Source organism: Populus nigra, chromosome 6 (assembly GCF_951802175.1).
Source record: "Populus nigra chromosome 6, ddPopNigr1.1, whole genome shotgun sequence".
NCBI classification, from domain to species: domain Eukaryota; kingdom Viridiplantae; phylum Streptophyta; class Magnoliopsida; order Malpighiales; family Salicaceae; genus Populus; species Populus nigra.
In genome coordinates this window covers 8,990,819-9,113,567 of record NC_084857.1, presented here as the reverse complement: position 1 = coordinate 9,113,567, position 122,749 = coordinate 8,990,819, and the positions used below count along the sequence as shown (strand labels likewise).

Sequence of the window (122,749 nt, the reverse complement as noted above, 5' to 3'; positions counted from 1 at the left end):
TTAATTCTCTAGAAAAATTTATTTAATTGATGTATAGGGTATTTTTTTATTTTTTATTTTTAAAAGCATGAAATAACTAAATCACTTTTAAAAGCAAAAAAAAAAGTTTTTAACATATGTTTTGTGGACTTTTTTCTATTTTTATTATATTTTTTTTGTTATAATCAAGTTGATTGTGGGCAATTTGTTTTTTTCATAAATATAAATATTATTTTTAAAAATTTGAATGGCGCGTGTTGAATGTTTTCGTGCTATTCGAGCGGCACATAAGGAGGTGTTCGATGGCTAAACAGTAGCTTTCAGAGTAGTGTTTGAATTGTCTAGGTGACCCCTCCATCCTCGGGTGTTATGTGTAGCTTATTGACCCTGGTTTGACATTGATGATCTTTTTTCTTTTTATTTTCTCTTTCCTTCTTAATTTTCATGTATGACCCTTTAAATTTTCAAAGCAACCCTTCAATTTATTTTTTCCTTTAAATTTTGTCCCTACTCTTTGGATTACTATTTATTTTATTTGAAATAATTTATAAATTTGATTTTTTTAATTTTATCCTTTAATTTTTTCAAATGTTAAACTGGGTTTTTATTTTCTCGATTACTATTTGTTTTATTTGAGATAGTTTTTAAAATTGAAATTTTTTTTTACAATTTCATTATTCTTCAACTTTTGTTCCTGAGAAATTTAATCCTCATTTTTTTTTACTTTGAAAAATTTTTGAAATTGATTTTTTTTTTATTTTATTTTTTAAAATTAAATTGATTGAGAATTGAACTCCTTGATTAAACTTAAATGTAAAATTTAATGGGTTGCGAGTATAGAAAATGAACTCAGGTCTAGAAGATCTACCTAGGTTTGGTTTTCTTTTTTCTCTTCTCAAAGCAAATGTTTTTTTCGGTTTCATTCTTTATCATCTATTTATTTCTTAAATAATTTTTTTAAAACTCTTTAATTTAGTTTTAAATTTAACTGGATTGCTATTTGAATGAGGTAATTTAGTTCCCTCTTAACTTAACTCGTAAGGTTGAACAAGTCATATCAATTTTAAAAAAAAATTAATGTATATTATAATGGATTAATTTGATCTAATATATTGATCTAGTCTTATATTTTTATTTTAATTATTTTATCATACGAGGAAAAAATAACGACACCCACAATATTTTTTGCAATAATTGCTTATGATTTTACTTGCAGCGAAGCACAAACATCGAGCCTCGTATATACACATAGCTTACAGCTCGAACTTCATTGAGTCGCATGTCAAAAGCTCCAAGCTCTTTTATTGTCCCATGACTCCCATCTTTGTTCTCGTCTTACCAAGCTTACAAAGCCATACGATCAAAATTCCCATCGCGTTCTAGGAAAGGAAGGAAAGAAGAGTTAACTGGAGAAGCAGGTAATCTCAGATCAGGTTTACTCCAATTCATTCAATTTCCGCTTTGATTTATCTGACTTTTTTTTATTTTATTTCTTGTTTCGAGAAACTAATTCCTTTGATAGGATAAAAGAAAGTTGTTTGAAAATATTTGTTTTACAGCTTCTTCTTTTATTAAAATCTTTTTTTTTCGAAATCAACAGCTCGTATTCAAACACACAATAACTCTCCTTTCATTCCACACGTGTTGCAAAATCTTAAACACAGAGACTTTCCACTCATGAATGGAACCGAAACCTCTACTTTCTAAGACGACGTTTGCTCCAAGCTACCAGGAAGTTTTGTTAGTTTTACTCTGAAACTGAAAAAGTTTTTTAAATTTAACAAATAGCTTGATGACCATCAGACCAGCCGCAACCCAACCTGTGGCTGCGGTCAATATGGGCATATCTTTTGCAGACACTTCGCGGCTCCAGTCCACGAACCACGTTATGAACATCACGTGGCACACCATTACAGGAGCCTATGCCCTCATAGTCTTTCCCAATAAATAAGGCAAATTAAAATTCTGATTAAGACCAAAAACTGTTCCTTACAACCATATTTATATTTATGTTAAATAAAACACTTTCAAAATTTTTTATTTTTTTCACTTTAAATTAATTTTTTATATACAGTTTTTTATTGAAATAAATTTAAAATATATATATATTACTTTAATATATTTACCAACAAAAAAACATTTCTAAAAACAAAAGGACCACTACCACCGTAATACCTAAAACAAAACTCAGTCAGAAATATGTTTTTCAAGGGATAACTGATATTTGATGTCCTGAAGATAAAAGCGAAAAATATACAGGTTCACCCCCCTCTGTTTCCCCCTTATTTAAGCAACATGAAAAAAGGGGGTATGGCTGGACAGGTCTCAGTTCTATTCCTCTTCCACACTCTACAATAGCATTAAAACAGAAATTGCAAATCGTAACACATTTGATCTCAAAAAATGAACACCCTGCTGCTGGCATCACCAGCACCACCTTAATTATTGATTTTCGCAAAAATCAGTTTATGATAATAAAAGGAGAAAAAAGATGGGTCTGTTTAAGCAGCAGATTCCTTGGAAATCTTCTCAGCCTTGGCAATAACCTCCTCGATACCACCAACCATGTAAAATGACTGCTCTGGAAGGTCATCGTATTTCCCATCCAACACTCCCTGACAAAACAAACAAAAAAAACAGAATTGCCACCAAATTAAATTTATGATTATTAAAGTTGCATCATCCATCCAGACAGCGATTGTCAAACTAGATAGCAAATGCAATATAAATATCTAGCAGGCAGAGCCAAGTTGTGAGTTCATGTATCCACATGTCAAAGGATATAGTGAGGGAGAAAGGACCAACGAGAAGGAAAAGCACCTGGAAGCTTTGTACACCCTCCTTCAATTCGACATACTTTCCAGGAGCACCAGTGAAAACTTCTGCAACATGGAAGGGCTGGCTCAAGAACCTCTGAATTTTACGAGCACGGGCAACCGTCAGCTTGTCATCTTCACTGAGCTCATCCATTCCCAAAATGGCAATGATATCTTGCAAATTCTTATAGTTTTGAAGAACCTTCTGCACACCACGAGCAGTGTTGTAGTGTTCCTCACCCAAAATATGAGGGGAGAGCATACGAGATGTAGAATCAAGGGGATCCACCGCAGGATAGATACCAAGCTCAGAAATCTGTCCAGTAAGAGTGACAATATAACAATTATCATATCATATCAGTAACAAAATTGCTGTGATTACTAGCCCACTTCAAATAATTATAATCACCTGTCTTGACAGCACAGTTGTGGCATCCAAGTGAGCAAAAGTTGTGGCAGGAGCAGGATCCGTCAAATCATCAGCAGGCACATAAATAGCTTGAACAGAAGTAATGGAACCTTTCTTGGTTGTTGTAATTCGTTCTTGAAGACCTCCAAGATCTGTAGCCAAGGTTGGCTGATAACCAACAGCAGATGGGATACGTCCAAGCAAGGCAGACACCTCTGAGTTAGCCTGCAGAACAAAGAAGAGCAAAATAAAAGAGTTTGTAAATCGGTAACAGGGAGTGACAAGTTAAGGTGTTTTATCCAGAAATCAATTGGCATCCAATTTTACCTGGGTAAAGCGGAAAATGTTGTCAATGAATAGAAGCACATCTTGCCCTTCAGCATCACGGAAGTGCTCAGCCACAGTAAGTCCAGTGAGACCAACACGAGCACGAGCACCAGGAGGCTCATTCATTTGACCATACACAAGAGCACATTTGCTCTCAGCCTGGTATAACAGAAGACAAAGTAAAACAGTTTTAGTAAATATTAACTTAAAAAATAAAATGTCAAAACACATGAATGTTCAATAGCACTAACCTGCTGATCTCCTAGCTTAATGACGCCACTTTCAATCATTTCTCTGTACAAGTCATTTCCCTCACGGGTACGTTCACCAACACCAGCAAAGACAGAGAAACCACCTGATCCCAGAAAACAAGAAATATTCAGCAAAATGTGAAAAGAACAAATGCAAACACAAAACTTTGTATACTGTAGGAACTAAACAAACCATGAGCTTTTGCAACATTGTTGATAAGTTCCATAATAAGCACAGTTTTTCCCACGCCAGCACCGCCAAACAGTCCAATCTTCCCTCCTCTTTGGTATGGTGCAAGGAGATCAACAACCTATAATGAGGAATAAGAGAACATAAATTCCAAATGCTCGGATCAAGTTTTAACAGCATCAAAGTAAATGAAGCATGGTGACAAAATCCATCCTGTTTTTAACATGGACAAAAAAATTACAGCCTTGGCATCAACTACAATTCTATAGAAGACTATGCACGTGTCAGATACCTTGATACCAGTTACAAGGACCTGTTGCTCAGTTGCTTGCTCAACAAAAGATGGAGCCTCCCTATGAATAGGCAAGTAGTGCTCCGTCTCTGACAGGGATTAAAACATAGTTGTTAAAAAATCTCACATCATAATAGTATTCCATACTGGTCAAATGATTAGGGTTTGTTTCTCTTACTGAGGTCTCCCTTCTCATCAATGGCTTCTCCAATGACATTGATGATGCGACCAAGAGTGGCCCTGCCCACGGGCACCTATTGAGGATATGCCAAATGAAGAAATCAGCTTCAAAGATACCCAACTTTTGACAGAGACAAAGCACAAGGACGAGGATGAAAATCAGAAAAAGTCATATCAAAACCAAAAGGTATAGTACCAACAAAACCAGAGCAGTCAACGACAGAAAACAATTATCAAGGACACAAGAATGCATAAGGATAGATACATAAGATGCAATCCTTCCAATGTCAGCAATCACATCTCAAATAAAACCTTGATCCACACAACCCAAAAACAATTAAACAGTTACATATAATCCAGAAACATGCAAATCCACAGTTGATTCTACTAAAGTAAATCTCTCTGTTTTTTTTTTTTTTGGTTTCCAGTAAAAAAATCATAAAAAAATCCTTTCAGCTCTTCACATATTCCTGAGCTAAAAATTGAACCACATTAAACAAAAAAATATCACGGATCTCAATTGCCAGGGTTTTCTTCTTCCCCAGAGCCCGAACTTTCAATTGATTTGCTTCCGAAATTCTAGCAACCAGACACTAAGATATACTATCAAAACAAATACCTATCATCAAACAAATCATCAAATACTCCAAAAAGCAAATCAGAACAATAACAAAAAGTCCCAAAATTTCTCATCAGATACCATCAAATTTAAAATCAAACATAATATAAAAAAAAATTAAGAAATTTGCTTACAGTAATTGGAGATCCAGTGTTAAGAACAGGCTGGCCTCTAACCAAACCTTCAGTACCATCCATAGCAATAGTCCTAACAACACTCTCTCCCAAATGCTGGGCCACTTCAAGAACCAACCGGATTGAGTGGCCCTGAACCTCCAAAGCGGTCAAAATTGGAGGCAAACCCTCATCAAATTTCACATCCACGACGGCTCCAATAACCTGACACACATGCCCGATCGAACCCTTCCCGGTAAACTCGTCGATGACCTTCCCCTTCTTACCCTCCGATTGGACAGGAGGCGGTTGTGATGGAGGCGATGCGGCGGCTGCAGAGGTCGCGTACTCAGCCGCGCGGTTTAGGAGGTAACCGTAAGGGGACGCGCGACGCGTGGAAGATGCAGAGACCTTAGGATTGGCACTTGATAAAGTAGATTTGGAGATAGATCGGCGAGAAGACGATCGGAGAAGAGATGATAAAAGTCTGCGTGAAGCCATTTGGTTAGGGCTTCAGAGAAAGACAGATGAAATGTTAGGGTATGTGAGAGAGTGTGAGCTCATAAACTCTTCAGTCCCAGATAATAGTAGACGTGATTCACTGCTTTACTGCTACTTACTTACCCTGACTCATCCTTATATGGGAATATTCGATTTTGCTCCCTTTTTTTTGGGTGAAATTATGGGTGACATGTAGAATTATACGACAGTGTTTTCATTGTTAGTTGTTACGGGGTGAAACGATGGCGTATGGCACATAGACGTCATCCTTGGCCAAAGGAGTCGGTGATACGAATTTGTTGATAATTTCAAGGAATACACGGGGCGAGGAGAGGAGGTAAAGGAAATTCGATGAATGCTCCAGACGGCGTCGTGTTTGGCTACATAAAGTTTTTCATTTTCTGCTTCATTTTTGGTGTTTGTTAGGAATTGAGAAAATGTGCGGAGTTAATAATAATAATAATAATAATAATACGGTCTATTAAATTAAAAGGTTGCCTTTTTCCTTTTTCATCAGCCGACGGTCAGGTTTCGTTTTGATGGTGTATTGATGTGAGTGGAATTTTATGGATACAGGGAAAGACCATTGTAACCTTGATCGGTAATTACAATAAACAAGGAAACAACAAGTCAACATTGTTTAGACTAAATTGCCCTTATAATGAGAGAGAGGAGAAATGTTGTTTTTGATGATTCGTTTTTTATTTTTCTTTTTACCATGAGAAATTCTTTTTTGAAATGATCAGGCCGGAAAAATATATAAGAAAAAGTAGCTCGATAGATGTTTGGGATTGAGGTTGTAATTTGAATTATTTTTAATATTAATATTTTAAAATAATTAAAAAAATAAAAATAAAATTATTTTGATATTTTTTAAAATAAAAACATTTTAGAAATTAGCTTTTTATCACAATTTCAAACATACACATAATCATAATATATATAGATGTTTGGTTAATTAATATACATCATATTTTTGCATGTATTACATTAAAAAAATTCTTAGAAATCTTGATTATAAAAACAATTATAATTTATAATTTTTAAAAATTTACTTATTTAAATTATAACGGTAAAAAGTACCACTAGAGACACTTAGCCTTACACCAAATCCAAAAGCACAGGCCATAACTACGCATGTTATATAAAACGTGTCAATAATGACATTCACATTCTGACATTTAATACAAATGCAATTAAACTCGCCGAGGTTGATAAAAATAATAATTGAACAGTTCGATGTGTATGTTTCAGCCAGTCTAAGCACTCTTTGGTTTTTTTAATCATGCCTAAAGTATTTTTTGATTTCTTGATAATTATCTCTCTAATTTACCTGTATTAGTTAATTTTTGCTGTGCGAAATTACAAGATAAGGCCTTATTAATTTTTGTTTCATTGAAATTTTTTTAAAAAATAGTAGCTAAATCGTCAATGAATTAATTAATTAGTCCTGAGTTGCAACCAAAGTGCTACGTCGTTCTTTGTTGTAAATAATTCAGGGCGGTAAAGAATGCTCAAACAGCGTCGTTTGAAACTCAAAAAAACCAATGATGTATTCAAGTAAGCTTTCAAAAAATTACTCCTTTTTTTTTTTTAATCTTCTCTTAATTAATTTTAGATATTCAGCCACGAATCTATATTCTCTCCGGTTGTGTTTTTTTATAAGTATTGGTTGCATGTGTGCATGATATTCTACAACTCTATGTTTTAGAAGAAAAGTTATAACATGTTTAAGAATATGGTAATGATTATTTTTTTAAAATATTTTTTATTTAAAAATATATTAAAATAATATATTTTTTATTTTTTTAAAATTATTTTTAATTAAAGGATGAAAACATAAAAATAAAAAATTTAAGGAGATGGACTGTTATAATAAGCTAGGTACCTCCTTTTTCTGCTATGCAATGTTCACTAGTTTACTATGGGATTAATTGTCCTGAAAATAATCTACAGTCACTTGTGCTACAGAGAGACAAGCTCACCTGATGCTACAGTTTGTTTTGGATTACAAGGTCCTGTGTGATTGATTTGCTATTCTCTCTCGTCATTTCTTTTCTTACAAGGTCCAATATATATTGTCAAGGATCTCCACGGAAATAGCATCAAAATTCTTTTCTATTCTCTCTCGTCATTTCTGTTCTTATATCTCAATTCTTGAAAGACAAACTTCTCAGCAATATTTCACTTGAAGATTCGAAAATACGTGCATCGTTATGTCAACTATGATAATTCTAAGCAATTGATTAACAGATCAAGATAAAGAGAAAGACTTATCTGTTTTATTAATGAAGGCTGGTTTATATAATCAAACCATTACAACAGAAATCAGATAAATAAGCAACCCACGTTTGACTCTCCTATAAACGTGGTCAACAAACAAATAATAAATCAAATGTGATCCTTGATCCTATTAACCAGGATATTATTGACTGACTAATTGACTTAGTCCTAACAATCCCTCCCTTAAACTGCATAATTTTCAGTTAGTAGTTTATTTGGTTGGTACCTCACAAACACCCAGCAAACCTCTTAGTTTCTCAAATGTATCCATCTTCAAAGCCTTTGTCATGATATCAGCAATTTGATCTTGCGTGTTGCAGTGTTTCAGCTCAATTACTCCTTCCTTACACAACTCACGTAGAAAATGGAATCTAACATCTATATGCTTGCTCCTGCCATGCATAATTGGATTCTTTGCTAATTTGATTGACGACATATTATCACAGTGTATGATAGTATGTGTTCCTTGCTTGCAATCTATCCTTTCAAGTACTCTTCTCATCCATACTGCTTGGCACGCACAATGAGCTGCCGATATAAATTCTGCCTCAGTGGTTGATAAGGAGACTACCGGTTGTTTCTTGGAGCTCCAAGCTACTGCTCCCTCACTTAACATGAAAACATATCCCGAAGTACTTCTACGGTCATCTTGATCCCCAGCATAGTCACTGTCAGAGTAGGCCATTAATCTTTCATCACCTGCAGCTTTCCTTTTGTAATGAATGCCCAAGTTTACAGATCCCTTCACATATCTCAAAATTCTCTTAATAGCCTGCATATGTAGAGTTGTAGGTTTCTCCATGTATCTACTAATCAAACCAATCCCAAACATGAGATCTGGCCTGGTTACTGATAAATACATGAGACTTCCAACCATTTGTTTGTATTGAGTTACATCCACTTGCTCGCCATCTTCATTTCTCATCAGCTTCATACCTGGTATCATTGGATTGCGGACGGAATTTGCCTTTTCTAAGCCAAATCTCTCTAGTACTTCTAGTGCATATTTTCTTTGGCTTAAATAAATTCCTTCATCATTCTGCACAACTTCCACCCCAAGAAAAAACTTCATTTTGCCTAAATCCGTCATATCAAACTCTCGTTTCATTGAGGCTTTGAAATCAGCAAACATCTCCTCATCACTTCCAGTGAACACCAAATCATCTACGTATATGCATACTATCAGAATTTTCTTGTCTTCCCCAACTTTAACAAACAAAGTATGTTCGCTTGGACATCGAGCAAAACCTTCCTTTACAAAGTATGTTTCAATCCTGCTAAACCATGCCCTTGGTGCTTGTTTCAAACCATATAATGCTTTCTTCAATTTGAGGACTTTGTGTTCTTCTCCCTTTTTCTCATAGCCGAGAGGTTGCTCTACGTATACATCTTCGTCTAATTTTCCATGAAGGAAAGCGCTCTTTACATCCAGTTGGTATACCTTCCATTTTCTTTGTGCTGCTATTGCTAGAACCATCCGAATTGTGTCCCATCTTGCTACTGGTGCGAATACCTCGGTGTAGTCAATTCCATGTTGTTGTGCATATCCTTTTGCTACAAGTCTGGCCTTGTATTTATCAACTTCACCTTTTTCATTGAGCTTTGTCTTGTATATCCATTTTACCCCAATCTTCCTTGAATTATTCGGCATCACAGTTAATTCCCATGTGTCATTCCTTTCTATTGCAGCAATTTCATTGTCCATGGCTGCTCTCCATTGTTGATCTTTTTCAGCTTCTTCGTAGGTGTGTGGATCTCCTGCAGTAGTGTATAACACCATATTTTGTGTTTCTTCTTCTTCAGCTATGTTTGCTCCCATGACATAGTCCTCCATCCACTGTGGTGCTCTTCGATTTCTAACACCTGCAGATCGCAAATTTTCATTTTCTTCTTCTGCTTCAGGTTCTGCAACATCATCATCTCCAGCATCTCCAGTACCTGCTGCACTTGTATCTGCCGCAACATCATCTCCAATCTGCTCCTCATCTTCTTCTAGTTCTTCTTCATGTATGCTATCATTGTTATCTTCCCAGCTTAGTGTATTGCTTCGGTTGTCTGCTGCCCAATTCCAGGTTGCTTTCTCCTCAAATATGACATCTCGGCTGATTATCAATTTCTTTGTAAGAGGATTAAATATTCTGTAGCCCTTGGTTTCTTCACTGACTCCCAATAGTATGCATTTCGTGCTCCTTGAATCCAGCTTTGTTCTTTTCTTATTTGGCACATGTACGTGGCCAATGCAGCCAAATACTCGAAAATATCCTACGGAGGGCTTGATTCCACTCCATGCTTCTTCAGGAGTGACTTCCTTTATTGCTGCAGCAGGACTTCTATTTAGTGTATGTATACACCAATTTACGGCTTCTGGCCAAAATTCTCTAGGAATGTGTTTTTCGGACAATATGCTTCTAACTAGATTCATTATTGTCCGATTCTTCCTCTCAGCAACACCGTTTTGTTGAGGAGTATACGCAGCCGTTAATTGTCTCTTGATCCCATTCATACTACAGTACTCATTAAATTCTTTCGAAGTAAATTCACCACCTCTATCCGTGCGTAAACATTCCACCAAGGAACCAGATTCTTTTTCAACTAGATTCTTGAATTTTTTGAACATATTGAAAGCATCTGATTTTTCAGAAATGAAATAAACCCAACACTTTCTACTAAAGTCATCAATAAAAGTGATTAGGTACCTCTTGCCACTATTGGATTCTGGATTCACAGGTCCACAAATGTCAGAGTGGACGAGCTGTAATTTGTGTGTTGCTTTCCAGTGGCTTTTCTTTGAAATGTTGTCTCTGTGTTGCTTGCCACTTAAACAATCTGCACATACTTTGGTAGGAGTTTTAAGTAGTGGCAGCCCTTTAACCATCTTGTTAAAATACAGCATCCGTAATCCTTTGAAGCTGAGATGAGCAAACCTGTTATGCCATAGCTGTGCTTCACTTTCTTCACTGGTTTGAAAGAAAGCCACCGATTCTTTCGGAGGTATAGATGCAAGCATTATGAACATTCTGTTGACTTTCATAGCTATCTCCATGATGAGACCTTTAGTTGGATGAAATAGCTTGCATGTATTGCCTTTAATCAGTATTGCTAAACCTTTCTCCTGTATTTGCCCTATACTGAGTAAATTATTTCTCAGCTCCGGAATGTAATAAACCTCATCAATTCTTTGTATTGCACCAGCTACTTTCAATTTCACACACCCTTTGCCCATTACTGCCATTCTTGAATTATTGCCAAGCTTGACCGAATGTCTAAATTTCTCATCTAATTCTGTAAACCATAGTTTATTCCCACTCATATGATTGCTGCAACCTGAATCCAAAAACCATACCTCTTCCCTTGTTGAGTTATGAAGTTCCACATGTGACATCAGCATCATTTCTTCTTCTGTAGTCAATTCTGTCAGCACCATTTCGTCTTCTTCATGGCATTCTGTCACCACCAATTTTTCTTCATTCAATTCAGCCAGCACCATTTCGGCTTGAAGTTTTGCATCTGTCAGCACCTTTTCTACATTCAATTCAGTCAGCACCATTTCGGCTTCTTCATGGCATTCTGTCAACACCATTTTTCCAGAATTCAATTCTGTCATCACCAATTCTGTCAACACCATCTCCAATTTTGTCAACACCATATTTCTTTCATTCAATTTTGTCATCACCTTTTCTTCATGGAATTCGGAAAAATCATGAAGTTTTGCATCTGTCAGCACCTTTTCTTCATGAAATTCTGAAAAAACATGAAGTTTTGCATTCAAGTGCTCTGTCAGCACTATATTAACACCACCATCAGAATACATGTCAGCCATGTCAGCACCATCAGCTTCCATGTCAGCACCATCAGCTCCATCCATGTCAGCCATGTCAGCACCATCAGCTCTCATGTCATCACCATCAGCTCCATTTAATTCCTCTGTATGTACTACTGCTAACACGTTTTTTTCAGAATTCACTTCCTTTGTCATCACCATTTCTTCTCCTGCATTCACTTCTTGCATCACGATTTCTTCATGTAAATCTGTAACAGTATGAATGTCCACATGTGATAACAATAGCATTTCTTCTTCGCAATTCACTTCTGCATAATTAGCTGATTTTTCATAACCAGGACATTCATAAGAAAAATGTCCTAGTTTATGACATCTAAAACATTCAATAACAGCTTTATTGAAAGATTGTCTTCCCCAGCTCCTGCCTCTGCCTCTGAAATTGCCTCTGAATCCTCCACGGTTTCTGCCCCTTCCTCCAAATCGAGCATCTTCTCTTGCTTCAGACATGACCTTAAGAGCTTGCTCTTCCTCTTTGTGCCCCTTCATCCTTTGTTCATGTACAAGTAGACTACTTTGAAGTTCATCAATAGTCATTTCAGCAAGATTGTTTGATTCTTCAATGGAGCATACGACATAATCAAATTTTGTTGTCATGGACCTCAAAATTTTCTCAATGATAACAATCTGCTCCATTCTTTCACCGTGTGTTTTCATTTTGTTGGCAATTGTAAGAGTTCTTCCAAACTACTCATCAACACTCTGACCATCCTTCATTCCAAGTAGCTCAAATTCTCTCCGCAGTGCTTGTAGTTGAGCTCTCTTCACCTTAGTGGACCCTTGATATTTCTGGCGCATTGAATCCCATATTCCCTTTGCAGAATCTCTATTCAAGATTGTTTCCATGATAGTTCGATCAATTGATTGAAAAAGATAATTTTTTACCTTTAAATCTTTCAACCTCATCTCCTCCATGTGCTTCTGCTGGACCTCCGTGAGTTCTGCTCCAAGTGTGCTTGCCGGAATTCCACTCTCTATTAAGCTCCAGTAATCTTTGGATCGCAGCAGATTTTCCATTAACATAGCCCAGTGGTCATAGTGACCATCAAATCTGGGAATTGCGGGTTGAACAAAGTTTCCCTCTGCCATGAATTTTGTCTTTGATTTTGCTCTCACTGTGTTTCACTCCTTTCACTCTCCTTTGTTTTCAACACACTGTTTCTTACCACTCTTCTCACTGATTGTTCACTCCCTCTCGTGTTTCACTCTTCTTGTTGTTTTCAAAAACAAAATTCTTCTCACCACTCTACTGATTGCTCACACTCCTCTCGTGTTTCACTCTTTTCTTTCTCGGGTTCTTTTCACTCCTCTCTTGATGGAAGGCTCTGATACCAATTGATAATTCTAAGCAATTGATTAACAGATCAAGATAAAGAGAAAGACTTATCTGTTTTATTAATGAAGGCTGGTTTATATAATCAAACCATTACAACAGAAATCAGATAAATAAGCAACCCACGTTTGACTCTCCTATAAACGTGGTCAACAAACAAATAATAAATCAAATGTGATCCTTGATCCTATTAACCAGGATATTATTGACTGACTAATTGACTTAGTCCTAACAAACTATACTAGACAGCAGAGTTAGCTTGGAGAACAGGTAATGCTGCTCGTTCCAGGAAAGAACTTCGCATTGTAACAGAAAAGTACCTCCTTGACTGCGAGCAGGTAGAGCCTCAATTATGAAATCGTCACGCCCCGCAAAAAATTGTGAACAGGCATTCGACATCAGGCAACAGTTTGCTTTGAAATCTTAGTGATATTCAAATCCATGGACAACAACCTGTTTCATCGCTTGTTTCGGCACCCCATCTCTATGTTCCATGCGAGTCAATGCCAGTTTCTTCGACTCGACTGATGGCTTTAGCTGCCTGAAAAATTAAATTAAAAGCTTCATTTTGCAAATGGTCTTGTTGAAAAAATAGATACAGCCATATAAAATATGGGATCAAGGGCGCTCATCTAGCCTCATGGCCTAGCTCCAACTTCTAAAAACTGAAATTTTGAAGTGTCTGCCCATATGCAGCAACATCTCGAGAAAGCTAAGGATTTATAGTTCATATAAGCTGGAAATCAAGGAGCCCTAATCTAAGCTAGAAAAAAGAAACCAGGGCATAATACTCACCTTCATTTTCTATATACTACTAGTACGTTTACAGTCACTTCTATGTAGTCAAGGTAGGATAAAATAATTTACCTCTCGATCCCAATCTGTACATGCATTTACAGAAACAAGCGCCACAACTTGCACAACGAGGCCACATATGATCCCCATCCAAAGCCCCTGATAATATATAACAATAGAAAAGTACGAACAAAAAAGAAACTTGAGTAACAAAACATGCTTATTTCACTTTCCCAGAGGGAGAGAGAGCAAAAGATCTGAGATGGGGATCTACCATGCCTCCAATATGGAAGATGAAAGCAAGGAGAACAGCTGAAGGAATTGCCACAACATAGTAAGCTCCAAGGTTGATAAATGCACACAGATTTTGCCACCCACATCCTCTTGCGGCTCCTAAACAAATGAACTGACTAATAATGACCACAAATTCGAAAAAGTATACATACTTGACAATGAATTAGTCTTAAAGGTTGCATATAGATTGTGTGCTACTAAGAAAAAGAAAAATGAGTGATAAATTCATTTAAGGCGCTTGTCATAATTAAGAAATGCGGACCTGAAAGCACGCATTGGAATCCATCCAAGAAGTCAGATAGTGCTAGCAGTGGCATCATATTAGCAACATATGCTATCACTTCTTCTTCATTGCTGTAGAGATTTCCCCATACTTGGCGTACCAAAATTGTAGTAATTCCAACCGCTGCACCCTCTGACAGGGCGATGATGATCATAACACAGATAGCCAAACGTGCACCTTGTGGGCGCCCAGCCCCCAGTTCATTTGATACTCTTGTACTAGAATTGCGAGAGGTCAAGGACCATCAAAACAATATCGTCAAAATTCAAAACGGATTTTGATCTTTTTCAGAAGTGAGGAGGGCTTCAATCTCATTGATAGAAGGGAACTTGATAGAAAGCTATAACATTACAAAAATATAAGATGGAAACTGACCTTATGGTTCCACCAAGGCCAACAGAGATCATATAGACCATCCAACATGTGTTAAGGCTGTGGTAATTGAACAACAAAAAACAAAGACGTGATTATTAAATGTTTATGCAGCTGATTATAATATGAACTCGAGAATTTGACAAAAGAAGTACCTTATTGATAGCACAGATGCCTCTAGTTTGGGATTTGGGAGAAGACCGGATAGCAGAACCACCATCTCAAATGACCAATACTCCAAGCTATACAAAACATATATATAAGCAAGAAAATGAATAAAAATATCCATAGAGTTGACAAAACCTTTTAATTCAAGTACTCAAACGTGAACTTGCCATATCATGATTGCTGAAGGAACTGCAAGCTTTACAAAGCTGAAAATATCATGCAAAGCTTCTTTTGAAAAGCCGGTCCAAGTTTTCGCGCAAGTAGGCGAGTACTTTACATATATTGCTAGCAGAAATACATTAATCCAATTCGAAATAGTAATCGCCAAGGCAGCACCTTTACTTCCAAGTCCAGATTTAAAAACAAGACCCCAACACACAATAATGTGCAGCAAAGATGTGGCCCCGGAGCTTAGCATCATAGGGAAAACATTATTTTGGGTTTGTAACAATCTGTTAAGGCATTGAAGCAGGCCGTAAGCGAATAGGCTTGGAATCAACCAGCGGTTAAATGTCCCTGCTCCTGCTGAAATCTCAGCGTCTTGGCCTAAAGATAAGAGAAGGGTACCAGTGTAAAACCAAATGATTGCTAGAGGGATGCTTACTATTAGGAGTGTTAGCATTGCTCTCTGTGTGTGAATACCAAGCATGTGGTATTGTTTGGCACCATAGGCTTGCCCGCACAGCGTCTCCAATGCACTTCCCATTCCTAGCTACAAAAATTAAAAGGTTTCAGATAGAAATTCCATGAAATAAATGACTACCATAACCCGACCCATGGTGCCTTTCTACTAGTGGATTTGTGGGCATTAGCTTGACTTGCGAGCAAGCAGAACATCACAACGATCAGTTTTAAGGTCGGTTTTGAATAGACAAATCTTGTCATAACAGCGCGGAGTCCCTCTTTGGACTACTTTCTTACCTTGGAGCCAATGAGTATGTACTCTGTGGCTCAACTCGGACCCAAACTCAACCTCTCCTTAAAAAAAAAAAATTAAAAAAAAAACACCCTTCTGGGTAAAGTAGCCTCGTCAACACTCTTTGGGCTACTTTTCTTCTACTACTCTCTATACCAGCCTTCGAACTCATAACAGACAGCTTGTGCATTAGCACACAAGCCAGCGAGGCCCCAGGGAGACCGGGAAAAAGAAACTTACTTGAAAGCATGAGTTTCTTTCTTTCCCTAGAGGACTAAATATAATGGAATTAAGGCCCAGCAATTTCTAAGGTGGAATTCAGGACCTTTCTAAGAGCCCACAAAGTGGATCAGGCCCATTTCCTAGAGGAGCCTCATCATTATTATACAAGTGATAGGTGCAAACAGAACACTGTTCCAAGAACTCGATCTAGACGCCACTGAACCAGCACCACAGAATATAAATTAACTAGGAAAATTCACCTACCAATACACTGAAACCAGTAACTGAAGCGAAGGAACATGCCATGGAAGCACTAGAAAGAGCAAGCTCGCCAAGATGACCAACAAACATGATCGATATCACTTGTAAGCAATACTGCAGCAAACTCACTGCTATAAGAGGCCCTGCAAGCCATAGTTGCTTCTTTGCTTCGCCAATAAAATCCTCTCTGCAAAAACAACCTTGTTTAGATACCTCCCCATCAACTCCATGGCTTCTTTCTTGGTTCCGAATCAGAAGTGATTCAAGACTTGATTTTTCCGCTCCAGTTTCCATCTTCCTTGGCATTTGTTAGTCTACGGAGAGTGCAGGAGAAACACCTAACACATTGATTATTGAATATATAATATAATACAATAGCAAGGCAAATACATCAGCACCTGTGGCAAAAAATAATTAAAAAAGCTGTTAATTTAAGCCTTGCCTTGATAAGTGTCAAGAAGACAAAAAAACTGGCACGTATTGAAGGATATGATTTAGCATGAGTGGTACCCACCAATAAACTTATTTGGCACAACAAAATTATTAAACTTAGAAATGGCGAGTCTAAGAGAAATTTTAGAATAAATGAAGATCTTCAAAGGTAACAATTGAAATTTCTTGTTTAACAAGAGGTGTAGCTTAGCGCTTCTTGGGTTCAATTTATGTTACTTTTGATCCCAAAAAAAAAAAAGAGTTTGATTTTTCGTCAGAACCTGCTCTGTGGTTCGACTTGACACATTGAGGGGAAAAAAACTCCAAATAAAAAACAAGCACCGTCTGTTAATACTGGGAAGAAGCCGTTTTGTTGCATCTGTACTTCTGTGTGTCAATCTCTTACTTCCACCCAGGTTATGTTGTTGAGCTTTCTCTTGGCTCTAATGTTTCTCCAGCTGCTTGCTGCCACCTACCTCCACTGGTTTTTCGCTTTGTTCGAGACCCAAGTGGTTTGCTCGGTTAGATTTTTTTCATATATTCTGCTTTAATTCTTACAGCTTCTGCGACATCGAAAACTAAGAACCTTGCCTCAACTGTAAAATCCGGTTTGGTAAATTCATCTGAAAAATTCGAGATTTAAAGTTTGATTCATGTAGGTGGTTAGCTGAACCAATCAAAACTTTGATGTGACGGAACTTGTTTAACTCAACTGAGTTTCATTAATCCAGCTAGTGCCAGGTTAATTGAAGCAAAGCAAAAATAAAAAAATGCCATGAAGTTCTTCTGTGAGTAGTTATCAAAATTGCTTCCTTCTGTGAGTAGTATTTGGAACAAGATCCTTTTTTTTGCAATAGATTCTTCTACTGTCGAAGTCTCATTGGTTGGCTTGGTGTTTTTGACCCCACGGAGCATACTTGGAATGTTCTTGCTGTGCCTCCCCCTGAATGCCCAGATAACTTTTTTGCAAAAAATCAGTGGAAGGGAAAGTTTATGTCAGAGCATAACAGATACATTCAAGTTATTTATACATGTTGTAGTGAAAACCCCATCATATTTAAGCTAGATCAGCCAAAGATGGTCTGGCGAGAGATGAAAACCCCTCGATGGTATGACACTTTTTGCCAGTTTATTGTCATCTCATTCGAGAACTGACCTCCATGCAATGATGAGAAGCAACGTTTTTTCGTTATTGTTTTTTTTTTCAATTTATTTTTTATATAAATACATTAAAATTATTTAAAAACTAAAAAAATAATTAATTTAGAACTAGAAAAAACTAAAAATTTTAAAAATATAGATGAACAATAATACCAAACAAATTGAATACCCTCTTTTTCAATAATTAATTTAAAGTTAAAAAAAATCAAAATTTTTAAAAAATATACTTGAACAACAACACCCTCTTTTTCTTGTAGAAATCTTCCAGGACAAAATAAATTGAATCGGAAGCTAATACAATCTTTGATTTTTTAAATCTTTTTCTTGATGAGAAGTTGTTTTCTAGAGAGAGAAAGAAAACTAATTTGTGGATTTGAAAAAACCCTAATACAGTCAAAGATTTTGTTTAAATGATATTCCATGAGTGTTTGTCTAATATTATTATATATGGGGTAGTTTTATTTTTTGGTTTAGTTTAAAATTTTTTTGTTGACAACAGATAATCACAATTTAAACCAAAATACAATATATTAAATGTAATTATATATGGGGTAGTTTGATTTTTCGGTCGATGTTTAGCCGCTGAGAAACACCATGTACGCCACTCGAACACCGCAACAACAACCAAAGCGCCGACATGTGCATCACATACACATCAATCACTTTTTTCAATAATATTTATTACAAAGTAAATAATAATATGCCCCCGAGCCCACTTAATTGTGAAAAAAAAGGGTGAAACGTCTAAAATCACACTGTATGAAAGTTAACGTTTTTTTTTTTTTTAACTGCAAGGGAATCCCAATATTTTCAATATTTTTTATTCAGAAAAATTAAGTATTTTTACTGCACATAAAATAAAAAAATATCATCGCCCGAGCATCCAGGCCAACTTTTTGTGCCAGAGAGGCAAAGTCATTTTTTTTATAGTATTTGGCACTGTGTAACCCATCTGTTTTAGTTTATTTTGCTATGTTTTGTGTCCCATTAGTTTCAGTATAGTAAAAAATAAACAGAAAGAATCAAGGATGATTTTTCCCCATCATATTAAAAAGTGTCGAGTAGTTTAACACATCAGTTTAAAAAAAAAAAATTCGAGCTATTAAAAATTTATATAATTATTAATTTTAAAATTTATAAAATTAATTGAGATACACATAAATTAAATTAAATATTCATATTAATAATGCCGAGGACTGGGTTGCAGATTTCTGCAGCTTTGCGTTTGTCCAAACGGCAAAAACCTAGAGCTTGTTTGACAGTGTGGTTGCGAGTGTTTTTCAAATAAATTTTCGTGTCAAAATACATGCCAATGATTTTTTTTATTTTTTAACAATTATTTTTTACATCAACACATTAAAACGATCCAAAACATATAAATCATGTTAAATTCTAGCAAAAAAAAAATCAACTTTTTTAAGAACACGGGTTAAACCGCGTTCCCAAACATGCATTTAGCATAGAAACAATTTCCATTCTTGACATCCATACTCACTGTGAAAAAAAAAAAAACCATTTTCTTCCTGACAGAAAGAAATCCAACAACAAAATGTAAGTCACGTGTATTTAACCATCACAAGCCGAATCCAATGATGTTCCAACTAGAAAAATAACATCATAACCGGTGGTCGGTCGGCATGATTTTATAAGCAAAAGATACAGGAGCGATCAAGGTACATAACGTTCAATGTAATTTCCTATGTTTACTGTGCTCTTGTCTAATTAAGAACTCTAATAAAATCATAGCGGCCCGTGAGAAAAAAATTCACTCGAACAACAAAAAGGCCATCGCATGGCCGTTTGTTTATATTGTCCCATTAATCGCTCCGTTTAACGGGTTAAGGAGTCATTTTCTTATCATTTTTTTTTTGTTTGCTATTTCATTTATGACGTTGACTGGATTTAAACATCCTCGTCATCTACTAATCTTATTAAACTTCATTTACTTTATATTTACCATATATTTTAATAATAAATATTTTTCTTCTCAAGTGATCGTGAATATTTTCAAGAGAAATTATCAACAAATTTACACTGTAATTCACATGTTTTTCTTAACGACATGTATTAATTTGATAGACCCATTTGTTACATATGATCAGTCGAGTAAACGGATTTGACGATGCCCAGTCTTTAAATATATAAAAATCATGCTTCTATAATACCAAATATAGATAAAAACATTGAGATAGTTCAGTGTGTTTTATATATGTGATATGTTTGTTTTAAAAACTTATAATTAAAAAAGTATAAGATAATAACCCAATATATATAGGTTTGATAAAATATCAAACTAATATGACATGTGTTAGCTTGCTTCCAGGTCCAATGTCTTTGGATTTAGTTATTCGTTCAGTTCAATTGAATACAAACTTCACGAGATATCAAACTTAATACTTGTGGGTTTAAAATCATTTCAGGTTCAAATACATATGAATTTGATAATATTTTTAGGTTTTATATTGAGTTGTAAGGATTTATTTGTTTATTTTCATGTTTTTTAATATAAAATATTAAAAATAATTATCACTTCATCTCCTTAAATGTATAAAAATCTTCTAAATACCTACTATATTTTTATTAATATTAATATTATATAAGAAATGTATCTCTCTCACTAGCATTGTGCATAAAAAATATTTATTTTTTATTAATTTTATTAAAAAAAATAATTTTTTAATTTTTTATTTAAACAACATGAAAAAGGTGGGAGGATATATATTCTCTTAACCAATCAGCATGAATAGTTTGCATCGAAAAGGTGGAACAACTTCAAATTCAAGACGACAATTATTCTAGGCATTGTTTGAGAACGCGGTTGTGGTTGTGTTTCCATAAAATTTAATTTTTTTTTATTAAAATTTAATATGGTTTATACGTTTTGGATCGTTTTGATATGCTGATATTAAAAATGATTTTTAAAAAATGAAAAAATATCGTTGACATGCATTTTGACATGAAAAATTATTTGAAAAGCACTGACAACCACACTACCAAAGACGCTCTAATTGTCACGAAGACTTCAACTACACGGGCAAGCAGTAGGATGATCATTCATTGGCTGTACCGTTTATGATTTGGTGACGAAAAAGGGGAGCAGAAAATTAAATCGAACAAGAGTGAATACAACTGGGAAGAAGACGAGTTGTATCTTAAAAAGAGAGTTTTTAAACTCGAACCTTCGATTTCCTTCACTTGTTCATGATCGAGTTTATGAAGAGTTTTATGTATACATTACCTGTGCGCGTGGGAATTTTTGAGGGGAGACTGGGGAAAGGGGAGGAAATTGTGGAAAGGAAGGGGATGAGAAGAAAATACACTCTTCTTGTTTGGATCTACAATTCGTGAATGACAGTTCAATTTCTTCTTTATTTGGTAAGAGGATGAAAATGAAGAGTTTTCTCTTTAGAATAAGTTCACGTTCTTTAAATAAGGTTTTATAAATAACTAATAAAGGATACAATCACAAATTTAAATTTAAAGTTTTTTTTTAAGTATTTTCTATAAAACCCGATCGAGAATTTAAGTTTCATCCTAGACTTGTTCTTCTTCACTTGGGAAGACATTAGAGGAGATTTAAGTATTTTCTTGAAGGTTTTTTAAGTATTTTCTTTAAATAAGGTTTTATAAATAACATATTAGAAGGCTCCATACAAATTTTCAGAATTTTCTAATAACTCGATCGAGAATTACAAATTTATTTTTTATATAAAACTTGTTAATTTATGATTTTTCGTTCAGAGAATTTATAAATATCTTCAACAAACTATTGTTCAATATAAATCATGATAAAATATGCCAAGAGCCCCCCCTTTCATTTTAATCCATCGATATATGGCATGGTCATCTACTGCACATAAACCTTCAACAATAAATTTATTGCACCTAAACCTTCATTAATATTTTTAATATATTGATGGATTCAAATCTTGACCTGGTAAGAGCACACCTAGGCTTTTAACAGGGCTCCGCCCTTGACCATGATAGTGTTTATGGGCTCCATCTTTGTACGAGAAGGAGAATGCAATTTTTGATGCGCGGAAGAATTACTCAAAATTTCTCACCTGCATGAGTTTCACTTTGACGAGTTATGTTAGAGCTGGTGTATAAATTTAAGTAACTGTCGAGAAATCTTAGTACAGTTTTCAAAGCTTAAGAAATCTACCTTTCCTTAGTGTTGTGACATTGAAAAAAATATATATACGATCAATATCAACCAATCATTAAAATAAAAGGAATTTAAATATTGATGAAGCTTTGAGGTTTTTTATTCATGTTTTAAAGTTCGGGGAAAAATATATGAAGCTTTGAGAAAAGGAATTAAAAGTTAGAAAAAAATATTCATACAGAATTTGTGTCTTGATATAAAATTTGATAAAAAAAAATAAGAAGAAGAATACAATAAAGGAAAAAATAGGAAAAAAAATTAAGAGTCATAAACATAAAAAACATATATTTTATATATCATTAAATTTATAAATGAAATCGTTGGGAAACGCGGTGCAAACCGTGTTCCTAAAAATTTTAAATTTTTTATTAAAATTTAACATGATTTATATATTTTAAATCGTTTTGATGTTAAAAATATTTTTTTAAAAAAAAAATATTAGTTATATATATTTTAATATAAAAAATTATTTAAAAAACAAATGAAATATTAAATCAACAATGAAATTTAAAGAGGAGTGCGCACAATCTTTTTCCTCGAAAAAGGATCCAATTAGTTTCCTGACTCGCTTTTAAAAACTCTGAAATGAATTCCACGTGCTTCCACGTATCATATCTGCTCCTCATACCAAAGTCCCAGGACCCAGGGCCAGGCCTTAAATTTCCAAGTTGCCCCAGGGACCACGCTTCTTCCACAACGTGGGTCATGTGTTCCCGGGTTTGGTATTGATATTGAATTTGTTTTTCTTTTTTTCTTTAAAATATTTTTAAATTATTTTAATATATTTTTAAATAAAAAAACAATCACCGACATAGCATTCCTAGACACAATCATACAATCACAGGAAAAAAAAGTTTAGACAGGGACATATAACCTTCCCTTTTGGTCTCGTAAGCTTAGGACGGACGAGGCAATCAATTAAAGGAAATATTCGAACCACCGTATCTTGAATCTTTCTTGCGGCAAAATCTCAAGTCGACATCCCAGAACGAGGAGAGAAAATAATACAGCCATGCAGGCGAAGGAATACAAACAAATTTAGACTGTCACATTTATTCTTTTTTAATAACTGTAAACTCAAATTAAATGATGCATTTAGATGGAAATGCCATGTCAAGATAAAATAAAAAATATATATATTTTCATTCACGAGGCTGCATCTGATCTTAATCTGCTACGGCCACCATATTTCATTAGGAGGCATGGCTCATGGTTTTGTTTCCATCTTTCTTTGACCTCTTAATTATCAGTCCCAGTCCATACACTAATTTTAAATTGAATCCCCACTCTATTTTTTTCTATCAATTTGGCCTCCTGTGTTTCTTAAATCTTCAACTGGGTCCTCCGTCAAAATCCATTATATTATTCTTATTATTATTTTATTTCATAAAAACGGAGAGCAGAAAGCTCTAGAGAGAACACCGTGTTCTCCACCCAAAGGATGGGTTACCCACGTATGCCTTCAAGCATGATCTTAATGTTTTCCGTCTAAATTGAAAATGTCATTTTTTAAGGGGAAAAAAATAAATAAAAACGAATCCCTAAAACCCGAAAAAAACCCCCGAAGACAGCCCATTTGAATAACGAAGCCCGGTGGTGCCTAATAGCATGATAAAAATATCCTCTATGAGCTGCAAAACCTAGACGTCTCTCTCTTTCTCTCTCTATTCTCTCCAGCTCTTGCCCTTTTCATATTCCAACAATCCGATACTTGTGAACCAAGCAGAACTCGGTTCCGTTGTCAGACAAGCCATAGCGACAGAGAGAAGAACATGGAAGAGAGTTTGCTACCAAGAGAGGTTGACGAGAAAGGGCAGGGTATTAGTGGTCCAACTCCAACCCCAACATGGGGTGTATTCATTCAAGAAGTGAAAAGACTTGGTTACATAGCGGGTCCTATGGTGGCTGTGATTCTAACACAGTACTCCTTGCAAGTTATATCCATGATGATGGTTGGTCACCTTGGTGAGCTTGCCCTCTCTAGTGCCGCCATGGCTCTCTCTCTTTCCGGTGTCACCGGTTTCAGTCTCATGGTATTTAATCCTTTTCTTTTCTTTATTTATTATTAATGATATACGGTGCTTGTGCTTGAGTTTGATTGCTGCCAGTCTCTGTCTGTTTCTTGTCTAATCGTAGTAGTTTTATTTACAATACATGCCCATTTCACTAGTCTTAATTTTACAAACAGTACAGAAGAATCGAGGTGGTCAGTAAGTGCTTATGCTGCCTGCCTGCCTCCCTCTGTATTTTTGTAGTTTGTACACGTCCTCCTCTTTTCTTTGTTCATCGCACTAAAATTTGTCTCATCCAGTGACTTTTATCAGGTTAGCCAGGGACAATATTTTAGTTAAATGATTAGGCAATGGTCACACCTTATAATCAAGAACTAGGTACGAAATAGCTTGTGTGACGAAATGGTTATCACTAGCGAGTTAATTGGTTAGTCAGAATGTGTTATAACTAAGGAAATTGAGACAATGAGAGAAGCATGTTGTAGGAATTAATTTAGTTAGTCCCCATAACGTCAAAAAGAAAGAAAGAAAAAGATTAATTAGTTCTCCCATTTTTTTTTTCAAAAGAAGAGGAAAATCCAACCATGCTGACAAGTACGAACTTTCGCAATGGGGGTAATATATAGTTAACTGTAACAAATCACATCTCAGCTGACAATCTACATCTGACAAAATAGGAACTTATCACCCAAATGATCTTTGCAGTAGGGTTCTAAATTTTCTTTTGCTTATTGAATTGTTGCTGGTTTTCTTTTTAATTCATTGGCATGATCATGATTACAAACGGTTGCTTTCAATGGCTATGACAACACCCCCCCAAATCAAACTCATAACGGCGAATTTATGAAATAATGTAAGGAAGCAATTAGAAAAAGGTCGTACGTAGTCTACATCGTAAGTGATCAAGTCAGAATCAAGTTGCGGTTTTCTATTAGTTTCTATCTTATGAAGATAAAAGCAAGAGTTCTAGCACACCAACTTACTAGTCAAATGCCTTGATGAAGACATATATTTAATATAGCATTTGATTTCAATAAAAACAAAAAATAATTTGTCCTTTAGCTGGAAGTTTGTCTTTGCAACTTTACGATCATGATCAAGCAGGCCCCAGAATAAATAAAATTATAAGAGAGAGAATCAGAAAGAGAAGCAACCAAATTTGGTTTTGCCTTCATTAATTTCATCTAGAATGGGCCTATATATATGGTTTGCAAGGTAAAGAATTTTGTTGCATCAATTTAAGGTGGAACAACGACCCAGCAGCTTGGAATAGTGGTAGTGGCCTTTCCACCTTACCATTACCTAATTATTAATATTCCCGCAAATGTTCTAAATTATGGTGAACACTGTGTCATGCAGGAAGTATATATAAAAGTAAAGAGTGATGTTCACTAATTACTGTTAAGAATCAACAAGGTAGCTATCATTGTTTTAAATCCGTAGAAACATGCGTGGAAGATGAAAACAAAAGGGATGGATAATTTGCGGAAAAAAGAAAGAAGACATAACTAAAAGTCTTTGTTGTTTTTTAAAGCTGAATCGTGCTTCTAATTGACCATAACATGTAATTTGTACATGTTACTACACAGATGGGGATGGCAAGTGCATTGGAAACTCTATGCGGGCAGGCTTATGGAGCTAAGCAATATAAAAAACTTGGAACTCAAACTTATACTGCAATTTTCTGCCTAAACTTAGCCTGTATCCCTCTATCTGTCATATGGATCTACATGGGAAAGATACTCCATTTCACTGGTCAAGATCCAGCAATTTCGCATGAAGCCGGAAAATTTACAGTGTGGCTTGTTCCTGCACTCTTTGCTTATGCAACTCTTCAGCCACTTGTTAGATATTTTCAGACACAAAGTTTTATCATGCCCATGCTGATTAGCTCTTGTGCCACTCTTTGTTTCCATATACCTCTCTGCTGGGCCTTAGTATACAAGTCTGGGCTAAAAAATGTGGGATCTGCGGTAGCAATGGGTATTTCGTATTGGTTGAATGTAATCTTTCTTGGATTATACATAAAGTACTCTTCCGCCTGTGCAAAAACTCGTGTTCCAATTTATAAGGAGTTATTCTACGGGGTCGGAGAGTTTTTCCGCTTCGCCATCCCATCTGCAGTAATGATCTGGTAATTTAGTTGTAGACTAGGTTGTTTGTTGTTTTAATTTTAAGACATTACAGTCTTCGATGTATGAGATTATATTGATGCTTGCAGCCTTGAGTGGTGGTCATTTGAGCTGCTTATCTTGCTCTCAGGGTTCTTACCAAATCCACAGCTTGAAACTTCAGTCCTATCCGTGTGGTATGTTCTCCTTCTCTATAATCTTCTTGACCCCAATCTGGTTTGGATCACTTGCAGAAAATCTGAAACATAATTGGAAAATTTATTTCTCAAATGGACTGAATTTATGTTGATTTATTGTCTACTTTTCTGCAGTCTCATGACTATTTCAACACTTTATGGAATACCATTTGGACTTGGTGCCGCAGCAAGGTCTTGCTACTGAGAGCTTTATATGTACAAGATATATTATTTTTATAATACTGATGTATCATGCTGATATCTCCTATTTCTCTTTGTACAGCACTAGAGTCGCAAATGAACTAGGAGCTGGGAACCCACGAGCAGCGCGCTTAGCTGTCTATGCTGCGATGTTTCTTGCAGTTTCAGAGACAATTATAGTAACTTCAGCCCTTTTTGCCAGCAGGCGTGTTTTTGGCTATCTTTTCAGCAATGAAAAGGAAGTAATTGATTATGTCACAACGATGGCCCCTCTGGTTTGTCTGTCGGTTATAATGGACAGCTTACAAGGAGTACTTTCAGGTTAGACCTCTCTATCAACAAAGTATTTCTGTGCCATGGATAAATTTTTGCACTGTTTTATAGATTCGAATGTCCCTTACTTCAGGGGTTGCAAGAGGGTGTGGATGGCAGCATATAGGGGCTTATATAAATCTCGGAGCCTTCTATCTTTGTGGGATTCCAGCTGCTGCCTTGTTGGCTTTCTGGTTAAATTTAGGAGGCATGGGCCTCTGGATTGGAATTCAAACCGGTGCCTTCACTCAAACAATTTTACTCTCTATTGTCACGAGCTGCACAAATTGGGAAAAACAGGTGTGTTATTCAATCTTGTGCACTTGCATGGATTAATCTTGCTTTGAATCTCCCCACTGTTGTTGATTAATCACAGACAAAAAAATGCCAAGTGTGAAATGGCATTGTTTTTGACACGGTGCATAAATCTCTGTTCTTATTTATTTATATTCTTTCTTATGACGATTGCATGTACTCTGTCTTCTGCTTCTTTATATCATGCTCTGCTGGTAATACATTTGTTCTTGGTGATTTTGTATTGCAGGCAAGAATGGCAAGGGAGAGGATTTTTGAAGGTCATGACAATGGATTAATATGATTCGAGAGATATGACCAGTGATCTATTTTTGCTATGTATGAGAGATTGTAAAAGGGAAAGTCTGATTAAGCTGATAAGGTTAGCAGTCGTTTTTCCATGTTCTTCCGGTTCCTTTTCCTTACTACTTACCTAAAATGCAATGAATATTTCAGGCTTTTCCATGTATTTAATAACAGAAAGTTAACATGGAGAAATGGAGAGGATGTACCTTTTAACATTAAATCCCTTTCTCACTCCAAACTCTCCAATACGTATTGTGTTTGAATGTTTTTTTAATATTGTGGATTTCCCTGAGGAACAAAATAAGTAAAGATTTTTTAAAAAAAACAGGTGTAGCCATTATAGCTAGTTTAGTTGCTGAAGTCATTTATTTATTTATTTATTGTTATGAACTGAAATTAAATTTTCAGTTCACACATACAATGAAATAGAGAAGGAAAAAAAGAAAAAGAAAAAGGAAAGAGATCAGGATTGTTTTCCACTGTAACTAATGACTCAGTAAGCATCCTAATACAAATATATTTATTTATTTATTGTTTAATTAAGCCACCCGTAAAACATCTTATGGACATGTGCTTTGTTTACAGATCCCGTGTCAAAATCCTATCGGCGTTCCGAGGAGGAGAAACTCTGAGGTTACTCATTTGTTCTTTGGGTAGTGTGTGTGTACATCTACATATATCGTATTTTAATCCTCTACGTTTTCACCGTAGAATACTTTGTACATCGAGCAAATCAGCTTTAAGACTCGAGGCAAATCTTCAAGGTAGTATTTTGTGTAATTGCGTTGGACGAGATTGCTCTTAATCTTTGCCTAATTTCGTTTTTAAGTTTTGAGTTGGAAATGATTTGGTGCTAGCTTTGCATTTTAATAATGGTTATTAAACCGGTTTAAAAGTTAATTCAATCAAGAGATCGAATTTCAAATTATATAAATTGATTCGAGTCACCTTGAAAAATTAAAAAAATAAAATTTATTACAAACAATTCTAGTATCCCCTTCCTCATGTCTAGATATAAAAAGATAATAGTACAAATCCTTTCCACTAATTCATTTTACTTAAAAGCTTAATAAAAAAAAAAGATAGAAAAGGATGATTTATACAAATACATAGTAGTACAACATGATTTATACAAATACATATTACTACAACATGATGCATATAAATACATTTGTTTTTGAAGCAATCAAGCCTCTAAAACTAAAGTTAAAGTGATCAAGCCTCTAAAACTGAAGCTAAAAAAAATCAAATTATAAAAGTAACATAGTATTTTAACTGTTTTATAAAATATGAAAATATAAAAATATCATTGTACAAAAAATTATTAGATTATTTTATTCAAGGGTTGTGTTAGTAAATTTAATGTATATAACAAAACATAATTACCGAAAAAACCCTGTATAAATCTCAAAAAACATTTATATTATGCTAAAAATTTCATCTTACCCTCAAAGCAAAGACTAAAAATAAAATGATCAAGAAGCATTATTATAATGAATAATAATATGAGATTAGTTTTTTAAGATAATTAGTTCTTTCTCATGGGCAAAAGGGATAACATCCAATAACAAAGATAATGCCTTTAGTGTCAACAAACATTCAATAAGAAGATAGAATTTATATAAAAAAAAATAAAAAAACAAGAATGTAGCTTAAAACTTCAAGTTGAACGAATTTATTCTTGTTATAAAAATCAATCATTTTGATTTACTAGATAATTCTCCTCCAATCCTCAAGTTTTCACGCCACCTGCTTCAATTTCAAAATTTACTGTTAATTTAATTTTAGGTTATTTAATTTTTAAAGTTATTTTTATTTGAAAATATATTAAAATAATATATTTTTTTATTTTTTAAAATTTATTTTTAACATTAACCTATCAAAGCAATTTAAAAATAAAAAATATTAATTAAAAAAATATTAAATTTTAATAAAAAAAGGGTTAAAACTCAATAACTAATGTTAGCTTTCCCATTGACGTCTCTTCAACATCGCGTGACTGAGGTGAGTGAAGAATTCAATTCACCACTGGCGTGTTTTTTTTTTCTTGAAATAAATACGCCTGTTTACTCTTCTTTCTTTTAATTTCCTTTTCACGTCGGCAGCCTTGAACCCTTTTATCCGGTGACTTTTAACGTTCTTTATTCCATGCATGGTTGGTCTATTTATACAAAGTAAATTGAATATCTTGTAAGTGCTTATTCAACAAAATATTACTTTCCGCTTTAAATTGAAAATCTCAAATATTTAATTGAAAAAACCAACTCTGTTTTGGTGGAAAGAAAATAGATTTATAATATATTTTTTTCTACAATGCAACGATAATTGATTCATATCCTTCCTCAACCCCACCCTCACCTACCCCCAGCCCCTTTATGGTAACAATTTTATTTTATTTTCCGGATGCGAGTAGAGTTTAATGTTCTTCTTTTCAAAAGAAAAGCATACCCATTGGATAGACCTGTAAAAATAAAATACTCCCAGGATAAAAGAATCTTTAACACCCCACAGAGATTCTGCGGGCTGGGCAATAATCTATTGTGGGATTCTGTGATTTATTGGCATTTATTTAATTGCAGTGGTCATCCTCGTCGATAATGACAGACAATAAATTAAGATGCTGTCACAATAAAAGTTAATTTAAAAGTGTTGAGCTTCAGAGGCATGACTGTTGCTTGTCCCGGTTTTAACAATGACCCATGTCCAATTCAAATACTTACGAGGGCTGCAATTTGTCTATCATTTTAGAGTTAGTAGTGTTTTTTTAACTGTTTTTCGATTATTTAATGTTTTATAAATGTTATTCCATTTAAAAAAAATGTTCGACAGAAAAACTCTTTAGAAAGCATCTGCAATTGCATTACGAGTGTTAAACTACCAAAGATGGAGACGGGGAGGTGATACTTGCACCCCCAGCCTTATAATCACACGAACATCAAATAGACAAACAACGAATCATGTTTTGAAAAACAACAGCAAACTTTCAATTTCAACACGGCGGCTGCAACCTTGTTTTGGTGGGAATTAGTTAGAGATGGATGGGAGAGACAGGGGAGATCCAGGTAAGAAGTTAAAGATATACGTGGAATTTTTTACGTTTTTTCACTTGCTTCGAGAGTCAGTGAGGACTGAGAAGAGATTTTTCGTGGGTTACCAAGGTTAATGTGAGAAAAGTAAAGCAAAGAGGGAGAATTTTGTTAGAGAAAATGGGGTAGACGGATGCAGAGAGGAAGAAGATATGTTGCTGAGGTGAGGTTTTGATTAATTCCAGTGAAAGTCGTGGAATGTGGCTTGGGAAGTTGGGGCTTTGGTTCAGGAAGACGAGAAAAGCAGCCAGAGGATCTCGCATGGGGCATAGTTGTCGATTTATATAAAAAGATAAATCAGCGGGGGTGCGTGGTTATAATTTTGGGGAGTGCGAATATCATTATGCTTTCGGGATAGGGGTAAGGGGGTGCTAAAGAATATATATATTTTTAGTATTTTTTATTTAGAAATATAATAAAATAATATTTTTTAATTTATTTTTGATATCATTATATTAAAATAATTTAAGAATATAAAAAATAATTTAATTTAAAGCAAAAAATAAAAATAATAATAGTGGACGGTTCTCAATAAACATCATTTTAACTAAGATAATAATTTAATTGAACATGATAAATATTGATTTAACATTACCTAAATAAATAAGTATTTTTTAAATATTTATTTTAATTAATGGATAATAAATTCAATATAAATATTTTCAAGTTCAACTAATCTAACTCAAAATATATATTTATATTATATAGATATATTTATAAAATATTTAAATTTTTTAATGCAATACATTATATATATATTAACTATTCTTATTTTTTATTAAATAATAAATAATAATTATATAATAAATGCCTGAAATTTAATAAATAATTTTTAATTTTTTTACCCTTATATAATAAATAGAATATAAATATTATAAAATCCGACACTTGTCCCATTGACAACCGACACTTTGGTCAATATTCTCAATACCAGAGGGGATTTTTTTTTTTCACTGCATAGCCAATTACTTTGCATGACATTTTTTTTTTACTCCAAGCGTAATAAAATAAAATAAAAAACATGTGCTGATTTCAGATAAAAAAAGAACATGTGGGAAACTCCAAGAGATGCTCTGATAATTTGGCCAATTTGCGCATTAATTTCTTTGGCTTGCTATTCATATCTCTCAACATCTATACAGAAACAGGGGAGATCGAGGAGCCCACGAAAGACACAGCGATGAGCATGGAAGAGAGTTTACTGCTACCGAAAAAGAGATCAGAATTAGAAGGAAGGGAAAGATTAGTCCTAACACGGGATGTGTTCACTCAAGAAGCGAAAAAGCTTGCTTATATAGCAGGACCCATGGTGGTTACCATTACTTCCCTTTACTTGTTACTGGTTATATCAAATATGATGGTGGGTCATTTGGGAGAGCTAGCTCTTTCAAGCGCTGCAATATCCATCTCCTTCTGTAATGTAACCGGCATGAGTCTTCTTGTAAGTTGCTTTTGCTGTTTTTACCTTTTCTATACATCTTTTTTCTTTTCCTCTTTCTAAAACTGCCAGTAACATTACAGTGACCAGTTAGAACAGAAAAATCAGAGGATTGAAGAAAATTTTAAAATTTACAATACGCATAATTGGATAGAATTGGAGTAATTAGAATTTGACAGTGACCAATTATGCAATTTTTTAACAGAACGGATTGGCAAGTGCACTGGAAACTTTATGTGGGCAAGCTTATGGAGCTCAACAGTATCAAAAAGTGGGACATCAAACTTATGGTGCTATGTTCTCCCTAGTTTTAGTTGCTTCCCTTGTGTCTCTTGTTTGGATTAACGTGGAAAAGGTGCTCATATTAATTGGCCAAGATCCCATAATTGCACATGAAGCTGGAAGATTTACATTATGGACTGTTCCTACCCTTTTTGCTTATGCAATATTTCAGCCACTTTCTCGATACCTTCAAATTCAAAGTTTAACCATTCCAATGCTTGCGAGCTCTGTTGTCACTCTTCTTTTACATATACCCCTATGCTGGTTCTTAGTATTCAAGTCTGGACTAGAAAATGTTGGAGGAGCATTAGCTATCAGCATTTCAAATTGGTTAAATGTTATTTTTCTTTTATTGTACATGAAATATTCTTCTGCCTGTGCAAAAACCCGTGTCCCAGTTTCAATGGAGATGTTCCATGGAATTGGAGAATTCTTCCGTTTTGCTATCCCATCTGCCGTGATGATTTGGTAAATTATCCCTGTCCTTTCCTCTTTTCCTTTGATAGCATACAGAGTTTCATACATTCTATCAGAAGGCATGTAACCTTTTATGAGTTTTTACTTGTTGATAATTGTAGCCTGCAATGGTGGGCGTATGAGATTGTAGTCTTGCTATCAGGGCTCTTATCAAATCCACAACTCGAGACTTCAGTCCTATCTGTGTGGTATGCTCTCCGACTCTGCTTGTATTTTGGAGATTTCACTTTAATGTCTAAATGACAATATTACCTGATATAATTCACTGTCCAATGTTGTAAACAGTCTCACTACAACCTCAACACTCTACTCAATACCGTATGGAATAGGTGCTGCAGTAAGGTTTGCTCCAGTGTACATGCATAAATTCTATAAATGCAAATGCTTGCTTTTGTCTCTCTCTGCCTTTTTTGCTCTTTTTTGGCGGTTTCAATTGAACTGAACAGAGGGCTAACCCTCCCACCGCTTCAATTCCTTCCTTTCCACATATGGTGCGGGATTTGTTTCCTCTTTTCTTAACACGAAGGCAAAACTTTACCAGCCAAATTGGATGGAACCCATGTGCATACTTTATCTCTGCACAATCAATGATACGATCGATTTTTCTTAGATCTTTTTTTGGATATCTTTTGTAGCACTAGAGTCTCAAATGAATTAGGAGCTGGGCGCCCACAAGCTGCTCGCATAGCCGTCTACACTGTTATGATTCTAGCAATCATTGAAGTAATTATAGTAAGCGGAACCCTCTTTGGCACCCGAGACATTTTTGGTTACAGTTTTAGCAACGAGAAGGAAGTTGTGGACTATGTTTCCAACATGACCCCTCTGGTTTGTTTGTCTGTTATATTAGATGGCTTACAAGTGGTTCTTTCAGGTTAAACTTCATTTTTTTCAATCAACATGCAAATTTTCTCTGGAGATAAATCTTTGAACAATTAGACCTAGTCTTCTTTGTTATGTCATATCAGGTGTTGCAAGGGGATGTGGGTGGCAGCATATAGGGGCTTATGTCAATCTTGCTGCATTTTATCTTTGTGGGGTTCCAGTGGCTGCCATACTGGGCCTTTGGTTGCAGTTGAAAGCAAGGGGCCTTTGGATAGGCATACAAGTTGGTGCCATTTTGCAAACAGTTCTTCTCTCCCTCATAACAAGCTGTACGAATTGGGAAAAACAGGTTTGTTATCCAGACTTAATCCCTTGAAGCTTCATCGGTTAGTGTGTGTGTGTATTAAATCCTGTTAGCTTTCTAGTGATTTTGCAATAAGTTGATCTTATTGTGCCTTTTCTATGGAGATGTTTTAATCTGTGGGTTTTCATATTTTTGCAGGCAAGTGACGCAAGGGAAAGAATATTTGAGAAAAGATATTCAGTAGAAAGCGTATTAGAGCAATGAATCGACGGGGGCGACATACAAGTTAATATGGAAAGTTGCAGTCTTAAGAGGGACGATAATGAGCAATGTTTTGGTGTCATGGTGCTTGAGCTAATGAATCTTGGTGGCGGGAAACAGTTGCATGATCAAAATGTGGAAGACATGGCTAGCATCATGTAGTTAAGGAAGGATGGTGTTTTTATGAATATGTTTCCTTCTTCCCAGTATTCTTTAGAATTTTGTTGAGTTTGACAGTGCAAGAGATTATTATAGGCTTGACCTAACATTAGCATCGTCTTTAGTAGATTCCTAGGTTAGGAATTACTGCCGTGACTTGTACTGTTTTGAGAAGGAAACTTTATTTGCCTATTTTGTTTACATCCGACTCCATCCTTCCCCTTTATTGCCACAAGCCTATGAAAGTGTATACATGTATATCAAGGCAGTCTGTGCTTCTAGTCTAGTGGCATACTATCCTCTCTTTTAACTATGATGGAATTTTGACATGGTCTTCGCCTGTAAATAATTAGCTAAAGTTATTATTTCCCATGTTCTCTCGATCTCTAACATCACATTTTATATTTTATAAAAATTATATTTAAGATAAAAGGCAAATCCCTAACAAGTTTTGCATCCCTTGTACATGTGCAGCCATGCAATAGTATGGAAAGTGGTGCATCCGAAACTCTTCACAGGAAAAGAGTTCGTTTCTCCCAAACCAGAAATATAGTAGCACTCTCAATTGTTATGAATACTCCTTCTGCCATCAAAATCGCCTCTATCAAATCTCAAAATCATTAAAAAAATTGCAGCAGCACCTGCATGCCTGAATCAAACTGCAGAATAAGATATACTTGTCCACCTCTACGGTAGCAGCAATGTTAGCGGTCTGAACAACTCGTGTCCCAATACATCGATCCTATGAAATACATGAAACTATTTCATTTTTCATGGATCCAATGCAGAAGCTTTCCGAACAGCCTAATTTACTTGAATTTCGTTAAAAATAAGATTGTAGATGATATGTGGATTACTGTAACAAAATTCAACATGAGTCTGGTAAGCAATTACTCGCACTGTTCGATGTTTTCTTTCAAAGGGTTAAAAAACAAAACATGTGATGTATTGATGATTGCATGTGTGTGTCTATATATACACAAGCAACAAATATAGAAAATATTCAGAGGACTTGATATGCTGACTAACATGTGACATACTCTTAAAGCAATTGTTTACATGCTGATCTCTTCAGGATTTCTTTATTAAAAAAAAAATTGATGTGTAAATCAAAACTATTAATTGGTTTGGATTTTTTTTAATAGAAAAAATAATTGAAAAGGATTATAATCACTCACTATTTTAATATAATATTTCAAAATAAACTGTATGAATTTACCTAAAATGTTAGATCATGCTACCCCTAATTTGAGGAGAGCTCAATTGAGGTCTTTGTCAGGGTAAACCAAACGACACCGTTCGGCTAGACAAAAAAACTGGAGGTTAAACCCCAAAACCACTAGATTGATCAAGGGAGATGGGAAAAGCGGAGAGAGAGCGTCTGAATCAAAGTCTGAGTGGGCACCTCAACACCATCCATGAGACCCTCCAGGTTTTCTTCCTCTATTTTAAATGAATGCCTCTTCTAATAATTATACATAATAATTTTGATGCTTTTTTTTTGGGTTTCTGTATGAATAATAGCTGTGGATCAGACACCAGCTTCATCACTTGATAAACTGACCTGGGATGTTGTTGTTAAAATGGGCGATCAAGTCTCCAAGCAAGCTACTATTGGTGCCATTCTTTGCTTTTTCTCTGCTCCTTGTGATTTTTTTTCTTTAATCTCACATCTTCATTTCATAGTACTATCCTTCGTTTTCCCATTGAAAGTATTTCTCAGTCAATGTCTTGTCAGATTTTACTTGTGTTTCTTTGTTTGGTGCTTTTATATGTTCAGGGACATTATAAGGATTTCAATTTGGTTTGTTCTATTTCATCATAAAAGGACCAAGTGGAAATTAGAAATGGGTGATACGAGAAACTAGAGTAAATTTTCATTTTTTTTAATTGATTAATAATTCTTTTGCTCGAGGAGGTGAAAATTGGCTGTTTCGAGAGTATGCAGCTGCTAAGGTGTCTGGCTGTAAGCTTTTTTGAATTAATAATATTCATTTGACAAGTTGATTTTTGGTCTATATTTGGATGTTGTGGTTGGGTTCGAGTGCTTCTGCCATCTTATTGTTGTTCTGACAACATTATATAGTTTGGTTGTTATTCATATTTGTTCATTAAGGCTGTTTTCTTATTGATGTTTTAAACTCTAGATGAGAAAGATGGCTATGCAAAACTGTCCTCATAGTAAGCGGCGGAACTAGAATTTAAGAAAGATGAAAAGTATATATTTTTATGAGGGTGAAAAATATGTATTTTATACAAACTAAGTCTCAAATTAAAGGATACAATTAAAAAGTTTCAAAATACTAAGACTAAATTGTGAACTTCCTAAAAAACTGGGGGTGCCATGGAACCCTCATTGATACACGGAGTTCCGCCCCCTGCGCATATTTGTGATTTGTCACCCGTCCCGTGTCTCTTGAAAGGAAATTTTAGACCTGTTTCCCACTTCGGGAGAGCTAGCTGTGGCTCTCTTTTTCATATGTGGCATTGTGGGTCAGATTTGGGTATGCGATGGTGTTTCTATTATGTTGCGATGGTGTTTCTATTATGGTGCAGCTGGAATGCTCTGGACTGGGGAAACACCAGAAGCTAAAGCGGTTGAGGAAAACATGGCAACCTACTTCAATACGCTCCAGGGTTTGCTTCTGCTTTCTCATGGAAATATGGTAGGTGCAGGACCTACTCTTGCATCTGCTATCCATTCATCCATTAAGCAAGTTGTTGAATGCAGTTTTAAGTTGATGATGGAAACTGTCTCCTCATTTGGTAACACCTCTTTCTCTCTTTCACAAACAAATGCACACAAAAATGCATCCACTAAACAAACACATCATGCAAAGGAGTGCATGTGTAATCCAATTAGTGGTGTTCTTTTCTAGAGATGAGTGCATCTCTTTTATCTCATCATTATCCCTTGCAACATACAACTTGCTAAATTCATCGAGGCCCAAGGTTTCTAATGTAGTTTAAGTTGGGGAAACCACAGTGTTGATTGTACACTATTAAAACGAGTGTAGAGATATATTGTGATTAAGGAATAGCCAATTGTTTGAGAAAAAAATCCTCGTGGCCCAAATTTTCACTATGCAGCAGAACAACTATCTATGGCCATTTAGGACCCAAAATTTTTCTATAATACTGGAATTGAAGAAGCAAGTAAAACAGAAACAAAAACAGGATTTTGAGAGGGCAATTGCATAATTGTTCTAGAAGCATTTTTGAATCTAGAGTTAGCTTTTGATATGTTTAATCTTTTCTAGTGAGATAGTTGATTACTAGGTGTCCCATATGGTCTCAGGAAGTAAACTTGACAATGAAATATGCAAGTTCCCTCCATGAATGCTTGTTTCCAGGTGTAGACTAGTGTTACAAGGTTATTCAGGTCATCTTATGCATCGACATGATTGTGTGGCGATTCATCATGCCTTTTAAACAGATGGATTTTGATGCTCCTTATTTCTTCCTTCCCTAGAATATACTCACTAGCAGGATCTCGAAATAAAGACCTCAAACCTTTAGTCCCACAATTAGTTGGTGCAGTATGGGAAGCATGCACTGCTCTTAAGAAGACTCCTGCTTCAAATATCACAGCGATTGGGCGAGCAATGACACAGGTTGCAGTTTCAGTGAAGGATGTTCTTCGAGAGATGGAGGAGCTCAAGCCAGTATCCTCCAATCAGACAGAAGAAGCTTCCAATGATGATGCTTCTCATGCAGAAACTAGACTCGGTGACAATGATAGTCTGAGTGATGACCTAGGCAATGACCTGTCACCTGAAGAGATGGAAGTTGCTCAATCAGCAATTGGGGTTGTGTCTGAGACAGTTGTACTCATAAAAGAACTTATCCGCACCATCACTGGTTTGCTTAAGCAAGAAAAGCCTGAAGACATCGGCAATTTTGTGGACACTCTGGAGAAGTTATTGAAGCTGTGCCAAGAGATTGGAGTGCAGATTGATGAGCTTGGGGCCTGTCTTTATCCCCCGCAAGAATTTCCAGCTATGAAGGCAGCTTTGGAGAAATTTTCTAGTGCTATTGACAAAGTGTGGACAGAGATAGAAAGTTTGACAAGCTCTTCAGAAGCTGCTTTCCAGGCATGCAATGATTTGAAAAGGTCATTGAAACAAATGGAAGCTACACTGGTTGCTGTAGTTCTAGTGATATAGAATTCATGATGCAGAATGTCGCTCTAAGCTGTTAAGAGGGATGGGGGAACTCGCTCAGAGTTTGTTTCTGAACTAGACTTGTCCAACACGATGTTTGTAATATGCAAATCGAACATTATAAATATCTTAATGGACAACAAAGGCATTGAAAACCGCAGTTGTTACTAACTTTACTTTGTTGCTCAAGCAATCGTGTATATGCATCCCAAGATGATAAAACTTGATAATTTATATTTATTTTATCTTTTTATCTTAGACTATATAGGCAATTCGTTTCTTTATTATGTTGATATCGAATTGTTGTGTTGATGTGATTGCAAGAATCGTGATTTAAGTTGAAAACGGATATATATGTATATATATATAGCTTGGTTTATGGCTATCTGGCACTGGCAGCTGAAAATATAAGGTCTGTCAGATAGACAATGTTGTCATGGGTCCTGAAAACCACCTCAGGATCCTCTCTTCTCACATGCAATAACAGCGTGATTTCATGGTTCTGTTTTTGGTTACTGAAAATCCGTTCGGCGTTACCTTGCATTTTACCGTTCTTTATCATTGACGAAAACCCTCTAAACGTGGTTGATTGCTAATACCTATGATCAATCTAAAATCATATTTAATGAAATTCAGATAAATGAGGCTGATCAGAAAGTGTCTTGAATTGACTGCTGAATAAAGGTCTTTCCTCCTAGTTAATGCCAGAAAGTTGAAATATTTCCATGTATTTGAGAGGTCCAATCCAAGTAAATATAAGATAATAAAACTTCAAAGAGATGTAATATTTATGCACGTTTTCATAGATGCAGAAGCTTCTGCCAGGGAATGATCTCTGTTCATGGTATACCTAGGGGATGATCGGGTGAGCATTACTTGATCAACAAAAACCTTTTTCTTTATGTCATCGACAATTTGGTCATGATGCAGATTTAAGATAAAAGTGGCATATATTTGACAATTATCATTGGGCTACTCAATATAGCGTGTTTCATACAACATTACCATCAGTATATATCAGACAAAGCTCTTCTTCTTTGATAGTACAAGTCAAACCAGCGATGTCAAAGATGCTCACTCTCCTTCCCCATCCCTTTGACATTCATCATCCTTCGGTAATTAACAGAAACCTGTCATACTCCTGATGCACAGGCCACTAGCAACAAACCCCATATGCTGAATGGCGTGGACAATCAAACAAACAATCAATCATCGGCCTGTAAGCTTGACAACCCATGCACCACCCAAGTAAAGACCTAGAAGCGGTCCTGCTAGAAGCAACTGAGTAAGAGGATCTGTTGATGGTGTAAGTACAGCTGCTGCAACAACTGCACCAACTACAACATATCTCCAAATCGAAAGCATTTGGTCTCCTGAAACTAGGCCAACTTGTCCAAGAAGAATTTGTATCACAGGAACCTGTTGAATAAGAAGGTTAGCTTGATCTATCACACCCTGGGTTTCCTGTGATGTTTTGGCATTTCATCCCCAAATATATATATATATATATATATATTAAAAAAAAAATACCCACTGACACCCACACATACAAAACGAGAGAGTAAAGTGAAACAAATAAATTAAAACACAAAATTAAAATGGTAACAGAATCATCTTAGCCTGTTTTATAGAACAGGAGAATGACAAGAATGATATCTTTTGCACAGAAGAAAGACAATGAAGCAAGTTAAAAACTTTAAGGATACAATGGTTGCATATAGCACTCCCAATTAGTGGAAGCTAAAAACTATCCTTCGTGGCATGATAAATAAAAGCCATGCCACATCCAAACAGAAAATGGGGAGGCAAGGAGACAGCTATCAAAAATATTTACCTGGAATGACAAGCCTGTGCTGAACATAAGCACAAGCACAAACTCGAAGTATTGATCAATAGACCACAAAGATTCCACAGCCCCTTCAGCATAACTAACGAAGAAATTCAAAGCTGCTGGAGTTAAAATCAAATAGGAGAAAATAATTCCAGCATAGAAAAGTACCGAGGAACCTAAAACAATCGGTCCCAGGAACCTTCTCTCTGATTTTGTTAAACCTGGAAGAACAAAGGCTATGATCTCATAGAGAATAATCGGGCTTCCCAAAAGAAGGCCACAATATCCTGAAACCTGCAGCACAACAAACATTTAATGTTATCAAGGGAATGAGGATGCTGAGGTTGAATTTTAACAAGGTAAGATGACATTCAGAAAATCTACACGCATAAATATCTTATTCCCTAGGGATCCCATAATTGCTGCTATATATATGATAATGGGTCAGGAAAGAAGAAAGGCTTATGCTGGGGATTAGGCCAAATACAAGGTATAAAGTAGAAAGAAACAATGACAGTGAATGGTATTTGATTAAATGAGCATGATGCAACATTCAAGATAAAAATCCCCTTGAGCGTGGTCTTTAAATTGCCAACAGACCACATTAGACAGTGAGCCAAAGATTTACATTTGTGGCATGAGTCTTACAATCATCGAATCACCATTCAAAGTGAATAGGTGAGGCACATGCTCTCTCTGTGTTCTGTTTAAGCATTCTTCTGAGTTGCAGAGGTGCTACTAGTGGTTAGGGAAACGGAGCAAATGCACGTGGTACAAACTTCAAATGTATGTGTCATGGTAAAGACTTCAAATGTATGTGGTACAGACTTCAAGAGTATATCAAAGTGATCAGAGATGAGCAAGTTTCATCTTTTTAGCTTTCGAGCTATAAACATTTTCATCTCTCCAAAATAGGTGTCCATGCTTTCCCTTCATTCTTTTTCTCTACTCTTGCTATTCTTCTTCTTTTGTTCATTTCTTTATAAAATTAAATTAATGTTTATCACGTACACTTCATGTTCTCCCCCTATCACTATACAAATTTTATCATTTAAAGAGGGGGGGTTGAAAGCCTTGTCTGCCACTTGAAAAACATGAAACGTCATAAAATTAAATTGCTGTTGATGTAACTGTGTTTCCTCAAGCAAGTTCAGCTTTCTTGATCTGTTAATAAACAAAACTCACAGTGTAGCCACTTTTAAGGGTTTGGATTTGCACTAGGTTGAAGATGAACATAAAACTAGTTACATCTTATGGAAGAACACCATGAAGACCATCATTATTTAGTTTCAGGTTGAGGATTACCTGGGTAATACAGTTACTTTGTCAATGGGCCAGACCACTTGACAGTGATTTAGGACCCATCAAAAAACTTTAGCTGCTTTTGTTTTAGAAAGAAAATCTTGAAATAATTAATTATTTCCTTTTAGTTATTTGAGATTCCAGGGGTCTTTTGCTTCCCAATCTCTTCTACATCATAAAAAGACAACATACAAGTGTGACATAAAGCACGGTTTCAATTTCCATAGATTTAATGAGTCAGCACCGTGTGGAAATTAACAGGCAACTCAAAGTTTCAAGACTTTTATTTTATGCAAAAAGCTGGTGGGGCTATCATAAGATGTACAGATACTCTTTCAGTGAATTACTGATCCTGAAAATTGCAGAACAAGTTCAAAGGCAGAGCTAGAATATGGACAGTGAGAGATCATTATTATAGGGGGTTCATTAAGGTCATGATTCATCACATCAACTTCATAACTAAATAGCTAGAATAATATGCAATCAAAAAACACGTCTTTGGATGCAGGGTGAATACAACATGAGGAGCGAAATGAGAAGCATAAGTTCATTATGTGTATCTAATTCGACATAAAAAAGTTCTTATTTTTCCTTTCGTTTGGACTGGTAATATCATGTAACTGCAACTAACAAAGTGGCATGCATTAAGAAGGCAAAGGATATTCATTCGGTCTAACCTTTAAAGTTGTGAAGAAAAATTCACCAGGACCTAGTTGCAGAAATCGTACACCTTGCGATTTAACAGGAGCTTCAAGAACTATAACGAGTTCTTTTGAAAATGCAAAGCATCCCACGATAGCAGCTCCAACCGCAAAAACTGAAACAAATATTCTCTCTCGCAGCTCTTCAAGGTGATCAAATAAGCTCATTTCTTTATCATCGGGAAGTAGCTCTTTTTGGGGATAAAGAAAATTGTAAATTGGACTTCCTTCACTATCTTGCCCAAAGTTTTGTGGCAAACTATCGACCACATCTGTATCGGTATTGTTCAATACAAGATTGATATTAAACATCTTATATACAGTCAAGCAAGCATGATTACTACAAAGACCTGGATAAGATAAACTAACAAAGAATCATTAAGAACCCATGAATCCAGAAGAAGCTTCCATCAAAATATCCGGAATCTCGAAATTACAAACTAGTTTGCAAAACTACTATCAAAAATACACTTTCTACGCTATTATTATAAGCAAGTGACGGCGGAGAGTAAAACTACTTCGCAGAAAATAGCCTTCTTGCATAGCATAGGAGCATGAACATAAATAAACCACAAGAAAATCCGATTTTCCTCAATTCCGATAATTAAGGACAAGGTAATTCCGATAATTAAGAAAGAGAAAAAGGAAATTTGCGAAATTGGGTTATTATGAATGATCTTACCAGGCCTATCCTCGAGAAGTGAGCTAGTACTGGTTGAATCTTGCTGCTGCTGCTGCTGCTGCTCGGAGACGTCATCGTCAACAGCAGCGAAACAAACGACTCTTCTGAAACTTGTCGACCTGGTATGCGGAGCATCGAATCTCAATCTCCCTCTCCTCTTGGAATTAATGTTGAGCTGTAGTGAAGGGAATTGTTGGTGTTCGTTTCTGACGGAGTCCAAGCGTTTGTAGAAGCAACCGTGGAGTTGCAGATGGGGGATGAGACTCGCGCTCCCCATAATTTCTATGGAGTATTCCTTTTTTTTTCCCCTCACGGTGTTGCAATTAGCTCTACACACAAGGCAAATAAATCTGAAACGTTTAAAGATTGGTTGGCTCTCGTTGTCGTCCAAATTTCGGGCTGCCGCGGATATTTTTCTCATTCCATTCCTTCTTGCCAGATTTTGAAAGAAGCCTACTTTGTTGACTGGCCAAGCCCATTGGACTTACAATTGGAGCCCATGAAAATGGCTTAGTAATTCTCTCTCTTTCCCTTCTTCTTTTTTTTAGGGAAAAACATAATCGATTCTCATAAAATAACAGATTTTTTTATTATTATTTCTTTGTTCTTGTGTTAAAATAACTACAATTTTTTTTTTTGGATTTCATTGTGCATGTTTTGGATAAATTTAGGAAAATATATAGTACAAATAATTATGTTTAATTGTATGGTGGAACACACTTAAAATGACTTCAAAAACTTCACCATTTAACATACTTGAGTTGATATACTTATACTTACACAGGATAATAAATAGGTCAAAATTATTTTTTATTTAATAATTTTCAGTTCGTGTTATAATTATTTGATTGATAACAAGAAAAAATTGTAGTGCTGCTCATCACGCCGCGAATTATGTCAAGGAAAGATGATGAGATTGCTCTTTAAACAGCTTGTTCAACAAAGGTTATGTAGATTTGAACTGTGGTTCTTTTTTTTTTTTTTTTTTTTTTTTGCTCCCTCTTAGTTCTCAGGTTCAAATCCTATGGCTGCTCATATGATGGCCACTGGAGGCTTACATGGTCGTTAACTTCAGGGCCCGTGGGATTAGTCAAGGTGCGCGCAAGCTGGCCTGGACACCCACTATAATAAAAAAAAAAAAAACTGTGGTTCTTATCCTAATGGGTTGTTGATGTATAATACATTGATTGGGAATTGTTGTAATTTTGCAAGCAGATCAGTGAAAATATGTAAAATATAGTATTAAGATGTTTGTAATGGCTATTGATCATTCAGGAAACCGCCATGGAACACCATTTGTTATTCTAAAAATGGTAACATTTTTTTGTCGAGAATATTGACTTATGATGAAAGGATTCGGGTTCCTGATATCTTGAGATATTCTTGTAGGCATCGTATGATGATAAAAACCAGTTCATGATAGCCATGTTGCGGTGAGTTCTAATCTTCTGTTTTCACACAGGCCATATGTTGTCACTTGCTGTCAGGGAGTGTGGATTAGCACATAAAACAAATATTTTTGCACTTGGCGAGTTCGATTGTTCTTTTAAGGAAACTTTTACTAGAGATCGTACGTATACGGGAAGGATTTCCTTTTTATATAAAAGATAAGCAAGTTTTCTTCGGTTTGAAATCTCGGATTGATATATTTACAGTTCCCTTGTTTTTCTTTTTTTCGGTTTTCCACTTTTCAGGGAAAACAATGGTTACTTTATAGCTTGTTGGATGCAGTGCGACCAGTAACATCGATCACGTACAGGCTGTTCTTGTTGGTGTTAGTTGCCGATTGGTAAGTTCAAATGTTATTCCTTGCATTGTTTTCTTGCCTCCTTCTTCTTTGCCAGTATATATCATTTCCAGAGAGACGCTTATCATAATTTATTTCCGTATCTTGTACATGCGAAACAGTAAATCCGTAGGAAAAGTAGAAGCTCTTCTCCCCGTAGTTATCTTTAAACATGGCACTTAAACCAATTGGCAGTAAAATAAGCAGAAAAGCGTGTGGAAAGCTAGTGTACATTCCATTCGTAGTGCATCAACTACACATGATTATGGTAGTTTTTACTTGTTAAGATGACGTAAAAATCAAGACTTATCTACAGGATGCTGATCAGCTTCTGGAAAAAAGAGTAAGATCTCGAATTTCTCATAGAAAGGTAACTGTTTCTTCCTCCATCTAAGGAAGATGTACGGAGGTAATTTCCCATCGCCTGAATTAGAAGAGCCATGGTGAATTACCAGTTTTCTTACATTCTGGTTATGCAGATTGTTGGAGCACGTCCTATCTTTGCCAATGAACTCAAGTCTTGCCAGTGACTATGCTGCTGATATTCAATGAAAAGCTTCAAGTATACGTATCTAACCCATCCTTTTACTGGATAATAATATCATGGTCATCTCAAATATGCATATTCATATTCAATCATTTATCTTCTGGATAATTTAACAGAGTATTTTAGCAGACGAGAGATTCAAAGAAACCATAGGCGCTTATTTAAATTCCAATTCTACCATAAATCATTTATTGAGATTTCTGCAAGTCCAGTTTCTTGCATCTGTAAACATCAAATGTTGTGAATTAATAGTTATTTATGTTATAATACTTACCCTCTCCTAAAATTACCATTTGATGCTAGATTTGTTGCCATCTCGCATATAGAGTTGAAATCAGGGTTCTTGTCACTTGAGAATTTCAAACCTGCGCTTTCGAGAATCCAAAGGCAGCCAAAGCAGGAATGCATAAAAGGTCTGCCAATTTGTTCTTTGGCATTTATTTCCTGCTTGGATGTACCTTGTCAGCTGGATATTTGCATAAACACTAGATGTTCTTGTAACTCATCTGTTGTCTCCTATGTCGTCCCTCGGTTGCTAGATTTATTCCTGCATCTTAAGTGAAAGGCATCAATTCCTTCTACGAGCAACTGATCCATTCTTTGGAATTTATTCAGGTTTTCTTAGGTGTATTTGTTACACCATAAAAAAATTGAAGAGAACTATTAAAAAGAATAATACTGCCGAATGAGTTTTTGAAAATATATATTTCCTTGAAAGCATAGGAACTAACCATGTCTTGTTAATGCTAGCGCTTATACTATCTTCTTTTTTTCTTCGTATGGGGAGCTTTATACCGTTAAACTTTTTGGCAGATTGCTCCACTTTAGAACTCTCCATCCTTGAATGTATGAAGAGGTTGAAGTTAAAGAGCAAAATTCTTACAACTTTAGTTCAGTAATGAAAGGTCACCTTTCACATCTTGTACTTTTATTACACCTTATCATCATGTTTTTCATATTTGGCAGAGTACAAAAGCATGCATGAATCGTTCCCGACATCTGATTATTACGCACAAAATGTTTGCTTATGGGTCTGTATAAATATCGATGAAACCTCTGTTATGAGTGTTCAACCCAGTTCGCTTCCATCATATTTTGACTATATTTCACCCTAACTTTGTAGGCATTTCAACACCACCTTCAAAGTGAAATAATTTGTTCCACAAACAACAGAGGTCATAGTCAATCAATTGAGTTTCGTCAAGTAAGGCTTTTAATTTCATATGCTGAACTACAGCAGGGGCTGACATCATATCATTCCTGTCCTCTCAGTTACTTCCAGAGTAGTATCTGTTTCTGACAACTGCATTTGTTATATCGTAATTTTGCATGCGGTTTAGGTAAAGCAGGTTTTTTGTTTGTAAAAGAACCAGTCAACCATGTTATTGATTTTTGAAATCATTTCGAGCTTGCCGAGATGTCGTCGTATAAAATTTTATTCTTGCCGTTAAATCATTGATTTCTATCACTTCCCCCCCTCTTGCTATCTGTTGAAATCTGCAATAACTGAAGAGGTCATTATTTTGATTCTGCTGGCAGGACATTCTTCTAAAACTAATGGATCGCTGAAGTCAGAGCATCTGTACAGAAACAATGTTGATGGCTAGTTAGCTTCTTTATGTGTTTGACCAGAGAACTATGGAATTCACATCTGTTGAATTCTTTCAAGGCAATTGCACTAGCTTTGCCGGATGTAAGAGATTCATTGCTGGTTCTGTCGCTGATAATTTTAGCTTAGATATTTGTTATTTATCTCTGATACTTTGCTCATTGTATTTATTCCTAATTGCCACGCAGATTTCTCTTGAAGATCAAGTTTTTTTATTTATTTTTTGGGATTTGTAATTTATCAAGCTCCGAATTTCTTTCCCAAGCTGTATCTGTTTGATTACAAGATTCTCACTGCTGCTAGAAATCTGGGCGGAAAAGAATGAATGGTAAATTGTTAATCTAGCGCTACGTGACAGTACGACTATGATGCAAAGCTTAAATGGGAATGATATTGATGCTGGTACATAATGCTGCAAATATACATGCGTCCAGAGATCCAAGAGTGGTATGATCTTCTTGCTCAAGATTATTTTTTTTTCCTTTTTCATACCAAAATCAGGCATGTGATTTTGTTTTGTTTAACTATTCAATCCTTTTACCTCTTGATGTGATCATTCTAGGGTAAGATGTACTAGGAGAATTTGCATCTCTTTTTTTCCCTCCCTATTCTTATCCTTCTACTTTGATCTCGCAGCTGATGCAAACAAAGCAAGAAGAATCTGGAGAGAATTGGTAAATGAATTTTGCTATTGTTCTAATCCTTCTATTCGTCTCATATCTGATGGAAACGAAGAAAAAAACTCTCTCTGTCTCTCTCTCTCGCTCTCTCTCTGGGTGCGTGTAGGAAATGTTATCGCAGACCTATGCTGTTGCGGAACGATGCGTTTGCTTATTCTAGTATTTCATCTGTTCTCAAGCATTTTGAAAAGCAGGAAAGAGTACCATTGCAGGTAGCACCTTCCCTTGAGCATATCATCAAGAAAATTCAGGGACATTTTTTACCAAAATGAGATTATAGTATCCATGCTATACTATAGTGGAAAGCGAGAATGATAGACGAGTAGTGGAGAATGATTTGCTTGCCCAAGTATTCTTCTTCCCTCTTGCATCTGTTTTCTACCACAGCACGTTACTTTTTCCTACTTAATAATTTGATGTCTGAACAGTTCAGAAAACTCAAAACCACCTGAAATTTCCAAGCGATGCTAACGTTTTCTTCTGTGGTGTGAACCGTTGGACAAGGAAAGACATCCAGAATTTCCAAATAAATTGTGTAAACCAAGGAAACTGATCGTAATAGTGATAACAACGTATAGAGGTAGGTACAAGAATCCAATATCTCACCATCAAGCACAATGCCGTATTTTAGCTGCATCCACAAGGCTTATTAAACCTAATTAACTTCCAACTGTTAATAATTGAGTTGACAACGGTGTCTTTCTCTCACAAAAACCTAATACTCCAAAGCACAGTGTCTATCTTGCTATATATGCCTCCCGAATGAACCTTTCACGGACCCAGATTTTCATCTTGATTTTGCACGCACACAGACACATATATCCTCTTTGTCTGACACCGTATCCTTCTTGTTCAAGTTACTAAAAAAACTGTCAACTTCGAAAACCCATATTGATACAAAATATCCTTGTTCAGAAAATAAAAATCACCCGCACAGGCCACCGCTTTCGACTGACTGGTAGAGATTTACAGATTATGCTACTGAGGTTAAATAGAAAACCAACTTTAGTTTCCTTGGTTTGTCCACTTCCTGGAACTTTAAGAAAATGTAGACATTTCTGTGATGAGTTGCCTCTGTGCACAAATTTACAGGAAACCAATTCCAAAAATTTACTCCCCGGCCTCTGCAAGAAGATAAAGTTGTCTCTGCAACTGCTAAAAATTAAAGTAATATTTTGGCAACAAGCTTAATTTCTAGCTATCCAAGATGGAATAAAAATGACCTCCGTTGAGTTATCTGATTAGACGGTGAAAGAAGGGGTTCGGTTTTTTGTGTTTATTTATCGCCCAAGAAAACGATGTCGTTTGCTCCTCTCGGACAGTTCCTAGAGGTGTTGGAGAAACCTCAAATTTGCCCCAAACGAATGACTTCATTATTGATTTTAGTACCAAATCTTTTGATTGTATCAATTTTACCCCAAATTTATTCAATGCTAAACAAAATTACTCCAACAAAGATCATACAACATGTACAATATTGTTAATTAAACCAAGTTTTTGGTTCTAATTTCCTATATTACTCAGTATATTAAGCATACTTCCCATCACAACAAGACTTCTAATTTATAACGATTTTGTAGTGGACGAATAAATATTGCTCTATCCTTTTGTCTTTTATTAAAAAAAAAAAAACACAACTTCGAACATTATTTTATTTTTTCCATGTGAATGTTTTTCAGGGAAGAGAAAAATATAAAAAAATCAGAAATTCCCCCAACACTTCCTGCTGCTCAGCCAGTGTCCAATGATGCAGCTGAGGAGATTCATTATCATAGCCATAGAGGCACTGTTCAAGAAAATGCTGGAGCATGTAAACGGATCCATCGTGCTTTTAAAAATATGCGACAAAAGATCTGTTTAGAAAAGAGATAAAACCCTAGTTTTTTTATAAAAAAAATTTAGCTATGATTATAATTACTAATTTGCTCATGCAATTATGTATGTGAATCCAAGATAATTAAACCTGTTGTTACTTTTTTTTTTAATTTTAGAATATTAGGCCGTGGAAATCTCTTTTTTATGGTGTTGATATATTGATTTGATTGCGAGATTCATGATTGAAGTTGAAGATGAAAGATTAACGGAACAATTGTGTATTTGTTTTATTTAGTTAATTAATTGAATAATAAATATTTTGACTATATTAGTAATTTATTTATTGGTTTTAATTGACTATAAAATAATTTTTAGAGTCGATGTAAATGGTTTGAATTGATCACGCAAAGAAAAAACAGCACTGTTATGGCTCCTGAAAAACCAACCCAGCATCCTCTCTCGAGGGCGATTTCATGGTTCTATTCTTTGCTACTTATAATCGATTCAGGGTTTCCTTTCAATTTTAGAATCTTTCCAGTATTCGTGCTCTCGAATAATTTCTGTTTATTTTTTTCCCGTTGATTTCTTTGCTTTAGTCTCGATAACTTGCAGCCTCCTTGCAGGGAAGAGACATGGCTATCGATTAGTTTTTTATACCCAAGAATGTTAAGCAACAAAAACATTCCGAAAGATACAATCTTTGCAGTGCAATGAAACCCAGTATGCTGCAAAAACTTGGCTGCTCAACAAGGGAACAGATCGAGTTTCAATAAATATCAAATCAAACCCCCCAATCTCACCTCATAATTATTCTCACGAGGCAAAAAAATGGTTTGGTTTCCTGAAAAAAGTTAGTAAATGATGTTTGCCACACTTCTTTCACCAAACAAGGGAAAAAGACTAGATAGAGAATATCCTTTGATTTCTAATTCCCTCCAAACCCGAGGTTGAATGCTAATACTTCTACTTGCTAGCTTGCAGGCTCATGGAATACTAAGCGAGTGATAATTGTTGAGATAAAGAATCTTTGGTAACGAGAAATTCTGAGCAGAAAAGGAGACTTCTCTTCTACATCGCAGTCAAAGGTTCTAATCAGTTGTCTTCTATATATTCAGAGACAAAGAGAAAGAATTTGTTTGTCCATTCCTACCAAATCCTTTGTCCTGCTCGAAAGTTAACAAGCCATGAGGCCCAATTTCTAGGGACAGTGTAACTCCCAAACGTTAAAGAAATTAACTCATAAGTGTTTTATTGCTCAGGCATGATAATATAATAATAGCCAACGCCAAATTAGCCTTTTGGTCTGCTTCACAGGTCGATCACTACTAAAAATACCCCAGCTAAAAATTTCTTTCAGCAGAGACAATGCCCTCTTTGATATGTTCACTATTGCTATAACAAGGCTGCGCAACTCATCCTAATAAGTTCAAGAATTTCCCTTGACAACTCCGCTACATTGATTCTATAAATGCATTTCACTACCCATTTCGTTCCAAAATTTCAACATTTACATACGAGTAAAAACAAATGGCTACATTCTCGTATACGATCCCCTTGCCCATCAGATGCTCTACCACCGGTAACAACCAAGATCCTAATAAGCAAAACCTGAACAAAATCAAAATTACTGGGACTCCTACCAGGTCCGTTAAGGTTGATACACTTAGCCAAACTGCCGGGGTGGCGAAAACCTCGGTTGCTTCGGTCGAAAATGGCCATATCTCCAAAGAGCAGATACGTCAAAACATACCAACAAAGAAGCAGTTTGTTGATTATCATCGCCAAGGCCTCATCGTCGAAGGTGGTGTTGGGTACAGACAGACTGTTGTTATTAGGTCCTATGAAGTTGGTGCTGATAAAACTGCTACGCTCGAGAGCATCCTTAATCTTCTTCAGGTAATTAAAAGCTCAACTCTTCACACATTTATCCATCCCATGCATAAAATGAGCGATGCCTTTGAGCCACGCTGATGGGAATTCTTCTGTAGTTTCAACTGTATTCTTAGTATTATTCCCAACTATGTAGGAAACAGCATTGAATCATGTATGGATGTCGGGACTTCTCAGCAATGGATTTGGTGCCACACATGGAATGATGAAGAACAATCTCATATGGGTCGTCTCAAGAATGCAAGTCCTGGTGGATCAATACCCAATCTGGTAGATCCTCTCATCATTAACCACACAATGAACATTAGGAATACTTGTTTTGAGAAGCTTAATAGATTAGCAGTAAATGAAAAGTCTCTGTAAGCTAAATTTCCCCAATGGTTAACCAGTGTTTTCATGGTTTTGTGATCATCAAATCAGCAGTTCGTATAAAAAGACTCAGGCCTATAAGGTTATACACATAACAATAGAAAAGATGTAGATATGATTTCTCTCATAATCAATGGCATTCATCCTGTACCATCGAAAAGTGACATTGCTGTGCCTTTTTTCTTTTCCCTTGTTAAAAGCGCTCATTCCCCTGAATCGCATATATTCTGGAAACAGGTCTAGACACATATTTTTAGCTACTCCCACGATTTAGGGTTTAGAAGTTACAGAGTGGGATTTATAAATTTTTAAATCCCACATATGACAGGTAAAATCAAACAAGTTACCATGGATGAAAAAACTTCGTGTTGCCATTTCTGTTCCTTTTTGAAGTACGCTACAGGTTTTTGCACCACTTAAACAGCCTTAATTTTTCACTATATGGGATATTTACAATGGATCTCTATCTAACTGAGAAATTACCATCATGTAGCAAAGCAACTAGTCCTGATTAATGAGTAGATGAACGTGTCTTGCAGGGGAGAGATAGTGGAAATCGACACATGGGTTGGAGCATCAGGGAAGAATGGAATGCGGCGAGACTGGCTCATACGAAGCCAAGCAACAGGCCATGTCTTTGCACGTGCAACAAGGTTGATTTCATAACTCAATATTAATTTCTCTATATCATCCTCTAACTTGATCGTACCGTACTGACAACTTCAATTTCAAACAGCACTTGGGTGATGATGAACGAAAAGACAAGGCGCCTCTCAAAGATGCCAGAGGAGGTCAGGGCTGAAATTTCACCGTGGTTTATAGAGAAACAAGCTATCCATGAAGATGTCCCAGAGAAAATCTCGAAGTTGGACAGCAACGCAAAATATGTGAACTCAAACTTGAAGGTGAACTTCAAAAACAAATGCTACAACTTAAAGCACCATAGACATATACTAACAACTATCCTGGTTTCTAATTTTTAGCCCAAGAGGAGTGATTTGGATATGAACCAACATGTCAACAATGTGAAGTACGTTAGATGGATGTTGGAGGTAAAACATTAACCACCACCATCTCTCTGATAGCTCATACAGAAAACCTTATTGACATGTTCGTTCTTTCTTAACTCATTTTTTCTACAGACTATTCCTGACCAGTTTTTGGAGTCTCATCAACTTTCCGGCATCATCTTAGAGTACAGAAGGGAGTGCGGGAGTTCAAATATAGTTCAATCACTCTGCGAACCCGACGAGGATGGAATCCTTAATAGTGGTTTGAAACAAAACAACGACATGAGCCCGCTCAATAGGTTTTCTTTGGCCTCAGAAATCATGGAAGGCAATGGACTACTAGGATCCTTGGATAAGGTCCCTCTAAGATACACACATCTCCTTCAAACCCAAGGAGATACTGAAAACGAAGAGATCGTAAGAGGAAAGACCACATGGAAGAAAAAGCAATCTAATATTGAGCTGTCTAATATGCCATTTTCCATTTAACAAGAAGCATTTACTGAGGGATCTTGCAAGCTGATCGTTGTTGAACGTCACTGGGTAAGAGAGACATCCTCGATACGACAAGGCATGCTCTAAGAATGATCAAGTGAAATGCATACGTACATTCAAAAAAAAAATTAAAAAACAGAGAGCTCCCATATTTCCAATGTTTCTACATTCTGGTCCTGTTTTTAAATAGGACCTGAGTGGAGACCCGAATAAAGGTGCCCTTGGTATGAAACGAGTTCCTGGGAAGGTGGCAAGAAGACAACAAAAACCAAGGATTGTTTCGATTGCAATAACCATGTACATGGCGGTAACTTCCAGGAAAAAAAACAAAAAAAAAAAAACCTCTAGGCTGTCGGTAAGACTAATTGAAGATTCCTTCTCTGCCTGTATAAAGCAAGAGAAATTATTATCATAAGTAAAATGAGTGATGTAATTATTATCATTACAGATTTAATAACACCCAAAAAAAAAAGTTAATATTCTTCCACCCATTGTAGAGAGAAGGAAAGGAGTCTTGCGTCAAGGAAAATGTGTAGGAAAACTATCTTATGGTTTAATAAATTTATGTGTTTTCGAAGAAGACTGAGATTATACGTCATGGGCGTATTGACTGCAAAAAAAACAAAATCCTGCATGATTAAGAGAGAGACTTTTTCTATTTCTATATATACACACAGTGACATGGGCACGGATCGAGAAAGAAGAACGTAGTGTTGTCAAAGAACAGAAATTGCTTTTCTAAATGATTTCCAATTTCACCTTGATTGAATCAATTGACTCAAGTCCACAAATGTTTTCCCGAAAATCGGCTAAACCTTGCGGAGTCCGACTCCTAGAATTGTCGTGAGCAAACTCAGAGATTGGCTTCTGTCGAGCACCAATTATTTGCACAATTGCTTCATAGGCTTTACAAAGGTCGATCAACAGGAAAGAAATCCTTGAACTCTTTAAAAACTGCCTTGAATAAGATAACGTCAAGATACCGGATCGAATAACTGCCAGTTTGAGCCATAGGATTTACAGCAGGTGATAAGATAACGTCAAGATACCGGATCGAATAACTGCCAGGCTGCTTGTGGCGAACTAAACACAACAATCATATAAACGTAAACAGCAAAACATGTGCGAATACTTCAGTTGAATCATATTTCAATGCTTATATGCCATAGAGCCGACGCAAAATATAAATATTTTAAACATTCTGATAAAATGCCCCAATGGAATTGTCAGGCATTGCATTTTCCAATGAAAAATGTGAGGCAAGCCCGGTGTTAAAAATTGCTCCTCTCTCAGATAAGTTAAAAAGGGAAATTACCAATTTGATGATTGCTGCAAATTAGCAACACATGAACTACCATTTTCCAACTACCTATCATAAAAGAATTGAATACTCTAAAAACTGTGATCCACTAACCTAAGAGAATAAGCATTTACAATTCCATGAAGCTATAGGGCATTTACAAGATGTATACCCATAAGAACATGAAGGAATAAAAGAATAGTGTACCATGCTAGCAAAATCATCGTCTCTTTCTTCCCAAACTTTTCCATGACCACATAATCAGGAATATTACAAGGCTAACTCCAACAGATGTCCAGAAGATGACCAACCATGCAGGCATTGGTTTGGGATAAAGACCTGGCAGAAATCAAAACAATAGGTCATTTCTACAGGAAATGAGAGTGAGTCATTTTGGATGCTTCACCAAAGCTGAATATTTTAGCTAAGTGGAAGCATAAAATAACAAGATACAAATAGAGAGCATACCATGTCCAAACTTGATGCAAATGAGAAGTTCCACGATGCAAATAGCAAGGGAAAGCCAACAAAAAGCGCCAACCTTTTTCACAGGCTTTCTGGTAAATTGACATAATTTCAACAGGGATAAGCATACAGGTAATTCAGCCATTGACAACTCTCCATATAACCAGAAGAACAACATTGGGAGAGAAAGAGGGAGGGAGAGAGTACCGGTCTTGGAGATATGAATTGTATTCACGTGTTGTAGGTATGGCAATTAGCCACCACAAGATCAACCTGTACACTATTACAGGGTTCCGAGGAGGAACCCATAGACAAAACTTCAAAAAGAATGTGTTGAGCTCTACAGTCAGGAAGACAATACAGAGACTAAGAACTTGGATAAATCGCCATGGACCAAGCAAGGGATGCCATTCATCTTTGTCCCACTGTGCAGGTGTAAATTGTTCCAATGTTCGTTTGACCTAATTAGCAGGCGGTCAAGTTGCATGGTTAGAAATCATGCATCAATATTTGTTAACACTGCAACAATATTTTCATCAAATGAAAATTATTTCGACTAAAATCAAGATTTGGAAGCCAAAGAGTACAAGTGAGAAACAGTGAGGATGACTAAATTAGAGAGGGAAAAAAAGGTTTGAAATTCAAATAGCATGTACTAACTTCTGGTTTGTATTCGTAAAAAAACATTGTACTTGCAACTAAAAAATGTCAAAAACAGACACAAAGGAACTTAGTTGTTGAGGCCATGTATTACCAGTAAATTAGAAAAGGTGACAACACTTCTTCAGATATATTAAGGAGGATACAGTCAGGTATAAGATTTCTTTCTTCCAGCGCAAGGGTGCAGATTGTTTCTCAAGATAATTTTTATTGACCTACTTTTCTACCCTCAAAGGGGTGGGAATTTTTGGCCTACCATGAGATATATTTTCAGTGGTCTCTTAAAATTTCCTCGGCACTAGTATGTACAAATATTGTGAAGTAGTTTTAATGACAAATAAATTGTTCTCAACCCAAATGATGGACCTGAAATTGCCATTGTAATTCTACTGGCTAGTAGAAGTGTCCACTTATAGCTGACGCTGACTCGGAAAAGGGGCAACAGAAAAATGAAATTTCCAAACATACCTTGCTCATAATATTAGGTTGGCGACTTATACCAACCCACTCGTATGTTTTTCCATCAAAATACCCGACTGTATGCATTCCAGCCCAAATGCCTGCAAAGAAACCCAACAGAAAAGGTCACAATGAGCTACAATGAAATAATTTAAATGACAAGCCAAATTTTGAAAACTACTACACAAATCTCATTCATTTATCTTATGTAGTTTTCATGAAAAGGATTAAATACTAGATATTTTAGCTTAGGATGCTCAGAGAGAAGAATCTGATATTGCAAGAAACTGAGAGGATTGCCAGGAAAGGGAGATCTTAAAGAATAAGAGGGAGGGGGGAGATTGCCAGCAGCTTCACATAATTTTCCTCGTGAACTCTTCAGTGCAGGCCACTTAAAATGACCATGATATTGCTTGCGACAGCTAAGAAAGATGCTAGTCATACTATAGTGGTGCATTAAAGCCCAGAATTAAGTCAAAACTTGATACTAGTTTTGGTTTGAAAAGCAGAATATATCATTACTTCTACATGGATAGTCTGAACATATTTTACATCAGTTATATGGTCCTTTAGTTACACAAATGGAAGCAACAGCCATAGAATCATGTTTCATTGAATGGTTAACACCTAAACATATAGAGCACATATCAAGTAACTTCAATATATCCATGGACTAAATTTTTAAGAAACTTCAACCAAATCATTGAACCAGCAACCATTTTGAAGGTAAAATCGAGTTTTCTACTTGTTTATATAAAGTTAGAAATGCATCTTTGAACCACTTAACAGCCTAGCTTATCCAGGTTCCATCTGCACTTGACTATCATCATACTAAACTTTTACTAGAAAGATTTAGCTATCCAGATAACATGATAATTAACAACTATTCCTTAAAAAATGTTGATTAATTAAATAGCCTAACACAACACTTCAGTTATCAAGATAACAAGATAGGGTCAAGATTTATGCTCCCCAACCTGTGCATCTATATGATCATGTGCTGCAAAAGAACATGCATGCCAGTTAAGACCGTCAACCCCAACTGACCTGTTGTCGACCCCAAATCAGTGAGACACTTAAATGGAGGTTAAGTGTTTTGCAAAAACAAATTGAAAACCTCCGAGTACACTACCACTCAATTTTATAGATATTGATGTTGGTTCTTTTGTTTCATTGCAAGGCCAATGGGCTTTGGGCTAAACAATGGAGGGTACCCTGAGACCTCTAAAGTGGAAATCAAAATTTTAACCACTTGAGTAGTACATTATTCTCTCCAATCAAATTTTTTTTTTATGTCCAGCAACCATCTAGAAAATGCCTCTTCATTTCAACTTCTTTCAAACACCTGAAATCTCCTATAGCCAGACTTTATATTCATAAACAATTAGCCATTCATCAAAATGACAAATTAAAATGATACAGCCTGACAAAGCAAATAAAAAAAACAGAAGCCACAGCTCAAGAATTCTCACCAAACCAATTGCATATCAAAATATCAAGAATGATACTGTCCCACCAGCATTCATTGAAGTTTGGTAGCATGTGGCGGAAGGTAAACTGAAAATACCAGTAATAAAGTTAGTTGAGCAGATTGAACACATGGCTGAGGACATGTTTCAGAGACCAGGAAGAAAAAGATGGGAATAACAAAAGGGAATGTTGGTATTGGCTAGATACTAACCTCCATCAGCTCAAAACCAATTGACAATACCCATAGAAGTGGCTGATTACGGATTAATATAGCCTTGCCCCACCATCCAAAGATATGTGCTAGAACAAATTCATCAAAAAGAGTGTCCTAGAAAGAAATAAAAAAAATCATATATATTTTGCATCCAGATACTGTGTGTGAGGGGGGGGGGGGGGGGTGTTCTAACAAAAGAAATCATACCAAAACGTTCTTAAACTTGCTTGTAGGATTTTCAGGCACATAAATGCGACAATCAGCACCATATGATCTTTCAGGTAGTTCTGCTCAAACAAGTGTAAACAACAATTAAGATAATTAAGCAAGATGTCAATATCCCACCAAATACAAGAATGAGATGTTAGCAGCTTACAAGTGTAATGTGGCTGTAGTACAGAATGATTTATCAACTAATATAGTGAATTTAATGGTTATGGTGAGTTACAAAGCATTACCAATTCCAAGGTCAGGATGGAGAAACTTCATAAATTGCCGCGCATCATCACGCTTCTGCAAAGGAGAAATTTTAACCTTCAATCAGTAAACTATTCTTTAACTCGCACAGATCATCCAATTAGTCTGCAAAACTATTAGCTCATGAAGTGCATAAGAAATGAAGAACATCTAATTAACAAGTACATATGTCAAATTTTAACACATATGATTCATATGGACAGAATGAGCTCTGTTTTGATTGACATATAGAAAGCTAAAAGTGTTCATTGTATGTTATTTCTTGAAATAGGATCAAAAGACAATTGATTGTGTATGTTTTTTAGATAAGATTTAAAATACAATTAATTAGGGAAGAAAACAATGAAAATACACATTGCATATGGATGGTGAATTTATTTAAAGAGTTTCATGGCTTGCATAAATAGATATACAAATAGTAAAAGAAATACTTGATTGAAATTGTTCATGCAGAAAAATTGGTAGGCTTTAGTTATATTATCTTTGGCAAAATATTATGGAAATTATAGGTGTTTAATTAAAAATTTAGACAATGTGATAAAAAACATTAAACTAGTTTTCCATGAAAACACTCAAGAACTTTTTTAATCCCACGTAAAAGATTTGTGAAATTTATAAATGATGGATCAATTTGAAAAGTTTCAACTAGTTTAACTATGAATTTGTTTTGAGAGTTTATGCACATAGAAACCATCTCTGTTAGAGCAAATTGCCTTGCACAAACATGCATGCACATGTATATAAAGACACAAAACCAGATCATGTATATGTATTGTGCGAGGAAAGTTAGCTTTACAAAAGAAAAATCTGGAGAAGCAAGTATGTGAAGATGCAAGCAACAGCTTAGCACAAGTATGCACGAAAGAGAAGTTGTCTTCACAAAAAGAAAACCAACCTGAAAAAGCAGAAACGTGAGGGCAACAAGATAAACAATGGCCAATCCATGAACTAAGCGCCAAATTGCTGGATGTGGCCTTATTAGAACCCTGCAAGAAAATACAAATCTGTCATATGTTAAGAGTTCACTTGAGAGCCAACCTATACAGGTGATCGCACAAGTTTGCAAAACAGCCAGATAATTTATGTCCTCTTGCACCCACCTGTTTCTGATATTTCCTCACAGAAATTAGCATGCCAACAACCAAGTTATATTGAAACTAAAACTACCTGAAATGCATCATTTATAATCTGAGATTGTTGGCCACTAAAGCCCAACAAATAAGTTGAGCACTTACATGCTAGATTTTATATTCTCAAATTTCAAATGACAAAAGAAACCATAACATATGCTTATTAATTTGATATCCAATAAAAAGTAACATCATAAAAAGAAATTTCATGATAACTCAATCCAGCAACTTACGTTGAAGGGGCCTGTAGCAAACAATAACCAAGAAAAACTGCAGTCATTGCCCATATACCCCTGCAAGAAATAGCACATCATGAGGCATTCAACATAATTTTGCATTTCATCAGTATAAAATCAAATTAGCTAATCCCAAACAAAAGCACTGGACTAATAAGTATGTACAAACCTTTTCACAGATGTAACAACATCACCAGATGTGCAGCTCTCTGGATCTAGGGCTCCACTTGCCCATCTAGTAATCACATAAACAGACAATAAATGAAAACTTGTTGAAGAATTTTAATAGTCTTTAAGCAGCTGTAGTAATGCACGACTGTGTTTTAAATAAATGCATGGTCCTCTTCTGCACAGACAACAACCAGTAATCAAACAATCTTCTATATCTAAAAGAACAGAAAAACACTCAAAACACAAGCAGACCGTCTTTAGGAAGGCACAAAACAACCCCAGGTGGGTAAACTAATTAGAAGCCTACACACAGATCATCAAAATATCATTCATTTGAATTCACTGACATTAGGGGAGAAAGAGAAAACTTCAAACAGAGAGAACAATATCGAAAGCTTAACCAAAAGAAAGCCTCCTCTGACAATATGAAAATAAGATGCAAAAGTTCAGGTTACATGCTTTCATAAATACGGTCACCCTTATTGCTTTAATATTTGTAAAGAAAAAAATAATGTCTGGCCAGATTCCTGAAGCACTCCATCATATGGCAAAAACAAAATTTCAACATTGCAACCAAATATAAAAGAAAGCAAGATAATTTTGAGAAAGATCAAATCCACACAATCAAATTATGCAAAGTAAGAATCTGACACCAAAGACAACATTCTTTGGTTGAACTTGGAGAATCCTAAGATTAAAATTACCAAGAGCATTACCCTCTGTTTGATACAAGAAAAGGAACTTCATTTGATCATAGCAAATTGATTTAGAGTGTCATTTTTCAACCTATGAAAGGAACTGTAACAGCACCAAGGGCATCTCTGAATCAACCCAGACTAACAATTGGATAAACCAATACAGTCACAGAACAATTTGCAATTTTGATGACAAACAGATACAAATACTTTCTTGCAGAGGACCAATAGAAGATCCATGATAATAGCAGATCCAACAGGCTCTATTTGGGAAACAAAAATATAAGTACAAAGAGAAAACAATTCAGCCAGGCTAGAAACACTTAAGAGGTCAACTGTCTAGAATTTAGCATCTATTATAACAAATTTTAATCTATCAACTAATAAAGAGGTTGATTGGCCAACTTTAAGATACCGATAAAAATGTAGCAGTCACTCACATTAGAAAGCAAGCACCAATAAGTAATAACGAAATAGTTCGAGGCTTATATGCCCATGCAGTCCAGGGATCTACATCACCAACACTTGCTAATGCTAAATCACCGTTTGTATGAGCAAAATTGTCCTTTCTTCTCACTCTTGTTTGACCATTCAGCTCCATGATCGCCAGTGCTTATGAGATGCAACTTGCTCACTGAAAATCATAGATCAAGTAAGAAACAGAGAGTACTTCCATGAGGGGGTGGGGGCACCAAACTTGCCCTCATCACCCATAAAAAGTAAATACTGTGAACAATTGAAAATAAAAATAACAGAGTTTCAGAGCATATGGGAGTACATTAGTTTATTTTAAGTGGCAAGGAAACAAGAAACAATTACTCAGAAGATAATCGACAACTATATCAACAGTGCATGCATGTAAGAGACTCATTAAAGGGATATAGGCTAATATGACTTCTTTTTGTTGTGAGGCCAAACAAACATTGATCAACAATTATTTATATCTCACAATTGATTTCCACTAACCAGCTATAGTTTCAAGAAGCAAACAGAAAATGTAATTCTAAAGATTCTTTTTTGTACACGTTAAAAACCATAACTGGAACCAATACAACAACTAATACAAATTCCTAAATAAGAAAACTAAAGGCATACAATAAGTTGTGTATGGTTATAAATCTGTTTTTCATTTCACGGCCCCATTCCATACTAAGCATGATGGTTTTGTTCTTCAAGTGTTATGAGTGCTAGATCAGATAAAATTCAATTTCGATGGGGACTACCACACATGACCTGCATTGTTGATTCAAGGAGCATGAAGCATTACAAAACATAAGGTACAAGAATTCAGAAACATTCCAATAAATGTAATTAAGCACAATACCAACCACCTCATCATACATAAAAGCATGGTCCCATAGTAATACCCTACAAAGAATGTTGTCATTGATTACCATTATTAAATAAGATTGCAACCCGTTTCATGTAAGCTCTCATCCGAAAATCCAATATTCTACACACGCATAGGATTCACCAAGAGAAACTTACAGCAGAAACAATAAGAAACTTATACCAGCATATCCGATTTCAGAACTATCTCTTATGTTATCTGACTGAAAATAAAGAAAAATTGATCAACAAGACCCTTAAAAAAAGATCCAATCTTTTAACCGTGTTCCATAACTCTTAAAACTTTCCACGTTTTTTCTTCTTCATTTTTTTTTTCCCAGAAGCCAGATTGTACAAGGATAAATTTGACAAAGTATAGAAGATACTTGTCTAGGAAACTTCAAACCCCTGTGACAAAAAAGCCAGAAATGAAGTCCTTGTAATTGCGTTACAATCTAAAAAATCTGCCACGGCTTCGCTATCAGAGAATTGATAGGATGCAAAAACCAAGGCGTGAAAATTTAAAAGATTAGACCAAACCAAATCTCATATTCAAGAGGAAACATTAAGCTTGAACACGAGCTACAATATTAAAACCCAGTAATCATTGAAAAGAGGTCACAGCTTTATGGCTAAGAAAAGTGGTCAAAACTAAGACATAAAGAGAAATAAACAACCTTTTTTATTTATTAAAAGGATAATAAATTTACAAAACATGCAAATCACAGATTGAAAAAACAAATTAATTAGTACAGAGAATAAGACCCCACAAGAAAAGAGGCAGTTAGTTACCTAGTAGTCATGTAACTACCAAACAGTACACCCTGTATAACTACTATGCAACAGGCATCATTACTACTTCTTAAAATACTACACCCCATCTTTATAACCAAAAATTCATGGGAAAGGGACCATTTTAAATGATGGCAAAAAGAAAATATCATTTCATAGGTAACCCAGAAATCTCAACAGTTAAAGACGTGGAAGAATTTACAGAAACTAGATTAGAAAAAACACACATCGAACACAGCAAATTCACAAGAGAATCATCAAATGATTCATACATAACTAAATCACAACTTGGGTATCCAATAATTCAGAATCGAATCATTGCATGCAATCAAGAAAGCCTTGGTAAGAGAAACAAGAAACGGTTTGAGTAACAGATTCAAAATGGCAACGGTAAATGCTCTTATTGTGTTGACAGAGAAAAACAAAAAAAAAATAAGTAAATGAATGAATGAATAAAAGGTCTTGTTCATAAAAATGGTTTTTGGGTATTTTTATTTAATTGAAAATGCAAATGACAAAAACTTTTAAGAAAAAAGAAAAACAGATATGCAGAAAGGTTGCCTGAAAAAGGCAAAATGGGCTTTTCATTCTTTTTCTTTTTTGTTGTGCACTTACGTAAGAAGAGAAGAGAGATCCCTGGCCGTACGATATTGCAGGCGAATACAAATAAGACCGTGACCGTCCGATCAGATAATCGAAATCAAGAACAAATAGAGGAGGAGGAGGAGGAGGAGGAGGAGATGTAGTCTTACTTCAAAAGGAAAAAAAGAAAAGTTAAAACGGGTCTCTCCCGCTCTCTCTGTTTATGAGCAAACAAAATCTGGATCGGTGTGAGGTATGACTAATGGCAGAGAAGAGAGAAAACGAAGTATATAATATCTGAGGAGGAGGTTTAAAAAAAAAAAACAGAAGGGCAAAAAGACTTTGCTTTGTTTATTAATAAATAAAAGAGTGAGAGGTATGATGGTAACGAAGATGATGAGAGAGGGAGTGGATTACTACGCTACTGCTTGTTCAAAAGTTAGAGAGAGAAAGAGAGGAAGAAAGTACGATGGTCAAAGATAGATTTTGAAGATGTTTTATAAAGCGTTTGGAATTGTGTTCATATCTGTGTTCTTAACAAAAATTAAAATTAAAATTATTTTTAAAAATAATAATTTTTTATATTTTTAAATTATTTTAATATGTTAATATTAAAAATAAATTTAAAAAATAAATTAAATTATTTTAATAAATTTTCAAAAAAATATACAACTAGAAAGACAATAGTTTAGATAGATACGGTCTCTCTCTTGCATGAAGGGTGCGGACGGGTTTGAGCCTTTTGATTTTTCCTTGACTAAATTCTAACTTGGGACTTGTAGTTTTAGTAAACAATATAGTCAATCCCTCTGCTCCTATTTTTTTAATTTATGTTACAAATCATGTCCTTAGGTTAGGTAAGTTCTCCGTTAATGAGGTGTTGAGTTGTGAGCCATCGCCAATTTAACATTTTTTATTTTAAGAATATATTTTCTTTTTCAATTAAATTTTCTAATCCTATTCGCTGTAAGGTTTAATTAAAATTTAAAATAAAATTCATATTTCATACACTTTGCATAAGGACACGGTTCACTAGATTACAACAGTTAAATAACTATTCTGTCCTTTTAAAAAAATCAACAACCTTTTAATTAGGGGTGTTACGGTTTTTTTCCACTTGATCCATTGTTCATTTTCAGATATATCTGAACAAAATAATCTTGTCATATTTTTTATTGGCACTGACTTAATTATTCTTGAGAGAGATAAAATATTAAACTTGTATGGAGAGGCTTTTAAGTCTTTTTATTTTGTAAACATGGTGAAATAATTTAATTATCTTTAAAATAAAAAAAATTTAAGATGTTTTCCAATGATATTTTCAGTTTTTTAGTATGATTTTATTACTAGGAGATATTTGGTAATTTAAGTAATATAAAAATTATTATAAAAAAATATCACTAGTATGCATTACACGTATTACAATGTGTGTCCTCATCCAATAATCGAATATAGTGTTTCATGATGATATTTGAATTGTCTCGATTGCTCACCATGAAATGAAGGTATGTGTGGGTAATGAACCTTTTGGTGCTGATGGTTTTTTTTTTTTTCCCCTTAATTTTTGTGCTTGTCCTTTTAAAATTTCAAAGCATCCTTTAATTTGTTTTTCCTTTAAATTTGATCCATGTTTTTTATCACTATTTTTTTATATGAAATAATTTATAAAATTTGATTTTTTTAACTTCAACCCCATTTAATTTTTTTATATGTCAGACTCGGTCCGTAATCTTTTGATTGCTATTTATTTTATTTGAGATAATTTTTCAAACTATATTTTTTTGCAATTTCATCCTCCTTTATTTTTTTCCTATCAAATTTTATCCCTATTCTTTTTATTGCTGGTTTTCTTGCATTGCAAATTTTTAAATTGATATTTTTTTTACAATTTCATCCTTCAACATTAAATTGATAAGGAATCGAGCTTATATATTGAGCCCAGGTATAGAATTTTATGGGTTGTAAATTTGAAAGATTAATCAAAGTTTAGGATATTCATTCGGGTTTGCATGGTTTTCTTTCATTTTTTAAGTTTTTTTTTCCAGTTTAATCCTTCATTGTTTATTTAATTGGAGATTAAGCTTCGTTATTTTTTTTATTTGCTTTCTATTGATTTTTTTTGTTGATTGTGAAAATAATTTGGGTTATCTTGACCTTCGATATTGGGTTGTTTGATAATTAAGTTTTGTGATTTTATTCAATTTGCTTCAGATAAAGTTACCTCGATATCATAACCAGCCGACATATTTTGTATGCTAACCTAGTGAACTTGGATCGGGTTTTTCTGATCTTTTTTGTATTCTATGTTTTTTTTTTAATTTCTTCTTTCAATATTTTTTTTTCTAGAAATTGAGCTTCATTGTTGTTGTGTTTTCAATTGATGTTTTCTTCGTTATTAAATAAGATCCTTCAACATTTGATTTTTTATTTCAATTTCATCCTCTAACATTTAATTGACTAAAAATTTGTCTTTATAATTTGTTTTTTGCCTTTTTTTTATACTGGATTATTTCAATCTCATGCCCATGTTTGCGGTGTTAATGGTTTTAATCTAGTGTGACTTGGGTTTTTTCTGTTGCTTTTTCAAAAAAAATATTTTTTTTAGTTTTTTCCTTCAACATTAGGTTGTTTGATAATTTAGCTTTATGATTTTATTTAATTTTCTTTTGATGGGGTTAACCTAATGTCAACAATATTTGATTTTTAAAAAATTATTTTAATTTCATCTTTTATCATTTGATTAACTGTGAATTGGTTATCAAGCTTTGTTTTTCACCTTTTTTTATGTGAGATTATCTCAATTTTATGTCCATAATCGTAAGGTTAGTGTGTTAATTTGTTTTGACTCAGTTTTTTTTTTCATTTTTTTTAAAGATATTTTGTTTTTAATTTCACTCTTCAATATTAAGTTATTTGATAATTAAATTTCATGATTTTATTTAATTTGATTTCGATAAAGTTACCCCAAAATCACAACAAAATTGCATATTTGAAATGCTAACTCAAATAGGTTTGAGTAAAGTTTTTTTAGTTTATCTACTGCCATTGCATCTTTTTATTTTTATTATTAAATTGATCAAACTTATTAAACTCAATCAATTAAATACTCGAGTCTTGTATTTTTACTGTTTTTTTGTTATTTTATAAATACTTCTCTTGCTTTAGTATCTTTATTCTTGTAATTAGTTTTTTTTTCTTTGATCTTCTTCTCTTTCATAGCTACTGCCACACCTCCATTAACAATGATATAGAGAAGGTCACCTTAAAAGGTTCGCTGTGATAATTTTTATGATTGTATGTGAAAATAGAAAGTAGATCATATAATCAACGAGAAGCTACTTTGCGAACGTTTAATTACAAGAACTAACACAATTGTTGATGAATCAACAGTCAATAAAATATTTTTAACTTGTCTAGAAACTAAATTATAACTTGCTCTTTCCCCCCAAGCACTTGCCCACAACATAACCCTTGTTTACATGCCGCCGCCGCCGCGCCCCCCCCCCCCCCCCCCACAATCTTGGACCATGTATAAGTGGTTCCAATCATAGCTTAATTACCAGCTGATAATGAAATTTAATTCCCTCGTGTTAAATGCTTCCAGCTCTTGATTTTCTAATTGAATTGTTCGGTGGAATACACCCGTCTGTTCAAAAATGATAGTAAAACCGCTTCACAAATTTCTGGGATCGCTGTGGAAAAAGGATGAAGCATGGGCTTGAAAGACGACGTGGAATTTGCCTGTCATGGACACCTCCTTGGAATGTCTTGGAAGACTGCAATAATTATGATATCTATCAAATTGTGATATTTTGTGCACAATTTGCCAGACATTATAACTATCTAGAAGACTCTGGAGTGAAGTTCATTGCAGACAAGAATTTTCGAGAAGTTAATTTGTGAAAAAAAAAAAATCTGCTGCAAAATTAACACTTGAATTGTTATATGGCTAGCAAATTTACATGATTTTTTCGGAAAAATCACAAAAAGTTAATTCTATAGAATTAAAAGAAAAAAAAATGAGATGACTAGATATCGTTTTCATGCAATAAATAAATAAATAAAGAGAGAGAGAAATGTCCAATAAACTAAGAGTGGTGTTATTCTCACTCCACAATCTATTTTTATTGCTTAGATAGATAGACCAAAATACCTCAAAATAGATTTTTCATAAATGATGATATGATCACGTCTCGGTTTTGCATTTATATCTGTGAATTATAGTTAAAAGTAAAAAGTCTTCCGTTTGTTGATTAATATTATAGTATTCAAACTTTACCCTTTTTTAATCAATACCTAGAACCAGATTTGATTAATTTCTAAAAAAAATTGGACGTGTTTTTCTTGTTTATTTTTTTTTCCAAATCACCAATAAATTATTTATTTTAATAAAATATAACAAAGTGACTATTTTTTATCATAAGATTCTGAAAACTTTAATTGTATATATTTCTAGTTTTTTACTTTTGAATTTTAATAAATGGAAATCAGTATTTCAATAAAATTTGATTTAGCCAAAATAAGATAATCCATAGTTTTTTTTTCCATCGTGTCGTCATTTTCAAACCCCATTAATGGTCATGTAAATTATAACTTATTAACTGGAAAACGATCAAACCCCAGTAATGATGAAAGATTATCTTCTAGGCCACCGATGGTCGTCCGTGAGCTTTAAATTGGATCCTCTAATCTTCTACACGGAGAGCTTTATAAAAAAGAATTATTGTTTTAACTCATGCACGCGTAAACATAGATTTTAAATCCGGTTTATTTTAAGATCTGGATTTCAAGTTTTGACTGGATTATCGAATTTTAAATATTGATTTACTCGGGTTAATTTTGATTTTTTTAAAAAATCAAAATAACGTTATTTTAGTAAAAAAAATAAAAAATTAACGGGTTTTGATCAGGTCACTCTGAATTTTGACTTTTTCTATTTTCTTTTTAAATCCAGTCTAATTTTAGCTTCAAATTAATCAGGTTCTAAATTAACCTGCCGGCTAGATTTCAAAACTATACATTTGAAAATATCAATGAAAAAACGTGTTATACTACCATACTTCATCGATGTGATAATAAACCCTTTTTTCAAACGAGCATGGATCTGATTGGGAGGGGATAGAACCATATTATTGATTAAAAAAAAACATAAAATAACAAAATCAGACATAAATGATGATTTAGTCCGTCAGTGAACTTGTAATAAATATAGAGTCGAATGAGTAACTCGTGTTTTATTCTCTAACATACATGAAATGAATCAGAGTTCTCTTAACAAGAGCTACATGGTTTGTATATGAAGAGTAACTTTTGAACTTGATTAATGTTTTAAAATATATTTCTCATACATAACAAGAAATGAAAATGAGTAAAACTAGAAAAATATTTAATAAAAAAAATCAAAACAACTTTTTTTTAATAAAAAACGAATATAAGTCGAAAGCTGAGATCAAAATAAATTTTCGATTGATTTTGCAATAATCTTTTAATTTAAGTCGACACTTGTAGAAAAAAGCTAGAGGGGGGGGGGGAGGCCATAGCGGCAGTGATTCAACGAATGGTGATAAGCCACTTTGTCAATGTTCGACAACTTCATTTTAATTGAGAGGAAAAAGTTGATCCAGCAGAGATACAGTGACGCCCCTTGATGGGACAAAAACAGGACCGAAGACAAGCGTGCATTGCAGTTACAAGGGGAGAAGAATCACAGTGTCGGCGGGAAAGAAAGTCGATAATCTCGATCTTAAAAAAATAAGAACAAAGAGCAGTAGTGACTTATGCTTTAATGATATCCAACGATTGCATTAATGATGGGATTGGATTCCGTTTGACCATTCAATTGTCATCATTGTCGTCTTCACTGCCTCTGCCAATAACTTGAAAGGCATGTTTTGTTCAAAGAAGCGAGCGAGAGTTAGATAAGCCAAGGCAAGGTCATCACCCTAGGCTACTGCTAGCCTCGAAAAAAAAGAGATAAGCTCGTGGAGAAGTAGCATCTCCTTTCTCCTTTCGAAATGATTAATGTGAGGTGTCGAGGTCAATCATGAGTGTGCCGATTGGAAAATCAATGCAATCAATTAGGATCCGCTTTGTTTTTTTTTTATTATTGGTAAAAATTTCAGGAAGATAACAAGACCTCAAGAATATCTAATAAAATAACGTAGTTTGAACATAATCGCATGTTAAAATATCGTGATGTCAGATAAATATTTGCTGAAACACCAGTTGTGAGTTTAACAGGACAATTTCATGATCCAGCAATATATGCTAGCTAGTGTTGGAATTGCTTCCAAGATCCGTGGTAACGAGTTAAGCATTTTTTCACTCAATTTTAAAAAATATAAATATCTGGCAAAGTTCTTCTTTTAAAAAAAGAATAACAAACACGCGGTCTAGAAAACATGTAAGGGCCAGTTATTGAAATATATATATATATATCTTCTGTAATTAGTTAAAAAAATGATTCACTTATAAACACAACAAAACCCACAGTGATTGGAGAAGTCTTAGTCGCTCCATCTAATTTATATGAACAGTAAGGCTCTTGTTTTTTCTTTTTATTTTTAACTCGGTCACTCTCTAAATTAACAGGATGAAATTAGCTTTGGAATTGTGCTAGAACTATAAAATTACAAGACAAATAACTGAAATGTAAGAAGCAAATATAATATAATATATCTAATCTTGGATTTTTATGATTTTTATTTTGATTCAAAATTTTTTTTTTATTATTTTTAGTCACTTGATGAGAGAGAGACTCGCTAAAAAATAATTATAAAAAGAGAGTATTTGGCTGTCACGCTTTCGACAATCAAAATAGTCAAGTTTGTTGTCAAAATATCTCATCTAACAAGAAAAGCTTAATGATGGTAATTTTTTATCCTTATCTTACAAGAAAAGGTTAATCAGATCTTGAGAAGATATGTGGTCCCGGTTTGAATTTTTAATTTTAACCAATTTTTGCTACTTTAAGAGCAAAAATAGATTTATTGATGTTTCTCACGTGAAGAGTTTGTTGAAAATAAGTTTTATAGTAAAAAAAAAAACTACTTTTTACACCCAGATTCTAACTATTTTGGTGGCAAAAAAGAGGGCAAGTATATTACTTATTTGTCTTCCCTCTTTTTTTCAAAAAAAAAAAAAGCAAGGCCATACACGTGGGCTTTGCCTTCAGGCATGCGCGTGCATGACTCGTGGAAGAGGCAATTGCTAGGCTTAACCATTTTCTATCATTTTTTTCTGAGGCACTCAATTTTATTTTATTTTTGCCTTGCTTTTTTACTCAATCTTCAATTTTAATATGGTTTTATTTTATTTTTGCCTTGCTTTTTTACTCAATCTTCAATTTTAATATGGTTTTATTTTATTTTTGCCTTGCTTTTTTACTCAATCTTCAATTTTAATATGGTTCTTGAGTAATATTATAAATTTTTATTTGATTTTTTTAATTATCATACATTTGACATGAAAATAACAATAACAATAACAATAATAAGAAGATTGACATGAAAATTCAATTCTGATCATTTTTTATAACATTTATGATTTTTTGTTTTTGTTTTCAATCAAACATAAAAACATCAACATATTATATTGATATTTTTTAACCTGCTTTAACAAATGTAAAATATGTATTTTTTTAGTAGAAACAATGATTCCAGTTAAAAAAATTTTGTCCGCTAAGATAAACAAATAAGTTAAAAAAATGATTTTAAACTTGAAAAATATATGTTTTGTGCTTATTTAAAATGACTTATATTTATAACAAAAAAAAAAAAACTAATGTTCTATATTCCAATAAATTTTTCTTCAAAAGTTACACGCGATATGAGATTAGATATTTTAGTAAGTATCTTTATTTTAACTTTCTTACTCCATCTTTGATTTAGATTAATAGATATGTCATCACATTTAATTGTCAATTTATTTTATTAAAATTACATATTCACTTTTAATTTTACAATGAAAATTTATCTTAATTTTTTTTTTCAAAACTATTATGAATATGGGTTTAACAACCCCACTAAAGAATTTTTCAAAACTTGGTCATAAATTTTTTTATGTTAAAAAATATCTCTGGTCCCTTATAACATGGTCTTGGCATGCAAACCAGTGGAAAGCTAAATAATAAATGACTTTATATCCTTTCTCGTAAAAAATGAATAATGAATGACTTTGTAATTCTTTGCACCCGTAAATCTTAAAATCAAGTTTCGCAAGAGATGAAGAGGAAATTGAGAACAGAAAAGAGGGAAGAATGTTTGGTACTGTGATTTTATATATGTTCGAGTGTTTTTTTAAAATATTTTTTACATCAAATATTAAAAATAAAAAAGTAAAAGAAATTATTTTAATATTTTCTAAAATACTTTTAAAGAATATTAGAATATAAACCAAGGACGTCTCCCGTTGCGTAATTCAGACTTGGAGCTTTGTTGGGATTTTTTATTTTTTTTGCTGTCGTTGTGCTGTACCAATTCTTTTAAGGAGGGAAAAGTCAAAAAAAGGTCTGTGTATAGGTACTGGGTAGAGTGGCGTTGGTACTTGAAGATGGAATTATAATTAATGACAGTTAAAGCTGTGTTCATGTTAGAGTACTTCAGAGCAGCCTGGATAATGGAAACTGTTTTGCTGGCAATAAAAAGAAATTTAATGTTTCAACGCAAAACTATAATTCAGCATCTGATTGATTAGACTTTCCATGATTTTTCTCTCTTTCGGTTAAGCCAGAGAGAAAACCATCATCTCCTGTTCTACCAGAACACATTACTCTGTCACCAGGCTGAATCTCAAAGACCTTCCCTTACCTTTTCCTTTTCTTTTCCTTTTCTCACTGTGCAATTATTACATTACTTTATCACTATTTTCATACTTTAAGCTTACTTGGAAGATATTTTTATCGTTGAATTTTAAAAAAAAAGCATCTTCGACGCTAGAACACAGACATAATTTTGCTCCCTCCTGAAATGATGAACTTTTTACACCGTCAGAGATATCTTCGAACAGAGTTTATACATCAGTTAATATTACATGATCATATTCTCCAGGTATTATAGATGAAAAATCATTGGATAAACTTAGTCTATATATCACTACTAGCAAAGTAGATCAACAAACACAGGATGCATGAGCAAATTAAATACAATTATCCTCTCCATGATGATATTATATGCATTTTATATGATTTTGTTTGCACGTTTTTTATTTATATATATCCTCACTTAAGTTCAATGTATTCAAAAAATAATTTCTTATAAACCCACTTCGATTACATATATATAATGAATCCTGAACCATTTTATATCACGATACCACCCTGTATCTCTGGTTTTTTTCAAAAAAAAAAAAAAACCTGCACTATCTGAAGGCAATGATGAGTTCTCCAGTTAAAAATTAAACACAGGGAAAATTGAATTCGTTAAAAAGAAAATGATGGATCTCGTTAATGGTTTCGGTGCCATTAGTTGGAACGTGTGCCGGTAAGGTCAAAATACTGTTTCCACACACACTGCTGAGACTGCATTTGGACGTGGTTGCACGAAATGAAAAAAAAAAGAAAAGGGACAACTCGAAAGGGATAGTGAAGGAATAGTATTTTGTTTGATGGGCAGTATTTTGTTTAAGGTGGTTTTTATGAAAAATATATTTTTAAAAATTGAGCTATTTTTTAATATTTAATAATGTTGTACAAAATAAATTTAAATTTAGTTTTCATTATTTAACTTGGCTATAAAAAATAAATTAAAAAATAACTTATCAATATTTTAATTAATTTTTAAGTTTATTAAAAGAATAAGAAACATATTTAATATATGAAAAAAAATTAAAGATGATGAGATTAACAAAAAAAAAAACATATTTTAATGTTTACCAATTTTTTTAATGGTAAAAAATCTAGAAAATAATTTTACTTGAAACAAATGGGACTTTTAAGAAACCATTTTCTTTTAAAAAATTAATAAAATAAAAATAACAATAGAGCAATACTAATCACTAACGAGGATGATGGACCACTTTGCGCAAATAGGCAGTCAATCACCGAGTTTTGTCTTTTTTAAAAAAAATATAATACAGAGAACACAGGGAAAAAAAAACTGTGACAGATCTGTTAAAAAAAACATTTTTAATCCCTTAGAATTCCCAACACATCGTACATGATATTCTTATCATTGTTTTATTTAGTATGGAATCGGTTGAATTTGAAAATCCAAAACAAACAAATCTCTTATTTCTGTCTCAACAAATATTGATAACAAATGCCAATAAAAATAAAAATAAATAAATGACACGAACAACTTGTTAATTAATGAAGCCTACCTAATCAAATATTTCCGCTATCAATTATTTTTTTCATAATAAAAAAATACTTTAATCAATTAACACGAGACCCTAAATTAAGGATTCTAAAAGTAGGGAGCTAACTTTTTAAATGAATTAACATTTATCAAATTATTTAACGGGGGACAGAAGACATCGAACTGCCACTTCTGTTAGAAGTGACAACAAGACTCGAGAGAGAGAGAGAGAGAGAGAGAGAGATGCGAAACAAAAGACACACACATATAGACAAAACGGGTCAACACAAAAGTCTCGGCCACAATGAATGTCACCTATAAAGCTTGTATTATTGCCCCTACACATATTCCTGCATTAATTTCCCTCCTCTCCCTTTCTAGGGGAACAGTACCCATATGAAGCTGCGTTCAGTGTTTTCATGTAGGGTTCCTACCTGAAAATAAATGATGATTCCAATGGAAAAAAAAAAGAAAAAAAGAAAAAGGCATATTGTTGGTAGGAATATTCCAGCTGGGAGAATGAAATCTTGAGTTGTTATGCATAAAAAACTGACCTTTTATTATGGAGGGGCTCCACCTAGGTCAATTTTGGTAGGTGCGGCCCTCCTGCCTGGGAAGGTTCCCTGGTTTACATATTGGGTTGCAGCTGTAGTGGTAGCTGCAAAAAGAAAAGAAAAATATTGGGTTAAGCTAAAAAAAAGCGCTTTCGAATGGGATTCTCATCTTCTCTCTAGCTTTTCGAATTTTTACATGTAAAATCTGTGTAAACTCCACAACATGAAAAGTTCTTTTAGTTATGAAACGAATTTAGATAACAGGTTTTCCAGCCGGAAAGAAAAAGCCTCGCCCTCGACATGATGTGAAGCGGATGCCAAGTCTCCTTTCTCTCTCTCTCTCTCTCGGAAAAACTCATTTGGATTCATCAAGGGATTAATTCATTTACCACGTGTGCCCATGAAAACGAAATTTTAACCGCTAGAGACCATGCTGTTATTTCTTGCTTTCTGTTTTACAATTCACTGATTTAGATTTGATAAGGATAAAAGCATTTTTCCGTCATGTTTTCTTCGGGAACCGTTGGAAATTGAGAGTCTTGTTTAAACGGGGATGTATTTCTCCATAGAATGACAAGGCCGGACATGTTGCCGGGCATCAGAAATCTATATCACTAAATTCTCATCTAACCCCGTGTAAGCAATTAAATTCTAGGGCTTTTTAACTTTTCATTCTATTCATAGACCTAGTACGTTTTCAGAGGGTTTATGTATTTGGATACGGGTTGAATTTGTATTTAAAACAATAGTTTAAAATTATTTTTTTTTATGTTTTTAGATTATTTTAATGTATTGTTGTAAATAATAATTTTTACAAAATAAAAAAAATATTATTTTAATATATTTCTAAATAAAAAATATTTCAATGGCAACTATAATCCCAATCTCAATTTAGCTGTTAGTTTTTAAAATATTTATTTTTAAAATTAAAATATTAAAAAAAATATAAAAAAATAATTTTAAATAAAAAATAAATCTTTTAGCAATTACGTCGCCAAATGAGCTCTAAACATGGGGAGATTGAATGCTTGCTATAGCAATGTATTTTTTAAGATATTTTTAATTTAAAAATATATTAAAATAAATTATATATTTTTTTTAATTTTAACATCAAAACGTTAAAATCATCAAAATATATTAAAAAAATCAATTTAATAGGCTCTCCCAAACAGTTACTGAGACTTTTTGCTGTTGTTTATGGTTTTGCATTAAGCTAAACAAACACTCAATCAGTAGTTTTGAGGTCTGGTTTGATTCGTAAAAAGGAAAAAGAAAATTAAGGTCTGGTTTATGCATTGTGTTTACCTGTCAATCTTAAGTTAAAGAGGTTATAAAAAATTAAATTTTGTGAACATATGAGACATATATGGATGACTCGTCTAAGAATTTATCCTGCCTCAAGCATGCTTTATTTTTCTAAGTTGATTTTTTTTAATTTTTTTTTCAATATTAACTCAATTGAAAATTGAATTTCAATATATATATATATATATATTTGTTTTTGACAAGGTGTATTTTTGAATTGTTTTTAGTTAAACTATGTTATTTTTTAAATTATTTAATTATTTTTAAATTAATCAAGTTGACCAGATTATATAGAATAAATCTTTACGTATTTTAATTTTTCTTTTTTCTAAAAATACATTAGAAATGTTAGGATTTTTTTTTTAAAAAAAAAACCCGTAATTTTCTTTTCAAACTAAGGGACCACTTTTGCGGCTGGTCCTACTTGACCAAGCGCTTCTCACTCCACGTGTCTAATTGGTGGCTATGATCTCGTACGATTTACATGTAAAAAAAACTTGGAGTCCCAGTGAAAAACTTGATGAAAGAAAAGAACCAATGCGAGCTAGACTCGTGTAAGATTTACACGTTATTCCTTGAAATGTTAATTTGCTCAGCTTAAAGGGGTGAAAAGAGGACTTCCTTTGCAAAACCCTCTTGTCTACGCTCTACTTTTATTCTTTCAATGGGTGACCTAATAGGTCTTCCACTATAAAATTCAAAGCCAAAACCCACCATTTTTAAGGTCGATTTTGATATTTTTTTTTTTTTTGCTGATTTGGGCTAGACTTTTCTTAATAAAGTACCGACAAATTTGTTAGAACAACCTCCGTGATATTTGCTCAAACTAGCAAATATAATTTTGCTTGTTTTTCGGTTTTTGTAGTGTTAGGCTAGTGATGAGCATGTTTAATTTAATTTTCCTAGTGCGCGTGTCGGCCAAGTGCTGTTCTTGTCGAGGATAGAAGATTGATCCACAGCCGAAGCCGGTAATAAACTTCAGCATCAGGGTGGTCCGGATAATTGGAGTGAAAGTCTCCTCATGCTCAATATTATCTCTGTAACTGAAGCCACGTGCCATAAACCTTGCTTTATGACACTCACAATACCATCTGCAGCAAGTTTTGATCATGTAAATCCATTCAGAACAAACTATTTGAACCGTGGCAATCGGATAATTGTTTTTTGCAAAAAAAATAATATATATATATAAACTTTTCAAATGTGTTTTTTTGCAATATAATTATAAATAAAAAGCCTATACAAACTATTTGTTCCAGTAAAAGCAAAAAACAAAGTATTGACGGGTTTATCCAATTCGTCTAGCTGTAAGTCGGATAATTTTTTTCCTACAACAAAAAAATTAATATATAGATGTTATTAATGTGTTTTTTGACATTGAAAAAAAAATAAAACTGTGAATCAAAGTGTTGATGTTTACATAAAATAAAATATAGTAAAGATAATATGCGTTAATAAAAACATTTAAGATGTCAAGCTTATTTTTAATGTAATAAAATAATAAAATAATGTTGAAATTACTACGATAAAACATCATTTTTATATTCTTTGTATAATAATTCAAAAAAAAAAAAAGAAGAAGAAAAAAGAAGATTAAAATATCTTCAATATCTTCAACCATAAAGCAACACAATAACAAGTGAAACCTCTTATTTTTTTTCATCAATTTTATCCCTATAATAATTAAATAATATATAATATTATCCCTCTATTCATTCAATTAACAAACAACATAATTCATCTAATTTGCATATAATCTCTACGTGCTCCGATTAATTCTTCCCAAAGAGGCTTCAGAATAAGTTGCAGTAAGCAATGATGTGCAATTTTAGTGTCAAAGAACATCAAATTCAGGATAAATCACGTTAAACAGCTCATAGTTTAACGACAGTAACACTTTGCTACCTCAATTTTCATAGACCACAACACGCTATATACATATTTTATAATATAATTTTAAATAATATCTTATCGTGTAATTTTGGATAACACATTCCATTTGCTGTCAGGTTCCCGTTAAAAGATAACAAAAACATTATCACAATTATTCCATTAATTACATGCTGAACAATTTCTAATACCCAACATACCCTTCAGGAATTCCAAGCACAATGAATCAATTTGGTCAATTAAAGGCAATCAACATCTCCTTCTTTCCTCTGTTTCTCAACTCTGAACTATATTTCTTCACTTCTCCATTGCCATCACTTTGTTCATGTGTGCTTACAGCCAGCACAACCAATAAATCAAAACTCAATAAACATATATAAAAAATAAAGTCAATCTGATCGAACATAAACACGTGGTTAATTAGTTGTTTCAGACTAAAAATCATTTTTTTTTAATTTTAAGGTTAGGGTTTCACTTGCCGAATTTCAAAGTAAATCTATGCTTTTAATTTCGTGTTTCTTTGGGTTTTGATTTAGGTTTTATTTGAATTTCTATCGGGTAGAGAGAGAGACCGAGAGAAAGCTAAAGAAAGTGCGGAATGTGCAATTACGAGGTTTGTCATATAGTCCGAGGTCCGAAAAGCTTTTTACCCCTGGCAAAGTAGGGCTAAACTAAACAATTTGGAGCCAGAAGCAAAATATCACACCCCTTCAATGGACAGACCGAGCTATCCTATCGCAATCGATATTTTTCATCGACAGCCAGCAAACTTCCCCACTTGCCCCAGATGTTAAGGATCTCGAAGAAACATCCATGAACCCGACCCTTTCTCGGCCTATTAAATTGTGCTTGCGATTTCAAGCTAGCAAGATGTGGGCCAAGGAGCTCCTCATTCTCGCAACCATTGAAAACGATCCACACAAATTAAAGTCACGATACAAATATGAAGGGACCCTAACACTACCACTCTCAATTCCTACGGGCGTTTATTAGGGCCCGACACCCCGGCAACGTTACAGCGTAACGACGAAGATGCTTCGTAACATGCTTGGGGTCACATTCATTAGGGTCAATTGGGCACTAACTTACCGAGATCTCTACAAGTAAGATGTAACGAAGTACAATTTGAGGACGATAGAATTCCAGACAATAGCACATCTTTGGTTCCACTTTCTGACTTCCAGTTTCCCCCCTCTAGTAGCGAAACTTAATTTAGAAATGAAAATAAAAATACAATAAGATCATTTCTTACTCTTGTAAAGAAGAATCTTGACATGGAGGAGCAAACCTTCACCAGCCTGTCCCGTAGTCTTACGGTCGGATCTCAAAATTATTTTACCTGGTCAACCTTGGCCTGACCCCGACAGCAAAATCAATGTCGTTTCGAGGATGGTCATGTGATTTTGCTATAAAATTCGAGGGATCGAGATCCCGTAACAACTGGCGGAGAAGAATCGTTGATGAATCTGATGAGCTTGAGGTTCATTTCCCCCCCTTGTCGTTTAGAAAAAGTCAAGAAGGCTTTAGATTTGAGAAAGTTAATTTTATCTCTAGTGATGCTTGTGGAAAGGAAAACAGTTTTTTACATTAATCAACAGATCTATCTGTCAACACAACAGTCTCAAGACTCTCAACAGCTCATCTCCTAATAGAATACTGCCCATGATCACATGCAGATGCAATGTATGCTATACTAAAAAACGTGTGGAGGAAATACTTACCAAAGTCACGGACATGCAAACCCAACCCCAGCACAGGCCCTCTCTAACAATGGTCTGTGCTGGCTTCACTTGGAAGCTTCAGTGCATAGGTGGTCATGTTCTGAGCAGTAAAGGGACCTTAGTGTTTAGAATGAGACTTGGAGCAAGCTGCCAAAGCCGAGTCCATCAGATGTGGTATCACTAGATTCATCACTATTCTGAGTTCTTCAAAAGCAGAGTACGTTTGCGACATATAAAGATAATGATGGATGGTTACTTGGTTAGTGTTCGCCTCTTTTTTTTATTCCCTTATCAGTAGAATCTTCATGTCGTTATAAAATCCAGACAGGGGGCCTCGGATGTTAGTGTCTTAACCAATCACCATCAAATTAAGATGACTGGCGAGAAAGAGGTCAATGACATTCCTCAAAATCATCTGATCACGGTAGCGTGTTTTCATTAATATCTTGCAGCCACTCGGTCCATCTGCCTCTAGATGTGATTAGCTCTCATCTAGAAACTCGAACTCTTCGTTGGCCATCAATAGCATTTATAATTACTGACAATTTTTGCTCGGTTTTCAGAGACTGGAAAAACTTGACTACAACCAACTGCTATCCCAAATTGAAATTCAATCTACCTAGTTGAACCGAACCCCATGCGTCCATCAAGCAAAACCACCTGAAATCTCCTCCACTGCGCCGAATCTGAGTACATGAAGGTTGAGGACCTCAAAGTGTTGCAGCTCGCATTCCTATCATCCAAGTTGAAACAAACCAAAGCTGTTGTACAAATCCGGATCCTTCCACCTTAGAGACAACAGACATGCAAATGAACAATATAATATATCCATGGGCATAACAGAATAACAGGTCTTTGTACCTGGATCCTTCCATGACAAGGAAAGTAGCTAAAAATCATGTAAGAACAATTTACACATTCGTATATACAGCCCCCATGATGTTCCGGGCATCCTAATTTTTTTTCCATCTAACTATACAAAAATCCAATCAAAATGAATACTGGACTCGAAACAGGGGTTAGCTCTGATTCCCATCTCTGATGCTGTGCGACAAATCAGAAGTGCTTGGTCTCGGATGATTACACTTTCAGGCATTGTCAATCATGCAGCTCCACAGGAAAAGCATGAACTGGATAAAGTGGAGAGATCCATGCCAGTTCTCTTAACAGTGACTCTTCAGCTCAACTCCATGTCTAAATGCAGGTTATCTGATATTCCAAATCACCCACAAGTTATTAGCATTAGCTTGCAGCTCCTGTCGTGGACTTGAGCATCTGTCCAATTGCTAATGGCCATGACCCTTTATCAAGATAAGGTTAGGTTTGCTAAGGTGACATTGTCGTTCAACCATCCTTTTCCTCTTTAGGGGAGAAAGAGAGTTGGACCTACATAACAAGAAGACTACATTTCCTTGAGTTCAAGAATTGCTGGGAACAAAAGGTTCAGCTAGTGGCTCTCCAAAAAAGCAGTCTATAGGAAGCTTCAGAAACCTTTTTTAGTAATGATCCTTTTTGCTCTTCTTTAGCAACATTGACATGTGATTAATGTATTCCTGGCTTGTTTGGGTCCCACCCACCAGCCACTGCAGGGCTTCAGCCGCTGCATCTTTTTCTGCACTCTTCTTGTTATTGCAAGGCTGTCCCATAATTTGCATTCCATTGAACTCAACAGTGGCGCGAAATTGGTTGTTCTTCAATTGCTTTGTCTTGTACGATGGTGCAGCATATCCTGCCCGGGTGAGCAATGTCTGGAGCTGACTCTTGGAATTATCACCTCCAGGTCCACTATCACCCCTTGAAATTAAGGTTGGCTGGGTAGCAAAAACAGTTGGTTTTGAGGACTTGAAGAAATGGCAACCGAACACAAATCTGCCATCACAATTATCCTCTGAAACTAACAAACGCACTGCAGAGAGAAGCTCATGGTGCATGTGTATGTCCATCCTGGGATTCAGCAGCTGTCGATATTCACCACGAACAATTGACAAAAATTAACAATATCAGACCCTTTAACAGTTGGAAACTTTTAGCAAGAGAAGTGGAGAGACGGCACACAAAACATATCAAAACTAATGTAAAAATATAAATCCAGTTCCCATCCAACGTTTGCCTACTTTGGTCTGAATCAGCTCATCGAGCTCTCTCCTCAAGCTCTGATACATTTCTGCTACAGAAGGTTGCATGTAGAATTCCAGAAATCCTCCCAACATTTTCAAGTGCCCATCCTGTAAGAGAATTATGCATGGATAAACATGGTCAGTAAAAGAAAAACCACCACACGCAGTGATGCAACTCCAGCTAGCAAGTGATTTTTAAGAGATGAGAAAAACTCACAGCATCCCCTCTAGAGATGCTCCCGCCAAATAGAAGCAGCACTGAATCAGAAACAGCAGTTGAATCCCGGAGAAAAACACTATTAACTTTTATCTTCTCATTGAAAACCAGCCATGGATAGGGGATTTTTGATTCTCGAGCATTAACCGAGTTCTGGGGAGAGAAAATACCAAGCAACTAAAAAGAGAACAAGGACACGGGTCCCCTTACACATATTTCAGAAGAGAAGAGATAACATTCAGGAAGAGGGAACTTACAGAGTGCAGAAGCACCTGGCCATCCTCCATGGTTTTTAATGAAAATGACTTCTCATTGTGCTGTACATGGAATTAAGTCAGCACTCATGATTTGTGAAAAGCACACAAAATTAAGTATCATCCCTCTTTTCCCACCACATCATCTAAATAGCACATTTATAAAATAAATAGGCCATTTCAAGTCAAAGGAACATCACAATTCAGATGATGATGATGTGAAAGCATAAAAACCCACGAAAATAAAATGACTCACCACAATGGAGCAAATTCCAGGATAGAGGCCACTGCAAATAACTGCTCGAACCAGATGCTCATCGTGGCTCCATGCATTGCAGGTGGTTGGGTTGCCATCGACAAGGCCGGTATCCATGAGCAAGGAGAAGAACTCCTTCCGAAGAGAATCAATAGCTTTCATAGATTGCACTGAGAGAAAATTTCTCCAGCAGTACTCATATCCAGAAAGATCTCTTTCAGCATCTTTCCAGCCCTCATAGGCTCGGACAAGTGCTAGGTGGTCACTATAATCACCAGAAAACTGAGATTTTGCAGCCTCTGCAAGCTGCATAGCACAAATAGACATTAAGGGTTTTTCTGAGTAAAATATTTTACAAATGGAAAAAAATTTACAATGTTTGGCAAGTAATGATATGATGATAGTAGAATGATGATGAAGATGTGTTGCATTAATAGGAGTAGTGGTTGTGGGATGGTGGTGCAGATGGAGATGGAGATGGAGATGGTGGTTGTTGAGGAGTAGTGGTTGTGGCAGCAGCAAGGTGGTGGTGGTTGAAATAATTAAAAGATTGTAAGTGGATTATTATCCATAAATTATTTTATGAAACTTCATGAGCTGAAAATATACGCCGATAAATTAGCAAGGTTTAAAGGTTGATTGTAAAATATTTTATGTTGACCAATTTTCCTAACAAATATTTTAGGAGAAAATCAAGAAAACATTTCGCTGTAAAATTTTCACGCAAAACAAACACCTCCTAAATGATCATATTCTAAGAATAACAAGCAAGAATAATCAGCAGCGTTTCAGACTTCATTATCACTATGCTGCTGGCCTACAACTGGAATCCCACAACCCCAAACCTCAATGCACACAAACACCCACAACAGTCACATGCCACAAAAAGAAAAACAGTAAGGCCCTACTACCCAAAGAATATTCATATCTTCAGGCAACCACAGCATCAAAGCTGCAGAGTTTCCAGCCATTATTAGAAGTGCAATCCAAAAGCTCCCTTGCTAGCCACTGCTATGCTAAATCTATATCAGGACAGAAACCTGAGTCAACAGTTTGTTTCCCCCTTCCCTATGGTGACATCTAATACTTGCATGCCAAATGGTAATACCTAAGCCTAACTACAATCTCAACAAAAGCAACTAAAGGGTAAAGGAAGTTTGCATGATCATATTCATATGAATTATTAAGAAAAGCGTAATGCAATCATGTGCAGCCCATTGAAGCCGATAGCAGACCCAGCCATAAATATATGATTTTTTGCTTTCATCCTAATCAAAGCACATAGAGAATTGACTTTCATCTAATAATATAAGATTTGGAAGGTGACTTACATCCTTCTTGTCCAATGGCATCAAGAAAGGATCTCTGACACTAAGACCTGCAACAACAGTTAGTACTGGATCCAGGCAATTCAAAATAGCACCTAAAACGAGCATTTTTCCGAGCTTAGGCTCCACTGGAAGCATAGTCAAATATCCACCTGCCAAGTGACAGTCAGATTGAGTGGAACAAAATCTTACCATCAATATATGCTTTTGCATTAGCATAAGTTACACAAATCTAAAAACTGATAAAGAATATATAGAGAGATTTAGGCCTACCTAGAACAGTCAAGTTTTCATTCTGATCCAAGGCTCCAATGATTTTTAAATATTCAATGGCATTTTGAACCTGTAATACATAAATTGAAAGCAAAAAGTCAAAAGAGGTAGGCATGAGAAAATCAGTTGTATGAAGGGAAAAGTTGACAATAATTTCTACAGGCAAGGGCAAAAAATAAAAGGAAGCCTAAGTACGTCACAAGAATATAAAAATAAGAAAGAAGGGTACCGCTAATAACTCAGGCGACTGCAAAGCCCTAGATAGAAAGTCAGATATGCTTCCAAGTTTCAGACTTTTGATTTGTAGACAAATAGACTGCAAAGGCGTTCTCAAAATTTCTGGCAATTGGTACTCTGCAAAAGCATCATATACACACCTAGGATAGAGGTGATAACATTCTCCTGGTTGAACGCGGCCAGCTCTTCCTCTTCTCTACATTATAAAAAATATAAAGAGAAACCAAACATGGTTAGTAAACATGAATTTGAAAATATCAATTAAGCAGACAAAAAAAAAAATTGGCATTGTGACAAGATACAGAAATAGTTGCATCTCTTCCTGCAGGCCAAATATATGCCATACTGTAAGCATTTAAGCAGATAGAGTAACGTTCCTTGATCTAGCTTCTTCCTTTTATGTATTACAACTTACAAGAATAAAATAAATTCTTTTGTTCCTTTTCCCTCCTTTTCTTTTAACTGCACACTCGCTACAAGGCTATAGTTTCATATTCTTTCTACTAAATAAACTATCTTCAACCCTGTCTACTTATCATATAAATTTTTTATTGTTTAATTACAGGAATCCAGTGATTGCCTAGATTTGAACGAGAAGTTGGGCAGAGAATTTAACTTTCTACTCTAGCCAGTAGAGTGGGCTAGCCCAATTTGGTAACCAGGAGGCCAACTCCAAATGAAATGCATGCCTTAAGAGATATTGTTGGGAAAGGAATGGCAGGAATTAAAGGGCCACATAAGATCCAATAAACAATGGAAACACCCTAATACTACACCATCTCAACCAAACTTTTAGAAAAAGGAATTTAGCGACAAGGGTTTTGCAACTTGACACAAGGCATTGTAGAAAACTCCTGAATTGTTATTACAGTGGCTAAGGCAGGGCAAATAGTGGTGGTCGCTTAACCCTGTATAGCTCTTCCTATTAAAACAAACCCCCTTTTCAGGATTAAGGCCAACCATGCTTAACCCCCAACCAAAAAGGCTGATCAAACTAAGTTAACAGTAGATCAAGTAGTGCTACAATAATGCATAACCCTCACTAACTGCGTTAATCCAGCCAACTAAAGTTGGTCAGTAATATCTTCAATCTGAATTCAACACTACACTGAATTGTTGTGATCAGTGCATGCATCAGCTAGGGGTTAAATATTTTTTTATAAATGATTTGACATTCATTGAAACTATTAGTGCTGACTGATTTTAGTCAAATATGTGAAAATCTTTGTTGGTGGTAACTGTTAAGCAACATGACACAGCTACTTAAACCATGGCTCTGATGAATGCATGCCCACAAAACATACACACATGATGAGGGGAAAAATGAAACTACTCTAGTTCTAAAAAGCTAACTTAAATGGCTCTTTGTAGATAATTGGCTTGCCTTCAATGACCAATCTAATTTATCAACCACTAAAGTTCATACGAGATCACCTACTATCAGGTCACCAAAATGAATTTCATGTACAAAAACTACTAGTGCTACTTCCCTGTTACTTGCCAAGGCAGTAATTACAGACTCTACACATGCTGGGGAGGGGAAATACCTGTCCCACTAGCCCACCATGTGTCGAACCAATACAGGAATTTATTTGACGATGAGGTTATTAAAAGAGAGAAAGAATGCTTGATAAGAAATTGTGAGGATGACTTTTTCAGATGATCAAAACACAACATGTACTAAAAAACAACACCAGATGCCATCTTATAGCTCATATATCCAACAGAGGAACTTACTTGTTGAGCAGAAACCTTAGAAATCCAGGAAGGAAGCAGACAAGGAGTGTTATTCAATGCATCATAGGAAGACTCCTTTGCTTTCCCACAGTCAAGAACGAAAACAATATCATTGATAGTGATACTTGTCTCAGCAATATTAGTAGCCAGTACTATTTTCCGCACATCCTCTTGAGGCTCATCAAATATTAACCTCTAAATGCATTCCAAATACATCATATTAGTAATGTTTAAGAAAATTGAAAGGGAAGAATGTCCTGTGCAATCTTAAAAGATAGGATACCAAAAAATATCTTAGTAAAAAGCAGCTGAAATATGCAGTAAGAATTTGCTGTTCTGCTTTCCACTATTGGTTACTCATTAATTTGCAGAAAATAAGCATATGAGTGGCAAGAAACTACACAGTCAAATCAAATTAATAATCAGAAGAGTAAATTAAAAGAATAAAATTACCTGCTCTGAGCTGGCCATAGAACCATGGCAAGTGAGCAACAAGACTCGGCTTGGATCTCCTAAGAAAGGATGAGCTTGAAGCTTATCCTTCAAAGAACTTATGTCATCCCACCCCGTCATGAAAACAAGAACAGCACCTGGCCTCTCATTCTCACAAATATTACATAAGAGATATTCAACAAGATTAAAACCTATGCTATCAGGATTCCAACATGACAAAGACTCCCGAGTCTGGCTACTGTACTCCTTAAAATCAGCTGTTCTAAGAGCATCCTGATTATATTTTTTCAAAATGCAAAAAGAAAAATCAAAATATATAAAAATTACAAAATGGTAGAATATAACCTTAAGAACATCTATACCTCAACACTTGAAGCAATTTGACTCTTCCTTTTTCTCGGAGCTTGTTTGCCTATCCTCCACATCTTTTCCTGACCATAACCATCAATTTGGTTGCATTGGGTCAATCTGTAACCCGTCATTTCCAGAATATTTTCCAGAAAATGAGTCCGTACCGGGAATGTAAAACCCTAAATAAGACCGTTAAAAGAAGGACCATTAGAACAAACCTTCCAACCCATGGATTGCAATAATAAGAGATAAATAAAAGATTTAACATGCCAAAATATATGGATGCACATTGAATAAATAAGTTTTAAACAGTCATGGCAAGACCAATCAGCATTAAGGAAATATTTACCACAACAACAATAAAGAAAGAAACAGAACTTCCTAGCTACACTGTGTAATTTAAGATTGAATAAAAATAAGATGACTACAATAAATGTGGAGAGTTGTTCTCAAACAATAATGAAATCAGAAAAAAGAAGTACCATAGCCCATCTTTGCTCGTCAGAATAGATGTCACTCCGCTTTTTCAACTTTACTCATCACATTGCCCAAACTGGTGGATTATTTAGTATACAATCAAAAAGAGTCTCACTGCACCTTCTTCTAACAAAAAAATAATTCTACTATCCTGTGAACTCATATTTTTGTTCTTTAAAACTAGGGTAGAATAAACAATGACCATCATTTCAATGTATTATTGAAGGCAGAAAATCAAGAAATCCACTGGTAAATTGTTTGTATCACCAGATGCTTGTCATACGAGTGCAGACCAGGATCAGGCATCATAACTACAACACATAATCAGTGCATGATTTAAAATACCAGCACTAAACCACAAGCATTACAAATGACCAAAAAAAGAAAAAATTCTCCAAAGGAATATTATTCATAACCAAAGGCATAACTTTTTCTCCTCTCTCCACAAGTAATTTATAATAAAAATAAAACAGTAAGTAGGAAGCAAAGAAAAGGGACAGCCCAGGCATCATAACTACAACACATAATCAGTGCATGATTTAAAATACCAGCACTAAAACGCAAGCATTCCAAATGACCAAAAAAAGAAAAAATTCTCCAAAGGAATATAATTCGTAACCAAAGGCATAACTTTTTCCTCTCTCTCCACAAGTAATTTATAATAAAAATAAAACAGTAAGTAGGAAGCAAAGAAAAGGGACAGCCCAAGCAAATTCATATACTGATGGATTCTAACTATAAATTGCCTCAACAAACAATGAAAGAAGACAGTGCAACACTGCTAACTGGACTTTTAACTTACTGGAATGCGTAGTATTGGAGCTCCATCAAAATATGATGAGAAAAGCTCGGCATCAAGGGTTGCACTCATTAGAATCAGCTTCAGTTCTGGCCGATGAGGAAGGAGATCCTTAAGGACAATGAGCAGAAAATCTGGTGTCAAAAGTTCATTGTGAGAAATCAGATCTCATCATCCCCAAAATAAAACCTCAAACAGCTAAAAGTTACCCTCATTCATTCCACGTTCATGTATCTCATCCACAATCACATGAGTTATTCCTTTTAAACTTCTATCAACAAGCAGTCTTCTCAACAGGATGCCAGTGGTACAGAAGAGAAGGTGGGTATCCTTTCCCTTTACACCCTCAAGCCGAACCTTGTATCCGACCTTCAAACAAAAGCCAATAAAACAACAAGATTTGCTTCAATTTCTTGAAATGTGTTACTGATAAAAGGTAGTGATTCGGACAAAGTAACCCAGAATGTTTCTGAGAAGAAACTCACACGTTCACCCAATTTCTCCCCTCTCTCTGAAGCAATTCTTTCAGAAACAGACATAGCAGATATTCGTCTTGGCTGTGTACATATAATATTACAAACAGCTCCACGAACAGATTCTACCTCAGATTCTAAAATGAATTGTGGAATTTGCGTGGTTTTGCCGCAGCCAGTTGCACCAGAGATTATAACAATCTGTAAAATACAAAAAGTTAGGCTTTAGTGCAAATTATGAAGCATTAATTCTTGAATAATATTGACAAGCAAAGCTAGGAATCAATCCACGCCAGCATAACAATTCTTTCCATCCTCGTGCGTGTGGAAGTTCAACTTCAATATATAACAACAACATCCCAATAAAAAAATTAAGACAAAAAACTTGAAAGTTCAGTAGACCACAGGATTTACCATCTTCAAATACAGAAAACCTAACCGAAGTAATGATTTCCTTTTGACAAGCTTATTACATCATTGCAATGAACTTCAAAGGAGGTTTAATAGCAGGAGAGATGGATTATAGACAGGGAAATTTATAGTAACATAAAGGTATTCTAGCTTGGTGCATTTAGACAAGCTTGAATAAACTTTATACAAACCAAGTGTGAGCTCTTAACCCTTATGCTGAATACATTCATTTCTTAGAAACACAGACAGATACCTTCATTTAAGAAAATTGATGACAACAGATTTCCATGCAAAGTTGGAACCAAACAACTTATAAAAAAAAAGAGGAAAAGAAAAAAGTACAAAAGACCTATGCATTACAAACCTGATTTTGTGAAATGGCTGCCATTATGGCATCCTTCTCTTTGTAAGCAGGAAGAGTTTTACGAAATTCAACCATCTTGCAGCCTTCTGGAGATTCCTAAAAGAAATTAAAAAAAACTAACTTCATCATATTTCAGAATTCAAATCACGAAACATACTGCAAAAAAAAATTTAAACCTCTTCGAGTTCTTTAATCAAAAAATAATAATAAAAAAATCAATGTTACACAAAACTATGAATAAACATACTAGAATCTCATACAATCTTTGCAAGTACTCTGTGCATGTATTCTTACTTGGGCAACAAGTTACCTAGCACCATCCAGACTTATAGACAACCTCAATGAAGAGGAGAGTTAGCAAGTCTTAAGTCTGGACCAGTATCCACTTGTAAAAAATGGTTTTGGCTCAGGATATTATGATAGACTGTGTAAACACAAACTAGTAAGGGCCTGATGAACATTTTCCCCTTCATTAGGATTACAAACTAAATGCAAGGACAAGGAACTCCAAATGTTGTCTGAAACTGATGATAATATTGTCCAAATCTTTTTTGCACATATAACTTGAAAAATCCTGTGGTCCACCACATTGATATAATAAAAATGGTGAGCTAAGGTCTGTTACATGACAAGGTGCAATCCAAAACTGCTAGTTACAAGAGGGACTCTCTCTACAAATTTTTAGAACTTTTATGTGAAAATGGCCATTGCAAAATGAAAATGCAACACTTTAGCCCCTCCAAGAACTGAAGTCTGGATTTGTCCCCGTAAACAACCCAAGTTTGAGAATGCGCGAGGCACCTACAATTATCTAAGCTAAGACATGGAGCAATGCCAAAAGAAAATAATCCAAATTTTATTTAAGGTAAAAAACAAAAAGGAATCTTTTCAAAAATAACCCTGCCACCATAATAATAAAGTGATGGTGTTATGAACAGAGGTTCGAACATGGGTCTACCAGTGTAAAGCCTAGGACATCGTATTTATTAGGTGTTTTTATTTAAAAAAAAAAGAGCAGAATATATTGGTATCGGAGCCTAATAATTAGTTCAGGATATTAAATTTTATAAAATACATAGAGCTCAAATTTTTCCTGTGAATGAAATCCCAATATCACATCCCTTGTTTTTTCAAAAAAAAACGACAAACTAATTTTGGTGTGCAATTTTTAGTTAAAAAAGTACATTAATTATCTACATGAGAAGATATTGGATCATATGGGACTTGTATGCAAGTGTGGGAAAACAAAGTGGAAAACCAATACTATTCATTTATTTGCGCGAGACGAGGCAAAGCTGCTTTTTAATAAATAATGATAGTAATTGTGTTTACATGCTGTCTATCCTCTCAAGTCGCAAAAGAACGATTGTTCCAGAGCCAGTGGGACTGGTTTTTCCCCAGGATTTTTCTTGAGGCAATTTTTCACAAAGTAACTGGTATGGAGATTTGCCTGAGATGATAGCTATAAGGAAGAGATGCATTGATATAGAAATAGATACATGACATAGTTCCATATTATTCAGGGTAAGATAACCTGCCAAGCTTGTTGCTGATCACACAATTGCATACTTCTCCGCCACAGAATTTTCTCCGTAACAGCCTTACTGGATGCCAGTGGCTCAGGTTGCTCAAAAAGCCCATCATCTGTGGAGAGACTACTACTGCTTGATCTAGAAAATGTATCTGGAAAATTACTATTAATCCTGGACCTTTGATAGAGGTAGTCTCCAAGATAAGCATCAACTCTTTGTAGCAAACCAAGAGGTAAGTTCACCTGCCAATTCTTCAAACCTTCAATTTAAAGCTCACAAACCATGTATAATGAAAAGTACAAAAGCTGTATATGGAACATGCAGAAGGTTTTTCCAACAAGGGGCAAACAAATGTACAAAAGAAAACAAGAATAAATGGACATTGAAAATACATATGCGGTGTTTCGGACCTAAAATTCAATTGAAAGAGATTTAAGAGCTTAGGACGAGATGAAGCGAGCAAAAACAGGGGCCAGAAAAGAGCAAAAAAGGAAATAATACTTCAGCAATTCAGCTTTCAAAGCTAATAACGACATTGTTTTGGTTTATGAACCAAAACTACATCAGACAGATGAGAGCAGAACTTTGTAAATAGAAGTAGGAGAAAGTACCTCCCTCTGCGGACGCTTGTCATCCAAATCAAATCTGTAGTTTGGAAGCGGAGCCTTGCTAAAAACAACTACTTTCGCATAGGAATGGCTGCCAAGATAAATAAAAACAAAATCAGTAAAAACACCAAATGGAAACCAGCAGTATATCAAGAAATACAAGATACCACCTGTGCAAGCCCATTTTACTCGCAAGAGCAGCTATTTGCTCAAAATCACGCCGGTCCTTTTTCTCTCTTGAAATCAACTCTTGCTTCTCCTTGTCATGCAAAAGCATTGTTAATTTCCGTTTCCACTCCTCAATGTCATCAGAAAGGCAAGCACCCTAACAACCAGAGTTTTGAAGAACAATTAAAAAATCAAAAATTAAGCTAAATTGATTCGATATCGAAATTACATTGATCGATACGTTACTCACAGGTTGAACCACGGGGGAGTCCGTTTCAAGATCAGAGCCTTCCTCTGATTCTCGGTCATCGTAGGCAGAAACAAATTTCGGTGCCGGTTTCTTATTACTGTTAAAATCATTATTATCAGCAACGCCGTTTCTCTGTTGTTGATGAAGAGGAGGACGGTTTCTAGGGTTTAAAACAGTAGTGCTCTCGCTGTGATTTTCGCGAAATTTGGAGCCAATTGGAGGAGAAGGAGAAGAAGCATTAGAGGAGGAGTGACAGTAGGGAGTGGAGACGAGGGAGCGGATACGGCAGTGTGGAGGGACGTAAACGGCGCCGAATGAGGAAGGCGGCGACCGGTCCTTCATTGCTGTGGAGGAGACAGATGTCGAGGGTTTTACGGTTTGGGGAATTTGCCAAGGAGGTGAATGAAGGAGAGAAGATAGCATGCGAGGTGAAATAAGGGTATCGTTTTTGGTGGAAAAATTTTACAGGTTCTGATCGATGATTCTTCAGGTTGTTCTCTGGTGGTGTGCCGGCTTAACAGTTGAGTTGAGCGAGCTTGTCTTTCTAGATCGAAACGATAGTGTCTATTTTCACGCGCCTTGGCCCTTGTCTTTCTACCTCCTTCCTTTTTCGCTCCGCCATCTGCACCTCATTTAGTTTTCGAATTTAATAGCTAAATTTACAGGCCGGGTCACTTATTTTTACAATGTAAAAAAAGATTTTCATTGATATAAAACAAGAAAAATCTATATTCCATGTAATGGAAAGAGATTATCCGCTTTATCATAATGGCAACCCTATAAGCAAACCAAGAAAATACCATAAAAAAAAACATTTAATGTTTATATTTAATTAATTTAATTTAATTTAAAATTTCTTAATAATCTGTTTTTTTAAAACAATAAAAAATCTCATAAAAGAACAAAAATATATATTTTAGAACAAGATTAAAAAAAATTAACTAAAAACAACTAAATAAATTCGAGTAAATTTTTTTTATTTTGAATTAATCTCAAAATCATAATCTATTAAATTTCATATTTATACTTTATTAAGAAACTCAATATCCAATAAATTTAACATTGAAGATAAGTTAATTTAATTTAATTTAATTAAGAAAATAAAATTTCTTTAATAAAACAAGATATAACAAATATTACAAAAAAAAACCCAAGGCAATATCAACTAATCTAATGTTGAATAATAAAATAAATTAATTTAATCTTAACAAAATCATTTTAAAAAAGTTATATCTAGCAAAGACAGAAAAAAAAAACTAACACAACTCATGTTACTTTCAAAACATTTGAAAAATCTCATAAAACATAAAAAAAAAATGCAAGGTAATGAAACCAAAATATTAAAAAAATGAAAGAGACTAAACAATAAATACGAATAAACCTTCTATTCTCGAATTAATATCTCACACTCGTAATTCATTAAACAAACTCAAAGTTTGATTAAGAAACCCAGCCACGACAAATTTGATGTTGCAAGAAAAAGTTATAAAAAAATCAAATTAAAAAAATAAAGGTAAAATAATAATAATAAAAAAATGATGATCAAATTTGATAGGAAAAAAAATTAAAGATAATGAAATTAAAAAATAAATAAATAAAAATTCATCAAAAATAAAATTGAAAATAAATTTTAATTTTATAAATTATTTTAAATAAAAAAATACTAATTAGAAAACTAATGATTAACAGATTAAGTATAAAGAAAAAACTAATTGAAGGGTCAAGTGAATATTTTTTAGTATCAGCTCGCTTCTTTAGGACGAGAGATAAAATAAAAAGAAAAAAAGGTCGTTGTAAGCAACATGTGTTGTCGGGTCAAGCAAAGACCACTGCGATGATTCTATCAACGCTTTAGAAAGCCACCATTTAGCCATTTAAATCCTTTGCATGCAACGCCACAATTTGCTGGAGCTCTCAAGCGCCTCCCTGTTAATTATTTGAATAATATTATATATTTGATAAAAAACAATGCCTCGGCCCCTTTTCAATTCGATTATTATCCAAAACCAAAGGAAAATACACAAATATCTTTGCACATTTATTTCTTTTTTTTTTTGTTTTGCTTCAGTTCAATAATTTACTGCGCAGTTAAATTTGAAATGCTAAAAATACCCTCAAATTATAGATACATGCCATTTTGCTTTTAATGATAATAAAATGATTATATTATATATAAAAAAATACGTGTAGACCAATCCCCAATTAATTAAGCAATGCGTAGTGAAACCTGGAAAAGACAACAACACCTCTTAAAGCAACCATTGTCATTTTATTGAGCACTCTGCCATTTTCATTAAAAAAAACAAGGAAATAAGAACCCAAAGGAAGTGAATAGATCAATTTGGGCTAACTTAATTTTTTAATAAAATATAATTTTGATAAAAAAAAATTAATAAGTTCCACCCAATATTTTAATAAAAAAAAATGAAGAATTACCCCGAATCAATAAGTTCACGAGTCAAACCATGTCAATTCCTTTGTTTTTTTTCGACCCAAACCATTTTTAATTCGACCCAGGACCGAGTTCATTCTAAAATCACATCACCTTAACAGGGCTGTAATTATATTTTTTTTCAAAGAAATGTATTCAAAATGTATCTTGATGCTGCTTGGCCATTTTCAAAATGTATCTTTATATATATATATATATATATATATTCTTCCTTATTACACTAAACCCCCCTCACTGATCGAAGTTGGCAAAAGTTTTCCTTTCGCAACGATATTATTCAATCTCTCTGGCGTTAGCCACATAAGAAATAAACAAAGAAGCTTATCATCTAATGCTATAACTTCTCAGCTTGCATAGCTAGCAATTAACAAGGAACAATACAAAAGGCGAAATTACATATTATTTGGGGGCAAGGAGTACTAGTTTTGATTAATGCTGCTCAATAGGTATAGCCCTTTACGAACATTCCCTTCTTAGCTTCCTCGCTTTCACCCTCGGCAGAATACCTTCCAAGCTGAGCCAAGGAGTTAGCCTTGGCACGCACCAAAAGTGACTTCTGCGCAGCTTCCACGTTATCAGGGCGTCCTTGCCATGTCTTGAGCACGGTGTTCTGCAGTGCACGTGCATATGAGAAGGAAACATGCCATGGGTTGGGGCTTTGGTTCATTGCATTGAGGTTGAGGGTTGCTTGCACTTCAGATTGCCCTCCAGACAAAAACTGAAAAGTAGACAGAAGTAGCTCACTTTGCAGCAGTGACCAAATTACTCTCAAATCATCGTCAATGATTCAACAAAATTTCAAATTAAAGTCAATATATAGATTGCTGTAAGGAGAGCTTCAATTCCTTTCACTATCTTGAATCAATCTGTTTACCACAATAAATTTGGATCCAATTTTCAAGAAATCAGTATCCATCTCCTTTCACCAACAGGAGTTTAAAATCTCTTGCAAAGGACACTTGGCAACATTCTAGACCAAATTGCGAGTAATAATAGGATCAATCATATCATTCAATTTATAAGCCCAGTCCCCATTATAGGACATGCAATATTTGGCTTTAGGCACTCGAGACCTTAACTATTCAATTTCACATGGTAAGAAGAGGGAACTGCAGTGTTCAAGAAATAAATGTACATCAATTTAGATTTCTGATAAAAACAGGGTTCCAGTATTCATACCATGATACCAGGAACTGCAGGAGGTACTCTCCTTTTAAGCATCGTTAGTGTATATTTGGCTATGGTATCTGCTGATGCCTTCTCCTTGTGTTCAGCCCCTGGCGTTACCATGCTAGGCTTAAGTAGGATGCCCTCAAACACAACATTGTTTTCAGCCAAATAGTAAAAGACTTCTGACCAGACCTTCTCAGCAACTTCAAGGGTCCTGTCAATTGGATGGTCCCCATCAAGTAGAATCTCAGGCTCAACTATGGGCACAAGACCGTTATCCTGCACACAAAATTTATCATCAACAAAGAATAGCAAAAAACTTGAATCTCATAGTACTAAAATGAGAGTGGGTGTAGTTTAGCTTTATCAGGACTTGATAACTTCGTAACAATAAAAGTCAACCTATTTTTTGATAGGAAAATCCCAACCAACATGCCAAACTGCTAATCGCCTGAACAAATTCTGAGAAGTAACATAAATCAGCACAAACCACAGACTACCCCTACCTCTCCCAGCCAAGAAAAGAGATGTAAAATAAAGGGAAAAGGAATGCACTGGAAAGGTTTAGAAATATGAGTGAGGAATGCGCTATGAGAACAAAAGAATACCTGAGAAATGGCAGCATATCGTGCAAGTCCCCATGCAGCTTCCTTGACAGCCAGAGCAGAAGGGCCACAGGGAATGCTGACAACAGTTCTCCTGGATATTGCAATGTGATGATGCAACAATAAAACACAAGGAATATAAAATGCTATTGGAATAGTAGACAAATTAAATGGATTAACAAAAGCACAACAATATTACATAGAACTTGAGCAGACTTACCACTTAGCAAAACGTGCACCTTGCTTGTAATATTCGGCAGATCTTGAAGCCAATCCATCCAAACCTTGGCACCAAGACTCGTTGTTTGAACCTGGTAGGGGGACTAAACCCTGAAACAATAAAAGTTGCGTAGTAACACGTACATAAGCTCATTGTGAAAGTGAAAAACCAAATATCCAATACATGATTTATATTTTGTAAATTCTATTGACCAAGCACCTTGTCAACTTTGATGCCAGGTACAATGTTCTCATCACGCAGGCAATCCACGAACTTCTTTCCATCAGTTGTAGACTGGTAAAGTGTCTCCTCGAAAAGAATGGCACCAGAAATATACTCGCCAAGACCAGGAGTAGTCAATAAAAGTTGTCTGTATGCTTGTCGGTTGGTTTCGGTGTTATCCAAGCCAATAGATGCCAACCTCTTCCCGCAGGTTGCATTTGATTCGTCTATGGCAAGGATACCACGACCAGGTGATGCAATAGTTTTCTACACCATCAATCCAGAAGCCAGAGTCAGTTTTGCACAATAAACTACGTAAATAAAAACAAATGATGACCCAATTCTTTGTCTCCTTCCATTCTGAATAAAATCTAGAGATACTGAAGCGTTATACAGAACAACAATTATTGAAAGGAATAAATAACAAAATCATTCAATATATACACGGACAGGTCATATATATATAAATAACTTTTAGAAAGCAAAACGATGTATAGAAAAGAATATAATTAATTCGAAATTAAAAAAACACAAAAACAAATTTTATGTAATGATGCCTGGATTTAACATAAGCTTAATAGATGTAACAGTACAAGCATTCCAAGCAATCTAATCATAAACAAGTTCGAATATCGGATTTGTCAACCAGCAAATATAATAAAGCATCAGCAGCGAAAACAAGTCTAAATAAAAGAAGAAGAAGAAGATGGAACTAACAGCGGTTTGGACGAGCTCGTCAGTGTAAGAGTTGGCACGGATCGAAAAGGAGACTCGGCGAGTTGAGGATCCCTGAGATCGCTGGCCGAAAGGTGACTTTTGGCCGATCCATGAAGACGACGCTGCGTTTAGCTTTACAAGGTTTGCACAGGCCATCACTTCGAGATATAATAATTAGATCAAGATCGAGAGAGAAGTTAGGTTTTCGACGTTTACGAGAAAAATGGCTTTCGCGGTCTGCTAAGGTTTTTCCCCTTTTTCTCTCTCACTCTGTGTTATGGTTCTGTGTTTGTGGTTAGGTGGGATTATAACACGAGTGCGAAAGTGAAGTATAGTTGTGTTTTGCAACTTTTACCTCGTGGAATCCGGACTGAGCTTTGGAAGAGGGAATAGGACAAGAAACAAGCGGGGATACCAAACAGTCCCTTTAGGTGGATTTGTTTTTGTCCCGTGTTTACCAGATTGTCCTCGCGTTGTTGACAAGTCATGAGCGATTCGTTTTTTTGACCAGCTAACACACCCGCACAGTTCATTTGGTTTAGCTTTTTGATTAATCTACCCCTTTATCATGAAATTTGATAGAAAAGATTTTAAGGCCCTATTAACCCTAACCGGCTCCATAGGTCGATCAATAACGAGGCCAACCGAAGCCTGGATTGGTAAAAACACAGTCCCATCACATTACACTGCAAAAATTATTTGGTTTGGCACGTAACAAATTACTGTTTTCACTTCAAATATTTTTTTCAGGATCATATAAAATAATATTTATGATATTGTGTATAAAGTTCAGTGACAAATGTTTCAAGAACACCGTCATCATACATTGGAGTTGATCATTATTTATTTGATCTAGTTTTTATTAAAAAATTAAATTGATTTTTTAAAAATAATAAAACCAAAACAAAAATCAAATTAGATTCAGTTTAAATCGATCGATTTCGATTCAATTATTTTAAAATAAAAATCAATTCAAACTAGTTTGGCTTTTTTTTTCCTGGTTTGGCTTAGTTTTTTAGGTTCGATTCGGTTTTTTTTGTTTTTCTCGGTTTGCGTTTTATTCGGTTTGGTTTTTTTGATTTCAGACTTATAAAACCGAAACCGAACCAGTAAGTTTTTTTAAAATTCTAATCGGTTTTTTTCAAGGTTCGGTTTTTTCAGTTATTTTTTTTATAGTTTCTCGGTTTAATCGGTTTTTAATTTTTTTCTTTATCCCTACCATATATAAGTAAAAAAAGAATATTTATAACCTTTAGGGGTGTAACTCAACTAATCAGATCTTAGATTTGTTCCTTAAATGTCACCAGTTCGAGTCCTATAAACCTTAAAACTACTGGAGGCTTACATGGTCATTAACTTTAAGGCTTATGGAATTAGTCGAGTTACGCGCAAGCTGCCCGAACAACCACATTAATAATAATAATAATAATAATAATAATAAAGTATTTATGCCACGTGATAGGGTATTAGTTTGTTGAAAATTTAGAGTGAAAACTTTATAATGCAGTGACAGTGAGTTTTTAACACTTTCAAGTTTCAACAGCTCAGGGGTTCAGATTCTCTCCCTGAAATATTTGAGCTTAAAAAATATCTCATTATAAGAGAGGGTTAAAGTAGCCTCCCATATTTGCAGCAGCGACCACTTTGGTTCGTCGTGGATAATATGACTTCTCTGCCCGACTAGCTACTTTACTTGACTCCTTGATTGTCTAACCATCGATTATGAACTGCAAGATTTTACAATCACTTGGGATTTAGGGCGCCAAGGTCAAGGCATGCATGGAAGATTTGGTGGTACACCGCAGCTTTCACCTAACATCTGAAAGTTCCTTTTGTTTTCCGTTATATATATATATATATTAAACATTTGATATCCAGTGTTGAGATCCCAACAGCACTGTAACTTGTTTCAGTAACCTTTCTTAAAAAAAAAAAATAGTGATGGTTTAAAATAATTTTTATTTAATAATATATTAAAATAATATTTTTTTAAAAAAAAATTATTTTTAATATTAACATGTTAAGATAATATGAAAACATAATAAAAATTATTTTTTAAAACAAAGTTTCAAAATACACCCTTAGACTATTCGGTTGGTTAGAAATTAGTTTTATTTGAAAAAATGGTTTTTATAAAAAATAAAAACAAATATGATAGATAAAAAGTTTGAAATATGATAAAATTAAAAAAAAATCTAATTTTATAAATTATTTTAAATAAAATAAATGGTAATAAAAAATAAAGACCAAATATGATAGATAAAAAAATTTAATTAAGAAAAAAATAAGAAACCAATCAAAAGAATAAATATAAGAGTTGATATAAAAATCAGATTTTAATGAAAAAATTAAAAATAAATAATTAAAAATAAAATACATAACAATAAAAAATCAATAACCAGATTTAATATAATTAATGAATAATAAGATATTTTTAAAATTGTTTGTAATTTCTAAAAAGTATTTTCCTTCTAAAATAAAAAAAATACTCTCCAAAAATCAAGTTAATATTTTCATTCATTATAAAATATTTTTTATTAATTAATTTTTTTAATGGTAAATAGACACTAAAAAATTTTAAAAGTAATTTTTAAAAAACTAATTTACATGAGCTTACTTTTGCAAAATCAAATGGGTATTATCACGACATTTTATATCTTTCAGTACCCAGCTGTTATCCTCAACCAGCAATAGATCTTTCTAAAATATATCATCTCACTCAATTTTATTTTAAAGGAGATTATTTTTTAGAAAAGTGTTCTCCTGTTTTTAGTTTCACGCTATAAAAATCATTGTAAAGATTTTTTATTATTTAATTTTTTTTATATTTTTTAATAATTTTAATGTACCATATCAAAAATAATTTTTTAAAAATAATAAATAATTTTTTTATTTTTTTAATAATTTTAATGTACTATATCTTTCTAAGTAAAAATTACTTTAAAAAATAATTATTACCACTAAAATTTTCTTATTATGAGCTTGAAAATGTATTGTATATTTTTTAAAAAAAAATATGCTATTTTATAGCTTGAAAATTATCGATGTTTAAGATGAGGTATTTTTCGTGTCAAAGTTTAATATATATATATATTCAATTAATTATCTTCCAATCTAACGGAGGAGTCATGAAAAACAAGAAAAAATTGCATCAGAGAGCAAAAATCCATATTCGAAGGATAGAGGCAGGAGTTTGAGATATAAGAGGTCCTCATGGAAAGACCGTCAAAAAATAAATAGTGTAAAATATTGAATAGTAATTGAACGATGTAGACAAGCTGCTCATGCCATATCCATCAACTATATTTCCTTTCTAACATGGTTAGTAGAACAAAAACTCACAAACTTAGGCATTTTTTCTTAGATTGTTTTTTTTTCCTTTTTTTTTTTTCTTTTTGATTGGATCTTTATTGATTTTTCTTATTATTTTTTTCTTCAACTCTATCGTTTAATGTTTTGTTGATTTTTAATTAAATAACATAATTTATTTTGATTTCATATTTATTGAATTATCTCCATCTAAAACAAAACAGTTTAAGGTTTATAATGGTAAACATAAAAAATATTGGTTGACAATAATAATGACAAAAAAAATTAATCTCGATATCTTTGAGCTTTATTTGATAAAAGAAGCTCTATTAGGATATTGTTTCACCTCTAGATCTCTTGAAAAAGAATAAACTTGGCATCAAAAACTTTTTAGGTTTCAAGTTAGTTTTTTTTTACCATTTTTTTGGGGTTGTTTGAAGGCACAAATAAGTTTATTTAGGTATTTAATATGTTTTTCATATGTTTATGGATCAAAACTGTCAAAGATTTTTTTTTTAGGTGTAAAGTATCTATAAACATATTTCCCAACGATTTGTGGTTGTTGGAATCCAGGCAGGTAAGATGACACATTATCTGCCACATTAGGTGACACGTTACATGGATTTATTAATTTTTTTTAAAAAAATTAAAGGTGAATGACTGCCTCATAAAAAAAAAAAACATAGCATGCCCAAACATGTGAGTTGTCGCAGCTTACTTAGGCCTTTTTTTTAGACTTTTTTTTCCTTTATTTTTTTCTTTTTGATTGGATCTTTATTGATTTTTCTTGTTATTTTTTCCTTTAATTTCATCATTTAATGTTTTGTTGATTTTTAATTGAGAAATGTAATTTATTTTGATTTCATATATATAGGGATTATTTCTATCTAAAACAAAACATTTTAAGGTTTAATTATTCTTAATTTTAAAAATATCTATTTTTGTTATAATATAATTTTTTTTAAAATATTAAATCCAAACAAGTTTATAATCAAAGTCAAAATTTGACTGGTTTTGTTACAAATTTCATAATTTGTTTTGAATGCAATTATTATTCTCCGTTTAATGAAAATAATTATACCACCTGTAATGAACAGTAGATGGCTGGCTAGTTTTACAGCTAAACTCAAACATGCCTTTGTTTTGCATTTATTTATTTTTAATATAAAAAATATTAAATTAATATTTTTTAGTATTTTTATATTAAAAATAAAAATATATATTTTTTAATACATTTTTTACTTTTTAAAAAATATCACCATACTAGACGTACGAAAGTTACCATATACCAAGATTTTCAGGTGATGTGTTCAGTTGTCCAAAACTACTCTCCACGCATTCCAGCTCATAAAGCCTTGAAAAGTCTAATTTCTGGGGGGTTTTTAGCGACCTGCATATGTATTTTGAAAAATGTTCATGGATGATGCGACTCAAAAAATGAAGGGGAAAGGGAACGGCGTGGAATTGCTATCGACGCAGAGGCTGCAACCGTTCGAGAACAGGGAGCACAACCCGGAGAGCTACGAGGACATGCAATAGGGTTACGGTCCTCTAATCTTCAGTTCTCTAGAGTTGCACTTGCCTCCTAACATGCTCAATTTGCCGCGTGATCGTGAAGTCCACCTCCTCAGTGACACTCTCACTCGCTACTCTCCCCAGGGTGAACGCGCTCGAGTATGCCGCGCCTCCTCCTCCACTTCTTTTATTCTATTCATGAATTGGAATTGTCGACTTAAGTAAACTCAGATTTCATTCATTCATTAGTGATTTAGGGAAACTGAAAGAAATGTTGTTATGTTCGTGGCTGTGTTCGGTTTCGTAACGGCATCGCTCTTTCTAATGGTCTATGAAAATGTTTGCTCTTTATTTCTATGAGGTTGAGGATTGAATTTGTGAAAATTGTTTGTGCAAATCGGGAGAGAATCTCTCTTCATGCGCAGGGTTGATTGCTACTAGCATGAATAATAATTGGCCTTTCTTTTTATTCCTCTTTTATAACTTAGAATTGATACTTGCTGAACTCACTTGTAGTTTAGTGGGGATGTGGGTTTAAGAGTAAAGATAGATTTTTCTTGATGTCACTTTGTTCGTCTTCATCTATTTTTGTGCAAAAGACCTTCTCCTGAATGGTACATGATCAGCAACACCAGTCATCGTGATATGGTTCTTTCAGAGGTTGAGCTTTGAGATTTTTATTTATTTTCTGAAATGAGTTTTGTGAGTATATTATATTTTAAACATCGTGTAAAATAAAGGCTGACAAAATGAACTTTTCCTATCAATCTTTAATTACCGATGAAAAGGATTGTATCCATATAGGTTCAGATGTCCTGAACTGCTAATGGTGTGGTGGGAATCAATGAGTTTCCAGGAATTTTGATGCACCTCTCTAGTGCTAGTTGTTGGCCTTATCAGATGTTCTGTTGCTTTTCTTTTCTAAATGGTCATACTGTTGTCAGTTGTCACTGATTTCTGATGCAAACTGGCAGGTTCAAAAGCATTGAAAATACAGACAACATATTCTATCAAACTACAAGGTGTATTTCATTTTTGAATTTTTATTCTGAAGTAAAAATTTGAGAAAAAATTGTTGTGCATGGGATAGGGTAATTTTCGTTTTTTTGGCTTCAGGCTCTTTCAGGGTAGTTTCTTTAGCTGATATTCAGCAGAATTGGGCTGCTCTCTTATGATATTTCTTTTTGTTTCATATTTTGGAGGATGACTTGCTCTTTATCTTGGACGTCATTTTAGCTATCAACACAATTTTCTCTTATCATTTTTTTTTTTTTAAAATTTATAAGCGGTGTGTCCTTATTTACCAGGCTTTATGCTAGTCTATGGTTTTTTTCATCATCAGATTGATTTTTTTTAATCATTCCTGGCATTGTTTTTTAGTATAAACCTGTGTTCTTTTGCACAGACACTATATGAGTGCATATGTTTCTCTCACTGCCTATGGTGTCAAGAGTTTATGCAGGCACTTGCCCTCTCCTTTTAAATATGGAAAGGCTTTCATGATAGCTGACATCACATGCATTCTCTCAAAACTGAAAAACTGTTGTTAAACACTTTACAGTTTCCATGGTGATAAGTGTAGAATTGTTTGCAAAATTATATGAGCATGGAATGATTTGGATTTTCATGTTTTGCATATAGCATACAAGTATTAGTTGTCATGTGTTTTTTTGTACACTCAGCTTATTGGCTGGTTACTTCTTGTCACAGCCTCGACATAAGGAGTTGTATAAATATGAATGCCACGCATTTCTTTGGTCCTCCATTTCCCAAAGCAATCAGTGAGAACACAGAAGAGAGTTTATACGTTTGAAATGTTTCAGCCAAAGTTCTGTGAAATGTTGATAAATGAGGTTTTATTTATTCTCTTGTCATTTGTCGTGTAAATGACATGATTTTCCTTGTATTTTAGTTTGTGCATTACAAAGTTCTGATTGCTTAGGTAGAAAGTATGGAAAGATGGGCGTGTGATCACAGGTTCCATATAATTTGTCTGAACACTATGAACAATTTGGTGTTGTTCTTGATGACTCTGGACTGGAAACCATGCTTGAAAAGTTGATGGATGACTATATATGTCCCATGTCTAGAGGTATCGTATCTCTATTCAATAAGGCTCTATGCTTATAAATTATAACTCACAATCCATCATTTATAAATATAGCAAAAACTCATTTCAGTGCTCTTATTTCTATGTAGTTTTCCTTCCTCGGGTGGGTGGATTAACTCTGGATTCTCACCATGGTTCTGTGGTTGAATACGGAGAGCATATGGATATCGAGCTTGGTAGGTGTTAACTTTGAACCTTCTTTTTGCTAATTCCACCTGTCACTATGAATAATAATATCTCGTCCATCGTATTATATTTGGTGAATCTTTTATAATTTAGTAGCGACTGAAACTAAAGGGAGTTTCAAAGACCCGGACCTTCTCTCATCTTTGTTTTGATTCTTCAGTTCCAAAAGTATTGCATGGATTTTTTTTTCATTCTTAAAACTTGTTAGTTGGTTAGGATTTACGCCTTACATTAATGTTGATATTTGTTCGTGTTTGATACGGTGATGGTGTCATTTATTTCCTGGCAATGGTATCAGGCTCTGGCCTGCCAGTTAATGTTTTGCCTTTGCCTTTCTATCACCATTTTTGTTTTGAGAAAGCTTTCTATCGCTAGTTTCAGAAAGTAATTTGTTGCCCCCACCTCCTCCTCCTCCTCCTCTTTCACCTTACATCCTTCTTTTTAGTTTTCAATGTTGATGACTCCGAAGTCACCTTGAATGTTTGCTTGGGTGAGCAATTTCATGGTGGAGATCTGTTCTTTCAAAGTGTTTGGTGCACTAAACATGTGAATACAGCCAATCAGGGGTATCTTAATTTTCAGAATCAGAGTGCTGCTGTTTAACTTGAGGCCATATTTTTTATTTTGTTTATATTATGCTAGCCTAACATGTAGTGATATTTCATTCAAGCTTTCAGTTTCTGTACAAGTTTTCTTAAAATAACACTCATTATTTCTCAATTAGAGATATATCTGAACTAGCAATGGTTAGGAATAATCTGAACTAGGAAATTCAAAGGGGCATACTTACTAGGTCAATGATGCCATTTTTCTTTTTGAAAAAGAAATGGAACTTGTGGACAGTGCTGCTCAGTTATATAAGCTCATGCTTGTGTGCACCTTTTTTTCTGGAATTGTTCATGATGCCAAGTAGGATGAAACTTGATATGTCAAAACTAGATCCTAGCAAAGGGGAGAAAGGAAAGTTTAACTAACTAGATTCTTCTCTAATGGTTATTTTTGTTCCCCTCATAATAGTAGGAAATTTGAGATTGTTCCTGGAAATTTTAGGTGACTGGAGCTTTATGTGATTTGGTATTTTTCATTCTACTTGTATCTAATAGGAAAATTTTGATTATAACCACATTCCGGGATGAGCAGTTCTTTGTCATGGTCACCATTGGGCATGGTGCAAGAGCTACTATTTCTGGGCACCAGGTCAACTTATTGTTTTCCTTATTTTTTGTTTTCCTTTTTGTTTTTAGCACTTTTCAGTTCAGTTTTTCAAGAGCCGAAGAAACATCCAAATGATTTTTCCGCTGGTGCGGAGATTGTTGATGCGAGAAAAAAGAAAGAGAACGCCTGTCAGTTGCTGCTTCGAACTGGTATGTGTTTTGATGAAAAGATTGAAGAAATTGCATTGATTTGCATGCATTAATCTTTTGATATACGCTTTTGAAGGAATTGCTGAAGAGGGATGGTATATCGGCATCTTGAGTCGTTAATTCCTCCCAAGTTTTGCTTGTGAAGTTATATGATAGCAGAATTCTCACCCTTATTATAGTAGTGGCAATTGTTTCTTTCCTCTTCTTTTTTCAGTCCTTTTGCTAGGGTTTTGTTGGTGATATATGAAGGGTGCATGTTTTATTTTTCTCTCTTTCTAGGTTGGATAAATATGTCTAATGCAATGTTGTCTTATTAGCTTTCAAAATTGAAATATGTAGTAATCTCTGGTGCGTTGCAATCATACAAGAAGAAAAATATTATAGTTGAAGCTCAATGTTCTACCTAGTCATTCCTTTCCTTGCAAGAACTTTATCAGATAATTCAATTAGGCTTTTAAGCAGAACTACAATCAATGGCCATGGCCTAGCTGTCAATGTACAAATATCTAGAAACTTAAAGACTTTGGCATATGGTGCTAATGCCATATAATTCTTCATTCTGTACCACGCTCCAAGCTGTGCTTCAAATAGGTACAGAGACTCTCACTTGATACAGATGAACTTTCACCTGGCCTTTTTTGTTATTTTCATTGTGCTTCTTTGCTGCTGACTGCAAAAACACAGTTAGATCTGCTCTCAGGTATACTCAGAAGGTGTGACAATCTTTAGAGTCTGTTTAGCCCGTTTCATAAAGTTTTTTGCAGTCTTATGGTGTCTTTTTATGTTTTGATTCAAAATGGGAGGGGCCGTTTTCCTCTTGCAGGTTGCTTGCTTCTTTTCATCCCAGTATTTTTCCATGGCCTCGAGGGAAGAATTAATAATTCGAACTTTGGTACGTCTTGTAGTAGTTGGTCCATGAAGGGAACTGTAGGTGTGGTGGCCTGGCCATGAAAAAATATTGATGACTGACATGTCGAGGTTTGTTTTTGTGTTATAACTTGATTTTCAAATTGCAATTAATAGTATGCCATATCATCTTTTTTTCAAGTTACTTTTATCTTTTACTTTATATTTATTTATATCATCTTTTTTTTCAAACAGTAAATCAACGACTCCCGTTCAAAAATATTGCCCTTTTTTCTATTTTGGGATGTTTATCGAAAAGTCAAATTATTAATTACTTAATCTTACTAATATACCTCTTAGGCCCTGTTTGTTTGCAGGAAAGTAATTTTTTTTGGAAAGTGAATTCCAGAAAAATGAATTCTGGGAAAGTATTTTTTGATGTTTGGTAGTGTAATGAAAAATAAGTTGGAAAACACTTTCCAGTGTTTGGTTATGTTATGGAAAATGAGCTGGAAAATAACTTATTAATGTTTTATTTTTAAGTTTATTAAAATAATGAGGAACAAATCTTACAAATTAAAAAGTTGAATGAGAATGAAATTGAAAAAAAAAAATGTAATTTCATAAATTATCTCAAATAAAATAAATAATAATCAAAATAATAGAGATCAAATCTAAAAAATTAAAAAAAATAAAAGATGAAGAAATTAAAATAATAATAATTAACATTTCATAAATTATTTCAAATAAAATAAGTAAAAATCAAAAGAATGAGGATTAAATTTAATAGATAAAAAATTTTAATAAAAAAATGATAAGGAAAAAGCAAATAACAATTATAAAAATAAGGACTAAAATTAATATAAAAATTAAATTTTAAGAGATGAAATTGAAAAATAAATATTCAAAACAAATTATATATAGCAATCAAAAGCTTGAGGATCAAATTTGATATAATTAGCAAATAATGACATTTCTAAATTTTTCACAACTTCCGGAAAGTGTTTTCCGCCTAAAATTTTCAGGAAAACACTTTCCTGAAAACCAAGCTAAATTTTTCTTTGACTGGAAAGTGTTTTCCGTTGACCAACTTTTCTAATGGCAAACAAACACATGAAAGTTTGGAAAGTGGTTTCCCGGAAACCACTTTCCGGAAAACAAACACAGCCAAAAGAGAAAACACTTTTCTAGAAACCAAACCAAATTTTTCTTTGACTGGAAAGTGTTTTCTGTTGACCGAAAAGTGTTTTCGTTGATCAGAAAGTGTTTTTCGTTGACCGGAAAGTGTTTTCCGTTGATCAACTTTTCTAGTGGCAAACAAACACAGGAAAGTTTGGAAAGTGATTTTTTAGAAAATAAATTTCGGGAAACAAACATGGCCTTAATTGCAACTTACTTTAATTCTTTCAATCCAAATTTTCTCTCTTATTTACATTCGAAGAAGGATATTAGTTAGTGTGAAGTAACTTGAAACAGGTTATATGACATGTAATTAATTATACATTCATAATCTGAGTGAAAAGTCAACTAACTCCGGGATGAAATGAGCAAACTTGCTCAATAGTTTGGTTTATTTTTGTTAACGTGAGTGTTCAGTCAGTCAGTTTAAGTGTATTTTAACTAATTCTATTATATAAAACTTCAATTTATAATTGACAAAAGTTTGATTTTGAGATGGAAAGAGAGGGTAATTGTTTTCTCCTTTCGGGGCTCCAGGCACAGTGAATGATACGACAGGCCTCCCTCCTCCGTCTCCTGTTTTTATGTTGACAGGACTATCTCTTTGTCTTCCTAAATATCTCACGGTGTATCCAAATGATTTTTACAGATACAAACCTTCAAGCTCATGGCTATCCCGTTTAATTTAGGTTGTAATAAAAGAATAATCAGGCCGAATCAAAGTTTAATGTCATTATCGTTGGCGCTGTCATCATCATAATCAATCGAATTCTATCTGGACTCTTCTACGAACTTCTGGACAACAAGTTTATCGTGTATTATTGGCTTCTTCGAACGCAATATGATAAAAGAAAAGATGTTGACAAATGCCTTGAAAAAATGAAATATTTAAGTCCGTTGGAGTGAGAGATTGGACCACTTAACATTCTTGATCTTTCCGCGTTGGGACCGAGCTTTCCATTTCGAGCCTCCCTTTAATTTTTTACTCTTTCCTCTTCCTGCCCATCCTTCGAGAGACTTCGCTAGTGTCAATTGTCAAAGCTTGTTCACCGTAGTCAAGGGGGGGAAAAACAATCAAGACGGTGGTTGTTGCACCTAAGAAATATTCGATAAATTTGGCAAAAACAGAGTTCACACGTGCTAAGACCTGGCTTCAGTTGCGTTCGGACAGCATGCAGTGGGGTTTCATTTTTTTAACATGGTCAGGTAGTAGTTATTTTTTAAAAAAATATTTTTATTATTTTTAAAAACAACACATTTAAAAACATTAAGAAAAACAAGAGCGTTGCTTTCGTCACGGTCAAGCGTGAGCCTACCTACCGTGGCCAGTGCCGAATGTGGTGAAACCTAATTGGCAGGTGGTCAAGTCAATGGACTGCAGTAGAACCGACCTTCCTAAGAATCCTAACCTTTTTCTCTCTCAACTCTCAAGCATCAAGAATGACTGACTACTCGTATGATAAAGACATTTTTCGCCCTCAATAATGACTTGCTAATAAAGGACAGGCCCATTACATTAATTAAGACAGGTTCAAGTCTTAGAGTACTAACATCAGCAAAATGAGATATCAGTTTAATCATTAAATTTTAAGTTAGATGATACCATGATCCATGGAGTTTGAGAGCATGGACAGATTAAGCCATGTGCATAATTTAGGTCCTAACGGCCATATGAAAAAATAGCAAGGGAAGTTTTTTATAATTTGCTTTTTTAAAAATTATTAATATGGATATTCAGACCAGTTTGAGCACATTTTGACTAATTTTTTGGGTTTTAAAGTTAATAATTATATAAGTTTTTAATAACTATTATATTATCAATTATATAACTCGAATTCAAGAATACGAGAAAATTAAATTTTTTAATTTCAATTCCTTACTACAAAACTATTATATTAGCTTCTTGTTTTTTCTTGAAGATCTTCGTGCATGAATATAGCCAATTGACAGTGTGGACGGTTGATACGCGGATCTTTCTGGACGGTGGAGATTTCATCATGAGTCCAGGACCCCAATCCAAGACTTCTCTCTCTCTCTCTCTTTATTTTTTTTTTAAAATGTGCAATTAATTGATTAGCATGGCCTTTCCATCGTCGTTTAATGCTTCTCAAACTTGTATGGAAGTCACGGAGATCGTGGAAAATCTCTCTCGATCAGAGTCGGTCCCTGTCTTGATCTCCCCACCGCCCAACCCGACCTTTATTTGTTTGATAATTTATTCGTTAGTTTATTTAACCACATGTATGCTGGTCATTATGGTGACAGAAATCTCAATTACCAAACGATTAGGGCACCCCTCATTTCTCTCCACTTATAATAGCATAAACTGGTTTGTAAGCACGGCTGCAGATGATTCCAATTTTTTAAAATATAAAAAAAATATACAGGTCTTGTAAATTGTTTTTGCTATTATTATTAAAATGAAAAATACACAGCTGTTTTGATTTTTTTTATTAATGTATTTTTTTCATCCCAATCAATACAGTATTTTTATTTGAAATTATTGTTTCTATTTTAAAAAATATATTTTATGATTATTAAGACAAGTTCGATAAAATCTTGTTCAAAATTAATTTTAGAATTTTAATATTAAAAAACTCATTTCAATTGAATTTTCATGCATAATTTATTATTAGTATTATTATTTTTATATCAAACATATAATAATTAAAAAAACATATAAAAATTTATAATAGTATTTAAAATTTGTATAAAAAATAAAAACAAGTGAATTGAAAAAATAAATTTGGAGTGTAGGAAAAAACAAAAAAAAAGGAAAAGAAATAAAAAGACAGCAAAGTACCACTCTAAAGCCAAGCTCGTGCGCGATAATATAAGGCCTAACCAGCACACCTGGCCCTTTTTTATTTTTTTGAAAAAAAATATATGCAAAGAACGTATTATCCAAGGCAACGAATTGTTATAAAACAAATAAAAAAAATATCTTCAGAAGTTTTATTGTTTCGACTGTTCATATATGAACAATAAAGTAATATTAAGAAATCCAAGTTTAAATTATTTAAATAATTATATATAATTTTAAATTATTTTTAAGATCATCACACGAAAACAATCTTAAAGTATAAAAAATAAAATTTTAATAAAAAAAATAAAATTGAAGAGAAACTTAATTCTTTCTCAAACGGAGTCTAAGTACCGTGAATAGACCGTCAATGCTTAACAGGGTGAGAAGTAACCGGGTGCTACCTGGTTACGTGAATGAGAGGCTTTTCACATTAATTCCAATCTATATATAATGCTTAACATTGTGGATTTTTCATTATTTTTCTCGAGGACCAACTAGAATGGTGTAATGATCAACAGGGAGTGCTCAAATCACCAGCTTTTATTTGTCTAAAATTCAAATCACATAATAGTTTAATTATAAAATAAAAGTTAATTTCTTCAGTGTTGTTGTTGTTTTATATGCACGTGAAATGTGAAATGTAGCATATCATTTTATGTGGTGTTTGATTTAGAGGTATGGTGATTTGTTTTTAAATATATAATTTTTTTAAAGTATAAATCATATTTTTTAAAAGCAAAAAATATATGTTTTTTTATATATGTCTTAAAAAAAATACTTTCAAACCAAACACCTTTATACATTACCTACAGTCTGTAAAGAAGCATCCAGGGTTTATCTTGCGCACGTTAGGTAACATCGTTATTTTTTGTAGAAGTTTTTTTATTTAAAATAATATTTTTTTTAAAAAAATTATTTTTAATCTTAATACATGAAAAAAATAAAAAAATAAATATAAATAAATAAAATTAAAAAATCATTTTAAAAAAATATTTTTAAAATATAAAACAAACTAGTGATAATATACAATAAGGATAGTGTTCTATTTAAAGGAATTGTTTTTTTGGTAAAAACGAACAAGTGGTTTAACAAAAAGCAAATTTGTGCAAGTGGACATATCAAATCTTTGTGAAAATATCATGATGGTCTTTATCTCTAATCTGTGTGAGTGGATAGATCATATCTCTTAAATTTGTATTTTAAAATAAATGGATAATTTGGCGTTCGGATTTATTTATTTATTTTTAATCTGGAAGGTGAACGGGGAGCTGCATTTGGATTTTGACAGGCTGTTCGTTGCGGCTGCATATATATAAATCTGGATAAAATACAATGCATATTGGATTGGTGGTAAGAGATTGTAAAAATGGAATGGAGAATTGTCAATTAATTCGTTCAAGTTCACAAACTTTGCGCGTTTTCTTTTCGCGTTTTGAGGCATATTATAACCCCTTCAACACGCAGTAATCTTCTTTAGTTCCTCTGTTTAGTGGTGTGTGTGTGTGTGTGTGTGTGTGTGTATATAGTGTTTCTTTATTTTTTTTATATCAAATACATTAGAGTTCTTCTTCTTCGACTTCGTCACATCCTATTCCTTTCCTTTTATTTTTTAATTTTTTTTGAATTTAAAAGAATTGCTCTAATAAAAAATACATAGAGACACACACCAGATTAAAAAGCTATAAATCATTTTACATACGTTTGTAATTGGTGGGTTCTTATGAAAAAAATTGCATCTTTGATGTCAAGTATTTTATTAATTTTCTATTTGATAGGAATTTAACAATTCCAATAAGGAAAATTAAAAGCTTGACATTGAAATAAAGAAACAATAAGAAATTAAAAACTAAATATGCAGTTTTCTCAATGGAGAACATGCCGCCGAGCCAACTGTGTCAGCTGGCAGGTGCACATCAATTTGACCCATAGCTATCTCCCTAATTCACGTGCTTCCTCCTTTCTTTTTCTTTTTCTCTTGCCTTAACCGGCTAACCCATGCCCGCGAAAGGATGCCCTGAGAATATGCCCTAAGTAAGCACTCTGTGGTCTGTACAGAACCAAAGCTCCATAGTTGTGGTCCCTCTAGTAACAGTCTCAACTCTCATGGTGAAAAAAAAGCTAATAACCATCAGCTAGCACATGGGCGTGGTCCTTCAATAATTTGGTATAATCTGCTTTTGGTGATCGTTGATCGGTAAATATATAGGTTTTTTTTTTTGCAGTGCTGGTGTTTAAATATTGTTTGTTTAAAATTTATTTTTTAAGAAATTAAAATTTTAATGTTTTTTTATTTGAATATATTTATAAATAAAAAATATTTTAAAATACAACTGAACCACACCTCCAAAATAAACATATTCAACTCTCTCCCTATACATTGCTCTCGTATCAATATTCACACCGAAAAAATAATGTTTATTTTATTTTAGTTTATTAAGTTTTGAGAAAATAAATGGTTAATTAGTTGGTAGTGTATTTGTGCGTATATGTAGTATCTATAGAACCTCCAAGTTCCTACATGGTTAGTGGCCAACATTTTAAACATAATTAAATATTGTTGCCTCTGGTAAGATTACTACTAGTATTTTTTAGTCGTTTTAGTATATAGTTTATTATTATTATTATTATTTTTTTTTTTTTTTTTTTTTTTTATTATTATTATTATTATTATTATTATTATTATTATTATTGGTGGGGAGAATAAGCCTGGGGGGCCATTGTTTGCTTAAACTATAGATGACATGCGTTCGTACGTATAATAATCTAATGGGATTTCGTGCCAAGATCTGATCACCTCCCTTTATATAGCAGCAGCAACAGTACTGTCTGTATCATCAAACGCGTGCAAGCTCCACGTGTTATTTGTCTGCCATGAACAAAGCGCCTGGCGTCGGGCAGCTTATAGCCTCTCTGGAGGAGGCCACAAGGATACACTTCCTCCTGCTTTCATGATTCCATGCCCTTCACCTTTTAGAGGAAGAATTTTGACCTTTTTATTCCTTCTGAGTTCTTCCTGGCTGAGCTGTGACTATTACCATTACATCACATCAATTTTACTTGGAAAGAATTAGTTAACACAGAAAAAAACACTTTGGGATATATATATATATATATAAGCCTCACCTGCCTTTACAATACTTAGAAAGTGTTTTTGAATGTGATAATTATTGTTTTTTAAAAATATTTTTTATTTAGAAAAATATAAAATAATATTTTATTTTTAATTTTTAAAATACATTAAAATTATTTAAAATAAATAAATAAATAAATTTTAATAAAAATAGATTGAAACGAATTTCTAATTTCTAAACACGATTCCTATGTTCTGTACATTTTGGATATATAGCATGTACTCTTTTTTTTTAAAAAAAACTATATGAAATTCATATTCTGAGATTTCGTGATGTGTAAATACTTCTATAAAAGTATAAATTATTTTCTGATTAAATACATTATAAGATGTTTTTTTTATATATTTCTAGTTCTAGCTATTTTTGTGCATTTTAATTGATGGAAATAATATATACGAATCCCCTTTTTTTACTCATTAGAATAAAATAGCTGATCTCACTACTCTATATATATAAAAAATGGAACAAAAGGATCTTCTTTTATTCCTCAACTGAAAAGAGATGTTTTGGATTGAATCGATCATATATATATATATATATATATATATATATATATATATATATATATATATTCATTCCAATAATAGCAAAGAAAATTCAGACACGTTTGTTTGGCCATTTAGTACACTAATTAATTGTACTTAAAACTCACACGCTTTTTGAATCCAAAATCTTAAAATATTTCTTGAATAAAAAGCAAACAGTATGGATCTATTTACATATTTTGCGCTAAAAAACAAAGCAGTGGTGTGTATTTTAGCTGAATTATTAGAGAGCCAAGAAATATTTAATTTTATGCTAAAGTTCTTTGCCTTTTATCAGAAGTAAAATATTACTTCTCTTTTGTTTCTCAAATACAGCACTCGACCAAAATCTTATTAATTTATTAAAAAAAAAAGGGTTAAGCTTTAAGCTGGGCGTGGCCCTGCAGAAAGATATTCTCTACTTGCTTCTCTCAGTTAGCTGATCAATGGTTGGTACTTGGTACATTGCTTTTTTAAGCACGCCAAACGGACGCCTGCATTTATTTTGTTTTTTTTTTTCTAATTATTTTAGCTATAAATATTTTAAAATATTAAAAAATATTAATTTAAAACAAATAAAAATAAAAATATATTCAAAAACACTTTTGAAACTAAAAATAAACAGGCCCTGTACAAAGATCTAAATTTATTTCCACTTCCAGAATTAAACAAAAATATATAAAATATTAATTGATCCCTCTTCTGCACGCAAGGGAAGGCGTTCAGAAACAGCACGTATATAAATTGACCATTCATTTCTTGAAAATGTATGAATATGATGATTCCATATCATCCTCCTCCTACTAACACAATTCCAGGACGTGACAGCTTAACATCCACATTAATTAGAAAACAATACTTGAATAGAGATGGATCGAGTGAGTGATGAGAAATCAATCAATTGCTGCTCAGTTATGATCATAATCAATTTTAGTGATAATAAGTTCTAATCCCTCTTGTTTCCGCGTGCTGAACTCTTCCGTGTACGCAATGTTTAATGTATATAGAGCATAGTCAATTTACTTTTGATTAGTAAATTTCTATACGGATTTCAAGTTGGTTTATTTTTGTTTTTTTAAAAAAATTTCAAGTTTTATTTTTTATTTTAAATTATTTTTTTTTTCAAATAATTCAGATACAATTAAAGATAATTTTTTTAAAAAATATTTAAAAAATAATCAATATCACATTTACAATTACTCCCGGCTACAAATGACGTACTGATACGCTGTGTCCTTTGAGGGGCATTCAATAAAATTGGATGATACAGCCAGCCACCAGTTGGCCCTTCAATATTGTGAAAAGAATTTTACTTTTTTCCACTTCGTGCGGCTGGAAGCTGGTTCATGGTTGCGTTTCAGCAAATAATCATTAATAAATTAATTGATTATTATAGAAATAAAATGTATTTAAGATCTTATCCAGCTTGCATCGAAATCAATCGATCTGATTTTCTCATTGTAAAAATATTTCATAAGAAAATAATTAATCTCGAAATGGCAATCCAATCTTTACTTGTCACCCCATTTGAGCTCTGTAAAATAATATAGAGGAAGAAAACTTGGAAATGTATTTGTAATTGCAGCGGTGGTGGTGGTGGTGGTGATGATGATGGTAAACATAAAAGTAAACGTGTTTTCCATAGAGAAGAGGACCCACCACACATGGCCTTTGAGGAGACCCAAAATCCCCCTCCCATTCTTTAGGCCCTCAAACTTCGACATCCATAACATCACCAACCCTCTCAGCCTAATTCCATCCCTCTGTCTCTCTCTCTCTCTCTCTCTCTCTCTCTGGCTATTTATCAAACACCTCTCTAGTCTCTGTATAGCATAACCATCCTCTCTTTCTTTTTATCACATAACCTAAAACACTGAAAATTTTAAACTCAACCAGAAAGATGGGTTTACAAAACCAGCTGAACGACGTTTCTTCTGAATCGATCCCGTTGCTCCTCATAGCACTCATAGCCAACTGTGTTGCCTGCCTTCGCTCTTTCCTTTTCAGCGTTTTCCACTCCGTGGGCCTTCACCGATTAGACCAGGCCCACGTTATGGATGATGGGCTGTTGGGTTCGATCGGCTCTGGCTTTGCCGGCCTCATCGTGCTCGCCGAGCAGCGTAAGCTCAACCGGGTTTTTTCTTACAAGTATTGTTGCGGTGGTGACAGTAATACAAATGATAAGGGAGGATCGGATTGTGTGGTGTGCTTGTGCACGCTAAGACATGGGGACCAGGTGAGGAGGCTTGATTGCTGCCATGTTTTTCACAAGGAGTGCTTTGATGGATGGCTTGATCATCTCAATTTTAATTGCCCCCTTTGTCGGTGGCCGCTTGTGTCCGATGAGCGCGTGGAAGAAACGCGAAGGCGCGTGGGAGCGGATGTAGTGGATTGGCTCTCCTTGAGATGATGCATGTGCATGATGGTGGTGATTATCGTTCGATGATGATAGTTGGTGAATGATCTTGTTTTTTTTAACAAGACCTATTTTTACCCTTTCTATTTTGAGAAGGTTTGTGGCGGTTTTGACTGGCTGTGAACTTTCTTTTTCAACCCCTTTTCACCCCTTTCTTGGAATTTCTTAGCTGCTACATATTTTTCAAGAGCTCGTGTCATGGAGGCCTTAGGCTTATTTTCTTCTCTTTTTTGCCGCTGTACATTTTCAGGTTTTCGTCTGCTATAAGAGGGCATTCCTGTGTAAAAAACTACCATTTGGTTGCTTAATTGGACGGACCTTCTTATTATTTTATTCATTTTGTAGATTATTAATGGGATGGAGTGGTGGTTATATAATGTTTATATTAATAGATTCAAGACGGGGACGCCAAGGCCAAGAGAGCTCTTCAGCTTTAACTCAGTTCCTCGTGTTGTTGAACTGCAGGGTCTTGTAGCCTAAGATAAAAGGTCATTTTGCTAGAATATGGACAATGATGATAAGAGGGCTGGTTTATCTATAATACCAGATAAATCTACACAGCAGCAAAGGACAACCTAGACTCTATCTAGGTTAAGGTCAAGGTTTTTAAGGCAACCTGGCTAGAACCCATGTGCTTTTTGCATTTGACAGACATGCACGTTTGCTACCACCGTAAATAGACGAAGCAAATAGATTTCAAATTTGCTGTCCATTTTTTCTTGTTTTGAATTCTTTTATCTAAATGGAAAAAATGGAGACGGCAGTAAATGTGCGTTTGATGTTGTGATTTGCATTGCCTCGGTGGAGGATAAATTAATAATACATTTTAGAAAAAGCCCGGTGAGAGCCACTTAGAAAATATCCGGTAATGTAATTTCGGCTGAATGTAGAATTAGCCGTTGTAAAAAAAGAAAAAACAAAACTGTTATTGTTGGTTTTTAGGTCCCTTTTTTTTTTTTTTGTTTCCGTGGCTGGGTATTGTTTCTCAAAAAAATCGAGATTTTCTTCTTTTGTTTAAAATTGTTTTTTTTTTTTGTATGTTTGATGTTAAAAATAAATTTTAAAAAATAAAAAATATATTATTTTGATATATTTCAAATAAAAATCACTTTAACAGTAACATATATCAAAATAATAAATCTTAACTTAATCTTTTATTTTTTTCAAAAGTCCATTGTGTCTAAAATTTAGAATTTTAGGAGTTGAAATTGGACGAATCATGACTACTTTACCAAATGGCTAAAAATTCCAAAGATTTTGAGACTTTAAGCACCGAGTTCATAAAATTTTCAGAAAAAGTAGCTTGCCATTGGAAAAACATATGGATTTCTTTCTATCTTTTCTTCTCTCTCTTTATTTTATAAAAAATATGATTTTATTAATCCTCAAAACAGTACGGATACACCATAAAATTCCTAAGACACCCGTGAAAAATACAAATATGAAAGTTGAGCCTATTTATGTTAAAAAAAAAAACACTTGGATATATTAAATAATATTCGATGATTCTTCACATCTCCTTCTCCGAGCTCTACTCTATCAAGCTTCTCCTTGCATCTCACAAATCCAAGGATGGTTTGCCATGATATTAGAAAGGCACAAAATGCACATATTATTCAATATATATATATGTTAGTTGAAGAGTCCATATATATTATTCAATATCACGCACCCTACATCGAAAGAGAAATTAAAGTCAGTCATTAATGCAAACATATTTAAACTTACTATTTCAAAAACTGAGTGTCCAGCATTAATTTGTCAAAACTAATTAAATAAATCACTTGGCATGTACATGACCATTCTATACGTGTAAAATATCTCTTATTAAGAGATAAGGAGCAGGAGAATAAGATTTGAGATTTTAATCAGAGCATTTAATGCTCGGTTTTGATAGGTTGCGTGTATAGATTATTTCACAAGCGGTGAGTTTTGAAAAAACCCGACATGATTTTAAATAACTGTACTTTGGACCTATAAATTCTGAATTAGTCGTGAACAAGTCAAATGACGTGCTTTCATCAATTTTGACCATGAAAATGTGATTAAAAAAAGAGACCGAAACGGAGTCACTTTTCAATGATAGACTGGATACAATGAAACATATAAAGATAAATTAAACACAATCCCTGAAATACGTGAAGCTATTTTCTTGTTAATTAATTATCCAACCATATCATGTGCTCGTTCGTCATTTTTATCCCTGTTTCAACTGGAAAAAAGAAGAAGAAGAAGAAGAAGAAACAATCACACACGGCGAGATGTGAATATTATAAATTAAACTCTTCGAGGATCAAAGATTATCAGCTGATAGTCAGAAAGGCCCAAAATAAAAATAAAAAATGGGAAGCGGCCAATATTTCATGGCCTGGCTTCCATTGTTTTGTTTTAAAACATCTTCATCGTAATTATGTTACTTAGAGGTGTCTTTCGAAGGAAAACTACCTCGTTATGAACCTATGTGCGCACATGATTCACTTAAAATTCAATGGAAAAGAGATATAATTATTTTAACGAGTGTTTTGATGTGTAAAAACTAGTATGAGAATACTTTTTTAATTCTTTTAAAAAAAGGTGCCTTTCAATTTGTTACTAGAAAGCACTCGACGACATGATTGTAGTAGAAAGCACTCGACGACATGATTGTAGTAGTTGCTTGCACGGCTGTTTCAATAATCAAATATAGGTAGACGATAGATGATGCCTTTGATAAGATCAGCATCGGTATTGAGATTTTATTGGAATAATTAGGAATAATATTACGTGGAATTACTTATAATTACAGTCATGGGTATTAATTGGAACTTTAACTTGGACTGCTTGGATGGATGGATAAATCAAATAACTCATATAAGTGGAAAGAGTTTGAAATTAAAAGATTTATTTTTTATATAATTTTAAATTTGAATTTTGTTGTTATTAATATAATAATCATTGAAAGTTTATATAATTATTAATTTTAAGATTCATAAAATTAATTGAGATGAACTTAAACTAATTTAAACATTTATGTTAATAAAAATAATAATAATAAAAATTATCAAATAATTAAATTGATTCGCAAGCTAATTAAAGAGATGACGTGTTAGTTGCTAATTATGGATGAGACGCTCACCTTTTCAACATTTAATATTTATTCAAATGATTTATAAAAGGAATAAGTTTTTAAGTGCTTGCCATAAAAGTATAGAACAAACAACATAGTCAAAATTAGACTTGCTTTTCTAGGTTTGACCTTCCAGTAAGACAAAAGGAATATCCCAGCCACCAAGTTAAGGGATTTCTTGAATGTTGCGTGTCCGAAAAATAGTTAATCATTAGTCCATTGATTTGTGTTTCACCGTGGTTTTTTTTTAAACATAAAAAAATATTAAAATTTTGTGAGAAATTTTAAATAGCGTGATGAAGCAAATCAAAATAAATTAATTATAAAAAAAATTAAAACAAAACATGCTATAAATCCAATTTGAAAGATATCAAAAATTTCATACTATAATATATTGAAGTGACTTAATCAATTTAAGTTAACTTGTTATACTTGCATTCTAATTTTGAGATCATGTAAAATAAATTTTGAACAAGTTAATTCTATAGAAAAAAAACATTTTAAAAACAAATTTAAACGGTGTGATGAAGCAAATCAAAATAAATTAATCATAAAAAAAACTAAAACAAAACATGCTATAAATCCAATTAGAAATATATCAAAAATTTCATACTGTAATATATTAAAGTGACCAATGTTGTTAAAATCGCATTTTGACTCGTAAAATCGTACGATTTTACGAGTCAAAACATGCATTACGTGTTGGATCGCTTGAAAAAATCGAAAATGAGTAAAATCGTAAAAATCGGACGAAATCGCGCAAAATCGCGATTTCAGGACCGATTTTGCGATTTTGCCAAAATGAGGCGCTGAAACAAAATCCCCCTCATGTCCAGCTGTCAGACGCCTATTGGTTTTTCTTGCACAGTCACGGACTCACGTGACTGTCTTTAGTCTTCACTCTTCACTTCAGGCGAAAATATTCACAATTCACAAATCAATCTTCACAAATTACAACGCACAAAATACTCTTTCCAACCGAACAAATCCCTAATCGACCAGCGACAGTGCTCACGGTCCGGTGACTCCAGTCTTCACTCCTTCTCTTTCCTCAGTGCTCACGGTCGCGACTTCCTCTTCTGTTTATTGTGATTTTAACAGCGACGAGCCGACAACGATCTCCTCAACAACTCACGGCTTCGGGCTTCCTCTGCAGTCTTCATTAACAGCGGCACGCCGACAACGATCTCCTTTCTTTCCCATCTTCAACAACAGCAGACGACATTGGGCGGTCGGGCCTCTTCACCAACAGTCGTTCAGCTCATCATCATCATCTTCAACAGCAGCCGTTCAACTCATCATCAACAGCAGCCGTTCAGCTCATCATCATCATCTTCAACAGCAGCAGGCGACACCGTAAGTTCATTTTGCCTTTATCATCATCACTGTAGTAGTTGATTTTGCCCCTGTAATAGATTTGTATTTTGCCCTGTTAAGTGTTAATTGTTAGTTAGTTTGTTACCCTGTAATTCATTTTGCCCCGTCCTGTAATTTGTATATGTATAATGTTGAATTGAATGAAATTGATCGGGTGAGAAAATTGTTGAATTGAATGCCACATTATGTACTTTATATCTTGACTGAATTGGACTAAATATTACTAGGTGAAAATTGAATTGAAAACTGTTGAATTGGACTAAATTGAATGTCATTTCAGTATTATAGGACTGAATTAATTGGATTGAATTGAATTAAATTAATGGGGTGAAAATTGGACCGAAAAATATTGAATTGGACTGAATTGAATTAAATTAATGGGGTCAAAATTGGATTGAAAAATATTGAATTGGACTGAATTTAATGTCATTTTAGTATTATAGGACCGAATTAATGGGGTGAAAATTGGACTGAAAAATATTGAATTTGACTGAATTTAATGTCATTTCAGTAGTATAGGACTGAATTAATGGGGTGAAAATTTCTTATGATTTTTTTTGAAGCATGAATTTTTTTTGATATATTTTAAAATTCCTTACGATTTTACGATTTTACGATCCGTTTTTACGATCCGAGTTTGTTTAGTACTTTTCGTGCTTTGTTAAAATCGTGATTTTAACAACCTTGAAAGTGACTTAATTAAATTAACTTGTTATACTTGCATTCTAATTATGAGATCATGTAAAACAAATTTTGAACAAGTTAATTCCATAAAAAAAACTTTTAAAAAACAAATTTAAAATGAATTAAATGCTTGAATTTTCTTTTAAAAATAATATTGAGATAACAACATATTAAATAGATCTGGATGTTGCGATTTAATCATTCAAAATTATGACCCGAGTCATAAAATTAACTAGGTTTAATAAAAAAAAATTTAATTTTTTTTTGACTTGAATATAAAAAAAAACTAAAATAAAAGAAAATGAAAAAAAGCTCAAAAGGAGAGTCCAGACAAGCAAGCTTGGTAAACTAGTGTGTCTAGGCCTTGTTTTATTATTTTTATATCTTTCTAAGAGGCAAGCAACCTCTCGACCATATCTTTTTTTTTTGAAAAAAAATATAATCAAATTACATGTTATTTGTTGATGTAGATGACATGTTGCCTATTTGTTCAAGTTTTGTCTACTATTGTTGTAGCTGAAAAATCAAGATACTAATTTTTTTGCCCTAAAACCCCATTTTTTCAACTTATTTTAAAATTAAAAACACTTTATAAACACAAATAAAATATCTATAAACCAATTTATCAACCTAAAAAACTAAATAAACGGTCCAAAAATAAACAATAAAACCAGGTAAAAAATTTCTTCCTCAACATCGATATACTTTTTATGCAATATTGAGCTTTTAAATAATCATTACTAAATTTTTCTTATCAAATAGAACATGTTAATATCAAGTTTAAATATTTTGATGATAAAAATTGATATCAATAATAGTTTTATTTATTTATACTGGAATTCAATATCTCTCTTCTCTCACAAACTAGGAACTGAAATATATAATTGCTAACCAAGTTCACAAGCAATTAATATATATATATATATATATATATATATATATATATATATATATATATATATATGGAGATAACGTAATCTACTAAAATATGCATAACTGGACACGCGCGCGCAGATATTACATACGCATCTCCTATGAATTTTTTTGCGCGCGTGGTAGATGCATGACAAAAACAATTTTTGTTAAGCCTGTGTGCCACACGCGACACATAAGAAATTGTTTTTTATCATTCACCTGCCACACGTATCTTTTTAAAAAATGTATGTTGTGAGTTGTCACGTGCCAAGTATAAAAACATTTCTGGTGAGGAATTCTTAGTGAAATCATCCCAGGTTGTTTTACGTTATCATTATCTGAATTTTTTTTTTGACATTAAAAAAATTTAGCTGGAAGCGTCTCACCATCGCCTATCTAGCTAGTTCTCTATCTATTGCAAGAGGAATTCTTAGTTTTGAAACAAATAAAAATGTGAATTTCCTGGTGAACTAGTCTTCATTTGCTTTGGTCCTTGC

The 122,749-nt window shown here is 34.1% G+C and overlaps 12 protein-coding genes and 1 pseudogene across 24 annotated transcripts; 7 read left to right on the top strand and 6 right to left on the bottom strand.

The window, feature by feature from the left end:
• Positions 1 to 2,179: 2,179 nt before the first annotated feature.
• On the bottom strand, positions 2,180 to 5,781 carry LOC133697033 (ATP synthase subunit beta, mitochondrial). Its single transcript, XM_062119349.1, has 9 exons — positions 5,198 to 5,781; positions 4,443 to 4,518; positions 4,265 to 4,353; positions 3,976 to 4,093; positions 3,783 to 3,886; positions 3,532 to 3,690; positions 3,205 to 3,429; positions 2,800 to 3,111; positions 2,180 to 2,594 (listed from the first exon to the last, which is right to left on the bottom strand). The coding sequence occupies exons 1-9, from the start codon at positions 5,675 to 5,677 to the stop codon at positions 2,481 to 2,483; spliced, it is 1,677 nt and encodes a 558-aa protein (XP_061975333.1). The 5' UTR covers positions 5,678 to 5,781; the 3' UTR covers positions 2,180 to 2,480.
• A 7,387-nt stretch (positions 5,782 to 13,168) lies between these two features.
• On the bottom strand, positions 13,169 to 16,867 carry LOC133696876 (protein DETOXIFICATION 16-like). 2 transcript variants are annotated; one of them, XM_062119167.1, is made up of 8 exons: positions 16,446 to 16,867; positions 15,211 to 15,755; positions 15,031 to 15,117; positions 14,879 to 14,935; positions 14,483 to 14,721; positions 14,201 to 14,332; positions 13,999 to 14,085; positions 13,169 to 13,672 (listed from the first exon to the last, which is right to left on the bottom strand). In XM_062119167.1, the coding sequence occupies exons 1-8, from the start codon at positions 16,746 to 16,748 to the stop codon at positions 13,665 to 13,667; spliced, it is 1,458 nt and encodes a 485-aa protein (XP_061975151.1). In that variant the 5' UTR covers positions 16,749 to 16,867; the 3' UTR covers positions 13,169 to 13,664. The 2 variants fall into 2 exon arrangements, with proteins under 2 accessions (XP_061975151.1, XP_061975150.1); XM_062119166.1 differs by having other exon boundaries at positions 14,201 to 14,319; positions 16,446 to 16,862.
• Positions 16,868 to 23,613: 6,746 nt separating this feature from the next.
• LOC133696655 (protein DETOXIFICATION 12-like) lies at positions 23,614 to 28,464 on the top strand. Of its 5 annotated transcripts, XR_009842717.1 has the most exons (10): positions 23,614 to 24,236; positions 25,805 to 26,349; positions 26,437 to 26,523; positions 26,659 to 26,715; positions 26,807 to 27,045; positions 27,131 to 27,336; positions 27,581 to 27,712; positions 28,045 to 28,132; positions 28,222 to 28,269; positions 28,348 to 28,464. XR_009842717.1 is itself a non-coding variant. In XM_062118903.1 (7 exons), the coding sequence occupies exons 1-7, from the start codon at positions 23,976 to 23,978 to the stop codon at positions 27,632 to 27,634; spliced, it is 1,449 nt and encodes a 482-aa protein (XP_061974887.1). In that variant the 5' UTR covers positions 23,614 to 23,975; the 3' UTR covers positions 27,635 to 27,912. The 5 variants fall into 5 exon arrangements, 1 of the variants encoding a protein (XP_061974887.1); XR_009842716.1 differs by lacking the exon at positions 28,045 to 28,132; XR_009842715.1 differs by having other exon boundaries at positions 28,222 to 28,464.
• A 3,325-nt stretch (positions 28,465 to 31,789) lies between these two features.
• LOC133696863 (protein DETOXIFICATION 12-like) lies at positions 31,790 to 34,669 on the top strand. Its single transcript, XM_062119150.1, has 7 exons — positions 31,790 to 32,163; positions 32,366 to 32,910; positions 33,021 to 33,107; positions 33,205 to 33,261; positions 33,555 to 33,793; positions 33,888 to 34,093; positions 34,247 to 34,669. Exons 1-7 carry the CDS (start codon positions 31,903 to 31,905, stop codon positions 34,310 to 34,312), a joined length of 1,461 nt encoding a protein of 486 aa, XP_061975134.1. The 5' UTR covers positions 31,790 to 31,902; the 3' UTR covers positions 34,313 to 34,669.
• Positions 34,670 to 35,679: 1,010 nt separating this feature from the next.
• On the top strand, positions 35,680 to 38,889 carry LOC133697865 (uncharacterized). Of its 3 annotated transcripts, none has more exons than XR_009842947.1 (4): positions 35,680 to 35,900; positions 35,993 to 36,085; positions 37,025 to 37,134; positions 37,941 to 38,072. XR_009842947.1 is itself a non-coding variant. In XM_062120676.1 (4 exons), exons 1-4 carry the CDS (start codon positions 35,826 to 35,828, stop codon positions 38,632 to 38,634), a joined length of 1,059 nt encoding a protein of 352 aa, XP_061976660.1. In that variant the 5' UTR covers positions 35,690 to 35,825; the 3' UTR covers positions 38,635 to 38,889. The 3 variants fall into 3 exon arrangements, 1 of the variants encoding a protein (XP_061976660.1); XM_062120676.1 differs by having other exon boundaries at positions 35,690 to 35,906; positions 35,998 to 36,085; positions 37,025 to 37,234; positions 37,955 to 38,889; XR_009842948.1 differs by lacking the exon at positions 37,025 to 37,134 and having other exon boundaries at positions 35,687 to 35,900; positions 37,941 to 38,076.
• Positions 38,890 to 39,562: 673 nt separating this feature from the next.
• LOC133697853 (sec-independent protein translocase protein TATC, chloroplastic) lies at positions 39,563 to 43,501 on the bottom strand. Its single transcript, XM_062120664.1, has 4 exons — positions 43,148 to 43,501; positions 42,442 to 42,737; positions 40,466 to 40,756; positions 39,563 to 40,050 (listed from the first exon to the last, which is right to left on the bottom strand). Exons 1-4 carry the CDS (start codon positions 43,422 to 43,424, stop codon positions 39,841 to 39,843), a joined length of 1,074 nt encoding a protein of 357 aa, XP_061976648.1. The 5' UTR covers positions 43,425 to 43,501; the 3' UTR covers positions 39,563 to 39,840.
• A 902-nt stretch (positions 43,502 to 44,403) lies between these two features.
• Positions 44,404 to 46,780, top strand: LOC133696724 (origin of replication complex subunit 4-like; annotated as a pseudogene).
• A 4,331-nt stretch (positions 46,781 to 51,111) lies between these two features.
• Positions 51,112 to 53,342, top strand: LOC133696723 (palmitoyl-acyl carrier protein thioesterase, chloroplastic-like). Its single transcript, XM_062118989.1, has 6 exons — positions 51,112 to 51,480; positions 51,611 to 51,744; positions 52,383 to 52,496; positions 52,580 to 52,748; positions 52,827 to 52,895; positions 52,986 to 53,342. Exons 1-6 carry the CDS (start codon positions 51,112 to 51,114, stop codon positions 53,340 to 53,342), a joined length of 1,212 nt encoding a protein of 403 aa, XP_061974973.1.
• Positions 53,343 to 53,612: 270 nt separating this feature from the next.
• Positions 53,613 to 63,776, bottom strand: LOC133697245 (CDP-diacylglycerol--serine O-phosphatidyltransferase 1-like). Of its 4 annotated transcripts, none has more exons than XR_009842848.1 (15): positions 63,362 to 63,776; positions 61,066 to 61,259; positions 59,929 to 59,994; positions 59,757 to 59,816; positions 59,289 to 59,379; positions 58,375 to 58,429; positions 58,124 to 58,203; positions 57,914 to 58,030; positions 57,705 to 57,789; positions 56,242 to 56,333; positions 55,321 to 55,574; positions 55,117 to 55,205; positions 54,856 to 54,987; positions 54,108 to 54,431; positions 53,613 to 53,732 (listed from the first exon to the last, which is right to left on the bottom strand). XR_009842848.1 is itself a non-coding variant. In XM_062119696.1 (14 exons), exons 2-13 carry the CDS (start codon positions 61,224 to 61,226, stop codon positions 54,869 to 54,871), a joined length of 1,269 nt encoding a protein of 422 aa, XP_061975680.1. In that variant the 5' UTR covers positions 61,227 to 61,259; positions 63,362 to 63,776; the 3' UTR covers positions 53,983 to 54,431; positions 54,856 to 54,868. The 4 variants fall into 4 exon arrangements, 2 of the variants coding, with proteins under 2 accessions (XP_061975680.1, XP_061975681.1); XR_009842847.1 differs by lacking the exon at positions 53,613 to 53,732 and adding an exon at positions 53,880 to 53,958; XM_062119696.1 differs by lacking the exon at positions 53,613 to 53,732 and having other exon boundaries at positions 53,983 to 54,431.
• A 16,122-nt stretch (positions 63,777 to 79,898) lies between these two features.
• LOC133697108 (DExH-box ATP-dependent RNA helicase DExH5, mitochondrial) lies at positions 79,899 to 92,032 on the bottom strand. The gene is made up of 19 exons (XM_062119468.1): positions 91,399 to 92,032; positions 91,151 to 91,305; positions 90,984 to 91,071; positions 90,375 to 90,614; positions 88,841 to 88,936; positions 88,078 to 88,266; positions 87,802 to 87,961; positions 87,596 to 87,726; positions 86,328 to 86,495; positions 85,966 to 86,238; positions 85,513 to 85,707; positions 83,768 to 83,971; positions 83,539 to 83,608; positions 83,269 to 83,417; positions 81,938 to 82,243; positions 81,685 to 81,744; positions 81,428 to 81,580; positions 81,208 to 81,318; positions 79,899 to 81,051 (listed from the first exon to the last, which is right to left on the bottom strand). Exons 1-19 carry the CDS (start codon positions 91,819 to 91,821, stop codon positions 80,590 to 80,592), a joined length of 3,633 nt encoding a protein of 1,210 aa, XP_061975452.1. The 5' UTR covers positions 91,822 to 92,032; the 3' UTR covers positions 79,899 to 80,589.
• Positions 92,033 to 94,085: 2,053 nt separating this feature from the next.
• On the bottom strand, positions 94,086 to 97,158 carry LOC133697502 (fructose-bisphosphate aldolase 3, chloroplastic-like). The gene is made up of 6 exons (XM_062120106.1): positions 96,785 to 97,158; positions 96,065 to 96,334; positions 95,846 to 95,955; positions 95,629 to 95,719; positions 95,030 to 95,299; positions 94,086 to 94,568 (listed from the first exon to the last, which is right to left on the bottom strand). Exons 1-6 carry the CDS (start codon positions 96,938 to 96,940, stop codon positions 94,290 to 94,292), a joined length of 1,176 nt encoding a protein of 391 aa, XP_061976090.1. The 5' UTR covers positions 96,941 to 97,158; the 3' UTR covers positions 94,086 to 94,289.
• Positions 97,159 to 101,415: 4,257 nt separating this feature from the next.
• Positions 101,416 to 106,315, top strand: LOC133696889 (uncharacterized). 3 transcript variants are annotated; one of them, XM_062119181.1, is made up of 5 exons: positions 101,416 to 101,767; positions 103,319 to 103,700; positions 103,808 to 103,894; positions 105,149 to 105,268; positions 106,092 to 106,315. In XM_062119181.1, the coding sequence occupies exons 2-5, from the start codon at positions 103,655 to 103,657 to the stop codon at positions 106,217 to 106,219; spliced, it is 381 nt and encodes a 126-aa protein (XP_061975165.1). In that variant the 5' UTR covers positions 101,416 to 101,767; positions 103,319 to 103,654; the 3' UTR covers positions 106,220 to 106,315. The 3 variants fall into 3 exon arrangements, with proteins under 3 accessions (XP_061975165.1, XP_061975166.1, XP_061975167.1); XM_062119182.1 differs by having other exon boundaries at positions 102,583 to 103,700; XM_062119183.1 differs by lacking the exon at positions 106,092 to 106,315 and adding an exon at positions 105,345 to 105,883 and having other exon boundaries at positions 101,416 to 103,700.
• A 9,142-nt stretch (positions 106,316 to 115,457) lies between these two features.
• LOC133697966 (E3 ubiquitin-protein ligase RHA2A-like) lies at positions 115,458 to 116,507 on the top strand. The gene has a single exon (XM_062120810.1). It carries the CDS (start codon positions 115,655 to 115,657, stop codon positions 116,162 to 116,164), a length of 510 nt encoding a protein of 169 aa, XP_061976794.1. The 5' UTR covers positions 115,458 to 115,654; the 3' UTR covers positions 116,165 to 116,507.
• Positions 116,508 to 122,749: the final 6,242 nt, after the last annotated feature.

What these genes read in the sequence shown, in the direction of transcription:
- LOC133697853 (XM_062120664.1), bottom strand. Translation starts at nt 43,424, where the DNA reads ATGGGGAGCGCGAGTCTCATCCCCCATCTGCAACTCCACGGTTGCTTC. An exon ending in TTTTCTTCACAACTTTAAAG is followed by an intron (nt 40,757 to 42,441) that starts GTTAGACCGAAT and finishes GTTGTGCTGCAG; the next exon opens with GTTTCAGGATATTGTGGCCT. An exon ending in GCACAGGCTTGTCATTCCAG is followed by an intron (nt 40,051 to 40,465) that starts GTAAATATTTTT and finishes CTTATTCAACAG; the next exon opens with GTTCCTGTGATACAAATTCT.
- LOC133696876 (XM_062119166.1), bottom strand. Translation starts at nt 16,748, where the DNA reads ATGCCAAGGAAGATGGAAACTGGAGCGGAAAAATCAAGTCTTGAATCA. An exon ending in TTACTGGTTTCAGTGTATTG is followed by an intron (nt 15,756 to 16,445) that starts GTAGGTGAATTT and finishes TAATTTTTGTAG; the next exon opens with CTAGGAATGGGAAGTGCATT. An exon ending in TCTTCCATATTGGAGGCATG is followed by an intron (nt 14,086 to 14,200) that starts GTAGATCCCCAT and finishes ATATATTATCAG; the next exon opens with GGGCTTTGGATGGGGATCAT.
- LOC133696723 (XM_062118989.1), top strand. Translation starts at nt 51,112, where the DNA reads ATGGCTACATTCTCGTATACGATCCCCTTGCCCATCAGATGCTCTACC. An exon ending in GCATCCTTAATCTTCTTCAG is followed by an intron (nt 51,481 to 51,610) that starts GTAATTAAAAGC and finishes CCAACTATGTAG; the next exon opens with GAAACAGCATTGAATCATGT. An exon ending in ATGTGAACTCAAACTTGAAG is followed by an intron (nt 52,749 to 52,826) that starts GTGAACTTCAAA and finishes TCTAATTTTTAG; the next exon opens with CCCAAGAGGAGTGATTTGGA.
- LOC133697245 (XM_062119696.1), bottom strand. Translation starts at nt 61,226, where the DNA reads ATGGAGCTGAATGGTCAAACAAGAGTGAGAAGAAAGGACAATTTTGCT. An exon ending in GTTGTTACATCTGTGAAAAG is followed by an intron (nt 59,817 to 59,928) that starts GTTTGTACATAC and finishes TATTTCTTGCAG; the next exon opens with GGGTATATGGGCAATGACTG. An exon ending in GCAAGTTTAAGAACGTTTTG is followed by an intron (nt 58,031 to 58,123) that starts GTATGATTTCTT and finishes ATTTCTTTCTAG; the next exon opens with GACACTCTTTTTGATGAATT.
- LOC133697033 (XM_062119349.1), bottom strand. Translation starts at nt 5,677, where the DNA reads ATGGCTTCACGCAGACTTTTATCATCTCTTCTCCGATCGTCTTCTCGC. An exon ending in TGATGAGAAGGGAGACCTCA is followed by an intron (nt 4,354 to 4,442) that starts GTAAGAGAAACA and finishes AATCCCTGTCAG; the next exon opens with AGACGGAGCACTACTTGCCT. An exon ending in ACATTTTCCGCTTTACCCAG is followed by an intron (nt 3,430 to 3,531) that starts GTAAAATTGGAT and finishes TTTGTTCTGCAG; the next exon opens with GCTAACTCAGAGGTGTCTGC.
- LOC133697865 (XM_062120676.1), top strand. Translation starts at nt 35,826, where the DNA reads ATGGGAAAAGCGGAGAGAGAGCGTCTGAATCAAAGTCTGAGTGGGCAC. An exon ending in ATGAGACCCTCCAGGTTTTC is followed by an intron (nt 35,907 to 35,997) that starts TTCCTCTATTTT and finishes ATAATAGCTGTG; the next exon opens with GATCAGACACCAGCTTCATC. An exon ending in CTCCAAGCAAGCTACTATTG is followed by an intron (nt 36,086 to 37,024) that starts GTGCCATTCTTT and finishes ATTATGGTGCAG; the next exon opens with CTGGAATGCTCTGGACTGGG.
- LOC133696889 (XM_062119181.1), top strand. Translation starts at nt 103,655, where the DNA reads ATGCTTGAAAAGTTGATGGATGACTATATATGTCCCATGTCTAGAG. An exon ending in GCATATGGATATCGAGCTTG is followed by an intron (nt 103,895 to 105,148) that starts GTAGGTGTTAAC and finishes TTTTGTTTTTAG; the next exon opens with CACTTTTCAGTTCAGTTTTT. An exon ending in TCAGTTGCTGCTTCGAACTG is followed by an intron (nt 105,269 to 106,091) that starts GTATGTGTTTTG and finishes TTCCTCTTGCAG; the next exon opens with GTTGCTTGCTTCTTTTCATC.
- LOC133696655 (XM_062118903.1), top strand. Translation starts at nt 23,976, where the DNA reads ATGGAAGAGAGTTTGCTACCAAGAGAGGTTGACGAGAAAGGGCAGGGT. An exon ending in GGACTTGGTGCCGCAGCAAG is followed by an intron (nt 26,716 to 26,806) that starts GTCTTGCTACTG and finishes CTCTTTGTACAG; the next exon opens with CACTAGAGTCGCAAATGAAC. An exon ending in GCACAAATTGGGAAAAACAG is followed by an intron (nt 27,337 to 27,580) that starts GTGTGTTATTCA and finishes TTTGTATTGCAG; the next exon opens with GCAAGAATGGCAAGGGAGAG.
- LOC133696863 (XM_062119150.1), top strand. Translation starts at nt 31,903, where the DNA reads ATGAGCATGGAAGAGAGTTTACTGCTACCGAAAAAGAGATCAGAATTA. An exon ending in GGAATAGGTGCTGCAGTAAG is followed by an intron (nt 33,262 to 33,554) that starts GTTTGCTCCAGT and finishes TATCTTTTGTAG; the next exon opens with CACTAGAGTCTCAAATGAAT. An exon ending in CTTACAAGTGGTTCTTTCAG is followed by an intron (nt 33,794 to 33,887) that starts GTTAAACTTCAT and finishes ATGTCATATCAG; the next exon opens with GTGTTGCAAGGGGATGTGGG.
- LOC133697502 (XM_062120106.1), bottom strand. Translation starts at nt 96,940, where the DNA reads ATGGCCTGTGCAAACCTTGTAAAGCTAAACGCAGCGTCGTCTTCATGG. An exon ending in CTGGCATCAAAGTTGACAAG is followed by an intron (nt 95,956 to 96,064) that starts GTGCTTGGTCAA and finishes TTATTGTTTCAG; the next exon opens with GGTTTAGTCCCCCTACCAGG. An exon ending in GGTGCACGTTTTGCTAAGTG is followed by an intron (nt 95,720 to 95,845) that starts GTAAGTCTGCTC and finishes TGCAATATCCAG; the next exon opens with GAGAACTGTTGTCAGCATTC.
- LOC133697108 (XM_062119468.1), bottom strand. Translation starts at nt 91,821, where the DNA reads ATGCTATCTTCTCTCCTTCATTCACCTCCTTGGCAAATTCCCCAAACC. An exon ending in TGAACGTGGAATGAATGAGG is followed by an intron (nt 87,727 to 87,801) that starts GTAACTTTTAGC and finishes TTTTGACACCAG; the next exon opens with ATTTTCTGCTCATTGTCCTT. An exon ending in TGCCATTGGACAAGAAGGAT is followed by an intron (nt 82,244 to 83,268) that starts GTAAGTCACCTT and finishes TGTGCTATGCAG; the next exon opens with CTTGCAGAGGCTGCAAAATC.
- LOC133697966 (XM_062120810.1), top strand. Translation starts at nt 115,655, where the DNA reads ATGGGTTTACAAAACCAGCTGAACGACGTTTCTTCTGAATCGATCCCG.